The 142,425-nt window shown below is 48.8% G+C and overlaps 4 protein-coding genes and 1 long non-coding RNA gene across 19 annotated transcripts in view; 3 read left to right on the plus strand and 2 right to left on the minus strand.

Annotated features, from left to right (window-relative positions):
- Positions 1-10,875: 10,875 nt before the first annotated feature.
- Positions 10,876-72,385, minus strand: tbc1d22a (TBC1 domain family, member 22a). 3 transcript variants are annotated; one of them, XM_029825357.1, is made up of 15 exons: positions 72,160-72,384; positions 71,642-71,698; positions 70,991-71,174; positions 70,657-70,897; positions 69,112-69,294; positions 56,526-56,596; positions 52,928-53,056; positions 50,867-50,932; positions 48,076-48,190; positions 36,472-36,578; positions 31,043-31,118; positions 26,668-26,795; positions 21,308-21,403; positions 12,846-13,022; positions 10,876-11,007 (listed from the first exon to the last, which is right to left on the minus strand). In XM_029825357.1, exons 1-14 carry the CDS (start codon positions 72,219-72,221, stop codon positions 12,894-12,896), a joined length of 1,644 nt encoding a protein of 547 aa, XP_029681217.1. In that variant the 5' UTR covers positions 72,222-72,384; the 3' UTR covers positions 10,876-11,007; positions 12,846-12,893. The 3 variants fall into 3 exon arrangements, with proteins under 3 accessions (XP_029681217.1, XP_029681218.1, XP_029681216.1); XM_029825358.1 differs by lacking the exon at positions 50,867-50,932 and adding an exon at positions 51,327-51,389 and having other exon boundaries at positions 10,876-13,022; positions 72,160-72,385; XM_029825356.1 differs by having other exon boundaries at positions 10,876-13,022.
- A 1,088-nt stretch (positions 72,386-73,473) lies between these two features.
- On the plus strand, positions 73,474-95,827 carry cerk (ceramide kinase). Of its 9 annotated transcripts, none has more exons than XM_029825494.1 (16): positions 73,628-73,755; positions 75,067-75,138; positions 79,726-79,842; positions 81,338-81,463; positions 82,569-82,694; positions 83,238-83,304; positions 84,033-84,178; positions 86,420-86,427; positions 86,576-86,603; positions 86,888-86,962; positions 87,112-87,264; positions 88,021-88,123; positions 88,561-88,640; positions 90,067-90,272; positions 93,086-93,300; positions 94,824-95,827. In XM_029825494.1, exons 3-16 carry the CDS (start codon positions 79,821-79,823, stop codon positions 94,936-94,938), a joined length of 1,470 nt encoding a protein of 489 aa, XP_029681354.1. In that variant the 5' UTR covers positions 73,628-73,755; positions 75,067-75,138; positions 79,726-79,820; the 3' UTR covers positions 94,939-95,827. The 9 variants fall into 9 exon arrangements, with proteins under 9 accessions (XP_029681349.1, XP_003976575.2, XP_029681354.1 ...); XM_029825490.1 differs by lacking the exons at positions 73,628-73,755; positions 75,067-75,138; positions 79,726-79,842 and adding exons at positions 81,823-81,914; positions 82,017-82,146; positions 82,375-82,495 and having other exon boundaries at positions 81,333-81,463; XM_029825496.1 differs by lacking the exons at positions 73,628-73,755; positions 75,067-75,138; positions 79,726-79,842 and adding exons at positions 81,823-81,914; positions 82,017-82,146; positions 82,416-82,495 and having other exon boundaries at positions 81,333-81,463.
- An 18,461-nt stretch (positions 95,828-114,288) lies between these two features.
- On the minus strand, positions 114,289-117,879 carry LOC101064590 (uncharacterized). Of its 3 annotated transcripts, XR_003885802.1 has the most exons (9): positions 117,789-117,879; positions 117,310-117,487; positions 117,046-117,227; positions 116,843-116,973; positions 116,482-116,631; positions 116,308-116,397; positions 116,200-116,216; positions 116,048-116,117; positions 114,289-115,863 (listed from the first exon to the last, which is right to left on the minus strand). It is a non-coding gene; the product is annotated as an uncharacterized lncRNA (long non-coding RNA). The 3 variants fall into 3 exon arrangements; XR_003885800.1 differs by lacking the exons at positions 116,048-116,117; positions 116,200-116,216; XR_003885801.1 differs by lacking the exons at positions 116,048-116,117; positions 116,200-116,216 and having other exon boundaries at positions 117,310-117,506; positions 117,789-117,866.
- trmu (tRNA 5-methylaminomethyl-2-thiouridylate methyltransferase) lies at positions 117,873-120,919 on the plus strand. The gene is made up of 11 exons (XM_003976424.3): positions 117,873-118,083; positions 118,264-118,429; positions 118,500-118,606; positions 118,681-118,803; positions 118,907-119,079; positions 119,169-119,222; positions 119,298-119,364; positions 119,491-119,591; positions 119,698-119,842; positions 119,929-120,011; positions 120,322-120,919. The coding sequence occupies exons 1-11, from the start codon at positions 118,002-118,004 to the stop codon at positions 120,460-120,462; spliced, it is 1,242 nt and encodes a 413-aa protein (XP_003976473.2). The 5' UTR covers positions 117,873-118,001; the 3' UTR covers positions 120,463-120,919.
- Positions 120,920-121,037: 118 nt separating this feature from the next.
- Positions 121,038-142,425, plus strand: part of celsr1a (cadherin EGF LAG seven-pass G-type receptor 1a) — a 50,760-nt gene continuing 29,372 nt past the window's right edge. For all 3 annotated transcript variants that reach the window (XM_029825881.1, XM_029825880.1, XM_029825882.1), the window contains exon 1: positions 121,038-125,416. In XM_029825881.1, the coding sequence (XP_029681741.1) occupies positions 121,924-125,416 (3,493 nt within the window). In that variant the 5' untranslated portion in view covers positions 121,038-121,923. The remainder of the gene's footprint in view (positions 125,417-142,425) is intronic.

Below are 142,425 nucleotides of genomic sequence, written 5' to 3' on the forward strand. Positions count from 1 at the left end.
ATGGATGGATGGAGGGATGATGGAGGGATGGATGGATGGAGGGATGGATGGAGGGATGATGGAGGGATGGATGGATGGAGGGATGGATGGAGGGATGATGGAGGGATGGATGATGGAGGGATGGAGGGATGGAGGGATGGATGGATGATGGAGGGATGGATGGATGGATGGATGGATGGATGGATGGATGGAGGGATGATGGAGGGATGGAGGGATGGATGGATGGATGGATGGATGGATGATGGAGGGATGGATGGATGGATGGATGGATGGATGGATGGATGGAGGGATGGTGTTGGGGGCGGGGCCACAGCAGTATTAATACACACACAGAGAGTAAATAAAAGCAGCATTGTCTGGCATAAACAAACAACCTGCAGTTCCCCCAACACACACACACACACACACACACACACACACACACACACACACACACACACACACACCAGAGCCATATTAAGCTGCTGGCTCGGATGTTTGGAGCTGGGATCTGGATAAACCTGGAGCAGAGTTCTGTGTGCACGGAACCCTCTGAGCTGCTGCTAATAAAGACGTCCAACCACTGTGGCTGAGGTTTATGGCTCAACACAGAGGCAAAGGGAGCGTGTGTGTGTGTGTGTGTGTGTGTGTGTGTGTGTGTGTGTGTGTGTGTGTGTGTGTGCGAGAGAGAGAGAGAGAGAGAGAGAGACGGAGCGATCTGTTGTCCCACAGTTCTGCCGACACACTTGTGCTGTGTGAACTTCAAACCGTTTCATTTGAGCGGCTCACTCATCAACTCCCATTTGTGTCCCGCGTTCCAGCATTAATGAGCCGGAGGTGGAACCTGCTGCACCGTGTGTGTGAGTGTGTGTGTGTGTGAGTGTGTGTGTGTGTGTGTGAGACACACACACAACTACACGAGCGTGTTTTTTAGCATTGGTTTATGATACAGCATGAAGAACCAGGACAGAAGTCCCACTTTGGACCGTCTGTCCAGCAGGAGCCAAACTGGTTCCCTCACATGACTTCCTGTGGGCGTGGCTTCACATGGGATGGCGGACACATGTGTTTTCCACACGAGACTGAAAGGAAATGGACAGTTTGGACAGATGGACATCGATAAGGTGTGGATCAAAATGAGACAAGTCAAATGTCCGATTAGCTCCTAATAAGTGGGATGATTGACGATGTCCCTAAATTATTCCTCTTACTTGCAACAAAAAACCAACAAAATAAGAGGCGATACGCTCTGGAAGGGTCTGGCGCCACCTCTTTTCCAGCAGGATCCATCCTTCCGTCCATCCGTCCTCTCCAGGGCGCCGGCGCTGGTCTCAGCAGGCGTCGGAGGCGTCTCTGACCCCGTCCCCCAGGTGCCCTCTGCCCCTCGCATCCACAACCTGCCTCTAATGTGCTCTTAATGACCAGCGCGTGGACGTACTGTAGCACGGCGGCGGCGCTGCGCCGCATTAATATTAACGAGTAACGAGCGGCTCGCCCAGATCTCCGCGCTTGTTTTCAGCTCTGATCAGAGTGGGAACGTTCATTATGCATGAAAGGGTACGAGTGGAAGCTGCTATTAATGGAGCTATAAGAATCACCACAACGATGTCCTTAAAACGGTCTAAATGGATCGTTTTCTCGCAGACGAGTGGCAGCCATCGGATCCAGCCGATCCATCGGATCGAGCCGATCCAGCGGATCGAGCCGATCCAGCTAAACCAGCTGATCCACCTGATCCAGCCAATCCAGCCGATCCATCGGATCCAGCCGATCCAGCCAATCCAGCCGAACCAGCTGATCCAGCCGATCCAGCTGATCCAGCCGATCCAGCGGATCCGGGCCTGATCAAAAGAACGAAATCAAGCTGAACAATCGCAACAAAACTGTCGGACGGGTTGAAAAAGCGTCCTCGCTTTGTGGACAAGGACAGGAAATAGCTTTGGTAATTGTCTCTTGCAGCGCTGGCGGCGAACCCGGCATTACAATATTATCCTCATTATTGGGATTTTAAAAAGTACACGCTAAAGGGGCGTCGCCACGGCAACGCCACTCCACCAGTTCAAACTATCAATGGAGCCCCGGAAATGACCGCTTTAATCAGTTCAGATGAATACAGGGAGGGAGAAAGAGAGTTGCGGCTGATGGAACAAGTGCTTTGTTAGCACGGTGTGTGTGTGTGTGTGTGTGTGTGTGTGTGTGTGTGTTTTAATGGCTGAGGATTAATTATCGTACAGCCACTGAATCTTTACGGTTATTGGACTTTTATGCGAAGCCGTTGGGCGTGTGTTCCCTCTGAGCATCGAACAAAGCTGCATTAGCCTCTGCTGTGGCGCTAACGTCTTTTATTTAGCCTCCCTGAACAGGCGCTCCACGTGAGGCGAGCGGGTCCGAGACCCAAACGGTCCCGCCTCGGACAAATGAAGGAGTACGGCGGTACTCAGAATGTAGCCACAACAAGAACGTCCGTAGATCACGATCGTTCCTGTTAGCTGCGGCTTAGGCCACGCCCACATCCTTCGGGGTCTCTGGCCGAGCAGATTTGATCGTCTTGTTTCCGGACGGGTCTCGTCCGCCTCAGGCGCCGCCCCCACACACCTGCGTTCGCTCTCTCGCTCCCGCCACTCAGACTTTATTAGCAACTTTTCTGGATATCGTATTAGCCTCTTGTTGCGCGTGTTAGCGCTGAAGATCACACAAGGTTGCGAATCAACAAAGCACCGACACATCAAAGTTTGGCCCATTTACCGTCCGACGGCGCACTCAGCCACGGGGGGAAAGAGCCGGTCTCCATGGTGACCACTGTCATCTTCAGCGCGGTGACCTTTTACACAGCGCGGATCAATAAGAGCGAGCGGCGGTCTCTCAGGTAAACAAGGGACCAGGAAGACGGCTGACAGGAGTAATTGCTCACATTTCTCAGGCAGATTTCAGGGGCCAAACGCTCAGAGGAGCCTTGTTAAAGAGTAAAAATACCCGTCTGTCCCAAAAACCAGCGGACAAAAGGTGGGAACGAAGCTAACGGAATGCTAATCTGCTGTGGCAGGAAAAGCGCAGATGCCCAGAAGCTGTGAAAAAAAAGGCCAGAAAAGAAGCTCATTATTGTCGCGACAGTGTGAGATTGCTAATTACACAGGGCTGTCGACGGGTCCGGCGCTTATTACAACCCTTCAAACAGGCGAGACAAACAGGGTTGCCGGGGCGACGCCCTGTTTGAAGTTTCAAACCCCCAATTTGTTTCTCATCCCAAACACAACCCCTTCAGGTCCGCCGTCAATGAACTCACGCAAATGCCGGGAAAAGCCGCCATTTTTTTTCCTTTCAGGACATAATTCAGACATTCTGTACAGATGGCTAACAACTCTGGCTAGCTAAAAGGTCGCCTGGTAGCCATGTTAGCCTCCGGAGCAGCGCTGAGGCGACGTCGGCTGTCCCGACCGAGCAAAAAGGGTGTGTAAGTGGCCTCTACAGGCGCTAAACCGGAGCCCCCTGCTGTGCCGAGGACGGGGAGGGGGACATTTTTGGATTTCCCCGGTGGCCTTCCTCAACAACAAGGACTTTAGCATCAGTCAGAGGCTGTGAAAAGGACAAAATAGGCTGTAGAGCAGCTCACAGAAGCTGGTTGAGGAGGTGCGACTGCTCCTTTTGGTGCGCAAGGACAGCAGCACCGAGCGGGGACGTGAATTATTCGCTGTTTCAGCTGTCCTGCTCCGTTGTGTGTTTCCTGTTTCCGAGGAAGAGCTGTGAAGTGTTGCGGACGATCTGTGTCTCTGTTTCCCACAAATATGAGCAGCAAACTTGCATTTCTTTAAAAACCGTCCCTTTCTCTGGCCCGGCGGGGAGGACAAGAACCTATTGAGGCTACGTACCGCGCTCAGCGTTAGCCCGAAGCAACCCAAGTGCTTTTGAAGCCCCGAGGCTCCAGCAAGGACCCCGGCAACATGTCTCTCACCTTTCTCCAAGTTCTGACGCATCCGGAGCGACAGGTTATTACTGCCAAGTCCTCCAAACGCCCAAAGAAAATGGTATTCTCTCGCAGGGCCATTGCCATGGCAACAGGTGCTCTATCTCCGTCCCCGTTCCTTCGGTTCCATATGTTGCAGTGCTGCGTTCAGTTCTTCAGAGGCGGGCAGCTGCAGAGCCCGCTAGCACCGAGCCCAGCGGGGCGGGGCTGCATCAGGAGGCGGGGGTTTGTACTGGCACCGGAATGTTTGCTTGAATTGTGGCCTTGAGACGCGGCCAGGAGCCAGAATTCGATGGAAAACGAGAGCGCAGGGGGTCGTGTTGTTCTGGTAGCTGGTTAGCCCCGTCTCGGGAGGGAGGGCAACCGTGCTAGCTTCCAACAAAATAACAGCACAATTAGCGGTGGAGCGTAGAGAAGAGGAGCTCTGAAGACAACAAGGATCGACTTCTTTAACGTTAACGGCTCGTTTCCTGGAAACAAAGCGCGATAAACTTTTCCGGCTCACGCTTAAGCACGTTACCAGTGTCCGATGATGATGAAAGGATGAGATACGGAGCTCAAGTCAGAGATTATCGAGCTTAGATCAGTGACAGGAGTCCTTGAACAGGATCTGAAACCACATCATCAAGGCAGGACCAAGAAAGGAAGGCGTTGAAAGAAAGGAAAATGAAGGGGGAAAGAACTGATGTGGTCCGAGGAGAGAGCCCTGGGGGATCTCGCCAGGCAGGAAGAGGTCAGTAAGAGCTTTGAAAGGCATCCGGGCGGATCTGAACACCTCAGTTAGGAGCTAGGAGCAGAGAGGGGGGGTCCAGAGGTAAGGAACCACATCACTTCAACTGCTGCTTCACTTCACCAAACTAGCCTGATCGAGGTCCCTCATTTGGGGGGGGGGGGGGGCTTTAGATTGAGTCAGGTGTGTCGGGGCTGCAGCCCTGCGGGACGCCGTCAGCCTCCACGATAAAACCCACTCATGCTAATCTGCCTGCTTGAGTCGCGCTCTCGTCGAGATGACGCTCGCCATAATCTGGATTGTTATCCCCCCCCCACAGACGCCCCCCCCAGGATGGCAGCATCTCGGCGGGAGGCCCCTGCCGGCACTGCTATCAGCTCGGGCCCCTCCAACCTTCTCCTCCCCGCTTCCACCTGCTCCTCCCTCCAGTCTTCCCGCGTTTCCGAGTGCCGCGATCCGCCGCCCCCCCCCCCCCCCCCCCCCCCCCGCGGAGAACAGAACTTTGCTGTCACTTCACAGCGTCGTCCAACGTTGTCAGATCCAACTGGCATCAGATCCGCTCTCGCTAACACGCTGAAGTCTGCCGCGGTTCCGGCTCATCGATTAAACGGTTTTAGCTTGACTCAAATCCACCATAGCTCATGATCAAAGAAGCTAATGTTAGCCCGCTAGCTTTAGCTCCCAACATGCAGGTGAAACCATATCTGCTGCACCAAACAGGGGGTGTGGAAGATGCTTGGAATGTCACCAGCATTGGCGAAACTTGGGAATTAGCTCCATTATCGTTCACATGGGAACAGAAAACTTTGGGACCTGTAGTTCCCGTGCCAGGCCACTAGTTGGTGGTTGTTCTGCGAGTACTTCCTGTTACAGATAACTAGTTTTCTTGGAAACTGGGTCACGTTAACGGAGGAGCCGATACCTGAGGGACGTTTACTGTTTTTGCCTGGAAATGTTCGTATCGTCAGCGCACGTCAGCTCCCACCGCTAGGCGGAGGGATATCCAACAGGAAGTAGACCTCTTGTGTACGTAGAAAAAGGACACATGGGAGCAAAAGCCGCCTGCATTTCCGATTTTTCTTGGGTGATATTTCTCGACACTGACAGAGGTCGAAGCGGCTGAGCAGCACCGCTACCTTCACTTAGCGTCTCGGTGTAGATAAAAAAGAAAGGATTTTTTTCCCTCACATGAGTTCGTCGGCTCTGGAGCCTGATTTCAGACAGCCGAGGCGACGCGTCGACCTCACGGCTGCGAAAAAGTTGCGATTTAAGCTGACAGGACAAACGCACTTTAGCTAAAATTCGCTTCCATTTTTCTATTTGCGTCACTCGTCCCTGATCAGGGAGGAGTCAGCCTGGACCGAATCAGGAGGTTTGTTTCTTCGTAAAAGCTGCCTGGTGTCATGTTGTCGCGGGAGACCGTGTCACCGTGGGGCCCCTGGAGGAGCAGAGGGGCCCCTGGGGGGACAGATGATAAGAAGAACCAGGAGATGGGTTAAAGTCCATGGTGACGAGCTTCGTTTCTGTCACTAGCGGCATGGAGCGGGTCTCTGGAGCAACGCCACCTCCACAACCTCCATCCGGGGGCAGCAATGGCGGCTAACGCCTGTGTATTAGAAGTTAGCACACGCTCTAATGTCATCACCCAGATCAGGTATGATTTTCGCATGTTAGCATGCTGCTATAGGCGAGGTTCTCAATCATCCAGATGCTAAAAGTTCCATATTTTCCCTTCTTAACAGATTAAATTGATCCAATGAAGAGCCACCTTAATTGTTGTTGTTGCTAATAGCAACATTATAGACAACCAACAGAAACTGCACCTGTTCAGTAATTTGGCAAAGTATTATTACAAATGATGCAAAGAGCCCTTCGACAGCTGCTAGCATGCAGTGTGATTAGCCGGCGTGAAAGAGGAGAACCAAAGAACTGAGAGAAGTGACTCCAGACGAGATTAGCCTCGGAAATATAAACAATCTGTTGATAAATCAAATGTCAAGGTGGATGCATCCCTTCCATTAGCCCGACACTCAAAAGCGATGGCGCCGGGCCCCCGCCGAGCAGCTGCGGCGCGCGGCGGCTAATTCCGGATTTTTTTTTTCACCCTTCATTGTCAGACGTGGTTTTGTTTGGAAGACACCTCGGAGTCACGGCAGGAGTTACTTGGAAATGCGCAACTCTAATCCTCATTCTGAGCTACTGCGGCTAACAGGCTGTTCACACGTATCAGAAGCTACCGGAAGCTATTTTTATTAAATCGACCTCATGTCAGTGTGGTTGCCAGGGAAACTCTCTGTGCCTTTTTTCCTCAAATATCAGGACGCTAGAAATCTTTTCTACTCTAAACTATCACCATGGCCGGAGCGTTCTAACGACATTATTTAGCTTTATTAGCCAAACTGAATATAGCTCCAGAGCTAAAACCTATATGAGACAGATGATGCTCCGCTACCGAGGATGAAGCTCAGATCATCACAACACTAAGAAGCAACTTTTCTCGTGTCGCCTTCGTCAGAAATTCAAACGAAGATTAATCATAAAAGCTAACAAAGTGTTTTTGAGTAACGAGCCTGAGGAAAGCTGGACCATCCACAGGTGGGGGGTGGGGTGGGGGGGGTCCAACACAGCTGCGCCGCCAGGTTGAGACGGTTTATGTTGTTAATTACCCACAGCAGCTGCCCCTTGACTGGGTATCTGGGTGTTAGCTGGTTCTGATCCAGACTCAATAGTGGTTGACAGATTTAGGGGCGGAGTTTAGGGGCGTGATTTCGCTCCAAATCCTGCTAAAACAAGGACCGTCCTGCTGGAGGACGCTCTCGGAAATGCTGCTAGATGCTAGCTTAGCTGCCTTCTGCTCTAGTAGCGAGTCCGTCGTTGACGTTAGAAGCTCATTTACAAGAACAGCTTTTGTAAAATACACCAGGAATCATCACACGTTCGTTTAAATCCACACGCTAACATCGGCTCGTGTGTTTGGACACGTGTTTCTCCCCCAGTGGGAGAGCGGGAGCGGTCAATGCTAACCCCCTCGCCTGCTGCTCCTCTCGGTCCAAAGAGCTTCGGCCTTGACCGCCGAAAAAAGACGGAAGAAAAACATCGTAAACTAACGAGGCCGCACATCCACGGCGAACGAGGGGAGCTAACGAGTCTCCACGTCTGAAAGCTGCTTTAGCCGTCTCCTGTTTGCACTCACACCGTCAGACAAACACACCAGGGTTCACACACACACACACACACACACGATACACCTAAAACATGGATTACAGACGAGCTAGTTATAGACAAAACAGCTGTGTTAGTGGTGGTGAATGCTTCTACTGACACACACACACACACACACACACACACACACACACACACACACAGTTAATTGCATCCCTTAAGTGCGTCTTTGCTAACCGCTCTGTCTTTATCGCTACAGTCACTGAGGCTTAGGCCAGTGGGGATCAGCTGCTATTTCAGCTAACACAGCAACTCAATGGCTTCACTGTGATGGACACACACACACACACACACACGTGCGCGCACACACGCACACACACACACACACACACAGAGTATTTTCTCGATGACACAGGCCTTAAACGCTCCATTTTCCAGCTCTGAGTTGTTCTTGAGAAACGGCCTCGGCAGCACCGGGGGGATGAGGACAGGAGGCTCCGCCTCCGCCGATGTTCCAGCTCACGTCAGGAAGAAAATGATATATTCTTATTTCTTCAGTGATAAAAACACCTTTTTGTGAGCTATCATGCTAGCTTTGCTTGGGTCGTGCCGTGATTCATCTCAGCTAGCCTGTTGCATTTTCAGGGTGGGGGGGGGGGGGGGGGGGTTAAGCCACCTCGACAGGCGCTCTTTAGATGCCGCATCTTTATTGCAATTAAGCGTAAGTGGTTAGCATGTACAGCAGGGGGTAATCACATCCTGAAATGGACCCGTCATAAGCTTAGCGGCTACAGCTATGCTAAAAATATCCATACTGGCTCCAGAGCTGCCCCCCCCCCCCCCCCCACACACACACACACACACACGAGAAAAAGACCGATCCGTCTACTTTTTATCCCTGACAGACGCAAACTTTCACCTGCTGAAGGAAAGTAAATAATGATGTCAAAGGTCACCACGACCTGCCGCGCTAGCGAAGAAACTTCGGATGAGAATGAAAGAACTTCCAGGACGGGATCTTTTGTCTTTTGTCGGAGTTCCCATCCAGTGTGCTTTTAAACGGCTCTCACATTTAATCCGGGAAGAACACGCTGTTCTACATCTTAAGAGCAGGGTTACAGCCCGCGTTGCTACCAGTCACCCGCTAATAAATCCCAGCGTTGCTAAGCTCCTTTTGCTTTCAGCGAAATAAAAACGTTCTTCGTCAAGTTTTAAATCCCGTCATTACCGTTGGGGGGGGGGGGGGTTGCTCCAGACCTCCTGTTGTACCGCGGTTAAAAGCCTAAAACTTGAAGCTCTCTGGTTGTTCCTAAGAACATTTTTTATCTTGCTAGAGACACATTCAGCATTAAACACCTCCGCGATCATCCCACTGCTAAGATTAGCCACCCATGCTACGTCGTTTGGCTGGATTATTAGCACGCTCGAAACGGCGCTGCTAATAATATCGTCAGTATTCATTTTATCGTACAGATTTACGGCGATGTCACGCGTTTGGTACCAGGAAAAGGTCGCTTCTAATTAGCATGTGCTAACTGTCAAGTGCCTGGATGGGTATTAGCTCCGCCCATTCCATCAGGAATCAACAGACAAGACTTGCGTGGGCTCGGGATAGCCAGGTATCCCACAATGCACTTCTCCTCAGCAGCAGCCACGGAGGAAAAAGCTTGAAGGTCCTGAGACACGGCTAGCCGTGGCTACTCGAGGAGCTACTACGAAGTTTTCCTCAGGAGCGTTTGTGATTGGTGGGTTTGTCCGACCAGTAAAAACCACGTAAACGACTTAAGCGCTTCCGCTCGCCTGGTATCAACACGTTGCTAACGGCGACGCTAATTTACACAATGTGAAGTCGGAACTGAGGAAAAGAACATTTGAACATGGAGATTTAATTTAGCGTCAGTAAATACGAGAATGTTCGGAACCTGATGGATCAAAGGATTAAACGAGGAATGCTGTATTTTCACAAGCGGCTGATAAGAGTCCAAATATTTAAAGCTGGATAAATCCCATGATTTCTTTCCGGCGCCTTTTCCGACAGTCACTGAAGTTTAGCTCGTCTCCCGGTTTTCTTTCCCACTCCTCCCAGTCGCAGCGGCAGGAAGTAACGTTATAAATCCTGTCGGGATCCACCCGGGATTAACGGACTTCCTTATCAACGCCCGTTCGGATTCCTTCCCGGCGAAGGTTGTTCCTGTCTGCCGGAGCCTCCGGGGGCGTCGGAAGCCTCCTCAGCTGGTCCTTATCCCAACAGAATCAGGGACGGGATCTCTGGGAAAGGCCTCCCTCTGTAAAGGAGCCACGCCTCCTTTGTTGGCGTCTTCAATCCTTAATCGCACATGAGCCGGGACGCTCCGGCCGTTAATGCACTTTTAATTTCCCATAAAGTGACTGGAGCCCTCGGTGACCAGCGCTCCATAATTGGCCTCCTATGTGAACATCAGTCTGCTTAACGAGGCTGGGACGGCTTTTACACACACACACACACACACACACACACACACACACACACACACACACACTAACCAGGTTACTTCTGTCCTTCCCTCACGTCTAATCAGACAATTGTTTCCATCCTAAAAACGCGTGTATGGGAATTTTGGATGCTAGTCGCTGCACCTGCTCGCTAGCGCACAGGCGAGCGCTACTGTTTACAACAACAAACAGGTGCTGCCCTGAAGAATAATCCTGGTCACGCTGTCTTCAGAGGACGGCCCGCATGTCCTGTAGCATCTGCATGCTAACCACATGCTAGTCTCCTGTCCATCCTTTGTCATTCTACTCCCCAAACAAGGATCATTTCTGTAGCAGCGATAGTGGATAGATGCTAATTTAGCCACTGGGACACACACAACCACTCACCCTCACCCCCCCACACACACACTCCCACACTCACCCTCACACCCCTCCCACACACACTCCCACCCTCACACCCCCCCCACCCACACCCTCACACCCCCCCGACCCACACCCTCACACCCCCCCGCACACACTCCCACACACACTCCAGAACGAGGCATAAGACATCAAGACACCTGAAGCGAAGCACATTTGTCATATATATTGGATTTATTTACATTTTCTATTTACATTGTTGTTTTTTTCTTTCCAAAATCTTCACTGTACAGATAAATTCCAGATCTCGTCCTTCCACCCACGTCGATTAGTAGTTTTTCCACTGAAGAAACAGAAACGGGGGGGTGAGATAAAGGACGACCTGAGGGGGCTTCGTAGGATGTTTGAAGTTTGCCTGAAATTAGAAAATTTCCTTCCACATTTCTGAACAGGTGGCATCATCTTGCCCCCCCCCCCCCACACACACACACACGCATACGCACGCACACACCATGACTTGAAGCCCAACATGAACAGCCCCCCCCCCCCCACAAACATGGTGAGCAGTAAGGCAGCGCTACTTCCTGATTGGAGCTTTTGGTCATAAACAATGATTGTTCGTTTGTTTCCCCTCCCCCGACGTGGCCGCTCTCTCTCACACAAGCTAACGCCACATCCTCCGCTAATGGACAGTTAAGGTGCATCCAGCTAGCTAACGATAATCCACGGTCACGAGAATCTCTTTATTCACCGACGATTCACAAAGGTGGCGTTTCCAGACTCCCCCAGTGGCCACTGGTGGAACTGCACCTTGATTCCCACACAAGAAAAAACAATCTGTAATCACTATTACGTCACATCCTGTTTACGCTAATGATTTTTTCGAACGTGTCTTGGTTCCGGGAATGCTAATGAGATGGAGGAAACCCCTCCCTCGACTCTGTCGGGCTGTTTTTGGCATCGCCGAGCGTGAGCCGGACAATCGGCCGCCACGACGGAGCGACTGTTATTAACATGTAATAACTACAGAGCCCGACACTCTCCCGCGGCTAAATCAGACGCTAAAGCTCTCCAGCGTCTCAAAGAATCAGGCACAACTCATGTAAACATGGTAAAAGCATAAAATCAGAAGAAGCAAAAGACGAAATCTTTAAAACGCTGAAGAAATCGAGCGAAAGAAAAGGCGAAAGACGCCGAAACCGAGCGCAGCTTCGCCCGGCAGACGAGCGGTTTTCCGGAACCGGAGCAGATTGAGGAGGAAAAAAAGATCCCAGCGTGTGATCAGCGTGAGAGCGCACACACACACACACACACACATACACACCAATATGGTGCTACTTCTTCCACACAGGAAGATGTAAACTGGTTAAACTGGGAGTTTAATGGTGAGCTGGGATCCAATCAGGGGACTCAAAGACCGGATTAAACAGGAACGCTCGTCTTAAGGCAAGATCGTTCTTCGGGGGGCTTTTGTTTGTCTTTAAACGTTCGCTGAAATTCTCGCGCAACTGAGCCGGTCGTGTGTTTCCACGTGGCGCCAGCAGGTGGCGCACGCTTCGGCAGCGGTTTCCCGCTCCCGATTCCGAGCGCGTGGTCTGAGGTAGAGCTGGGAAACGCCGCGTCCCAGCGCCTCTGAACTGCTGTTGAGATTTGTTTTGGGTTGCTGGAGGCTGCTGATCTGCGCTGAAGACGGCGAGAAAGTCAAGTGCGGCGCCTCCCGGTTGGGCCTCGACCGGCGGCGAGGCCTCGTACTCGCACTCCGGCCTCTCGCCGCCCGTCCAGGAGGGCGGGAAAGGTCCCGCCGTTGCCTCGGGGAACAAGAGAAGCAGTGTTTTGTTTGTGAGATCTGAAATATCACTTTTTTCCTTCCCCGAGGCGGAACGAACGCCCGCTGGGTGAAGGTTCTGCTTCTGGCCTCGGGGCAGAGACGGGGTCAACAAAAAGCTGAGGTCTTTGGACTGAAGGAGTTTTAGAAGTTATCAGAGGAAATATTGTGTTAAAAAAGGCTCAAAAATCAAGGTTAGGATGCTACGCGGCAACGTCCCTTCAGTCATTGGTTGGTTCAAATCTCTTAGTAGCTGAAAAGGCCGGAAGGGCGGAACAGGAAGAGGAAGAGGAACAGGAAGAGGAAGAGGAAGAGGAGGGGGAGGGGCTAAGAAACGAGGTGAGGTCCGTCCTCACAGTAGAAAGAGGTCTCTATGGTCAGGAGAAGACTGCGGGGTGGTCTTATCATCTCTTGTAGTGGTTGGGCGCGTCGGCGAAGGCGAACTTCAACCTGTAGGCTTCGGCCAGCAGGACGCTCACTTCCTCGTTCCCCCAGTGCATCGTGGGAAGGTTCTGCAGGAGGAGCATCAGGCCCTGTTGGGAGAAGCAACACAAGTTAAGAGCGGTCCAAAGTTAGGAGGCGACAGGAGGACGAGCCTGGCTGGGGAAGGTCACGCAGCCAGAGTCCACCACGGCCCAAAGCGCTGCCTCGGGGCTCGGAGGAAGCGGATCGGCGCCGGTCCGAGCGGGCGTCGGGTCCCCACTCCTGCGTATTAGCAGGTGACAGACATCTTATTAACTCAGTCAAAGTGGTCTAAAAACAGCAGCGAGAGCAGACGGGGGAGGAGATAAAGGAGCTGGAGGAGGCTAAAAGAAAATCAGGAGAGGGAATAAAGTGTCGGGTCCAATTCAGCGGCGCCACAGCCGCCCCTCACATCCCGGTTCTGTACATTACTCTGTAAGTAAGAAGACGGGTCGTGCTAACACACCGCCGCACACTCGGTTCCATCCCAACGGCTAATGCTCCTCTCTGGGCGGGAAATGAGGTCGGTTAGCATCTAGCCCGGACCGGTCGCCCGGTGTCTGTTTGGAATGGGGGGGGGGGGGGGCATCGGGGCTGAAATCATTGCCATGACAACGGTGTTTTACCACCGATCGCGGCGTTGAGGAGAGAGTTTCATGGCCACTTTGACTCTGGAATGTGAAATCTTCACGCGCTACATCTGCGTTGCTCTATTTGAAGGACAAGCTACCCCCCCCCCCCCCCACCACCTCACCCCCCCCACTCTCTAATGACCCTGAAGAGTTTTTATTAAAACACATTTGTATTCTGAGTGACGGCGGCAAATTTGTCTTCCAGTAATTAAGCGGCGCTGGCGCGGCTAGCAGCTTCTCCCGACGCGGCGGGGCTCCGCTCCTCTGATGAATGCTCAGATTTTTAAAGGGCCACTTGATTAAACAAACTTAACGAGCTTGTTGGCCTCCGCGGCTAACGCGGGCGAGCTAACAGCGCCACAGATTCCCTTTCTGGAGGAATTCGCCGCGAAACGGGTCAGATGGGCCCTCAAAGTTTCCTAAACACCCAGTTCAGTTTCCAAAGCTGCGGACAGAGCCTCCGTTGAGGAGGAGGAGGCCTGGACCGGACTGTGAATGCACGACCTAACGACATCCCCGCTGGGTCAGAGAGACGCTCCTCTGAAGTGCTTTCACTCCCGGCCACGAAGAGACGCCGAGCCTGATCAGGATTCCGCCCGCCTGTTCTCTCATCTGTATTCACCGCGGCGGCGCTACCAGCGCTCCCCTTTCATCGCTCACCCTTTCTGTGGCATTCACGTCCTCACACACACACACACACACACACACACGGGCGCGGGTGCGTTTAGGGGCTGGGTTCACGCGTGGTAAACGCATGGACGTTTGTGATCGTTGATCATTTCAACCGCGGCCCGCTGACATAAATCCTGGAAAGATGGAGCAGAGGAGCATCCGTTCCGTATTCATACAAGCGAGTGTTCCGTAGGTTTTATGTGCATCGCCCTGGAGGTCCCGGGTGCCCGGGGTAGACACCGAGCACCTCCCCACACCGCTCTTCAGCCTTGGGCTCCTCAGGAGGAGAAATAAGACCGTCCCCCTGGAACAGCATCGCTGTTTCCTGGAGATGACCAGGGAAAGCGGATACGGGCGAAAAAATGGGCTGTGAAATGGGTTCGTTAACGTGAGCAGCCAATCAGCCAATCAGGTGTTTGGTTTAGACGTGGTCGACGACTCTCGGGTTTTTTCAGAACCTGCTGGGGTCCCAGAGAGCGCTCAACAACATGAAAGCTTGGATCCATCCTGCCCTGGAGCAACGGGTCAGGCTGCTCTAATGGTGGGGGGGTGGGGGGGGGGGTGGTTCTCAGAACCAGGTGCTCAGATCATCTCAGACTGGTTTCTGGGACACACCCTCCTCCAACAGAGCAGCGTTGGGATGTGGCGGGACGGAAGATTGACATCATAGACGTGCAGCGGACAGATGTGCAGCGACGGCGTGATGCTATGGCGTGATGCTATGGCGTGATGCTACGGCGTGATGCTACGGCGTGATGCTACGGCGCGATGCTACGGCGCGATGCTACGGCGTGATGCTACGGCGTGATGCTACGGTGTGACCATGGACCAAAATCCCAGAGGAGTGGAATAAGAAGGTGTGTGTCTTTGTTCTTGAACACGTTGAGGACCAAAACAGCCTTTCTATGAGCAGCAAGGACTCTGTCTGGGTTTTAGGCTGAAGGTAGGGTTGAGGTAAGGGTTCGGGTTGGTCGTCATGGTGAAGGTCAGGGACTGTTTTACGTCTAATAAAGTCCTCACAATGATAGGAATACAAGCATGTGTGTGTGTGTGTATGAGAGAGCTAGATCATGAAAATGATGGAGCAAAGGAAAATAATGCAGCGTTTTGGAAGAAGGCTTTGATTAATTTCTGACCCACGAGCTCCTAAATGTCCCCCCTCATATAGAATAAAAAGATCCATCTCCCACAGAAACCTCCTGGTCTCACCTCTGAGCCCCCCCAGCCAGGCAAAAACACGACGGGAATAATTCACCGTCTGCTACGACGCCTTTATGAATTAATAAAAGCCACTAATTGCTAGGCAACGAGCGCCGGACCGACTGCGTCTGATCGGGCGAAGCGGCCGAACAACCCGAGCCGGCGCCGGCGCCGCGTCCACGCCCGCGGTGACTGAGGAGCTTCATTAAGGGCATATTTCTGTGCAGTAACCATCTGCTGGCCATCGCTTCTGCCGGGCTAATGACTTTAATACGCTTTAATTGCACACATCTCTCCGTCAGAGGGAAACGGCGCTCGCCGCCATCCGCGCAGGTGGCGACGCCCCTCACGGAGGCTGCGAGCGCGCGAGCCTGCAGCTCGGGCTCGTGTGGAGGCAGAATAACCAGGAGGCTGAAGCACACGCATGTGAGAGCGCCGTGCACAGACATCCGGGCGGGGATCGATGAACGCCACGGGAGTAACTTCAGGATTGATCTGGCGCTACTGTCCACAGGACGGTCCGAGCCTCCGTCACCACGCCTGGCCGGGCTTTAAGTGGTTAATGGCTATTGATACGCACGGCGGCAGATTGTCAATAGAGTCGGAGCGGAAGCTCCGTTTTTCCTAAACGCTTCCAGAGACAAGGCCGCTGCCAAGTGGCGTTCACTTGCTGCGTGGACGTTTGAATGCTTTGTGCCGCAATATACAGAGAGGTCAAGAGTCACGTCTATAAGCCGAGAAATACAGCTGAGATCAGCAGGCGGGAAGGACCCCACACACACACACACACACACACACCCACACGCACACACACACACACACACACACACACACACACACACACACACACACACACACACACACACACACACGGAGAACGTTGAAATACACACGCGCAATTAAAGCGCACCTCTGAACCGGCTCTGCTGGTGGCGTGAGAGGCGCTACGTGAAGCGAGGGCAGTTCGTGCCCGAAGTCGTCGTGGTGACGATGAAATGAACGGCGGGGCGGCGGCGGCGATGGCGGCGGCGTCTCAACAGACAGACGCGCAGGTTTAAACGGCCAAACAACTGTTGTCTGGAAGTCAGTCAGTCAACTTGTGACTTCCTTTAACCAACACGTGCACATGAGCTCACGTGGGAAGATCATTTCCATCCAAATGCACAAACATTCCAGATTGCTGCTGGTTGTAATGGCGTTGTGCAGCCCCCCCCGCGGTGTAATAGGCGGAGACACTGTCAGGGCCATTAGCTTTCTACAGGTCATATACTGTAATTACATAAAATGGGCACTCTGGCACACAGCGAGTGCTGATGTAGGAGGGGGGCACTGCAGCGTGCGGAGGCAACAGGATGACACAGCCAAATTGCTCTTCTGAAAGTTTGGTGGGCTGGAGGGGGGGGGGGGGGGGATTTGGCAAACGCAGGTTTAACGCTGCCGCAGCGGAGGCGACCGGTTTCATCAAGAATTTGATCCAACTTGTGAAGTTTTGGTGTCAGGCAGCAGATAAAAGGCAGCAAAGTGTCCCGTGAAGCTGGTAAAACGCCTCCGTCTCCGACCTTGATACGAGAACGCGGAAAAAGTTGGAATTTCAAATTCCCGTCGACTCCTGCGTCGCTCCAGCCTGGGGGCTTCTGCCCGCCCGTGTGTGAAATCGCTTAATCTGTGTCAACAACAAACAAACCTGTTTCCAAATGAATAAACACAACCAAACAGCCGCTGTGACGCCGGTGATGTCGCCACCTTCTGGGAGCGCCACGACCCGCATCCCGACCTGGTGGTGGCCCCTGGAGCCACAGCGAGCGGCACCTCAGGCTGCCAACGTCAACACCGATCCAAGCCTGGGGCGCTCCGCCCTCCCCGGGGACGTTCCTGCTCCACGTAATATAATACACATAATAAAGATAAATAAAGATATAAAAGATACGGATGTGGGTCCAAGCTTAGGAAGCACCGAGCACAGGAACACCCAGAGGTTTGGGGACGAGCTGAACTTTATTTGCTCTCCAGGGTTCGTGTTCGGGGTGGGGGGGCGGAGACAGGAGATTTGGACCGGTTCTGGACCCGTCGAGGCTCCAGTAATGACGAGTACAGAAGCTTTCATAAAGGAACCGGCCGGGGGAGAAAGGAAGCTGGCGCCGCTGTTTTGAAGCGTCTTAAAAAGCTTTAAAACGTCCTGCTGGTGATAATGTCGGTGATGACACTCAGGGAGGGGGGGCAGGGAGGGGGGCAGGGAGCGGAGCGCGACGTTCCGAGACTCCAGCAGTGGGGACGCCAAACTTTGGGGTTGGCTCGGTGCCACCGTGGGACTGACCACGCCGCACTTCCCAAGGTCATCAAAATCCTTCGCCTCCATCGTTCAGGGCGCAAGTTGCACGTTAGCGGGTGATGGAGAGAGTGTCAGTGTGGGGGGGGGGGGTGAAAGACGAGTCGGGAGGGGCCACATCATTACCCCCCCCCCCCATTAAGCTCATTGTTCTCCGCTCATTTTCCCACTTATTTTCCTCTTTTGTTGCGGCATAAATAGATCCCACAGCACTCAATCAGCGGGGCTGATTACTAAAGTTCTTTAGTGGGGGAGGGGGCTCCGCCCACTTTCAACGCTATTGATTAGAGCGCCGTTCATCAGAGGCGCTGGGAGCCCCTCGGACAGTCTGCTTGATACGACCCGGGTCCGAGAGGAAGGTGGACGGAGAGGATCTGTCGTGACAAATGAGGTTAATGGTGAAATGAAGGGGGGGGGGTTGGCGATGGTGGCGGCGCCTCAAAGCAGCGGTGGTAACGGTCGCCGTTCCTCAAGGTGACTGGAAGAGTGGTGACATTTTGGGAACCCAGGGGCTCCTCCGGAACGCTCTCCTCCCCTTTGTTGCCGCGGCAGCCGCAGCCGCAGCCAGAGGCTGACATTTCCGGGGGTCCACGCTTTCCTACAGCCCATTAATTAAAGCCCAAACCAACCCCGGCTCCTCCGCTACGCTCGGCTCCTTAGCACAGCTCGGCTCCCTCTCTGTGCAACTCACTGATTTATTTAGGAGATTTTCCGTGGTGTGAAACATGTCAATAGTAGCAGGAGCGATAACGCAGGAGGCTGAAGGTTAAACCTGGAATTCTTTGACCTGAAGTAGCAGGAACGCTGCACGGAACCTCCCAGTGAGTCGGAGTTGAGACTAAATTTGAAAATATCAATTTTTTATTGGACCAGTAGTAGTAGAGCTCTGCAACCAGCTGGCTGTGCATCGGATATGCAGGGACAGAGAGGCCCCCCCGCAGCTCCGCCTCCCCCAGCCAGCGGCGTCGGCCTGGGCTGCAGATCTACATAACGCCCCCCCCCCCCGTCTGCCCGGTTACTGCTCTCTGTTTGGGTCTGGAACAAACATGTCTGACAGGTGAATATGAATGTGAGGATAAAAGTGCACGCTGCGTTCCTGCCCCCGTGTGTATCGCCACGCGGCTACAGGAGAGGGTGTGTACGGGTGTGTGTTATCCCCCGTGTGTATCGCCGCGCGGCTCCAGGAGAGGGTGTGTACGGGTGTGTGTTATCCCCCGTGTGTATCGCCGTGCGGCTACAGGAGAGGGTGTGTACGGGTGTGTGTTATCCGAGCAGAACAGGCCTGCAGTTAGCAGTATTGTGCTAGCTGAGGCGGAACGGCGGAGGGCAGATTGCTTTGAGAACGCCATTTTCCTCCTGCTTTTCATTGACTTAACTAATTCAATTCCACAACCAGGAAGGGAGATCCACAGTCGCCCCTCCAAACAGGCTCGGTAACAAAGCCCTGATTATCATTTTAAACGACTTTTTGGTGTCATTCAACGAGGAGCACGCGTCACGTGTTGCTTTTCAGAGCAAGCGTGTCGGACACGCTGTCGCGCTGCTTCTGACACGAGCACGTGGTGGAAGTGACAGCTGAAGATAAAATCAGAAATCTTCCATCAAGAAGGAAAAATCACAGAACGTAGCCCCACGGGCCGGAAAACCGGATTCACGATGAAGAAAATGTGATGTTTTTTCAACTAAAGGGCTGGATTTATCCATCAAATGAATCAAAATGGCTCCACTATGAGGCCAACCTCAAGAAGGAATCTGCCTCTGGCTCAAAATGATGAAAAAGAAAATCACACGAGCAATTCTTTCATTGGGTATTCAAGATGTATCGCACCTGTATCCGCCGATCCATTTCCTACGTAATTGTTCTTCCCTCTCACTGAAAGATCCAAAAAGAAGTTCTTTTCCTCACCTTCTGTCCCTGCCATCGTCTCCACACATCATATATATCATAATATACGGGAGGTTTTCAAAAATATTTGGTATTTGTGAGTTAAAGCGGAGACCTAATAGGTTCTAACACTGTAGAGCTTCTGCATGTACAAGATTGAACATAGAAAGATGAAATCGGGATCAGCTATAAAAAACATGGTAATAATAATAATTATAATTGTGATAATAATAATTGTGAGAAGTGAAAGAAAATGTGCAGATCAATGAAACCGGCAGATTCGATCTCAAGGCGACCTCCGACCTGCCCGACCAAACACACTCCTGTATCCCTCTGGAGCCCGGAGGCTGAGGGCTGAGGGGTGAGGGCTGAGGGGTGAGGGCTGAGGGGTGAGGGCTGAGGGGTGAGGGCTGAGGGGTGAGGGCTGAGGGCTGAGGGGTGAGGGGTAAGGGCTGAGGGGTGAGGGGTAAGGGCTGAGGGCTGAGGGCTGAGGGGTGAGGGCTGAGGGGTGAGGGGTGAGGGCTGAGGGGTGAGGGGTGAGGGGTGAGGGGTGAGGCCCCCGGACCAGAGGCAGGAAGCAAACGCTGAATGATGACACGCCTTTTCTTTTTCTTCCTCTGTGACACTAATGTGACACTAATTAAGTCAGATGGAATGAGTTCGGTCCACTAATTAGTTGCTAAGTTTTCGACCCGAAAAACAAATAAACCTTAGTCAAGGGATTTTTGTCGTAAACTGAGGTGTGTGTGTGTGAGAGTGTGTGTGTGTGTGTGTGTTTGCACTCCTCAGGGAAATATTTCAATTAATACAACCATGACCTTGAAATTCTTCAGACAGCAAAGCCGTTCTGGAAGAGTTTCTGATTTAAATGTTTGGCCTCATTGCTGTTTGTTGAGTGTTTGGGGACAGGATGAGCCACACACACGCACACACACACACACACAAACAGACACACACCTCACATGCCAGAACCCTCAACCAGTGTGGAGACGTGAAACCTGAGCAGGTGGATCCAATATCCAACGAGCTTGAACCAAAGACCTGCGTCGGCTCTGGAACTGGACTCACACAGGCTAGCGGCTATGCTAGCAGCTAGCATAGCGGCTATGCTAGCAGCTAGCATAGCCGCAGAAATCCACTGAGAGAAATCACGACTAAAGTCAGGACTCAACGCTGCGCAGCTTTCTTACATGAGTAAGGAGGAGGAGGAGGAGGAAGAAAAGAGGAGGAAGAGGAGGAAGAAAAGAGGAGGAGGAAGAGGAGAGGAGGAAGCAAAGAGTGGCGGAGCGGTAAAAGTGTCACTATGAGCCTATACGTGCTACTGCTGCACACCTTCCCCACTAAGCTAGATAAAATCAGCCGTTAAGCATCATAAGCTAAAGCACCAGGATGACCTTCACACCCCATAATGATCGGGGGGGGGGGGTCATGGTAGACCGCAAACAGCTCTACAACTTAATTTACTACCGTACATAATCATTCCAAACACTTCCAGCTCCTCCAGAGGCAGTTCCCAGTGCTGACGTTAGCAATTACACCAGATTTGAGGGGTATAGACTCTCGCGGCTACACGCTCCGGTGAGCCGACCCCCGGTCTGGGGGCGCCGACCCCCGACCCCCCCTGCGTCGTGTGCGCCTTACCTGAAAGTCCTTCTCCTCCAGGATCTCTTTCCTCCACCTCACCAGGAACGCGGCGCACACGTAGAGATGGAAATGGGAGAATCCCTCTGGTTCAGCCTGAGGAGGGAGACAGATGAGAGTCAGAAGAGGAGACGCCGCCGCCGCCGCCGCCGCCGCCGCTACTGTTCTGCAGCGTGGTTGTAAACACAGCAGCAGCAGGGAGAGAAGGGCATGTTTGGAGCTCCCGCATTAGGCCGCTAATGCAACATTTAAAACACGGCTCCATTTTCTACCCTGGGATCAGTTGATGGAAACAATCACACACACGCTCCTTTATTGGATCCTGGGCCCCCGTGGCCCCCGCGGCGTTTATTAAGACCACCAACCCAGACACATGTTTTAACAACTTCTGACATGTTTATCACATTTCCACGCTTTTTAACTGGATTCCAATTAGACGGCGGCCGCAGCGTTCCCACCGTGCCTGGACGATCCGGCGCCGGCGTTGCTCTTTAACCAGGAGCGCTCAGGAAGAGAGCGGAGAGGCTTTTTCTGCTGGGTTAATTGTTTTCCTCCCCTCGAGGAGGAATCCGCGGTTGGAATTCAGACGAGGTTCGAAATGTAAAGTTTGCTTTTCCCCGCACTTCCGTCCTTCCATCTTTATCTCCTGGTTGGTTAAATTCTCAGAGTCAGTGGCGGGGGAGGGGGAGGGGGAGGGGGAGGGGGGCAGGGAAGTGTTGTTTATGGACAGTGAAGCGAAGCGGAATGAGTCGCTTGTTGGTTTCACCTTCCAGCTCCAACCCAAACAGCCGCAGCCGGAAAATACACACTCTTCTGTCCGCGCGTGACGGCGTTCCGAAAGACTCCGCATCCGTCGCCTCCGCTGGATTCGCCTCTCTCATCCGCGGCCACTCGATGGTGGGCTGGAGGACTGTCTTCCGGCTGATTTAACCTTGGAGAATCGTGGGGTCCAGGAGGAGAGCACAAGGGATTTTCCAGGTCAGGGAATGTGGCTTCATTTCAGTCCGAACTTTGTCCACATCCGTCCGTCTCCAGGTACGAAGGGGTCCTTCCTGTCCCACATCGGCAGCGTTTCCTACGGTGGGTTCAGCATTTACGCTTGTCTGCTTCAACTTCCCGACTTTAGATCCAAACGAGCCGAGAGGGGCGAGATTCATCACTCCAAACAAAGGAGGAATTCCATTAGTCGTGCAGCTGAAATGGGCCTCCAGGATATCGGACCAGGCAGCTTCAAAGAGATAACGAATTAATTTAGATCACCCCGGCCAAAACGATAAGAGCTCCGATACAGTCCGGCGGAGAAGCAACAATCGGAAACGGGAGTCGTGGACCCGTCCGATCCGCGGGGGGGGCACAGACCAGGTCCTGGTCCCGCTGCTGCATTATGGGATACCGAGCTGTCCCTGGACAGACGCATCCATGAAACTCGGAGCGTATTTGTCAGTTTGGACGTACGAATAACGACGTTTCCCGAGAACACACGAACGGACAACTACGCCTGTTGAGGAACAGCTGCCGTCCCCGTTTCCCTTCCTGATCCCCGCAGCCTTCCCTGGAATCACTTCAGCTGCCTCGGCTCCCGACTTCCCACCCTCATTATTGTGATCGGCGCAGCAAACTTTGCCGTGCGAGTGAAGGCGCCTGTCAAGCCGGTCTGGAGTTCTTTCTTCCCCGGTGTTTAGGCGGCTCCTCCACCTGCCACATTGGCTGGGACTGACAAGCGCTGCTGATCAAAGATGGGAGGAAGTGAGAGGTGGGACGGGGGGGGGGGGGGGGGGGGGGCGGCGACAGGGGGGACGGGAGGAGAAAGGAAGCGGAGAGAATGCAAAGCAAGGAGCGCCGCTGCAGAGTCACGCCACCTTCAAGAACCTTCAAAAACGCAGGTGCCACCAGCGACGTCACGTCTGATATAATCAACAGTATCGCACCGCTACAGGAAATGGTTCAATCTCCATGGCAACCATGATCGGGGATAAGGACGACAGGAGTCGGGTCGTTATCCGGGCTACGTGTTAAAGCGTCTCCTTTGTGGAAGGTGGAGAAAAGTAAAGCTCCACTTTTGTTCCCGTCAGCATCCGCGGCTCGGTTACGTCTGATAATCAGCAACAAGCAGCTAAATTAGCGAGCGTAGCCCCACTAAATGCTGCTGTCAGAGAAACTAAATGTAGGAAGGCAGATGAGCGGAATGTTGACACAAGCGTCTTGTTGTGTTGGAACATACGTCTTCATCCATTTCTCTCGATTATCCGGAGAGCGCGTCGTTAGCTGGAAACAGCTAACGGGGATTTTCAGCTCTGCAGCTGGAAGCACAACGTCCCATAAACCCGAGCAGACTGCCAGAGCCACGTCTGGGCGGCTCCTCCAGCGCGCATCCCAGACGCCTTTCATTTCCTGACACCACTTCCCAAACCAATCCAGAAGCCCGAGGCCACACCGGGGTGGGACGCGGTCAGAGGGAAGCGGCAGTTTGGCAGCTCGAGTGATGGATAGGGACACGCTGTTTTTCTACAAGTGCAAAGGTCAGAGGGAAACGGCTGAAATGTGGAGGGAAAAAGGATATTTTGTGCTAAACTGCTTGTTATTTATAACTCTGACAACTTCACTGTGGCAAGAATTAGGCTGGAATTGGACTCGCTTCCTTAAACACTCGTGTTTAAAGTTCCCAGTTCAGGAAAATCTCCACTTAAATCACGAGAGAAACTAATCTCAACCCTATTGTGGGAGGGAATAAATCACCTATAAAATCAGAAAAAGTGGGTTTTTCTGTTGACCATGATGCTAATCTCAACAAACATGAAATTAAATGATTTCACAGGGGGGCAAATCGACTGTTTTAACGCTAATAATGTCAGCTAATTACCCCACAATAGCTGCACCAAATTGCTAATTATTTCCTGCAGCATCCAACATATTCAATTGGCTCAAAGCGCTGAGAGTAGAAGCAATAAAGCTCCTGCTCGGTAAATTTAGCCCGTCATATGGAATGGGAGCATATTTCACAACCTGGAAATGTCGCGCTGCCCCTGGAACATCCGTGCTACTTGCTAATTTCATGCTCCATGCAACAGGGATAATTTGGTCCCTGTTGCACGAGCTGCCCCTCTGCTGATCAAAGGTGCGGGTGAATTTTCCTGTGTGAGTTCCAGGACGACGTCCTTCCTGGCTGTTCTATCAGACGGCGTCAGATGAAAGAAAACCTGCACCGGCAGAAAAGGAAGCAGAAAAAGAGGACGGGGACGGAGGCAGAAAATGGCCCGGTTGGTGACAGAAAGAGCGACGTGTCGTGGGCTGGACCGGGCTAGAGAGCAGATGGACACACCACGGAGACGAGACCACAACAGGGATGTGACAACACTCGGGTTAAAATCTCCCCTGGAACACAAAGGCACGTGCACACATGCTCAGTGGCACGAATCAAGGTCTCTTTCTTCATTATCGCCATTGGCGACGGCCACCGGATGTGGGTTTTCCTCCTCAAAAGACTGATTCCTCTTCTTTCATCCATCATGGACAAGGCACGAGGCCAAAAACACAGTTTAATCTCACCCAGAATCAGCTTTCAATTAGTCCGTATCAACACATTAATGCTAGCGAGAACATGTGATGTAGTCATTAGCTCGGTGACCCAACAAATCACTCATTACAGTGATTTTATCAGTTTAATTGAGGAAAAGTTGAGGCTTAGCATGGAGAAACTCAATACGGACTGTCTAAAATAACACATTTGTGGGGGATGATCACTGTTATGTCTTTAACCCGCTCTCTCTGACGGGGGGAAAGAACAAATGGAACTCGCTGATCCACTTGAAGAGTACAAGAAAAACAAGGATGGAACCATTAGCATGTTGCCGCTATTCAGAAGGGTCATCTCAATACTGAGTAAGCGCTACCAGGGCTTCACGCCGGGGGCAGATAAAGGTTCTCCCTTCGGATGATGGACGCACGTTAGGATCAGCTGTAGTGGGAGAAACTGAGGAGACAAGAGCAGAACGGGGCTAATATCCGAGCAGGAAGCGGAGCGGAGTCGTATTCAGGGGGGACTGCGAGCGAGCCGGGCAGACGAGGCGTCCCCACGTGTTTGTGCGACGTCTCCGCCAGCGAGCGAGCGAGCGAGCGAGCGAGCGAGCCGCAGCCGCCGTCCCGGCGATACCGTCGAGGATGAAATATTTAGAGGACGGCGGCGTGCACTCGGGTCGCTGTCACGTCACGGCACAGGATCGTTTAATCATTTATTCCTCCTATTTTAGGCTTGAAGTTGACGATATGTGCATGAGCCCAACACAATACAGTTATTAAAATAACAATACAAGTATCAAAAGGGATTCTTTCATTGTGCTCTTCACGCTTGGTTCACAGCGATGACACTTCGGGATCATTTTCTTTTTGTTCTTCTCAACTCTTCTGAACTATGATTAAAAAAAAATCCCCAAAACTCCTGTTACTATGGACACCAGTGAGGTGTAACGGAGCTGCTGCACCGACGTGTGAAACTAGTCGTTAGCGCCACTTTAGCTAGCTCTCAGGATGCTGAGAAAAAGTCAACAATTTAAGACAGTCAACAATTAAATCACTCTTGTTCCAACTCCGACGACACGGATAATTCTGTCGTTACTGTTCACTTTTAAAGGTCAAAGGTCAGAGGTGGCCCGACGAGGCCCGGGCCAGGCTCGCTCTGACGCTAATGCGCAGAATCTGGGCGGGTGGTTTTCATGAAAGCAAAGGTCAGAAATGTTAAATGTGCTAGTTTTTTTAAATGTCATTTAGAATAAGTCTGCAGACGGTTCACTGAGAGTTCAGAGCCGATCTGATATTTATCCCCCCGCAGCTGTGCATGATTCCCATTCTTCCTCTTCCATTCTTTCTATCCACCATCAGGTCTTAGAAGAAGCTACTTCAGTCCTTCAGCCTCCTCTCAGTTAGTGGCACAGATGTTTGCTTGAGTGTTATGACTAGTTTATTCATTAGTTATGATGAATAGTGAGTGATTATGTCAAAGAGTCACCGCCCACTACATATAAAATAAGCTTTAACAAGAAATGAACAACAGAGGAAGCTTTCAGAAGAAGGATCGAACATTTGGATTTTAGCACATTAAATAGCAGCCATGTCAGTAAAATATGAAATCCAGACAGTAAATCCTGGGCTCTGGAAGCGTGAGCCTACTTTTCTTTAGACTAAAAGATTAGAGGAAATCGAAATGATGAAACAGCTAAACGGAAGACCGTGCCCTGAAGTCCTCATCCATATTCTAATGATGCTTCTGTCCGTTGTTCATATCTCATCAAACACTGTGACCACATAGTCACTGAAGGCGGAACACAATACAGCACGTAAACAAGCACCAGTGTGTGTGTGTGTACCTGGTAGGTGTCCCACAGTCTGATTGTGCAGCGTAGTGGTAACTCCCTCATCAAGAGGTTGTTCATCCAGCGGAAGGCAAACTGGAGGTACTCCACCTCGTAGTGCTGCATGTGGCGGTGAACCGTCTCTGTCAAAACAACAATCATGGCCTTAAAGACACGTCTCTCACACACACGTCACACACACACTCATGTGGCCGTTTCCAATTCGACCGCCGAATAACAACCGTGTCAGGAAGGATGGCGTTCCCGGACTCATCCGTCCCTGGTAATAACCGCTGCCCCGACGGTCCCACCCGCCACCGCTTCCCCATTATAGACATGTAATTACAGAGCTATCACCGCCACGGCGGAGGGCGATGGGAGTGGATTCACGTCAGAGGGGGGGGGAACGCAGCAGCCATGTGACGCAGGAGGCCTTTTTAAAAAGCACGTTGATGTTTTTGCTTCTCATAATGTCGAAGTGATTCACATCTCTTACGTCAGTAACGCGTAATTATAAAGGCTGCGGGTTTAGCGGTTAGCTTTAGCTATAACACGTGGCGCTCGTTCAGGCTTCCCCACGTCAGAATATGAACGTGGCCTTTGGAATAGAAGTCAAACACTCGTCGACAAGTGGTTTTAAAAGTTGGTGGGAGACAGAAAGCTAACGGGAATCGGGCTAACGACGCATCCGAAGGTGTCCTAAAAGGCGGGATTGTTGTGTGGGAACAGATGCGTTCCCCGCCCTCACACGCGCACGGCTCGGTCCCATCACGGCGCGGGGTCAGAGGTCAACTGTCGTCAGAGACGAGCACGTGCGTCAGCCAAGAATCCACTTCCTGTCGGGCCGGGACACAAAGGGCGTCTTCCATTATCATTGCCGCTCATGATAAATATTTGTTTTATGCTTCTTTACAGAACAAAAGATTAAAAATACCACTCGGTATTCAGCGAGGCATTATTTCACAGCCATCAAACCCGGCTGGCAGTTCTTCTCCCTCGCACAATTGTGCACACATCCCATAATAGAGCTGTAATTAAAGAGCTGTCAGAGAATCTTTGAAAAAAGGCAGTTAGGAGGGAACTATAGCATCCTTTCCCCTCTCTGTCTGCTCTTAATCAGAGCCAACTGACACGACGTGCGCGCCCCCAGAATGCAGCTTTAATAAAACGAGACGTTAAACAAAGTATCCGCAGCGCATTAATAATCTCCACGCGCGGCGGACACGTGAACGCGCCGCTCTAACGTGCATATTTACCAATTATGCCGCACGAGCGGGCCGTGAAGTAAACACAAAGCGAGTATTTCACACTCCGCAGTTTAATTATCACATGCGGCTGCAGAAGCATAAAAAAAGAGCTCGTTAGGAGCTCAGGCCTGATGCTGACAGGCTAACGGAGCTAACCGGGCTAGCAGCGAGGCAGAGTTCAACAACTCCAGCCTGGTAAGTTGCACTAATGAACATCAGAGGGTGGAGGAGGGAGAGCGTGGAGAGGCTGAAGGGGCTGCTTTTGTGGGGGGGGGGGGGGCTCAGCGGGCACAAAAGGGACAAAAGGAAGCCAAGGAATTGACAGATGAGGCTTGGCGCACTTTTTCCCCACTGGTTAAAAATTAGGAGAGCCGCTCGTGACTTGTGTGGGGTTGGAGGGAGGTCAGAGGTCGCACGGCGAGCGGCTCCAAGGATCCTGCTGACAGGATGTGTTCTTCCCGGATTCCGCCTCTCCTTGGGATGAAACGTAATTACCGTTACGCCCTTTTTTCTGCTCGACTGCTGACTTCTGGTTTCCTCCGTCTTCCACTCGAACTCGAATCCAAGATCTTTGATTTTAAAGCGTCGCCGCGGCTTCATCGCGCACGCCTCGACTAAATGTGCTCATCCCGGTGGAATCTTCCCACTTTTAATTTAGGAAGCCGGACTGATCAGATGTGTTCTGTAACATGAGAACAGACTTCTTCTCTTCTTGTCCTATTGTTTTTTTTTCTTTCGAATTTATAGATTTTCCTCCAAATAAGCAAAACAAAAGGGAGAAAAAACTTTTTTATGCCAATGGAAGGATGCCGAGAACCAGCAGGTGTGTGTTTTACTGCCAGCGTTTAAAAAGCATCTCTCCTGAATGATTGCAACAACAGTGTCTCCAGAACGTGCGCAGACGACGGGACGGACATAAAAACACTGCTGTGCCGACATTTCTGCTGCGTCTTTCCATATTTTACATTTAATGGCTGCTGTGCACCAACAGATAATGCAAAACCTGCATTTTGAAGAGAAAATACTCCACATATCAGGTAAAGCGGCACGAGAGGAAACCGTTAAATAAAATAACGCACAGGCAGAATATGCGCGAGGTGCTAGGAGAATATAAATTAGCGTCGGCGTCGCGGTGTGCTGTCAGCTTGTCCTTTCATCTACATACAAAAATTCATCTTAGGCCAATTTGCATGTTGATTAACTGGCGCTAATGTACTTGTCTGCAGTACAAACACACATCCAGAGATAAGGGAGACAGAGACATCGCAGGAACATCACAACAAACTGCCGTTTCTTCAGAGAACTTAGCCAGGCGAGGCTAATGAGAAGCTGTATGCCTCATTACAAGGAGGGCTGTTCCATAAAGAGTAGAAGGGCCACTCGGTGAAGCAAAATCAAAGTGAATCCTACGGGTTTGATTTTTTTTAAAGCATCTTGGAAAAGCAAAAGGTTGTAATTCGTGAAAGTCTTGCGTTAGTTACTCTGATTCCCTCTTTGCTTTCACATGATGAACTCTTCATTGTGAAGGAGGGGCCCCCACCAACGCTTGGTGGAGAGAAGGTGACAGAAAAGGTGCTGTGTGACACCAGATCCTCTGCCGAGCCCCGACTGGGCCGGAGCTGCCGACAATAATGCAATAAAAAACTGAGCGGAGGCAGAAAACCAGGCGACTCCGCTCCATCCTGCAATCCACGATTCCCCCATCGTCTTAACGAGCTACATGTCTTTACTCATGTCCTTGGATGCTCTTTCATTCACCCGGAGATTATTCTAATGAACAATAAGACATTTGTTAACCAGCAACAGGTTTTTATCTCCTCATCTCACCTGAACGAGCAGCGAGATGAAGCAGCGAGGCTGCAGATTAATGAGAGCGTCCGCTCGTCCTAATAGCATTAAATCCAGGATTAATGAAAAAGAAAGGAGTTGCCAAACAGGCGCGACAATGCGCCTCCCCCAGGTTAACGTGTCATCTGATAAGCTGTGATAGGTAATTCTAGAAGAGATGATGAGAGGAAATAAAAGAGATGCACCGTCAAGGGCAAAATACGATCCTGCAGCATGAGATAAATGCAATCTGCTGTCACATTAGAGTGGCTAATGTCAAGCTCGAGACAGGAAAGGGCTCTGCCCCCCAACTGGGAGGGCAGCGCTACGCTCGCGTGGTGAAGGATGAAGCAGGAATGTGGCGTCTCGCTGGATGACACTGTTACCTATAGAAAATCACATCTCCCCGGCAGTTTAATCGTGGAGACAGGAACACCTGCCTGTGCTTTACTAGTTTACTTCCCACCCACCATCCACCCACTGCAAGCGTAGGTGGCGAGTTCCTGCGCCTGCCTGGTAGAGCAGATGACAGGATAGTCTGACAGCAACAAGGTCAGCCTGGAACATGACCACAGCGAAAAGGCAGACTTTGATAAGAGGTGTTGGGCACAATGCAGCCGGAGCTACGACAAATCATAGGGGTTCTCAAATGCAAGGCCAGTTTGGATGTGGGGGTGTAAATCTGGCACGCAAACATCAGCCAGGCCTCTGTGAGCTCCAGGAAGAGCTCATCTGCCTGACAGTTAATCAGAAGGAACATTAGCAAGACATAATGGAAGTGCTGTGTGATTACAAACCCAACAATAAAAGATTCAAGCTGCGGAAACAAAAGCTGCTTCGGTGATTACCTGCTCCGAACCCCGGCGAGGCACGCGAGTGAATAATTAAAGCGGGGAGAAGTCGCTGTTAACCGGACGGGAACGTGCGATCTTCCGCTGTAAGGAAAGCAAGTGGCTAGCAGCAAGGTAAGGAGAACAGAAGGATGAGCCTTTGCAGGAGATGTGATGTTTTCTTCACAGATGATGGATGGCGTCACCCGTCTCCGTCCCTCTGCCATTAATCCCGATCATTTTCCTGACCCAGCGACTGCTGCGTCTCTATTAATCACACAGGTACAGCGAGCAGCTCTCCTCCACCTGAGCTGAAGATCACTGCGTTTGCTGATGGGACGGAGGATTGGGAGGGACAGATGACGCGGAGACCCCACCAATACGAGCCCGCGAGATTTAAAAAAAGGTGAATGAAGTTAGCCTGGCCGCCCTTCCAGCCTCACGTGTGCACGTGTTCATAGCTGGGGGGTTAAATCGATGACTTACCATCAATCCTGCTGACCAGCTCCTCCAGAGCCTTCACCTTCTTCTGGATACCAGGCTGAGCAAACGTATAGTTGTCCTGAAGAGAAAAGGTCAGATGAAGTCAGCAAGCTCCCAACTTCTGATGTGAAACAAAGAAACTCATCTCAGCTACTGACTTCAAATCCAAAATGCTAGAAAAAGTATATTAGGAGGAGGCAACTCGAAGCCATTTGGCCCCAGAGTCAGTACTCGGAGGGTTTATTCTGGCCAAGGTGCATTCCACATAAATCCTTTTAAAAACGCCAGAATGGAAATTCCAAGCTCACAGCCGATGTTGAAGCTCCAGAGAAGAACGTACAAGTCGCTTTGCAGTCAAATAAATATTTGAGTTCGTCTCATCACCTCATATTCTGGAGCGATATTTGACTAAATAAGTGAAACTCAGCACTTATCGGGGCTGAGAAGAGAAAAGTGCTTGAATGGAATACAACGGGGGCGGGCAGCAGAGAGGGGCGGGCAGGCAGAAAGGCATCCGAGTGAGGGCGGCAGATAAGCGTTCTCCTCGTGCGCGCATGCTAAAGCGCGCACGCAGCGAGGATTAGGTTTCCTTCAGGGGTCATTTCAGCGTTATGAAGAGCTGAGGTGGCAAAAGTTTCCCCCAGATGGGTAGAGGACAAAGAGGAGGGAGACAAACCACGGAGGTGTGTGTCCCCTTGGGTGCCATCAGTTACCGTGGAAACGCTTCCTTTCACCCTAACTGGAGCCGTTAATATTATTATTATTATGAGTCCAGCTCTCAGGTTTAATCATCAATTCAAGAACCCATCAGACTGGACGCAAGAGCATCACGAGTACGTCGTAGCAGGAGGCCGTAGCGCGACCCCTCTGACCTCACGCGGCCGAGGTCAGCGATGTTATTCAATCACATGACATCCACGTTTGTGCGGGAGTTCGACGGCTAAAACGGCGAGACCGCCTCCCTGCTGGCTGCGTTCCTACGGGAGAGGCAGGGACGTGACCTCGGGTGCGCGCTACACGTTAGCGCCGCGATGCGGCGGCGACCTGAGCGTTCCCGCCCACATGCAGCGGGGACGGATGCTTCCGTGCGTCCTGTAGCGCTGCGCGTCATCCATAGGTGGACGGCTCCACACCCCTACGTTAATCTTTCCCCTCCATCTCTTTGACACCGACATCCTCACTTCCCGCCCTTCCATCATTTCTACTGTTTTCTCGTTGACCCCCGTTAAGCCTCCTACTTCTGTCCTCCCTATTTTGACTCCCCTCCCACCTTGCTTCCCATTTCCATGCCTATTTTTGTCGGGCGGGTGGTGTTAATGAGGCTATACTGCCATTATATCCCCTCTGCTTTGTTTTGCTCCCTGTTGTTTCACTTTGTTCCATGTCGCTGTATTTCATTCGGCGGCTGCTTGTTGTTTAAATAGATTTCTTTAGAGGAGCGTTCGGGGTAAGGAAGGGGAGGATAATTACAATTTCTCTCTTTCCCTGTATTTTCCATTTGTTTTACACTTTTTAACCGTATTTCTGCCTTGTTTTCCAGTTCCTCCCTCCTTTTGCCTCTTGCTCTTCAGCTCATTTCCTGCCTTTGTCAAATCCAATATGCTGGATCTTTGATCGGCTGAGGCAACGGGAGGAAATCAACACTCACTTCTTCATTATTCATACATTCTCCTCCTCTCTCGCCATCTGGGCATCCACTGCGTCTGACCCGGCGAGCGAGAGCAGCTTCCTCGCCCCGCCCGAGTGTACCGACGGACACGGGCCGCGCGAACGCCCCCCCCCCCCCCCCGCCCCTTCCCGACAGCTGAATCAATAGCGTCGCTTCACCTCGCGGTCCATTATATTACCGACAACAATGGCTTCACACCGGGGTAAAATTGCCTCCCTTTGTGTCACAGAATGTCCATCAGCAAGGTGGACAGGCCCGACACAACGGCGCTTTGGTGGTCCGTGTGAGAGACATGAGGACAGAGAGGTGAGAGGGAGAGATGACAGGTCGCGATAAAGGGGGGGGGGGGACTGAAGGACGGACGGGACGATCTGTCATTCTTGGGAACGTGAATGTGTGGACGGGGGGGCGATTGCGGGAGACGGATGAGGCAGAGCGATAAGACGCACACAGCGGCGCCGAGCCGGTTCAGTCCTGCGGAGACGGTTCTGCTGCTTCCTCTGCGCTGGTGTGGACACTTCAGAGATTACTGGGGGGGGGGGGGGGGGGGGGGGGGGGGGGGATTTAACAACATAAGCCAGGCAGGCTAATATTTTCACAGCTTGTTCTCTGATCTAAACGCCGCTCCGACAAAAGCTGATGAGGATTCTTTTCTAGGAAGAAGCCAAATTACAACAAAGTGTGATTAACAGAGATATTTAACGTGTTCCTCCTGATTAAGGCTGACGCGACGGACCAGTGCGGGGTGAACGAGGTGCTTGAACCCCCCTGCGTAAAGACTGCTGGAGAATTATAATATGGTCACGTCCCAAGGCAACAATTTTCATTTTTCAAACTTGGGTCCCGTTCTGGAAAAACGCATTAAGGACCCTGGCTGTAAAACGCATATCTGCAAAATTAACATAAAAGAGAGGTTTTCATCTGCTGGATGGAAAACTGAGAGCCCTCAAGGGTGTGCTGACAGAATAATGGACCTTTTAAACTTTTCAAATTCTTTTCCCTCCTCTGAATGTGGCAGGTGAGACGGCCTTCGTCTCCACGACGATAACACAGTCTGTTTACACCTGTAAGATGTGACTAAGCTTCAGACTGCGCGCGTTTGTCTTCCTCTTTCCTCTTTCCATTTGTAAAAAAAGAACGGCTCCTAAACTGGCCTTCTGCGGCGCATAATCACATATTTTAAAGCTGGAGTAATTCATCTGGGCACGTCTGCGGCAGATTTCTGAGTCGAACAGGAGGATGATTGCACGGGTTCAGCTGCACTCTGATGGATGAAATGATACTCCCAGACTCACACAAGTGTTCAAGATTAGATCCTCGGCTTTTCCAGACAGACAGCGGCTGGAAAGAGCCGAGCAGGAATCGTGGAGTCCGGGATTCTCATCAGGAGGGCTCTCTGGTTCCACCACAGCAGCGGAAAAACTGAGGTCCCTTTATTAGCCAAGTGGTTACTGCTTCGCTGGGGTTATTAACCGGGAGTTTAAATGAAAATACACATTTTCAATATGTTAAATTTATAAAAGTATAGCAATGCGGTTTGTAAATATAAAAAACTAGTGTTTGGACTGGCACAGCAGAATGCACTTGGCTCTGCAGTATATTATGCAGGTTTAAAGAGCTCAAACTCTACTTGGAGGTCATTTGGCCTGATTTTAATGGCAGATAATGCTGAGTGGGAGCTGAGTATTCATAGAAATGTCCACATCAACATCATATCAACAGGCAGACGCGATATTTCTGCTCAGCTGGGCAAAAGACTGTTTGGTTTAAATGAGTTCAATTAGCAAAGCTGGTTTCTCTTCTAGGCTACTTGGCTGCTGGCGATGGTGAAACGTGCGCCGCGTAGTTTTGTCCAAGCAGTTGCACCAGCTTTTTAACCAAGGTATGGGGCCAGAGGAGGGGCCTCGCTCTGCTACGCAACCTGGGATCATCTCTCCTCACTTTCTTTAATTCCAGTTTGCCCCATGTTGCCCATTACAGCAGCAGCAGCCACAGGGAGAAGCTGCAAGTGTCAAGTGAAAGTGAAAATATAAAGCGCAGTGGCAGTCAAATATTAAAATTATAGCCAAAGGCCTATTAACTGTATTAAATTAAACAATTAGCACAGATAATTCCAGAAAAAAACAACTGTGGCGCGTAGATGAATACAGCTATAGCTGCCTTTAAGTGCTTAGAGCCCTCTTAAAACATCATAATTATGACTCGGCTCTGTGTTGTGAGTATAATCAAACCGCTTTAAATATTTTACACAAACTGCCCCACAACAAAGTGGAGGCGGATCTGGAGGAAACGCTGACTTTATAAGGTGCTTAAAAGGCAATGTGCAAATGTAATTGCTCCAAGAGACTCTTTGTGACCTGTGGACCCCCACATTCAGGCCCGCAGTTAAGTGAAAGGGTACATAGTGGATGTGAGACGGGTTTGAGGAGGTCAGAGCCGGGATCACCAACTAATTACAGTGCAGAGGCACTCAGCCTCTGTCAGGTTGTTTAGAAAGCATTAGGGGGGGGAAACGCGGGCTTCCCTGGTGCACTGCACATAATTAGTTTGGAGCCAAGGTCACAAATACACACAAGTGTGGGGACAAGCAACCTCCACAAACAGAGGGAAGAACACACAGACACACACTCGCACCGTCTTGCTCTCTCAGGGGCAACAAGGCACAGCGTCTATTAATTTCCTAAATGAATAGCCTAACCAATTGATAGTTATTTATGGATGTTCCCATCTTATGCACAACACATGCTCCTTACCGTTAATTAAACTTTAGTGAAGTACTTGGTCATATAATGAGTTATGCATCATGAAAAGGCTATATTTTGAATGTAGAATTGCTAATTAGCACACATCTATTAAAGACCTTTTATCGTTGCAGATCTCTACAAGATCCCAAATATTTCTTTTTGCCACTAAACCTCACATTCATATGGCGAAAGTGACATTGTGCATAATTAATTCATTTATTGTAATCCACAGCTAGATGCTACTTAACTCAAGTGCTCCTTAAGCTTAGAACCATCGACCCAACGAGGCAGACCAGACGGATGCTAATGAGCTGCGCTAAAACACACTTTGCGTCGACACAAAGAAAATTCAGGGCTTTAATAAGCTTCTGTTGTTACCACTAAGCAAACTGTACTTTACATTTCCTGATACAAAAACAAAAAAAAATGCCCGAATTTATCCAATAATCCGGTTCAGAGTCCAGTAGCCAGATACTATTGGATAGCAGCACCGCTGAGAGCGAATCCAGCAGCACTGCAGGCAGGCACGTTTAGAACTGACAGATGGATGCAGAATGATTTGTGAGCGCGAGGTGGATAAAGAGGCCTGCTGGGCAAAAGGGCTCTGGAAAGGAAATATTGGAGCAAAATGAAGTTTGCTGTTGCCGTCTGTATGCAAGTAACTGCTCTCCAGACCCTCTTCCGGCTTTAGAATATGCAAGACAATCATTTTATTGTTTTCCTGAAGCCCACGCAGAGAAGCTGCTTTGTATGTCCCGCTCATGCTGCCAGGGGGGCTCCGCAGGCCGTCCAGACGCCAGAACGCCGTCCTGCTTTTTAAATGCTTTAGATTGACAGCATTAGCGCGGATGAAAAGCCGATAAAAACCCTGCTTTCACAACTTATTTTTAGCCGCCCTCTGGTGTGTCCGGCTTTCTTTGCGCCGTCAGAAGTTCATGAAAGAAGTGGCTCTATAGTTTTAGACCACTGAGGCCCGCGCCTGCAGTCTCTTCGGGATAAAACCTAAAGTGTCATCTTACCTGGATGCCATCCAGCAGTTTGCTCATGCACCAGAAGCTGTCAGCCTCAATGTTCCTCAGAGCCTCTTCCTGGAGACTGGACACGTCAAAGTTTTCCACCTCCTCCTCTGGAGGAGACAAAAGAGAGCGGAGAGAGCTGGTGAGGAATGAGCGCTGCGGAGACGGCGGGGCAGGTGAGAGAAAATTGGAGGTAAAGGGAATTGGAAGGAGACAGAGAGATTTATTGTCTACAGACGGAGCAGGGAGCTCCATCATGAAGTGAGCATTTGGGCTGGGGAATAAAGTGTGTAGATGGAGAAAGAAGACGAATCTAAGAGGGCGGGGTGAAGGTAGACGTTATTAAAGAGATGTACGAGAAGGAATTAAGAGGCCCACAAATCACAAAAGGGAAAGAACAAAGGTTAAAAGAATGGAAACTCTTCAGCCCCTGAACAGGTGAGGAGAGAACATCTGAAACCTTACACAGATCGCAGGCGGTTGGAAAAAAGCTTTTATTTCATCTGTAATTGTTTCACGTTAAAGGGAGAGAAGGTGGAGATGGCACTCAGACTATAAGAGACCTCAAGTGCTCACATGACAACTACCTGCTAAAGCAGGAGCTATAATGTCGCTCAGAGGAGAAGCGCTGCATTTACACCCTCCTTTATCATCTCTGATAATGGCTTTTTATACTCGGTCGGCTTTGTTTTACTTTCTATTTGGCTGGTTTTGATTGTAATGTTGTTCAAAGAAACCAAACACTGGATAAACAGACTGTTACAATAGCTCTGTATATTCCTCTCATGTGACACCAGAGAGCACAAAAGAAACAATTCCAAAAGCAGCAAACACATTCAGATCCCCGTTATCTCCGGCTGATGACTCCAATGATGGGTGTCATCAGATGTCGTTAGCAGCAGCCGCCTGTGATGGACCGCGGGAGCTGTGACGAGCCACCGACAGCGAGGGGAGAGGAGCTGGGACCGATGAACGATAATCCAGAGGAGAAAATGGAGAGAGGTGGATGGAGGAGAGGACAGAACGGGGCGTCGGGAAAATAACGCTACCGACGCACAGGCTTCGTATCCTTGGCAACCCCAGTGGAATTTTGTCAAGGAGAAAGGACGAGCCTCAGAAAGAGCAGGATTTGACTGGGTGCCAGGACGCCATTAACAACCAGGCCGCATGAATGCGGCGTGCGTTTGCCATTCAGGTGCTCCCATCATCGCCTTGTGTTCTTGAAGTTCTAGTTTCTCCTTCCTGCCTCCGAGACCCCCTCTCTTCCGTGTCTCCAGGCAGATCACAGCGCACCGTCGGCACGGCAATGTTTGTTCACATGGTGACCAGGTTTTGTATTTATTATAATTCAACATCAGAAGGGTTCAAAGCAAAAACGCAAACCTCAACGCGGCCCCCCGAGCGGCACGGCAGGATTATCATTACAGATATAGACATAATATCGGGGGGGGGGGGGGGGGGGGGTTGCCATCATCCTCAAATATTATGACTTAGCAAGAGCTCATGGGATGAGAGATGACAATATTTGTCCTCAGAGAGTATAGACCCGAATCAATCGCAATCATCTGAAGGCAGATGCGTCGCTGGAGCAGCTGTTATAACAGTGCCCAGACAAAAGAGGCTACTGTCGGACTAATCTGTATTCAGTTTTGGATATCTGTTGTGCATCTGAGTGTCGTATCGGAGTGGAGCAGAAGACAATGACAAGGCATGAATACGACCGCCGCCGTGGGACGTGGCACCTGTGCTGGATGTGGAGGAGAAAAGATGAATTGTAAACATCCCAAATGAAAATAGAATGTCATTATTCAGCTACACTGAGTTCTATTTGCTAGGAAACCTCTGTGGCACTTTTATAAAAAAGCTGGGAATGAGGCTAAGATAGAGGGACACCGGCTGGATCATTGGGCAAGAGCGCCCCTTGTGGCTGCCGGAAGAACTGACGCGAACATCCAGAGCTGCACGGATGAATGCGCAGAAACGGCTTCAGGTCATTAATCATTTTCATAGTTAGGTTGTGTAGAGAATTCATCCTCCTGGAACCATAAGAGAATCAAGGTAGCGGGGTTATTTAGCAATTCAGATCGGGATTTTATTTTTTTCTGAACAACTGAAATACTAATACATAAAAACAAATATAAAAGTGATCCGTGAAACCCAGATCGCTAACCAACGACGGACTGGATCGACGTGCCTGTGGGCAGTGGTCATTAAATCTTCCTACTGGATCTCCTCCCAGACAAAATGAGGGCATAAGAGGTTCAATTTCTTCATCATCCAGGAACCGGGGACACACTGAACCACCCTAGGGTCTGACAATGGACCCAAAAAGTTCATCCTGCTGCCCAGCAGCAGTCTGAGTACCTCTGGATAGGCCCTGCACCTCTAGGCAACCCCCCAAGGACACGCCTTCTCAGACTATCACTGAACTACAGCCAAGCAAGGATGTTCCAGGCAGCAGGGTGAGTGTCCAGTGGTGTCTGCAGACTCCCCCAGGTCCGTCACGTGTGCTCGGCATGAGCCTTCTCACATCTGTGAAGTAAACAAGTTCTCTCACACCAACCGTCTCACCTCGGCACGCGTGTGTCATGCTGGCAAAGGTGCACTAACTTCTATCAACTGCAGGTCCTGTCTCGCGGTGTCACTGGTAGGAGGAGCTCCAGAAGACTCTGGCCAAGAATCAGCAGAAGGTGTGAGGCAACATGGCCCCTTAATAAAGGCTGCTTGGCTAATTGCCTCTTTTCCAACATTTGCACAACATCAACATGACAAGTTGATCCCAGAAGTGTGACTGACTGAGTTCCAGTAATACCAGTGACAGAAATGTTTTCCTTTTATTTCGCATGCAAGCACGATCAAGGTTCCCTGAATGCACCACCGAGGCCTATATCAGTTACTCTGACCGCACCAGACTGAGGGAGTAGCCCATAATACGCGCCTGGGGCATGATCTGTGTCCCGGTGCAAATCTTTTACAAAGCAGAACCTTTGGAATTTGTGTCTGGAGGTTGACGGCCTTCACGTGACAGAAGGAGAGTCTCGGCGGCTTCAGTTCTGTAAGGCGGCCCAAATAAAACCCAAACCTGGTCTCCAGCTTCCCCATCCGCCTCTTCCTTCCTTCCTGTCAGAGTGCCCGGCCCCAGGGTTTACTTCCTGTTTGTCCTGGCACAGGGGGTGACACATCCACGGAGACCAACTTGGTCACTGCCAGCTGCTCACAGCTGGCATTCCGAGCTGGGTTCGACCCCAGAGGCCAAGCCAGGCTGGAGATATACACAAGCATGTGCACACACACGGATGCACACACTCGTGGCATTGCTGCCATCTGTCTTGTACGATGGGCCACGAGATAATACGATGCAGGATGATAAATGAGCTAGTTTAGCCTGATGTAAGTAAGCGCGTAGGCGTGTTCTGCTCAAACGTGTAAAAATGTTTAAAAAACAGTGTTTCCCCCACTGCAGCACATTAGTGTGATAACACAGTTGTTAATGAGAGCGGGATATTTTCATGGGAAGTGGCGTTCCAACTGCTGGATAATTAAGAACCGCAAAAGTCTGGCAAACCCGGCGCCACCGACGGATCTGAAGTGCACACGCGACTGTTGGAGGGGGCGCGTTGAGGAGGGAGTGACGGCTGCGTGCGAAACGAGACGTGATGTTGTGAAAATACACAGCTGCGAGTGAAACAAAGCGAGAGCTGGAGTGTGTCGGTGTGAGAGAGACCGAGAAACAGGTGTGAGCGGAGGTGAAAATAGCAATAATCGCTATTGTTCTCATCAGAGTTCAAAACGAAAGAAACCAGGCTCCTTCTAAGCATGTACACACACACACACGGTGATCCACAGAACATAAAATGGTGTCTTCTGAGAGGAGTTAAAGAGTTTAATGTCCAGTGAGGACACGGGGACGCGTGCGCCGCTACGGCTGCCTGAAGTGACACGTTTCCTGTCCAGCGACGCCTCACACGGCTGCCTGTGATGTCACTGAAGGATGCAGATGGAGATCTTTCCGCTGGCAGAGCGACGTGGTTATGGACCAACGTGCTGCTGCCGGCGCCAAAGGAAGAGAAATTCCCACCGATTAAACACTGTTGCCACAATATCGAATTGATTATTTTAATATTAGTCAGAAAGGGAGGTCATGAATGAGGCCTGTCAGAGCAACGTGCCCTTTAGAGAGGTTATTCTTGAGGAGATGAGAGTGCTTAGTTAGACCCTGTATTGGACCCTGTAGACGTGTTTGGCGCACGTGCGTCGCTGCGTTTCCCGATTTCGCCGATATATCTTTGAGATGACCTCGCAGCTCTGTCAACCAAAACCTGATCTGAGAGCAGCCAGGAGGTGACGTGTTATTTTTGTGGAATTAGTGAGCGCGCGCCTGCCGGTGTTGCTCTGCGCCCGATATCCATCCACTTGCCATTTCTGGGTGACCCCGTGCACCTTTCGAATGTAGCGCTTGATGTCTCAAAACCTGACGTGCGCACGCACGTGGATATGAATGGATGGTCACGATGCGCGGGAGGACAACACCAGCCGACATCCCAGCGGGCCTGGTTAAGATGGCGGCTTCAATTACCTACAAGCGTGTCAGGTCAAGCGGAACGAGTCTCACCGCTGACAGAAAGATAAAACCGACTCTCAACCAGCAGCAGATCTGGAGAGATGTGACGCTTCTCAGAGAGCAGAGCGTCAATTTAGGGCTTTTTATAGTCCAGTAATTAACTTAATCTAAAAATATTCAATAACCCCTGTGATTATTCATAGAGGATAAATCATTTTTTGACAGAACTATTTCTCTGGACCATTTCAGAGTGCTACTGCTTCTTATCAGCCGCGAGAGGGGTTCTCTGTAATATGGGGGGAAATAGGATGAGGGAAGATGCAGATGAAAGCGCAGCTATTGATTTTCAGCTTTATGTAGCGGCTTTGTCAGGCTCCAGCAGCGCTCGCCGTGAAACCAACGCTCACTTCCACACCACGGGCTATAAACATGTAAGCTTTAAAACACACAAAACAACAGAGAACTCGCTCCAAATCCATTACAAATGGGCTATTAAGAAGCTGGAAGTGACACTTTAGGTTTATTTTATCATTTGACATTAATGTTTCTTGCTTTTATGCCAATTGCCACTGAAAATTAGGGCGATTGCCTTTACGAGTACATCGGTTCCTTTCTTTTCCTCCTGCCTTTTCCCTGATGTTTACCGTCTACATCCTTTTTATGCATCTCGAAGCAACCTGTTGAGTGTGAACTAAATTACAGAGAAAAACACAAACTCTCAAGTAGAAATGGAAAATGAATATAAGGTGGCAGCCGTCAGCAAGAAAAAGCATATTGGTTAGAATAAAGAGGTTCACGCTGAGACGGAGAGCGGGGGTCAAAATGACACAGCCGATTGAATCACTGCCAGTCCGAATGCTTTCACTTAACCCAAGACACACGGTGCTCGTGCTTGAAATGAAATGGAAGGAGCGAGAGTCCAAACAGCGCAGGGGAAGATGCAGAGAGGCTGCATCAAAAGGGTGGGAAAGCACATTTCCAACCGTCTGACAGCACGTCACACTCTCACAGACTCAAACCCACATCAAATGTGCAGCAAGAACTTAATGCTCCTGCGAAATGTCAGCAGTTGTGCTCCAGCAATTACTGAACACACATTAGTGCTGAGAAGCACAGGTAGGGAGACGTGAACCCACAGGTAATGGTGGCCAGATCCAGAACAAACCAGCCCATACTAGTTGGACACCAACTGGTGGAGACCCAAGGTGAAGATTGGTCAGTGTCATAGATGGTGGATGAGCACAGGGATGGCAGGAAGTACTCTATCCTTTAAATAGACACAATTCAATAAGAATGTTTCACCTGAATTCACCTAAAAATCCCCAGAAACATCTCCAGAAGCTTCGCTAAGCGTGAGGGGAAGGCAGCTATCGCACTGTGCAGGTTTACAGGCACTCTCTTCAAATCCCAGTTTCTCAGGCCCCTCTGGTGTCCTCTGCTAACAGATTTGGGTCCTGCCGCGCAGTCAAACGCACAATACAAATGTCCGACTCCTGAACGCTCCCGTGTTCTTTCCTGTGACTGCACGCCAAGCCAACAAGGTAAAAGTGGCTCTGAGATCTGCTATTAGACAAACCAAATACACAACAGGAATTCAAACAATGACTTGATGAAAAACAGTGAGGAATCTCCTTAAAATGGACTCTAAGAATCGAAATGACACTCAATTTTTGGTTGTTTTATCCTGAATTCCTTCAGTTTTGCGCCTGTCTGTGTGATCAGTCTGTGAGGATGTGTGTGTGTTACACTCCTCTGGCCAGCGGTCAGTCCTCGTCTCCCCGGCTCTGTCCCTGGGCGCTGTGTGCGGAGATACGCTCCAAGCCACACAAACAGCCACCGAGACAAGCACAACCAAAAGAGGAAAGCAGGTGAGTCTACGCCCTCCTCCTGACGTTCCAGGAAATAAACACAGGTAAACAAATCTGTCCACATCCACCTGCTGTCAAATAGTAACTATTGCATGAATTAAATGTGATTAAAGCCAATTTCAAGATCACTTTCACCATCCACCTCCAGGACTGATCACAGCCAAACCTGTTGAGAGGTGATTACTTAAACAGATAGATCTCAAAGAGCAACACATCACGCTGGCAGGATGGAGAAGAAACAAAAACATCAACATCCATCAGTGTTAAAATGGTTGCAAGGTCATTTTTACGGCTTTATGGCACCGGCGTGATCCATCACCCCCAACTGGAGAAGAGTTGGAAGAACGGCCGACGAGAGCTTCGACGGCTCATCCAGGGGGTCACAGAAGAACCCAGAACAGCATCAGGAGAGCTGCAAGCCCCACTCACCTCAGCGGAGGTCAGTGTTTAAGACTCAGCAAGAACAAAGGGATGGTGGAAGAATTCCAAGATGAAAAGCAGTGCTGAGAGGAAAGAACAATCAGGATCCCGTGGCGTTCGCTGAAGAGCCGGAGGTAGCAGGTGCTCGGGCCATTACATCTGGTGTAAAACACACGATTTCATTAAGAATAATGGCAGCAGTCACACAGCAGTAGCCGTGTGATGAGCTGTGGCCACTTTACTGCATCAGGACCCGGACGGCTCCTCTACCAGAGGCTCCCGAGGGAGACCGATCTCAAGCACACGGAAGCAGTGAAGCAAAGTCAAAGTCTGGTCTGAAATCTGTCTGAGATGTTGAAGCGTGACCTTAAACCAAGCTTTCTTAACGTCCATGTTCATCTCTCCAGTGTGGCCGAATCAGAACAAACTCCGTGGTTAGCTAAAGTCCTTGCACAGTGATGTGAAAGACTCCGTTATCACGATCAGGGGCCGATGTTGGGGCCAATGGTGGCACCACCAGCTGTGGTTGAGAACCTTGAAGCTCCTTGGGTACGTCAGTAATGCGCTGCAGCGTAATAATGACAGTACAACACACTCCAGAAGCAGAGCAATTCCCTGAACTCAAACTGACATCGCTCACATAATTACAGTGTCACGCGATGCATAACCAAGCATAAAGCTAAGCAAGCAGCAGCCCTGTTATCGTGTACGACACGTACAGAGCGTCGCAAGCTCTCCGTGATCCGTCTGTAACTGATCTATTCGGTCCACTCAAGAGTTGAAGAAGCTGCATTATTAAATCATTGAAGCTGCGTTCAAAGCCGAGGCAAAAGCTGGAAGCTAGCAGCTCAACGAGCATCAGTCTCGGGAGCTCGCAGTTTCTGGGCCACGAGTTGCACCAGCTCGGAGGAGTATCTGGATAATTTTATAGAACGGTTAAAAGTTACAGGATTTGTGGGTTGATTTCATTTAAATCCCTATTTAATGAATAACAGAGGATCAAAATGTGATGCTAATGATTAATCGGGCTATGCTGAGCGTGGCCTAAGCCTCCAAAGACAGGGCGCATGTGCTTCCACTGATGGCTAAAAATGAACACATTATGCCTCCGATATTAAAGTCTGTGAGTTAGAATTTTCCTCTCTATAGGATTCATTATCGTCTCTCAGTGGGTATTTGGAGATGACACCTAGACTCTATAGGGTACATGGGCAGCAGTGGTTTCACACGGTGACTCGGCGCGGACCTAATTGCTGGATTCCTCATGATCCTAGCAACAGAGGAGCTGTTGCTAGCCAATTTCTGCCTGCTATGACAAGAGCAGCCTAGCAGTGGTGATCAGTTACCCGTGGCCTTTCATCTCTCCGGACGGGAGGCAGGCCTGCGCGGCTCCGCCACTTTCTGACGGCATGGGGGCACTTTCCCGGTCAGCCGTTTGAACCCTTTTGAAAATCTATACGCTTCCCAGTTTCAGCCCTCGGTTAGCCCCGACTCCTTCAGTCGCCTTTCACGATTTCCCACCCGCTTCCTCAACTCTCTCCTTCTCCTTCAGAGCAGGGCCCCACTGGCATGCAGATTACTTTATGGATCCACAGGCCAATCGATGAAGCCTCTACATTAAAGAAGAGTGGCCTGACTCCTCAGCCCATCATGGACCCACTGTGGCCTTAATTAGATGACTTCTTTTGTCGAGTAAATGGGAGAGGAGCAGCAGCGTGGAAATTAGAGGGGGGGGGAGTACACAAGAGGAGGTAATCCCTCACACATGAAACAAAACAATGGTCGGTGGGAGAAATCAATGGCTCCTCCGTGGCACCGAGGAAAGGCTGGCAAGAGTGTTTACCTGTCCCAAGCAACTTAAAAGGTATTTCCGCTCCTGTGTTTAAGAGTTTTATCGATAATCTGCCTAATTGAACTTTTCAGTTTGGATTAACCAGCCAGTGTGTGAATGGAAGTTGGCTTTGGGGAGGAAGGCGACGGGCCGAGAATGCATTTGTGATCGAGCTATGGGGACGACCACGGAGCGAGGAAATGGAATTTTGCTGCAGAAGAATAGCGAAGCAAACAAACCCACGCCGGAATATGTGGTGAGCAGCCAAGTGTGGGTGCACGGAGGTACCCGGGTGCACGGAGGTACACGGAGGTACAGCTGCTTGTGATGGCAGCATAGGCATCTGTACATTAAAGGCCCAGCAGCTTTCTATAGAGAGAATCTGCAGCCAGACAGACAGGGAGGCAGACAGGGAGGCAGACAGACAGGATGTCAAGGCTTTTCTTATCAATGCACCTGCTCATGAATGCATCAATCCCACAAAGGCTGAAAATGAAACAGGAAGCCCACTGGAGATGGACTGCCTGCGTCGGTATGTACCAACCAAGGAAATAAGCCCATATTGAACCTTTCTTTGGTGCAGGGCTCCTCTGAAACACTTTCACTCCCACTGTGCAATTCATCCTGTATTACAGCTTTTAAGGCTGCTGATAAGGGGCATCAAACCTGAGACTGCGTTACCAAAGCTTTCTGAGACGAACAAGAGGAAACAAGTTTTAGACTTGACATTTCAGTTTTGATTATTAAGCCCCCTTTTACAGCTATTCTTTGCAAGACTGCTGGAAGCCTATAGGGGCCATGCATCAACAGCACATTGGAGTGCAGCCACAGACTCTGAGGTCTGGGTTTGACCCTCCGCCACTCCAGAACATTCACATTGTTGTTTTTGGAGCAGCTTTAGAAAAGCGTCTCTTTGTCCAGATCACCGAGGCTTCTCCACGTCTGCAACCTTCTTCCACCCGTATCTGCGATGAAGCTGCAGCTTCTCCAGAGGCTCATCTCAGCTTTAAAGTCCTCAGGAGCAGCCACACGTGGTCTGCTCCACACAGCCATGCACTCTGTGAGCCTGGTGTCCTCCGTGCAGACTTCCATACGTATATTTCCCTCTTTATTAAACAATAGATGAAGAAGAACTCTGCTACATTCAGTGAGTTTGTTTCTTCATCTCACCACTCGCCATTAACCATCTGCTGCCATGTCAAGTCACATGTGACTCCTCAGATGATCAACAATGATAAAGACTTGGACTGTTGGATCTGTTGGATCTGCTTCAGCCGGAGTAAATAGAATTTTTCTTTCTTCAGTCAAGACCGGGGACGTGTTCTTCCTCTCGTCGCTCCAAACGAAGCCACAGAATATTGAAATAAATGTGGGTGTTATCTAACTGGAGACCTCATTTACACCTGAGTCTGAGTGTGGGTGAGCGAAACACCTTAGCAACCCTTTTGCACAGTTGTTATACATCTTTAATTTACATTTTATTGCATCCGTGGGAGATATAAATATGCATGGTGGAGTTTGTCATCAACTTTTCCTCCACCTATTCCTGTCTATTTAATGTTTCGATGTCGTATCTATTAAAAAATTACCCACAGCAGCAAAGGAGTGGGGGGGGGGGGGTAAGAAAGACCGAGAGAGGGTGATTAAATTAGGGAATGTGTCTCAAACTCTGTCTGCAGCAGCTGTACATCGACCCAAACCACCGAACTTCAACCTTTAATAGCGACAGAGTACACAACGCCATCATGTAAGGTGCCAGCTGGGCACTTTTGAAGTTGGTTGCTGCCTCATCAGCACACAGGAGATGCAGGAGAAAAAAGCCTGGGTTTGATGCCTTGATCTGACAGCAGCTTCCCCCACCAAGAAGAGAAAAAAGGACAAACAAATAAGGGTGAAGCAAGAAAAACAAAGAGGGGGGGAAAAAGGAAAAGATGACGACGAGGTGACAGAAGAAGCAAAGCAAAGGTATTAAAAAGTCTGATCATTTGTTTCACTGGGGAATGAGTCACAGTTATAGAGGAAGAAAAAAGCTTTGAAAATAAGCAGCAGCAGTGAGAAACACACTGTTGTTGATCACAATAGACGGGATCTTCAAGCTGGTCGGAGGCCCGGTGTAATTAGCTTTGGATAGAAGCAAACAGCAGGCAGCAAAATAAGATGCATGGAAAAATCTGGATGTAAAGGGCAGATGGCATGTGGAGATATAACGCTTAATGCCACTTGTGGAAATGTGCAAACAGCATGACCTTAAGAATAACAAATAATATGGATAAAGCGTGTGTACGGTATCCAAAGTTGGTGGAATCAGGACGCAGCAAATAGTAAAAAGCAGAATAAATATGCCAGAAATGTTCATAAATGTGCATTCTGAATGGATTCCACAGCCTGTTCTAACATATATGTGACAATATGGCTGCAGTCTCCGTAAGGTAGAGATACAACTACATTTCCCATGAGCCCCCAGTGAGGGAAAACTTAAACGAAGCATCTAACTTAAGTTTGGCCACTTTTAATTCAGGGAATAAATAAGAAAGTGTGGCTGAACATCAGCAGGGAGACCAGGGAGGGGGTCGGTGCATGTGCAGGCCCCGCTGTCACAGTCTAATCACAGCCTTTGATAAATTGTGTTCCAAAGCACAATTAAACACAAAACGAGTCTGAAGGATCCAGATCTGACTGAAATGAGGGCCGACAGATGGAAGAAACAGGGGTGGGAACAAAAGGGCAACGAGAATCAAGACGAAAGACAACACAATCTCGCGGGGTCCCGGGGTCCATTCTCTGAGACTTGTTGACGTGAACCCCCCCGCCCTGGAGTCGTGCCGGGTGTAAAAATGCTCCATTAGAAGCAACTCTCGCATTAAAACAAAAGGCAAACTGTCACATCGGCAGCCCGTCACAGACAAAACAGAGCAAGAGGTGCTTACCAATGTACTCGAAGACGTAGACGACAAAGAAGGGCGTGACCAGGTCGTTGATGCCTTGCACGTAGCCGCTGGCGGGATGGCGGATGGCCCAGATGAAGAGGATCCGTTCAAATATCTTGAAAGGGAACACAAGGATTCAGTCTGACGCCGGCTCATGCAAAGCTGGTAACTTAAAATCAAACGTGTTTTTCAGGAGAACAAATTGCTGCTCTTGAATGTGAGGCTGATTGAAACACAGCTGAGGACTTTATGAGGAGGGAAAAGGAGAAACAAGGATTTTCAGTCTTGCCAAGGCAATAAGGTGGGCGGCGGGAAAATCGAGTCTAGCACGGCAGTCTGGCACATATGTAGAGATTGAGTTTAAGGCCGTCTAAGCTGCTTAAACCGGTTCTTTTTAGTGTCGCAGATATGGAAGATTTGGTCAGCGTTTGCTTCAACATCCATACATTTTAGACCACATTACATACATTTTTGTTCTCTGCAGCAACAAATTGATGATTCCAGCTGCAGGAATCAGGCAGAAATTCACATTTCTAAAGCCAAATACTTCTTTTAACGATGATGTAGGTCACAGAACATAAAAGTGACATTTGGAGTTGTTAAACCAGATGAAAAGCTTGATTTTTCATTAGAGGGAAACTAATATTGTCTATAAATCTGCCCGGACGGGCAAATGTGCAAGGCAGATATCTCGTCAGTTCGCATTAAGAAGAAATGTAGGTGGGTTTTAAATGAACTCCAAATGAAATAAATGGAGATAGAAGTTGGTCGGGACCAGCGCTGGCTGATGGTTTCCCCTCTCCCCATCTCTCAGCATCATTTCCTCTGCTGCTTTTTCTTTTTTTCTTTGCACAATAGCGGTTCACTTTGAAGCATTTCTGCTTTGCTTTTGCCCTTTGTCAAATCATTATTCACTTTCTCGCTCTCCTCCCTGGTGAATCCACCCCGCTTTTAATCTCAGTATTGTTTTTAGTTTGCCTTTTTTTCCTCCTTTACTTTCCGTCTGTGGTATGGATTAATTCATAAAGCTGCCGACCGCAATGACTCTCACAGGCCTGGACTCCCAACAAACCCTCACCCCCCCCACCCCAAGCGTACGCTTTCTGGAAACATGGTTATGGGGGCAGTGATGTCATGTATCTTTTTCAAAAGTGAATAAATCGACATTAAAACGGCCAGAGATGCTACGTGAAACATCTCTGGTCGTCTCCCCACATCCCCCTCCTCGTCCTATATCAAGGGGACGCTGATGCCGGTGGGGCAGTGGGGAACGGCCTCAGAGGCTAACACAGGTAGCCTCTCACACCGTCCGTGACACAGGGAACCAGTTCACGCACCAGCCCCCAGCGACTCTGCCAGGCTCACGTATCTGTTCCGCCTCAGATGTCACCCAAGCATCATTTCTGACTGTCAACCAAGCTAATGAGCTCCTGAAAAGGCAGGTGACGACATCAAGCTAACAGATGTTGTTTTCTTTCTGTGCTTTGTTAGAGCAGAGTTCAGCCCAATTAGAGGAAATTAAAATTTTCTAAAACTTCTGAGAAATGACGCTCTATTGCATCCACACACAACACACTGCGAAGCATTGTGCACCAAACTATATTAAGATAAAAGACGAGTGATCGGTCTTTTTTCTTTCATTCTTTTCTTGTTGAAAAGGTGTTTTTGCTTATTATCAGCACTGCTCCAAATGTGCAACGTTCTGCAAAACAAGACAGAGTCAAACTAATAAGACTTACAAAATTAACGCTAAATTGCTTCTGGATCCCTGAAGTGGAACAAAATGTTGACGCCATCTTTCTAGTCTTTTCCCCAGCGGTGGGGGAGGGGTGGGGGGGTGGGGTAAAGGAAATGAAACAGAGGTGATTTTGAGGTGGTACCTGGGCAACCATGACCACAGACGCTGCATTTGACCGGGCGATGAGGAGGAACGTGTGGGAGACGGAGCTGAAACTCCAGGGAAAAGTCCGGAATATCGCTCCTGTGTAATTTGGCTGGACGACACATTTCTATATTTCCTCCTGTCACATTTACGCGTATTTAAATAACATCGCTGCAAATAACAGCAAAGCACGTGTGCAACTACATAAATACCAGACAGCCTTGGATCTCAGAGAGGTTTGGAGACAATGAGCTCTTAGTTCCCCGAAGACAAAGCACCCAAATGAAAAAAGGTCCTGGCAGAACAAAAGTGTGCTGACCATGCAGGGTGGGTATTTCTAACTGATTGTGTTTGTGACTGCAGATATCACTTTCTGTATCCTTTGTTTTTAATTCAGTGAGTGGCCCCTCATGCAGGACATGCAGTGTGCCGCAGTAGAATCAGCCCCCGCCTTAAACTGACGGGCAACAAAATGGAAATCTGCTGTTGTCTTTATGACAGTGTACACGATGCCTTTCACTCTGCAGCAACCACAGTTTAAGTGATCGACCGCTGCAGATGTAGCCGAGTGCTTCAATCTGGGCCAACTGGACTGAAAATTCAATTCCAATTGGTCTCCTGGGATAATAGAAGTCCTGCTGACCCAGACTGAAGCACCGGATGCTCTGGCCAGGATGATGGGAGGCTGAAGCAACACTGTAGATTAAAAGAAAGGTTGTTTGTGGCTCTTTTCCTCTGTGAAAATTAGGAACTTTTGATTTGAATCGTGGCGCTAGATAATGCAACTACGATGAGGGTTGTGGCAGGAGCATGAGCACCAACAGGACAAAGAATCTTTTTCTCTGATCATGAGAAGGGGGGAGACTCTACTGAGGGAGGTGATGTGTGCACCCGGGGAGGAAGTCTCACCTCTTGGACAGAAGCTTGTTGAAAGAGAGGAATAAGGGGATTAGTTCTCGGTATGTCAATGTGAATCTGCAGAGAGAAAGAGAGAGAAAACAGACACAGGCAACGGGCAGGTTAGCACGGATCACGGCAATATGGAGAGGCACGGAGGCAGGGCAACAGTTAGTGATCGTCTCCTTGATTGAAGGTAAACAGGAAGGGGGCGCTGCTCTGAAATGGGTGGCAGACGTGATCCTGAATATGTTTACGTGCGCCAACGTGTCTGCGACTTCCACAGAGCGTTTGTTGGACCACATTGACCCAGTTTCAGAGTGTCTGAGCAAACGCGACAGGCAGGCAGATTCATCGGAGAATCGGAGAGGCCGGACGGACGGACGGACGCAGGACGGCGGCTGGAGCCGAGCCGGCCGGAAACGCCCTGGGCGCCCATGTGATCACCGTCCCGTCTGCCTGGTCCACATACCTCTGTTACCTTTGGCTGCAGCACCAAAGACTCAGGAGTCATCCTGGGAATGTCTATGTGGATCTGACAGCAACACGGGAGAAGAATGTGTTAAATACACATGTGCACACTCACACACACACTCACACACACACTCACACACACAGATTGTTTCTGATTTGTAGTCAAATCAGAATTTGTAGTCAAATCAGAAACCCCAGCAGCGTTAATTTAAAAAATTCTATTTCTCTTTGATCACACTATGTGGCAATATGTGAAAAGTAATGTGATGATAATGTCATATGTCGGCAGACAGAAAATTGTAATTCATTAACGTGTGTGTTAGGGCATTAAATCTGCCGCGCTTTTCCTGTCAATCACACCGGGACTGCAGCTTCAACAACCTCATAACAATAAATGTCCCATTTGAGTTGGTTTTTAATGCTAAATGTTCCTGTAAAAGTTGCAAATAGAGCCAATAACCCCAGAATATAACAGGCTTCCACTGCAGCAAATGTGAGCGCCCCCTAGTGGCGGTAAAGCGTTCGTGAACTCAAAGGACAGTCTCGCTCCCAGGATCTAACGCCTGCATGATTACAGTCATATTCATGTTCCTTAAAAATAGAATGAAGCTAATTCCCGCCTCTTTTTCTCCTGGGATGGAACTTTACAGCAGCAGCGCCTCAAATAGCTCGCAGTGCAAACTGGGACTTCGACAATGGCTGCAGCCATATGCATATGCATGCACCCACAAGCTGTTTTAGGCAAGGTACCAACAACATAAACAAATATATGAAAGAGACAGATGGAGGAACACAAAGAGACAGATGGATAGATTTGGAGCGGCTTCCCATGTGAGTGCAGATAAACAGGACATATACCTGTTGTAACACACACAGCACAGTAGCGCTATATTTGCATCTGCAACTTGAGTTTCACCAACATTTGTATAATATATAATCACACCGAGGAGGAGACGGGACTCAGAAGTCACTCCGTCGACAGAAATGGTGTTAGAACAAGCAGATCTTGGCAGGGAAAAAACAAGAAATGATCCAATCATCAAAACAAAGTGTGCCAGCTTTCTGGCACGGAACAGTGGAGATCAATGGGAAATTGGACAGGATATCAGGGCGGCCTGGATTCTGCCTCTGAAAGCCCACTTTGACGGGTCTCATCGACAGACAGGACGGGAAGCTGGTGGAGAGGAGCACGATTAACGTAATTATTTGCATAGAAAAATATTTATCGGAGAAGCAAACAGATCGCAACCCTCTTCTCTTCGTCCCAGCCAGCCAGCCAGCCAGCCAGCCAGCCAGCCAGCCAGACAGACAGACAGACGCAGGGGCAACAGGTGACGGGAGAGAGGGGACAAAAGGATGGAATTGCTTTGGGTAATCCTGTTTTGGGTGTGGAATCCTGTTGAGACACAGATACAGATAGAGATAGGCAGACATAAAAAGGCTGGTGTCCTGGATTTGTGCTGGGGGAATGCATTAGTAACACCTGCTGAGGTTCATCTTTTATTCCGCCCCTCACCTCCTGGGAATGAGTCTGTTGTTTGGGGGAAAAAAAGGCTGCAAAAACAAAGCAAATGTGAGGCCCGGCGAGCGCGTCTGTACCTGTCTGTACGTGTCCTGGTGGTGCTCGTCGTTGCGGGAGTCGTAATATTGCTGGATGAAGCCGAAGTATTCGTGCCTCTTCCTCTTCAGGACGCTCTCTCTCCTCTCCGCATTAGCTGGGAGGTAACCCTGCGAGGAGGAAACACTCGATGTGATTGGAAAAACACTCGAACCCGAGGCTCATTATCTTGGTCCATCTAGATTTCCGTGCACTTTCCTGCCGTATATTTTATTAAATCAGGCTTCGTGTCCTCAAAAACTCTGACTTGCATGAATTTCTTGGCCGAGTTTAAGCACGAGCCAAATTCCACCACCTGGGAATACGCTACATTACACACTTCTCCTTCCAAAGAAAACTTCCTGCTGCTTAACCAAATGTTTCCTGCCTCTTCTGGGATGTACCTTTTCCTGTGTGCAGCTGTCAGACATTTCATGTCAAAGTGCCGCCTCCTCGTGCGGGCCAGTCTTACGCAACGCGGCGAAAGAGAAGCCGTCTGAACAGAACTTCGGTCTATTAAAGGCACCAGCTGGGTCCTGGGCCTCTCAAATATTCATCAAGTTCAAATCCTCACATCGGGTCTCCAACTTGACGGCGAGCTGTGAAGGCCGCAGCCCATTATTACGTTTAGTGGTTGTTAAGCCTTCAGACTTCTTCAGCCCGATGTGTCGGGCCAAGACGGAGAGCTGGGTTGATTTAATCAGTCTGAAAAGTAAACTCCAACATCTGGGCCAGGGGAGCTGGAGTGTGAAGCTCACTCACGCTAAGTGCGTTAGCCTTGCTCATATAAGTTAGAGGTAAACACTTTACAGCAAAAGTGCCAAAAGTTACAGACAGAATAATTTATGACTGGATCTACCACAACCTGCAGGCAGGGAGGGTATTTAATGAAGTCGCCAGTCTGTCCAAACTACAGGAAGTTCATTACAGCCAAAGACAAGTGGACTTATCTGCTAACTTATCTTAGCTAGCTTAGCTTCTCTGGCAGCTTTAATTTGGAGGTCACATTTGACAACTGACTTATCTGCTAAATAATTACAGATGCTCTTAAAATGCGACGGCAGGACGGCTGCGGTGGTAGCGTGGTTTCCACCCGCCGGTTTGTCTTAGAAATGTCCATTTCTGTTCAAACGAAGCGGATTTAAGGACCTTCTCATCAAAACACTTAAAGTGAAGCCTGGAGCAGCAAAAACCCAGCTGCCATTATTAAGGTTCGACTTTGGAGGAGAAAAACTTGTTAAAGGGGGGAAGTGAGCAAAAGCTGCCTTTTAAAAATAGAAGAAAATAAATAAGCAATCGGGTTTTAACGGACTTAAAGTGCCCGAGATCTAAACGCACTTCTGCATTAAACTGAGCGCTCATTTTCCATTTATTATTTGTGGCCCGTGCTTGAAAAGTGCATGAGAAAATCTGGGGTGGGAGATTTAATGTGAAGCTCGACCTGGTGCACAATGAAGCAGCGGAAAGGTTTCTGTTAATCAGTCTCCGTGTAGCTCATCTCCACGTTCTGCCACGCATCACTCTCTCCATCTCTTTAATGGACCCTCCACTTCAGCCAGCGCTCCTTAAAAACGTTAACGTCGCTTTGGGAGGCCATTTGGGGACTTTAAAGGAATTTTTTTTCGCAGGTCTTCCAATTTAAAATGATTCCCACTTAGGAGGCATGCATATGTGGGGAGAAATCTGTGAGGCTATGGGCAAAAGTTGAGCAAACACAACTTCGGCACGTTAAAAAAATGAAAGGAAATTCCTTCAAGTCACCTTGGGTGCCCATTTTTAATGCAGCGAGTTGAGTTTTTAATTCACAACTTCCATTTTTCCATCTAAAACTCGATTCGAGGCCCATAAATGTTGCACACAGAGAAAACCTTGGTAGTGTTTCAAAACCCTAAAGTGGCCACCTTTAAATAGAGTGTACACAGTAGTTCCTTTTTAATTAAAATGACGCTATTACAATTCTATCCTTTGATGTTATGTTTAAAGGTGAACTGCAGGACAGATTAGAGACAGGAGGAGGCTTTGGTGATGTTGTAAGATGCCACTAGGATTGGAGATCATCTCATGAATAAAGGAAGTAGAATGCCATTGTTCTTGACTCCGGGGCGATCTAATTATATCGGCTGTTGTAAAGTGTGTTTTTGTCGCCGTCCCCTCTCCATCTTCCCCGGCATCCTGATCCACGTCGCACATCCCTTTAGCCTCATCAGTATTGCCACGGGTTTCTCTCCTCCCCAGCTTCATGTGTAACACTCTGCCTCCATTAGCAAGAGTACACGATGCCACAGGCAGGAACATAAGAGTAAAACCATTTAATTTCTTTGTTTTCCTGCAGGCTGCAAAATAAATAAATGGAATTATTTCTAAAATGATAAGAGGTGGATGAAGCTCTATTCCCGAGGCCTGGAGCGACCAGGAACGTTCCTTCTTCTGCTGCTGCCTCGTGTTGCCAAGCTAGCCAATAAAAATGCAGCTATTTCTGCCTGATTACTGTGATATGTTGAGAAATCTGATTTGTTGGGCGAGAAGTACCGAGCCGCAGCTTATTTATTGTCACTGTCAAGTCGGGAAGAGCGCGGCTCGAGCGCGCTTGCTGGAGGGGAGAGGGAATTAAATAAGTCTGTGCGAGCTGGTGAGCAGAAGAAGGGCACAAGGGACACCAGTGGGGAAGTTTGATTTGGTGTCGCGGCAAAGTTTATGGAATACAGCGGGGCGCGTAAGCTGGGAAAGCAAAATGTGTGCTGACCAAAAGGAAACTTCCCTTATTTTTCAATCTGATCCTTCCTATTTCCCCCCCCCCCCCAGCAGATGGGGGCACAGACAGGAGAGGGGAGGCAGTCAAGTGTTGTCACTTCAGAGGATGTGAGTGCATTTGACACTGTGCTCACATTTTAATCCCAAATCTGGATTTAACCCTGGGATAATTCACGCCGCAGGAGCCCTGGAATTCGACAAATCTATTGAAAACCCCTCGGTGGTGCGACCGAGATAAGGACGGGGGGGGGGGGGGGGGGAGGGGGACGCTTCTGGAATGTTAAAGCCATGTGGACGCGCGGCAACAGTGAAGAGGACGGTGAAGAAGAGGAGAGGCCTCATTGAATTCCGCTTAACCCCGTCAACAAGAGCGTTACACTCAAGTAAAAACTGCGTCAAGTGCTGCATTCCATCGCTTGATAAACACACACACACACACACACACACACGCACACACACACGCACACACACACACACCCCCTAATGACATCTTTTCTGTGAGACATTAACTATTGTGCAGTAATTAATGGGAGAGTTGCCGTGTTGAAAGAAGCCAGTCTTCTCTCTGCAGACAAGAAAGGGAACGCCACAACAATGGCTTAATGAGTAAACACACCACATGTCTCATGAATAAATTATCGGAGCCTCGCGATTCATTTTCCCACTGAAGTTTGAAGGGAAAAGGAAACAACACAACTCGGAGCAGGCGTCATAAATCAAGACAGGGAAGAAAGGGAACGCGGCAGGAAATTTTGAGTGAGAGCGTGTGTGTGTGTGTGTGTGTGTGTGCGTGTGTGTGTGGCTCCTGTCTAACGGGTCCACTCTGCCAGCTCTTTTATTGTCACTTACAGAGAGGAGCTTCCATGTTATCGGTCGGACCTGTCTCGGGATTCCAGACCAGCTGAGTTTCCGGAGCTCATCTGTAAAACAACAACAACAAAAAAAAAGGTTGGATGTTATAAAAAATGCACAAGATCTTTCTGAAATGACACATTGAGAGATCACGAGGCAGCTGAGGTGAACCAGTCGCCTCGGCCACCTTCTCACTGCAATAAAAGACGAGTGGATGGGAAACAAATGATCTGGGAGGTTCAGCGGGTCACTTTTGGTTTGGTTTATTGAGTAAATTTAGAGATTTTACACACATTGAAATGAAAGGGCTTCGAGTCAAGTCCCTGAAATTCCCCACATGTATAAAAGATATTAAAAATGAATCAATCTGCCCAGCACAGGGTTTAATGTTTCAGTAATCGTAGAAGGACCTGGCAAATCCACATATATGGGCAGTAGCCGTTCAAAGGTTATTGTACTTCAAGCAATTACTTTAATGATTCATTCGAGAATATTAAAATGTGCCCTTTGCTTTAAAGGGGCTATATTTCCTCAACAAGTTCCAACTTTTTTTTGCTTCAAGGTTCAATTTTGAATAACAAAAGCTAGTTTTGACAAAGATCCGTCCCAAAGCGTCGCGCGCGCGCCGCTAATAGCAATCTATCTGCATTTACCATCAAATTGGCCCAAATAAATGCAATTCTGAAAACCATTATTGGATCAGCAAGTCATTTTGGACATCTCTCAATCAATCAATCTCCTCCCTCCCAAGCCGTGTCCCCCGTCACCCTGGACTCCCTTTCCATCGCTCCATTCCTTGACTCAAATTATCTGCTGGAATAGAGGTGGATTATTAAATACACTCTTCTCAGGCTGGGAGGCTATAATGTAAAATAAATGTGACGGAAACGTACAAATTGAACTTTAAATTGGCGGGGAGTGCTTCCCTTTGGGTCCATGAAGAGAGCCAGAAAATAGAGCTTAATGTAACTTGATACACATTAGACCCAGGCAATATCCCTTCCTCCATCTGTACCAGGAACACGTGGAGGACAGAGGATAACTGGCTGAGGAGGCCATCAGTAACCCCAGGAAAGAGAAAATTGTTCTTTTCTGAACCACCAATGTCTTATATTTCCTTCCTTTTTATTCAGGAAGTCTTAACAAGAGCGCAGCATCACTTCTCCTCCACACTGGACGTCTGTTAAGGATACGACATGACAGTCGAGTCGTAGAAACTGGAGATTCGCGACGGCCAGAGTTCAACTTGTTTCCAATAATCCACGAGCGTCCGCTGGAATGACAAGTGGGCACTCGGTCCAGCGTGTCCGCGGGGCAGCTGAGGGTCCGGGAGCGATGCAGCCGTGCACTTTTCAGCAGTATTACTTCCCAATCATCCTCATTAAATCATCCGTTACCCACTGGCGGAGCTCCCTGTGTTTAGGAGCCTGTAGGTCTCCGTTCACCATTAAACAAGACAAGCAGGCGAAGCCTCCCTGCTTCTAACTGCATTTCAGGGTTTAAATACATAAATTAACGAGTCGGGTTCTTACTCGACTCGTTCCAGGCCCGGAGCAGCTAGTATTGATTAGCGCTATAAAATGGCTCTGGCTTTTCTGCCAGTCAAATGCAGAGTAAAAGCATGAAACCTTGTTCACGCAGCAGCGATCTACTCCTGCGCCAGATCCTTGACTGTAAATTTCACTCTTAAGCTGTCCCAACTGATTTTGATTCTATAGATCTTCAATAGTGATATACTGGCCTCCTCATGGGGCTGCAGCTCTGCAGGCAGTCGGGGGGGGGGGGGGGGGGGGGGGGGGGGGGGGCAAGGAAAGGGCAAACTGTCTCAGACCTAAAAACAGATCCCTTTTTTGGACTTCTGTTCAAATGAATGGGTGCACTCCACTGCCATTTCTCTGATTCACCAGGGAACAAGATAATAGGAATCATTTCTAATTAAAAAAGAATGCTAGCTCAGGCAGGAGGGACCGGCCTTTGTTCTGACATCACTGCCAGCCTCTCTCCCGCAGGGCTTCGTTAGGGTGGAGCCCGTTTGCATCTTCGCTTCCAGAGCAGAACTGTGGACTGATCTGTCCAGCAAAGCCAGCATTCACCCTGCTGCTAATGCTGCTGCTGCTAATGCTGCTGCTGCTGCTGCTGCTAATGCTGCTGCTGCTGCTAATGCTGCTGCTGCTGCTAATGCTGCTGCTGCTAATGCTGCTGCTGCTACTAATGCTGCTGCTGCTAATGCTGCTGCTGCTAATGCTGCTGCTACTAATGCTACTAATGCTGCTGCTGCTGCTAATGCTGCTGCTGCTAATGCTGCTGCTGCTGCTAATGCTGCTGCTGCTGCTAATGCTGCTGCTGCTAATGCTGCTGCTGCTACTAATGCTGCTGCTGCTAATGCTGCTGCTGCTAATGCTGCTGCTACTAATGCTACTAATGCTGCTGCTGCTGCTAATGCTGCTGCTGCTAATGCTGCTGCTGCTAATGCTGCTGCTACTAATGCTACTAATGCTGCTGCTGCTAATGCTGCTGCTGCTAATGCTGCTGCTACTAATGCTACTAATGCTGCTGCTGCTAATGCTGCTGCTGCTAATGCTGCTGCTACTACTAATGCTGCTGCTACTACTACTACTGCTGCTGCTGCTGCTGCTACTACTGCTGCTGCTGCTAATGCTGCTGCTGCTGCTAATGCTGCTGCTGCTGCTACTGCTGCTGCTACTAATGCTACTGCTGCTGCTGCTGCTACTAATGCTGCTGCTACTGCTGCTAATGCTGCTGCTACTGCTGCTAATGCTGCTGCTACTAATGCTGCTGCTGCTAATGCTGCTGCTGCTAATGCTGCTAATGCTGCTGCTACTACTAATGCTGCTGCTACTACTACTACTGCTGCTGCTGCTACTACTACTGCTGCTGCTGCTACTAATGCTGCTGCTGCTACTACTGCTGCTGCTGCTAATGCTGCTGCTGCTAATGCTGCTGCTGCTGCTGCTACTGCTACTGCTACTAATGCTACTGCTGCTGCTGCTAATGCTGCTGCTGCTGCTGCTACTACTACTAATGCTGCTGCTGCTGCTGCTGCTAATGCTGCTGCTGCTGCTGCTAATGCTGCTAATGCTGCTGCTACTACTAATGCTGCTGCTACTACTACTAATGCTGCTGCTGCTACTAATGCTGCTGCTGCTACTACTGCTGCTGCTGCTAATGCTGCTGCTGCTGCTGCTAATGCTGCTGCTGCTGCTACTACTACTGCTACTAATGCTACTGCTGCTGCTGCTGCTAATGCTGCTGCTGCTGCTGCTACTACTACTAATGCTGCTGCTGCTACTGCTGCTAATGCTGCTGCTGCTGCTGCTAATGCTGCTGCTGCTAATGCTGCTGCTGCTACTACTACTACTAATGCTGCTGCTGCTACTACTAATGCTACTGCTACTAATGCTGCTACTGCTACTAATAATGCTGCTGCTGCTACTAATGCTGCTACTGCTAATACTAATGCTGCTGCTGCTACTACTAATGCTGCTGCTGCTACTACTAATGCTACTGCTACTACAACTAATGCTGCTACTGCTAATGCTGCTGCTGCTACTACTAATGCTGCTAATACTAATGCTACTGCTACTACTACTAATGCTGCTACTGCTACTACTAATGCTGCTAATACTAATGCTACTGCTACCACTACTAATGCTGCTGCTGCTACTAATGATGCTAATACTAATGCTACTGCTACTACTACTAATGCTGCTACTGCTACTACTAATGCTGCTAATACTAATGCTGCTACTGCTACTACTAATGCTGCTAATACTAATGCTGCTACTGCTACTACTAATGCTGCTAATACTAATGCTGCTGCTGCTACTACTAATGCTGCTAATACTAATGCTACTGCTACTACTACTACTAATGCTGCTGCTGCTACTACTAATGCTGCTGCTGCTACTAATGCTGCTACTGCTACTACTAATGCTGCTGCTACTGCTACTAATGCTGCTGCCGCTGCTACTACTGATGCTGCTGCTGCTACTCGTAAAGCTGCTGCTACTGCTACTACTACTAATGCTGCTGCTGCTACTAATGCTGCTACTGCTACTACTACTAATGCTGCTGCTGCTACTACTAATGCTGCTATTACTAATGCTGCTGCTGCTGCTACTACTAATGCTGCTACTGCTACTACTACTAATGCTGCTGCTGCTACTACTAATGCTGCTAATACTAATGCTGCTGCTGCTACTAATGCTGCTACTGCTACTACTAATGCTGCTGCTGCTCCTGCTACTACTAATGCTGCTACTACTAATGCTGCTGCTGCTACTAATGCTGCTACTGCTACTACTAATGCTGCTGCTGCTACTACTAATGCTGCTGCTACTGCTACTAATGATGCTGCCGCTGCTACTACTAATGCTGCTGCTGCTACTCCTAAAGCTGCTGCTACTGCTACTAATGCTGCTACTGCTACTACTACTAATGCTGCTGCTGCTACTACTAATGCTGCTATTACTAATGCTGCTGCTGCTACTACTAATGCTGCTAATACTAATGCTACTGCTACTACTACTAATGCTGCTACTGCTACTACTAATGCTGCTAATACTAATGCTACTGCTACCACTACTAATGCTGCTGCTGCTACTACTAATGCTGCTAATACTAATGCTACTGCTACTACTACTAATGCTGCTACTGCTACTACTAATGCTGCTAATACTAATGCTGCTACTGCTACTACTAATGCTGCTAATACTAATGCTGCTACTGCTACTACTAATGCTGCTAATACTAATGCTGCTGCTGCTACTACTAATGCTGCTAATACTAATGCTACTGCTACTACTACTACTGCTACTACTACTACTAATGCTGCCGCTGCTACTACTAATGCTGCTGCTGCTACTAATGCTGCTACTGCTACTACTAATGCTGCTGCTACTGCTACTAATGCTGCTGCTACTGCTACTAATGCTGCTGCCGCTGCTACTACTGATGCTGCTGCTGCTACTCGTAAAGCTGCTGCTACTACTAATGCTGCTGCTGCTACTACTAATGCTGCTGCTGCTACTACTAATGCTGCTATTACTAATGCTGCTGCTGCTACTACTAATGCTGCTAATACTAATGCTGCTGCTGCTACTAATGCTGCTACTGCTACTACTAATGCTGCTGCTGCTCCTGCTACTACTAATGCTGCTACTACTAATGCTGCTGCTGCTACTACTAATGCTGCTGCTGCTACTACTAATGCTGCTGCTACTGCTACTAATGATGCTGCCGCTGCTACTACTAATGCTGCTGCTACTGCTACTAATGCTGCTGCTACTACTAATGCTGCTGCTGCTACTACTAATGCTGCTGCTACTGCTACTACTAATGCTGCTGCTGCTACTACTAATGCTGCTGCTACTGCTACTACTAATGCTGCTGCTGCTCCTGCTACTACTAATGCTGCTACTGCTACTACTAATGCTGCTGCTGCTACTACTAATGCTGCTGCTACTGCTACTAATGATGCTGCCGCTGCTACTACTAATGCTGCTGCTGCTACTCCTAAAGCTGCTGCTACTGCTACTAATGCTGCTACTGCTACTACTACTAATGCTGCTGCTGCTACTACTAATGCTGCTATTACTAATGCTGCTGCTGCTGCTACTACTAATGCTGCTAATACTAATGCTGCTGCTGCTACTAATGCTGCTACTGCTACTACTGCTCCTGCTACTACTAATGCTGCTGCAGTAGCAGCAGCAGCACAGCCGAGGTTACACAGGAGACAGGAAGCCATTTAAAATGAAGTCAGAGAGTGAACTCCTGAATGAATAGGCACCACTACATTTATTACAACGCTAACAGCTAGTCAATGGTGTCTTCCTCTTCCTCGCCCCCTTTGAACCTTCATTTGCACTGTCAGACAAAGAAATGAGACCATGAATCTTGTGGGCTCTGGCTTAATTAAGCTATGTTATATTTCCTCTACCCGGCATTAATCTCACTACAGGGGGTTACAGGGAGCAGGGGTAAGAGGGGTGTGGGCACGAGTTGGCTAATGGTCTTTACTCCCCATGCTGCAGTGAACTCCATAAAGCCCCCGTCCCCTCCAGTCAAACACTTTGCATCGCAAGGGGAGCATTTGAGTGTATGGTGGGTGTGAATATTTACTTGGCACCATGTGGTTAGTGGAACAAACAGATGTGCTGTGCAGAATACCGCACACACAGGCTCCACTTCCTGGTTTGCAAACACTTTATGCACCGATCTGTGATGGAAAAACCCCGAGATGTCCGTGTCAACAGAGCATTATATGGAGTAAATCTATCTATTGCACTTGATTATGCGGCGCCGGTTCTTGAAAAATGTAATGTCAGAGCGGCAGATGCATAGTTAACACACAGGCTAAATTGCCAATGTCATTTCATTAGCGTGTGGAGAGATCATCTTTCACAGAAAACATATCTGACTCCGGGGCGTCTCCGTGCATAGGGAATGAGACAGCCGAGCCCAGGCTCCACTGGAATAAGCTAAAGGCGCTTCGTGACATTTAGAAAATTAATCTGTTGTTTCTGCTCAGCGGACACTTGTCACAATCTGTGAAGAGGGGGGGAAAAAAAGTTCCTGGTGCTTTTCCGGTGGCAAGTGTCTGGACTGGCTGTCTCCTTCAGCACCGGTGAATAAGGTTAACGGTGCAAACAAGCCTTTTGTGACAGTGAAGCGCATTTGCTGCCCCCCCCACCCCCAATCCATGGCAATATATGCAACTATAAAAACTCTAAACGACGTCGTCAAAGACATTTCTTTAATAACTCTCGGCAGAAAACGCACAGAGAAAACTCATTAAAGAGAAAACTCAATTTAGAAACAATTCACCCCACAGGCCATCATCCCAAAGTGTACGTTCAGAAGCGCAAGAGGGGCAAAACAAAACGCTCCTACTGGGACCAAAGAAGTATCACAACATTGCATATCCGCTTTGGAATGGGTGTGATCGGATTGTGGGTGTTTGTCCGCAGGGGACGGAACAGACGGTCTCCAACCCGAAGGAAGTCAAAACCCCTCCCTAGCATGAAAAAGCACCTGTAACATCAGCAACACGGAACTCAAGGGCAACGGCTGCCCGGTTGTTGTGTTGCATTATGCATGAACTTCCAGGGCCGCGCTTGGGCTTGGCTGGAGCGAAGCTGGCGACCATAAGGGGCGATTAGGACACCATGTACCTTCTGTTGAACACCCGCAGCAGCTGCTCTGATGTGGGACCCTCTGAGGTAATGAATGTTCAATGACTCTTGAAACATCCAGAGGGCAAAATATATTCAAGCGCCGTGTTTGCGTTGCATTAACCAGCCAACGCAACCAGCAGGGGTTGCGGAAAGTGGTGTTAAAGGTGGAACAGTCCAGTTCGTACTTGTGTACCTTTGCTCACAGCGGCTTTTAAAAAGGTCAGAAAGGTCGTCTCAACCGTGTTTCAAGACACAATCATCACAATCCATCTTCTTCCTCTAATGTAAAAGGGTCTCCAGGATTGATCAGAACTTCCAAATAATTCCAGGCTTCGCTGAATCAAGCTAGTGAGCGTTTGATTTATACCGAGCCAATTCACTTCCGTTGATGTGGGTGGCCGTTTCCCCCAGTGAGCCAAGCTGGGAAAAACCTCAACAATTCATTTCAAATTCCACAACAAAGAATTTTCAGAAGACCAAATGCTTCTGTCCGGCCCACAGGCGCTGATAATGATTTAAAAATAATTTAAAAAAAGAAATGTGGAGTTGAGGATTCATTCATTTTTCGGTTAAATTTTCAACCTGCCTGGAACAGAAAACGCAGCTGGACCGTTGCCCTCAAGTTTTGACCTCAGTAAAACTGCTTTAAATTATTTTTGAGGAGGGGATTTACCCTCATTAAAGCTAATGCACAGCGTCTGTTTCAAATCTATGACTAATTAAAACCCGAGCACAACTATTTGTATGTGTGCCGTGCGTGACATTAACGCATTTAAAGGTTGTTGTGCAGGATAAAAAGGGATTTCTCCGGGTGTGTCTGTCAAAGTTCCTCACAGGCGCTCTACCTGTCGGTGCGCACGCTTCTGTGAGAGGGGGAGTAGAAAGAACAGAAGACGGTGAGAGGAGAAGCGCTGTCAATCAGTGCTGGATGAGCAAGGAGCTGATGGAAGCGGGAGGGGAGACGTTTGGCGGGATGGAACCATGCACTATTCAGGCATCATTCAGATGGAGCGCAACCGCTGGGGCAAAACACCCAGAAAGTTCTGCAACACCGCTGAAAAGCTCGCACGGGGACGGCATTTGCATCCGCGGGCGCCTGAACCAAATTGGAGCCTGTGGCCGTCGGGGGGGAAGTGATGTCATCGCAGAATGGCAGCTTTAAAGTGGAGAAAATCAACAGGGCTTTTGTAGGTGCAAAGCTTCTTCCCAAAGGAGGTCTCTGGAAAGGAGCTGCAGCCACATACGCCGATGACCCCATGTGCTTTTAAAACAGTATAATCGGGGCGGCCATCGTTACCAAAAAAGGTTCAAATCCCTTCCTTTTAAACTGAAATGCTGCAGGAGGGTCTTGAATGGCCGAGGACACGGTGATAGCACCAGGCAGCAGATGGTTTAAAAACTAATGGGACTCTTGCAGAGAGCTCCTCCCCCTGGAATAAACCTGCTGATGGATGGCCCCCCCAGGAGTGAGTAAGGACACCGAGCACAGGTGAGTGCGTACATGTGTTGTTTCTGGGCACTAAGGCAAGAATGTATACCTCCATTAAAACATGCTGCACTCACAGCCACACCGGCCTTCTTATGCTTCCACCTGATCCGACGACAGTGCAGGAACGCCATCGTTTGGAATTCCAGCTGTTATTTTCAAGGGTTGTAATAAAAGAAGCCCTTTCTTGTTAAATTAAAGCCTGTGCAAAATAATGAGCAGTGACCGCTCGGTGAATGGGAACATTTCATTCCACGAGTCAAGTTATTATTAAAATATTACCTATTAGCATGGAAGATTTGACTTAATTGATTGAGTGGCTACAATGTAGAATGCAAAGGTTTGCAATGATTAAACGGTTCGAAGGAAACCGAAGAGTTGGGTGAAAATGCGCGGATTCATTTAACATTACTCTTGATTTCATGGACGTTAGCATTTGTAGCTTTGGAGGAATGTTGGGAAATCTTCATGGCCTCGTATGTTACACCTTTAAGGAACAATTAGACTTTCATAAACTGATCATCAATTAAAACCAAACCTCCAGCTAGGACCAACCAAGTGTCGTTCATTCCCTTAACCTGAGAACAGATAATGAGCTGCAGGATTAAAATGGAACTTAAGGCATTGGAAAGAAAGGGAAAAAGTCTTCCACTGCACATGAAACGGAGGAAAGGTGTGAACTCCAGGGGCCCAAGTGTGTTCACTCAAGCGTCACTTGGAAAAGCGAGGATGAAAAATTCACATGGTTGAACCACCGAGGAACTTATGAATAAACTAAACCAGACAGTTTGGGAGGCTTTTGACATGGGAGACAGCTGGTGGTTGGAGCAACCTTATTAAATCAGGTGTTTTGCCTGGAGATGTAGTCGGAAGGAGCACACATGAACAACCATGCCAAACACACTGTGTACCACAGGCTGCTGCCATGGTAACAATGCATGAAACATTGGCGGGTGGGGAACGCGAAACCGCTGCGACTTCAGAAATCCAGCATTTCCCAACGCATCCACTTTCTAAGAATAGAATTCTCGCAGAGAAAACGTCTGACAGCGCATTTCCTAATTCCTCCACAGCGTTCAGGCGCCACTGACGTCTCGTACAAAAAGAAACCCTCCTCTGACAATCCACACCGGAGCCCTCTTTGAGTCAAGTTGCCACATTTCCCAGATATTTACCCAGGTAGACAGACTAACGCCGTATTATCTCCTTTTCCTGCACTTGCGACACACACGGGCGGGATTGTCACGCGCGGGCCGTGCCTTCAAACGAGGCATTAGGACCGGGTTAAATTGAATTACACCGCCACTTCCCTCTTTGATGACGGCTATTAACTTTTGCAAATGGTGCAGATGGTAAGCCTGTCATATGGTGGCTGCTGTGTAAGAGGATTGTGTATTATAGAAGCACAGAGGGCAAAGAGGGAAGGAGCTGCTGCGGTCGGGAGATGATTACCAAAGAGGAACAACAAAGCCCCGCACACCCCCGACAGGGACACACACACACAGGCAAGACGCCACCAAAGCTACTGCGCTGTGCATCCATACGCCACGTGTTTGTGAACATGTGGAGGCGACCTGATGTAAAGATTGCAGCAAAAGCCACAGTAGGTATAAACTGTGTGAGAGAGAAAAGAGACCATTGCCATAGCAACAGCAGTAAAGCTGCCACGGAGTAATAACATCGTTATGGCTGACGCCAGCCAGTGGTTTTATAATCTGTTAAAATGTTATGTTAAAAGTCTGCCAGGAAATGTCCTTGTGAACACATTCTGGGAGATTTTGCTAATAGATGATCAATCAACTTATTCTCTGGGTTAGCGCCTGAGCCCTCGAGGGCAGGTTCTCCTCAGGACGTTCCAGAATAAATCAGGAAGATCGAGGCATTAATCACACTCCAACATATGCACAGGTCATCACATCCCGCGTGACCTTATGCTTAACAGGCCGCTGTCACGCCGCGTCACGAGGCTCAGTGGACGCAGATGGATGGGAGAGGAACGGAGATGTCAATACAGAGGCCGTGAAGGAAAAGTTGGGCTGACTTGGCATGTTCTGAGCCAAATCAGCCTCGTCTACGCACCCACCAGCAGGGCCGAGCCTCACGCACCTGTGGACTCTGGAGGGCGGCAGACCCGACAGGCCGGGGGGGGGGGGGGGGCTCGGCCCAAAAACACTCCTGCTTTGGCAATTAATTACCCGACTCAGGCCAGGGAAGCCACCGATGGATCACCTGCCACCCGCGTCCTCGCGGCCCAAGGACAGTGGGGCACGCTCCTCTCACACAGGAGGGTGTCGACGGGTCTGACAGCATCTGCTGATGTGTGGGGATCACAAATGTGAAGGCTGACCTCGCCGTGTTGCCGATGTGCATTTTTGTCAAATTAGATTTATCTTTTCCCAATTCGCCGCCGCCACAATGACCCAATTTCCCCATGAGGATCATTAAACTTTCATCTTCCAATCTGCCAATACGCCCTCTCCCGACGAGCACCCCCTCCCCCCCCCGATCCGTCGCTTAATCATGTCCCGCGAATGAAGTTCATCTTTCCCGCTGCCAGCGGCCGGCAGCGTCGCTCGCCCCCGTCCGAGCCGTCTAATGACGGCGTGGAGTTTAACCTAAATTTAGCCGGGCAGCTCGCGGTGCCCCAGGGGCCCTAACGGGAGCTGACGTCTCGAGGGGGGAGGCTGATGTACAGGAGACGCGGCACCTGCGACGGCCGGCCGCCGTTGACTAATGCTGACCACTCGCAAATGTTTGTTCAGCTGCAAAAGTTCGTCAAAGGAATCGCCGAGAGAGGCGAGCGGGACGCTGCTGAATAAGGTCGTTCAAAGTTAATTAAATCAGCTGTGTAAATTTCCGGCCCTCGGCCAACGACGCTGAAAATCCGTTTGGCTAAACACACAAATCTGATTCAATTTGGAATCATTATGAGCTACCTTCCATTGAAAGGGAAGATCTATGCTTGACAATACAGATCATGAACGACAACGGCTGATGGAGTGACGAACGGCAGCGGGCGCGATTAGGTCCTCGGCGTCGTTCTTTTTAATTAACCATGACAGGAAGCATTTCGACAGAAGAGCAGCTCATGTTTCCAACTGTGGCTCCAGGAAGACGTGCATGTAAACATCAGATCTGACACCATCTGTGGTTAAAAAGGAGCCATGAGGCCAGAAGCGCTGCCCCCGGAGCGCAGACACGGGATCGAGGCGCAGATCTGGAAATCTGCCGCCTTCAAAGTTTCCAATTCAGCATTCCAAAAACACAAGTTTGGAACCCCTGAGCTGAGCTAATGGGGAAAGGGGCTCAGTAAGAGAAGGGACTCCACAGCCAGGAATATGGGAATTTTATGCCACCGCTCATTTTGGTAACACAACGTCTCCGTGCGAATGATTGGAAGCGGATGTAAAGCGCCCGGTGAGTCAGCCCAGCCGGTTCTCTATGAGAGGAAGCACCAGCAACAGACACTTTAGTTATCATTGTATAACAGCCGTCACTGTCTGGAACACGCAGCACTTTTGAGCACTTTGATGTCTTTCCTATACTTGTCAAACAGTTTTGGAAGTGTGTTGTTAAACGAGAGCTTCAAAGGAGAAAAATAGAGCCCTATAGATGGAGGTCAACAAGGATGTGGGTGGCAGACAGACTCTCGGGTTGGTTAAATGATGTTGGTGGGTTCAGACAAAGGCCTCTCATTTCCATTTGTCAGTGCTATTTCTCCCCCCATGTAATCTGCACGTACAGATGGCGGCACACTTGCGCACTTGCTGCGTGGTTAAAAGTGCTGCACAGCTGACAGATGGAGGAAGCAAAGCAAGAGCGTGAAGCAAAACAAAGCTTCGCAAAATAAAGCAGACAAAATGGAGACGCGGAGGGCGTCTGGATGAGCGCGCCTTACCCAGATCTGTGTTCGGGCCGGCCAACAACTGCCGGAACTTATCCAGACGGGACGCTTCCCTCTCCGTCATGGCCGGCGTGCCAGATGTGTTCTGGTCAGCCATGCGAGCCACGAGCGGGATGACAGGCGGCCTGTGGGGAAGAGAGCGCTGTCGGTGCAGGGCGGCGTGCTCCCCTGCTGACTCTGGAGAGAGGATAAAGAGTTGAGACACAACGGAGGGTTACATCAACATAAACACGCCGAAACAAGCCTTCCCAAACGTGCTGCTCGCCATCTCGGTAAATACATCTTTAACCACCGATGAGCAAGGATGCGACGGCACTTCCATCGAAATGTGACTAAAAGGGAAACCGAAAAGCTTCATAATGACCTTGTTTAACAATTCTTGAAGTGTTTTTACAGGAGCAAGTCGTTGCAAACCTCCTCGCTGAGGTTTTATTTGGAATAATTAAATCAAGAGTAGATTGCTGTGAAACCTTTTCAACAAGTCATTTTTAATGCAGTTTTCTTTCTATTCAAATATAGCTTCAATCATTATAAGACAATACGACATTAATGAACACAAATATAATAATTAAGGTCCACATACCCGGAGGGCAGTCACTAACAAGTACGTTTTCTCATGTATCTGCTCATAAATAAGCTAATCGGCGCTTCTTTATGGAATTCCACAGTACTGTATGAGGTATGTTTATGTCCTGATATGTGAAATTCTATCCCATAATCTTGATAAACCACCCCAAACCCCTCTGATCTACAAAGGACTACGGTCAAGATGCTTTGCTCACAAAGCCCCGAGTAAACTAACCTCTACTCCTATCCCTTTGTTTCTGTTAACACAACGCTAACACTGTTAGTTAGTGTTCTTAGTGTTCCAAGAATTTTAATTTCAATGCAATCCTAATTAACACCCTCCACTTTTACACAACATTTTCTTTTGATAGCAACCTTAATTAGAGATTATCCCCTTGAGTTGTGAGAGTTAATAAATATAAAACCCATTTGATCCAGATCCTGGCCGATAGCGCAGCCAGAACTTTCCTCGCTAGCACCGTTTCTCTGTCCCAATCATCGTCCATAATCTGCCACTTCATCCAGCAGTCCTTAGTCGAGTCTGACTCTCCTCTGCTGTACCTGACGGGCATTATTATTCTCCTGAGGAGTTAAAGGTGCGCCAGGAGCCACGTGGACTCCGACATTACTGCGGCAACAGTGTGAGCTGCGGGTGAGCGGGGACATGACCGTTCCAACAGGAAAAACATCAGCCAGGGCTTTTCAGAACAGGTTTTTCAAAAACGTATTGATTGTCAGGGGAGAATCGGACTCTGTGTAGCTGCGAGCTCTAAAAGGGCATTTGGACGAAGCCTGGAACTGTGACAAAGAAAGGACAGAACCCATGGTACTGCAAACATTTTGCATAATACGTACACCTCAAACAAATCTCTCAGCTAAAGCATAAAACTGTGTCCTAAAAGCTTTGGGTTCACAGCTGAGACAAAAAAAACAACAACCTTTTTTGGACGGTGAGCAATGGTGTCCACTAACCTTTAGGTGACCCAATTGGAGCTTCACTGTGGGACTTTACCAGGCGGCCATCAGTGTAAGGGCTGCTCTGGGAGGCAAATGACACCTCTGGGTTGTTCGAGTCCTCCAACCTGTCCTCCTCTTCACCATCCTCCTCCTCGTCCTCTGCTGCCTCCTCCTGCGTATCCTCTTCCCTGTGTTCTAGCTCTGCTGTGTCATCGAGCCTCTGTTTCTCCTGCTGCTTGCTGTGATTTTCAATCACCTGCGCGGTAGACGGAAAAACAGGATGTGTCAAAAGTGCTGCTGACAGACACACCGGAGACGTTAGTTTGAGGTTGAAGTGTCGCTGCATTACCTTGTTTGCCGTCTCCATGACCACCTCAATATTAAGGTTCTGAGCGGCCATGGCCAGCAGCTCGTCATCATCGTCTCCTACATCCCATGCATCACTTGTGATGCTCTCAAATTCCTGGAAGGTGGTGGCCTTTTTGGGCTTGCCTGGGGTGGTGGGAGGAGGCTTGTTGCCTGCTTTAATCAGGCTAGAAGAAAACAATGGCAATTAACAGGACTGAAATAGTATATTTTACTCAGTTGCTTGCTTTGTATTGCTATCACACAATTCAAGTCATTAGAACATAAAGCAGATTCACACTATGGTCCAACTTTTAAAAAAGTAAAGCAGCATGGAGCAAGAGAAACAAGCCTCAGCAGTAACTAAAGCAATAATAAGCAAAGTACATAGAGAATCTAGTCCTCAAACAGATGACACGCAGCTGATAACATAGGCATTGCTATTAAAGCACAGGATACCTCGGTGGCGTCTCTATATCGGATCTGATGCTGTTTAGATGTTTGCCTAAATAGGGAAATTCCAGCAAACTTGCTAAACGGGTTCTGCATTAACTCCAATGGGGCTGAATTAGCTTAGCCACCGAAGCGTCAGCTTTAAAACACCAAGACTCATCCAGCACAATAATACAGGATTTAGCAACCATTAAAAACTTACTTGGCGTGAAGAAGTGGGTCGAAAGGAGGATGCTGTGCGCCATAAACATGTTGAATACTGAGGAAGTAATCGGGAAAGGAAATGAATGAACCAATTCATAGGTAGCCGTCAAGCTATCCCTGCTAGCCCCTGTTTTCCACCAACTATCCGGATAATGCTTGAATCCGGCGATTAAGTATGATGTCACAAGCTTTAGATTTATGTATGAGCGTGACCACTTCATTTACGTGTGTTGCAACACGTTAAATTGATCACTAGTTGCAACTTTGTCACAACTGTGAGGGAAAACTGTTAGCAACTGTTAGCAGCTATAGCTCTTCGTCAGGCTCTAGTAACAAGGCGCGACTGCGAATCTCGTTCAATCGAGACATTGTTGTGGAACGAGATGTGAAACCCGCAGATTTCTGGAGCTGTTGCGTGGCCTTCGGGGAAAACGAAAGCGACTTATGTGGCTCGGCAGCGTCACTTTAGACGCTAGCTACGCTAGGCTACCCGACAGAAGGGAACACGTCACTCACCTGCCAGGAACCTTGGCTGCGTTTCTTTTCCAGAACTGTTTTTTATTTCCGTCCGTAGACATTTTCCCTCTACAACTCAACCTGTCCCGGACTCCAGCACACAAACGCTGTCGCTCTGTATGAAACGTCTAATTTGTGTTTATTTACACCAGATCCCACCTCCAAAAGTCAGAAAGCCGCCATGTTGGTACTGCTTCATCGGCAAGCAAACGAGGCGCTGATTGGCTGGACTGGCACTTCCTGGTTCTTAGCCAATCAGGAGTGAGATGCTCACTGAATGGCGTGAACAGTTCAAGACGTCACAGGCAGGCCGACAGACCGACAGACAGACCGACAGACAGACAGACAGACAGGCAGGCAGGCAGGCAGGCAGGCAGGCAGACAGGCAGGAGACAGGCAGGCAGGCAGACTCAACTATTTGTGAATGAGCAGGCTTTTGCTTCATTTTCGTTGACAGATGGAAAATCTTTATGTCATGATCTCATTATTCTGGTCACTGCTCAGTCAAACTCAATGCGACAGTATGTATATTGTGAAGGACCAAACCAAAAAGAAGGAGAAGAAGAAGAAGAAGCTTATTTAGTCTACAATAATAACTGATTGATGAGATCACGTGGGTTTGTTTACCGGAAGCGCTGATGCAGCGTTTGTTTCTCTGGTGCGATGACAGGATGATGGACGAGAGCTCTCACTCCATCAGCATCCCCGCTAACCTTAATTTCACCATTATAAGACGTTTTTATCACTGTGGACAGGTTTCTTTTGTTTAACAACGGTTCAGTTATTTCCTGTAAAAAATATGAATAAAATAACAGTGCTTCTCTTTGCAGTTTGGTGCGTATTATGGTAATTACTTAAATATGCCGGAGCTTTGCAGTTTTTTGTTAAACCAAAAGTAAAAGATGAACGAAAGAATACACACATAAAAGCTTCACCTATAAAAATCCCACTGATATAAATGCATGAATGTTAAGCCTCAGCAAATTCAATCAGCCTTATTCTTGTTAAAACACAATAGGGCATGTTTTATTTAATTTTTTCAGGGATTAATCATCATTTCATTGTTACCACATAATCCTGCGAGCTGCAGAGCAATTTAAGGAAATCCGCAGTCTTTTAGGGACCGCTCTTCCACACAGACTTGAAGTAACAATGTATGGGCGGGGGGCGATGCAGTCGTGGATTTTCAAATCAGCAAATTATATTTTTTATTTATTTTACGATAAACTGTCATCTTTTCCAAATGAACAACTTTGGGACAATTGCGGTGATTTTTGGCGCTTCAGAGTGGATCATCTTGATTCTACACGATCTTTGTTTGTAGTCCGTTCTAAATACCAGTGCGCTTCCTGATGGGTCTCTGGCTCCAATCGGGCTGAGGTTCGAGTGTCCTCTCTGGGCAACACGACCATCGACCCGCAGTGTGATTAATGACGGGTCTGAGTGAGGACATGGAGAAACAGGCCAGGTTACTGTCATCGCAGCTTGTTCTGGGCGACAGACTGGTGGAAGTTGCTGCAACACGCACGGTTTTAGCGTGGAAGGGAATAAAAAAGGACAAGAAAAGTTCTGAGATTATCAGCTTTTCCAAAACAGGTAAGAACTCTAAAACATGGAGAAGTAACTGTAGTAATAACAGCATGTTTAATGTATGAGGAAACTATCACTTTTACAAACAAAAAATCCAATTTCTGCTGCATTAAACTCTCATGACTTTTCCCTTTAATGAGTTATTTCCCTTGCAAAGAGCATGAAGCAGGTGTCTGCTCCTTATCAGTGGCGTGCACATGTTGAGGGTCAACACAGTCAGGTCATGTAGTTCCTCCATGCTGACAAGAGAGGGTCACACAGGTCTGCTCCCCACAAAGCCAACATTTGTTACGTACAGTACAGCGTGTTCCAGCAGGGATTCACTCACACCTTCTGAGCTGATTTATTAACAAGGTTCTCCCCCTTACTGAGCTGAAGGGGAATCATTTAAATTAGCTGCTATTGTAGAGTCTAAATGAAACAGAATGGAAGGTACCTTAGTAATAACATTAGGGGGGAAAACAGTTCATTTTAAATACACTCTGACTAATCTTGAAGTAATTGAAATGTGACCTTTTTTACATGTGTTAGGCTCTTATCTACCCAAAACTTGCATTTGAACCATTTTTTGTCAGTTGGACTTGAAAATTGACGGCATTATTAAGTGCTAATTACTCCTGTTATGCCTCATGTCAGTGAACCGCACTTATGTTTTGAAATTAACGCTCGACAAAGTCCACCTATTCCCACCGTGCTTCGAACCTCTCGAGGCTCATGTTTGCTCCCCTAAACGAGTCCTCCTGACCATAATTACGCTGTAGCACCCTGGATGGAGTCGCTGCAGTCATTACAGCTGCGCACTTCCTGTGTAAACTCAGCCATTGACCTTCCGCAAAGTGGTATCAAGTGTCCTACAATAACCTGCCGTAAAGACTTTCATTTATTTAGTCAATGTTCAACAAGGACGTGTCAAAATTTGTCCCCCGTGAATACTGAGACACAACCAGGCTGGGTTAGCTTGATTAGACTAAGAGGCCAGAACGTTTGGTGAACGTAAATATGATATTCAAAAAATCTAAAGTTGTTTTGTTCGTGCTTCACCTAAATAAATCTTTCTCTGGAATCCTTATTTCTTTGTGGTTTACTTGATCATCAACCGTTGAATGTGACTTGAATCAACATTTACACTATAGCTTGAAGATTAAACGTCCTTGAAATGTGTGTTTTGCCCCTGGCTGTGACAGTGTGGCGACCTAAAATAGGAAAAATGCCCCCCTCCTGCCAGTCAGACCACAGGTTGAATGCCCACGACGGCTGTAATCATGCAAATGAATGTCAGACGGGAGCCTGACAGCTTGTTTTTGGACCTCCACTTAGGCAGATGTGTAACAGACAGACGGTGGCACGTTAGTGTGGACTGACAGGGGCAGACTCAGCGAATCCTGAGAGGTAAGAAAGTGTTAATCCGATCTGATAGCAGAAAATCACGCAGCGTGACTTAAAGTCTTCCTCCGCTCGTACTCCCCCCCCCCCACTGATATCTCCTTCCAGCTGGCACGCGAGTGCGATAAACGCTAGGAGGAATTGTTACGAGCTTTAAACGTCTCGGTCTCGGTGATTAGCTCTGCATCGGGGGACGCAGCGGCCCCCATATTGAAGTGGATTCAGTTGAGTCAGATCATCTGTCAGTCAAGTGTGCTGAGTCCAGCTCGTGGTCGGGTTTGCAAGCCCCAGACGCTGAAACGCCAGAGGGCTTTAATAACCTGGCAGCAGTAAAAACACCCGCCTGTTTCCACGGAAGAGCCCACCTTGTAGGGAAAGCAACAAAGTCAGGAGACTGCATTGGAAGTCACCTTAAAAGACATTCACAAGGAATAAAATCTCAAAAACACAACCAAGCTGCATCAGAGACCAAAAGAGCTTCTATATATTACGTCTGCTATGTACTCTTGTTTTTGCTAAATGCCTCTTTGGCCCATTTACAGCCTGTTTACAGCCTGTTTACAGCCTGTTTACAGCACCATACCAGCCCGAGCAGCTGGGATGGGGACCAGAATCCTGGAACCTCCCAATGATGCTGCAGCTGAATCGTTATTCTGTCCGAGACAGTGACGCTCCAGTTCACCTTCCCTCCACGGTCCTTCTCTCCTGGATGTGTTTGCCTGAGCCTGGGCCCAACGAACACATCGCCGTGTCCTGTCTGATGCCGTCGTGCATTCCCGAGCTGACCTCGGATCTGCGGGGAGACGGCTGCGGAGGCCTCGTTATGTTAACGGGAGCTTGCAAACGGCGAGACTGGGGCGTCACATGACTTACTCCCCATTTGGGAGCCCCAGTTCCGGAGCAAGTCACAGATCCCCTCTCGCGTCTGTGATGCCTGACAGCTGGGATGAAACGTGCAAAACCAAAACGGGAAATTTGTTATGAGCGGTGTGAAAACGCCGGAGAAGACGGTCGTTTTGCCCGGCGTGCACAGACTTGTTCACGGGGACGTCACACCTGCCGTGCTGACTCAGACCCGTTTTTCCATTTCAGCTGGGTTTTTTTGTTCCGTTCCCAGTTTCCCGCAGGCACCTCCGACCTGGAATTCACACACGTTACCTTGATGTGACTCCCCAGCATATGGCGCCCGGTGGAATCCCGTCTGATGGGATGCCGCCCATTTGTAGGGAAGCGTGACTGTGAATCCAATCAAAACTCTTTGTACAGGTGAAGAGAACTTGTTGATCCGCTCTGTGATGACTTCTGTCCTCATGGGTGACAAAGGAAAACAGCGCAGGAGTTCAGCTAAAGTGCTGTAAATGTAGCCAAAGGGCCCCTTAAATGGGTTTAATCATGAATTTTAGAATATTTAAGTTTATCACAACACGTTTATTCTGCTGGAATGTCAATGATCAACCCCAGGAAACGGTCCTGGCCCTTTTGGAGCCCCCCCCCAACCTGTGCGGTTGGAATGGAAACCAGTAGGGAGCTGGGAAATTGGGTCAGCGGAGGAACAATGCAAGAATTCTTTTCCTTGCAGGTTGGAGAGTTTCTTTTTGCAGTGTTCGACAGAGATGCCAGAAAATGGATCAAAGGATGATCATTGTCCTTTTTTCCCAAATCTATGGGGCATACCGGGGAAAAGTATTTAAAAATGTGTTTTTCCCAAGCTGGGCCCCTTTCTGACATGTGATTAGTTTGCTAGTTTTTGAGCCAACCGCTTCCAGGTGATCATCCCGGCCAACTCTGCTCACATTACTTCCTGGCTCCGTATCAGCCGTCTTTGGTTCCACCTCAGCTTTAAAGGAGGAATGTGATACTTTCATTAAAGCTCAGAGCACACTGAAGCCGATAAACACGGGCTAACAATAACGGAGCCGGCGCTATGAATAGGCGGCGCCGACGTCTTTGTGCTTCAAAAGAACATTAAGACTGTGAAAGGACGCCGGAGCCGTGTGTACGGCCCAGGATTTATCACCGAGCCGCAAACCCGAGAGCCTGCCTGGAGGATTATTCCGCACTTGTGTGTGAAAGAGACGCAGTCCGTTTTGTGAGCTTTGTAGCTAATTTCTCCAAATTGATCAGATTTGGGAGATTGTTCCGAGTGAGTCGTCTCCAAAAGAAACATATTTTTTTGGATCCCATCCTAGACAAGTGCAATATTCCCGCTTGTTTCAAAAGAAATGCGCTATCGGTGATTGGTGGCATAATTAATCAATCGGGTTTATTAGGAAAATCTCATCCAGGTGTGTGATAGTTTACATTAATATCTCAATATGATAACAGACACCAGGAGGAACTTTAGTCTCCACTATTTTGCCTTAAATGTTCTGTTTTCATGGCTGGATGGATGAGAACGTGGAGCCGGAGACTTCGGCCGTGCAAACCTGAGTAAGCTGCATCCAGACTGTGGAATGTGCTTTTACTCACAGGCTACTTTTTTATGGTATTGATTTTAAGAAATATCAATATCTGTTGTGTTATAAATGAACAGTGATTCAGGACTGTTATTGAATTTTCTGAGTTTGTGCTCACACACATCTGGAAAATTCCAAAACATTATTATTATGTTGCTTTCAGGCCTCGCGCTGCAGATTGGATGGTTTTTTCTCTTTTTAAACCAAAAGATTCATCTTTAGCTTGAGATTATACTGGATAGTTTGATCAAGTCCAGGTTCTGTATTTACAGGTTCTTAAATTTATTTCATGTGACACTTTTGAGAAATGCAAACAATTGTCACTGCCCTACTTCCTGTTCACACCTGGGCCAACAGGAAATGCACCTGTATCACAAAATGTATTTAAATTAGGCTTCTTTCAGTATTGTTTAAGATCCTTCCACATGTTTCCTTGATTTAGCTCCGCCGGCTTGTCGGCTCCTCTTCCACAGACTCATTTCACTGAGAAGAGCCTGGACTCCGTTGTCTGTCCGGACTCTCATCTTCTGCTCCATTTTCCAAATGTTCGGAACACAAAAGGAAGCGATGCTTCGTCAAAGTGTCTTCCACCAATCAGCACACAGCCCCTCAGCTCTGAAAGTTTGGGGGAAAGTTTTTTCGCTGGGTAATTTCTCAGAGGCAGAGGTAATTGGTCTCAGAGAAACATCCTTTGAACCAAACTCTGTTCCGATGGCTTCCAATTAGGTCTGACCTGAGTTTGGAATGCATTCCTAGACGATAGCATCCCGTCATTTCAGCGTCTGTGTCACTGAGTCGGAGACACCGGCCGCATTTCCCACAGCTCCGATTTAGGCTGCAGATTGTGTGATTGACAAGCAGCTCTGACAGATCCGCTCAGGGAAAACCATCATGGAGCCGAATGTCGAGTTCCCGAGGCCCCGAGGCCACTCCGGCCGCCATTTCTAAAGTCCCTCTCCAAGCAGCATTCTTTAAAAGTGGCGGCAACACTTTTGGAGACAGGTGACCAAAAGCTTTAGCTGTGGATTGTGGGAAAACTCCCAGCAGTGTGACCCCAACCGGCGCCTTCTTATTCTCCATGAATCTGCTCCTTTTCTTTGCCCCCTCCCAAACGGCCGGATGAGAAATCCTCACGCTTGCTGGGAATAAAACTGTGTGAATATCGATAGCCGTGACATTATTAATACCCCCCCACCCCCCCCCCCCATCCCTGTTGCATCATTTTTATGTGGGGATGAAATGAAATCCTATACCCTTGGACTCCGGGGACAGAAGTGATGTGTCGCATGATCCTCTTTGGAGTTCCATCTGCTGATTGCAGGTTTGGAGGAAGCGTCGGAATACGACGGGAGCTCGACTCCTTGATGCTGCTCACTGTTTATTTCATGGACCGTGTTGCACTTTTTAAACAGCCTTTTCTAAACTGATTATCAGCCCAGAAATTCATCAAAAAGTTCCAAAAGGAGAAAATCTGCTCCGAGAGTTTGCTTCCCGATCGCTATGGATGGCACGTCCACCCGGAGCTCTCGCCATCTTTCCTCTTTTCCTGTTTCCTAGAGCCAGAGAATTAAAATGACTGTCTCCTCCTAAACACTCCGCAGCCCTCTCAGGTGTACACCTATTATTCCTCCCATCGATTTTACTGTTTTGCGGAATCAATTCCAGGTTGCTACTTAAAGCTCCCTTAACAAAAGATTCCTCTTTTACCGAAAGTATAAAGCCAGTTTAAGTCAAGTTAACCTTGACTTAAACCTTTCAGAATACCTCTTTATCCGCCGGTACTTTTGGTTTTATCTCTACGAACACTGAGACGGAACGTTTGGACTTTAGCTGGGAACTTTTTGACTTTAGCTTGTTGCTAATTTGCGTGCCATTTGGTGCCTGGCACTTTACGCTGATATTGAGGTTATTGGCAATTTTTTCCCGCGGTGAAACTGCTGCCTTGTACATCTGGAAATTAGACCGGGGAGAACATTGGGGGCACAATGAAGGGTAAAAGTTGAGGGCAATAAAAGAGGAGCGATGGTGCGGAATTCGGAGGCACTGATCTGTTATAGTTGCCATAGTTGCAAATGTCTGCCCAAGGTTCAAGACAAGAGTTTGGAGCTTGGATATTAATGATTCTGTTGCTCTCCAGAACACGTCCCACTGTGTGACATCATCGCTGCCCACAAGAACCACATCAACGCCGAGAGTGGGCGGAGTCAGAAGAACCCAAAGCGTCTGCATCAAATGCATCCGCACGCGTTCACAGGTACACAGGGTGCCGGGGTCCTGGGGAGGGTACACAGAGGATTCTAGTGAGGATTCTATTCTGAAAAAAAGAGTTCTATCTCCTCATCCAAGCATGTGGGACACGTGGTGGGGGGGGGGCTGCTGCAATGGTCAGTAGTTGTCTAAAGTTTGTGCAATATGCCTTTAATGCTTTGTATAAGAACACCTTAAGTTATTTATAGCTAAAGTTGTGTTGTGAAGAACAGGTGAAGCTCCAGCTGAGGGCGTGAGGCAGAGCAGGTGCCAGAGACCAAGACACCTCTGACTGCATTGATGTTTGCCCCATTAAAGCCTGTCATTCAGGTGTCCTGGCATCCTAATACTGGTCTGAAAGCCCCTTGAACAGGTCGAGGCAATGTTTCGACCTCCCTATAGCATCTCACCGCCGCGGCGAGCGTTTGGGCCCAGCCCCGCTCAACTCAGACGACACCAGAAATAAACCCACAGACAGCCGCACCGTCTGAGCGTAATGTATTAACAACAGAGTCCCTCACAGCTTTAGCTGGCTGGCTGGAAGATGGCAGCGCGCCACTGACTTATGGGCTCATGCTTCATTTTGATTCATTAGATTGAATCCAGGCGAGATTGGATTTACATTATTTATCCCAGGAAATGTTGAAAAAGTCCGGACTCTTCCCAGCAGCGAGCGTTGACTCGACCGCATCCCCGCGATCGGTGGAAAAGTTGCCTTCAAAGTCTCGTTCCATCACTTCCATCCCAGTTATGTAACTAATTAAAAGACGGATTTCCGTGGCGGCGTCCCGCCGTACGAGGTCCTGCGAGCTCCTGCTGAAAAGTTAACTTTTCTATCAGATAAAAAGAATGCTTAGTGGGATCATCTGAAATGCTTAGCGAGGGAATCTGCCGTCGAAGTGCTGAGTGAGGGAAGTTTTGCTCCCCAATGTAAATATTTCAGTAATGTTCCCTGGCAGGATATTACAAGAGTCCATATCTTCCTTTTTTGTCTGACAATCTGTTTCATTTAACTTCCTCAGTCATTGATGGATCTGAGCTGGACCGTGTGAGGTGGGAACCTCGGTTCCCTCCCAGGCCTTTCACGTGAATCTAGAACAACAGCGAGGTCACTCCCCATGACGGACGTGATCGGGGATGATAAGGCTTTATTTAGCACACTTCCTGTTATCGCAGATTAGATTCTATCTCTATTGCTATTTTTTGCCCATGAACAATGAGTTATTGTCCAGGAACTAACCAAACTGATTCAGTCCTGGTAACAGATGCTAAGCTAAAGCTTTTATTTGCTTCCCTTTATTTAAGAGGATACATATTTGGCAAATTTAAAGAAACCAACTGCTGCCAGATGGTGTAGCAGCGCCTGCGTTTAGAAGAAATCCTACAACACCTGAACACAACACAGAGCTCGTGTGATACACAGTTCCAAATCCTGGAAACATGTCTGGAGGCTAATCTTGCTGACATATATATGTGATGTGTTGCATATTTTGTCTCCACAGTTTCGTACGTCAGGCGGACGAGGCGGCGGCGGCGGTGGCGTTGTGGTGATGTCACCTTTCATTGCACCAATCAGGGACTCTGTGAGCAGTGGATCCAAGTGATCAATGAGCAGCTGTCTTTGTTCAGTAGGTTCTCACATCTTCTAACATCAGCATAATGATGAGTTTTGCTGGGCGAGCTCGATTAGCTTGAACACAGCACCCTTCCTAACGTAATGTTTTAACCAGCTTGAGCAGTTTTTGACAATTTAATAAGCCTTGAAATGTAACAAATGTAATTATGTTCATCAACATGATTTTAGCCGTTTCTCAGTTTGCAAGTACAGACTAGTGAAGTGTGAGCTTAAAGCAGGGGTCACTGACGCTTGCGCAATAAAATGGGTGGTGCTAGTACACCTTTTATGCCTACTTGAATCGGAACAGTACTTGTGCACAAGAGATGACCTTTCACAAGAATGTGAGCACTGAGCTTTACTCTATTGTAGGACCTCAACAGGCACAGCTCAAGGTAGAGCGACAAAAGAGGGTTTTGTGTGAACTGACTCGTCCTGAACCAGCAGGCAGAAAAGTGCAGGACGTAATTACCATCTGGCAAAATCCAGCTAGAGTCTAGTATTGTTTGGAAATGGCCCCATCCATCTGACTTTTGGCCCCATTTCCTTTTCTTTGTATTATACAGTGTGAATAAAAATCAACAAGCAGCTGCAGCTAAATTAAATAAAAAAAACATTTGTGCAAAGCTACAAAAAGCTGCGCTGATGAATCCATTTAAGAAAAGGACCTGCCTTCATTGTAAAGATGCAGCGCTGGTGAGTTGAATAGTTTTCTCCTCCACAGAGCACTTCTACATCACCCTCTGACAAGTCTTTTATGTCATTTAATGGAACTTTTGTGTTATTGCCAAACAATATGGCACCGATATGCCTCACTGGGACCCTTCACCTGATCCCCATCCGTTTGTTGTGGGTGTGAGCCTGCTGCTGTCTGGGTCTGTGTGAGTTTTCCTGAACGCGCTCTTCCATAAACCATCCATTCAGGATCCTCCGCCGCAGCATGTTGGTTTTCTGTGCCGCAGCAGCAGGTTTCAGCCACCTGTCGGTGTGACGGAGCATTTCAAGGCCGCTGGAAAACTTCATCAAACTGCCATCGGCTTAACTTGTGTGTGTGTTTTTAAAATGGTCTGTCGTTGAGCTTCTGCACACTACCTCACTCCCCATCCCTCACTCTGCAGCCAACAGACCGAGGAGCCTCCTGGTGTACATCAATCCCTACGGAGGGAAGCGGCGAGGCGAGCGCGTTTACGAGCAGAAGGTGGCTCCGCTCCTCCGACGCGCCTGCATCTCCGCCGATGTGATCGGTGGGTCCCGATCAGTCACTTTCTTTTGTTAACGCTTGAATTAAAAATGAGCTCCTTCGGCTGCCATAGAGGCCCCCGCCGCCAGCGGAGCCTCTGAAGAGGCACGCGAGGATATGATTTGGCTTATAGCGCCATTCATCACGCTAGCACCTTAATGAAAGCTGCAATAGTTGATATGTGTTGCTAGCCAAACACATCTATTATTCAATAAGTGTTTGCTACGGCTACATATAGTGGGGAGTATTGATGGGCTATCGGAGTGAGACGCATTCACTCTGGGCTTCCTACACCTGTGACAGATTGTGATGGTGTTGATATTATATGCCAAGTAAACAGATTTATGTGGATTTTTGTTTTTCCCTCTGTTTTCGGGGGCCCGGGGCTCATTTTGTGTGCTAATGTTGTGTTGTAGCTGCTGTGCTTTTTTTTTTTTTTTTTACTGGAAACTCATCTGTGTGAATGTTCCCAAGTTATTTCCCTTCCTGCCAGAACTTTGTACCAGTTGAGGTTGCTTCTTTTTAACTTGTTGGCTTGTTTCCGTAGTTACCGAGAGGGCCAATCATGCCAGGGACCACTTGATATCCCAGGCCAACTTAAACGAATATGACGGGTGAGTTCTTGACACTTCTTGGCCCGTCCGCACGCTAACAAAGCACCGCATCTGTTGTTCAGTGTTCTACAGATCTACATACGCATGCACAGATATGAAATAGCTTAAAGCAACACTTTAGAAATACAGCAAAGGACAAAGCCGTCGTCCAAGGTCAAGCAAAGAAAGCTGCCTGCACGTGTCCCCAATCACTCTTTATCGTGCCTTTGAAATAAACTGCAGAGCCATTTGTAATAAAACCAAGATAATCATCCGTAAATCATTCACCATGTAGATGCTTTTGTTTCCCTCCGACACGGCACATGGCGCCACAGCTCATTAAGCCGAGGTCATGAGGACGCGGCAGCAGGTAGTAAAACAGGCTTCCCAGGCTTCCCAAGGCCTCAGGAAGACAGAAGGGTTTTCCTGGTGAGTGCCCACCGGACCCACCTCCTCTTTATTAGCTATTCAGTGCAGCAGAGCCTGCTTAGAGCTTCTTATCAAGCACTTCACGTTATTTTTCGCGCCATTTCTTTAAGGCTACAGCCTTCAAAACACATCACGGGGCAGTTATGCATGGAGGGGTTTCAAGGGTGTGTTTGCTGCTTTGTTGTCAAGGTTTTCCTGGTTGTTCATCCTCCATAAATCATTTTTCTGTGATTAACATTCAGGTAACGCTGTTTCGGACTTTAAACCACTACAGTGTTTAAGTGTCTCACAACTTGCTTTACAGCTATTTTTCTGGCCAGGGTGGTGTGTGTGGGCGGAGATGGGATGTTCAGTGAAATCCTGCACGGTTTGATCATAAGGACCCAAACAGACCACCGAGTGGACCGGGATCGGCCGGATTCTGAACTGGTGCCCTGCTCCCTACGTGTGGGGATCATTCCTGCAGGTGGGTCTGCAACACCCAGGTCCTAAACTCACAAGCTTAGACACCAAAGACGAGGCGCGTTGATCTTCTGCTAGATATATGCTATATTTCCAAAAGTATTTGGCCGCCTGCCTTGACTCACATATGAACCTAAGTGCCATCCCATTCCTAACCCGTAGGGTTCAATATGATGTCGGCCCACCTTTAGCTATTACAGCTTCAACTCTTCTGGGAAGGCTGTCCACAGGGTTGCGGAGTGTGTTTATAGGAATTTTCGACCATTCTTCCAAAAGCGCATTGGTGAGGTCACACACTGATGTTGGTGGAGAAGGCCTGGCTCTCAGTCTCCGCTCTAATTCATCCTAAAGGTGTTCTATCGGGTTCAGGTCAGGACTCATCCCTTTCTTTATGGACCTTGCTTTGTGCACTGGTGCACAGTCATGTTGGAAGAGGAAGGGGCCCGCTCCAAACTGTTCCCAAAGGTTGGGAGCATGGAGTTGTCCAAAATGTTTTGGTATCCTGGAGCATTCAAAGTTCCTTTCACTGGAACTAAGGGCCAAGCCCAACTCCTGAAGAACAACTCCACACCATAATTCCTCCTCCACCTCACACTCGGCACAATGCAGTCCGGAATGGACCGTTCTCCTGGCAACCTCCAAACCCAGACTCGTCCATCAGATCACCAGATGGAAAAGCGTGATTCATCGCTCCAGAGAGGTCGTCTCCACTGCTCTAGAGTCCAGTGGCGACGTGCTTTACACCACTGCATCCCACGCTTTGCATTGGTGATGTATGGCTGAGATGCAGCTGCTCGGCCATGGACACCCATTCCATGAAGCTCTCTGCGTACTGTACGTGGGCTAATCTGAAGGTCACATGAAGTTTAGAGCTCTGTAGCAACTGACTGTGCGGAAAGTCAGCGACCTCTTTGCCCTATGCGCTTCAGCATCCGCTGACCCCTCTGTCAGTTTACGTGGCCGACCACTTCCTGGCTGAGTTGCTGTTGCTCCCAAACTCTTCCATATTCTTATAACAAAGCCGACAGTTGACTTTGGAATATTTAGGAGCAAGGAAATTTCACGGCTGGATTTGTTGCACAGGTCCTATGACAGTTCCACGCCGGAAATCACTGAGCTCCTGAGAGCGGCCCATTCTTTCCCAAATGGTTGTAGAAACAGTCTCCAGGCCTAAGTGCTTGATGTTATACACCTGTGGCCGGGCCAAGTGATTAGGACACCTGATTCTGATCATTTGGATGGGTGCTCAAATACTTTTGGCAATATGGTGTAGCTCTGAAATGCACCGAGTTATCAGCCCGACTCTGATCAAGGTTTCCTCCTGTTAAAAGGCAGTTTTCCTTCCTTATTTAGGAATCAGGCTCAGGTTTCTGTAGAGCACCTATAGACGATCCTGACTGTAACAGACGCTGTATAAATAAAGTTGAATTGAATCGAAGCTAGGAGCATCTGCAAAAGAACTCGGCATCGCCACGGTAACGCGGAGGGTCAGTAATGGGGACTGACATGCAGCAAAACATGGCTGACAGGCTGAGATCAATGTCATCTTTATCAGCATGAAAATTCATTATTTTTTCACTTACTCATGTATTTCACTGGCAGAACATGTCAAAAATACAATTTATATGTAAATATATTCACACCCGGTCACCCCATTGTATTACACCGCCTCTAACGTCATCCTGGATAATCTAATCATCCCTTGTTTTATCTGTAATCTGTTCTCTTACCAATACCGAGAAGATCAGAATGGCTCAGGCCGATGCTGTCGGCGGCTCTCCTGACTGAAACTCAACGTTAGAAGGACGTAGTTTCGATAAATACTGCTCCGAAATGCAAGTCAATGAGCCATATCCTCCAATAATGACATCCATACAAGTCAGTTTATTCAAATATCACCAAAATAGATTCAATTGGATCAGATCTTGCTTGGTGACCTTTTATTTTTGTTGACTCGAACAAACGGCGTTGTTGACGATGAGGTTTTGATGATTAACTGAGGCGGATAAAACTGTTCCCACTATTCGTGCACAGACGGATCCGGCTGGTTCTCCGGGGTAGTTCTGTTTCATAAGAGTAGCAGGAAGTGCAGAGCTGATGGGAGTTAATTGGAAAGCGGTGGGATGTAATTATGGAGCACAGAGGAGATGAAGGAAGACCTGTGGTAGAACCTGACTTGCTCTCCAGCCTCCATTCCCTCCTCTCTCTCTCTCTCTCTCTCTCTCTCTGTCTGTCTGTTTCCCAGTTTCTCAGGTCTGTTTCACAGTGCTCACCATTATCAAAGCAAGGCAGCATGCTCTGAAATCATGCCATGCTCTTGAGTCTGAGAGATTTCATTTAAAGCCTAATATTTCCTCCCTGACTCGGCGGACGTCTCTCACCCTTCATTTGCGGGATGAAGAGTCCTGATGCCCGGAGCCGTTCGATTGGTTAAGTTTATGACTCAAATGTCTTATTTCTGCCCAGTAAAACCGCTCAGCTGCGTTTTATATGGCTTCATCTTGGGAACAGCTGTAGCAAAACGCTGGAGACGATTCCAGTCGCCCCCTGGTGGCTGAATCAAGCAGAGCGCACAAGCCTTTTCAACTCCTGGGGCATTTTTGTGTTGTGGTTACCTAAATTTGTGTTTTTATTACAAGCGGATGGCTGATTACCAGCTCTATGCTGGGGTCACGCTGGGTGACCATCGACCTGTGTGTCCACCCTCCAACAGGGTCCACCGACTGTATCTGCTTCAGCACAGTGGGCGCCAGCGACGCCGTCACTTCGGCGTTACACATCATTGTGGGTGAGTAGGAGTCAATCCCGTCGCTCTGTTTAGGAACTAGACGCCGTTTCTTTCCAATACGGCGAGAAATGATCGGAAAAGCGTTTGATTGTTAAATCAATGCTGGATTGATCGGCGCGCTTTGACACCGGCGGGGTGTGTCTTCGCAGGGGACTCTCAGCCAATGGACGTGTGTTCAGTCCACCACCGCGACCGCTTCCTCAGGTACTCCGTGTCACTGCTGGGATACGGTTTCTATGGCGACGTGCTGACGGACAGCGAGAGGAACCGGCGGCTGGGTCCAGCTCGGTACGACCTGGCAGGTAGGAGAGCGCCGGTACTCCTCAGGAGGAACCCGTGCAGACGCTTTAATCCCCGGAATCACTGACCTCAAACAGAGCAGGTTTAATGGGAAGAAACACGGGATTCTTCCCAGGATTAACTTTGATCGATTTAAATACAGAAATCGGAGAAAAACCCAAACTCTAGACTACAGTGGGACAATTTTTCTAACTAGTTGTGCCTGAAGCCTCTAACACAAGGACAACAGACATTTCATCATCCCATCCAAATACTTCTCATGTCCACAGACTTTTAGGAAGCAACAGTTTCTGGAAGCACAACGGCTCCCAGGATGCAGATCCAGACGCTTCAGCTGGATGTTGGTCCAGAGATTCTGATCACTGATTTATACCTCACTTAAAATGCACAAATGTGACTAAACATCAGCAGTTTAGCTTTGCTGCCCGCCTCCGGACGAACGTGTTCAGTAGGAAAATGCAAAAGCGGATACGGGAGCGCGTCTCCTCCGCCACCCGTCGCCCTCCCATCTGCTTTGGGATTCTAGGTCGTTTAGCTACGCTATAGCAAAAAAAGGATGAGCTTGCTTCTGATATCAGAGAGCGGAATGTTAGCTTCATGTTTCAGCATCAAAAACATTTGATTTAACCCCTATGAAGGTTGCCGCCGCCTCCTGGGCTCTGGTTTTCATATTCAGCAGGATTTTGTCAGATATAAGGAGGGCTAAACCGAACACTGGCATGAGCGGATGAATGAATCCCTTTTGTGTTGTCTTCAAGGGGTGAAAACCTTCCTAAGTCACAAGCACTATGAAGGCACAATCTCTTTCCTCCCTGCCGAGAACAAGGGGACCCCCAGAGACAAGCTGCGGTGTCGATCCGGGTAAATAATTCATCCGACTGTCTGACTTTTCCGTCTCACTTTTACAAAACGCTACAGCATCTGATGCTGCTCTTCGTGCTGCTCTTCCCACACCTTAAATCGGGTAGATCGCGCTCGTCTGATTTACCGCACTGCGCGAGGCCATTCAGCGTTCTCCAAAAGTGCTGCTTCTCAGGAGCTGCAGACATTGTTAGCATTTGATCCGGGAGATGAAAGCATTAATCTGTAAAACACCGTTTGTCCTGACACCGTATTTTATGATGTGATTGCCACAAAAAGCCTTTTTGGCTGCAGAATTTAGGACAGTCGCAAAGAAAAAAAGAGAAAAGGAAACCCAGCGCTGAAGATGGATCTGCTCTTTTTGAATAAATCACCTGTTAAAATCGTGACAGCGGTGCTTTGATGCCTTTTAAAACAAGGTTACTCTTATATTTCAGGTGCGGCGCGTGTCAGCACAAATCCTCATTAAAGGACAGGAAGCAGCGGGAGATGTCAGAGAAGACAAATCTGGATAAAGGTAGGAGTTCAAGGTCCAAAGTAGCTGCCCCCAGAGGTGCTTTCCTTTCTCTACCCTGTCAGACGAGCGCGTCCCAGACCGGCCCCCGGATCAGATAAGACCTGAGCATCTTCTTCTCCCGCTCACATCTGAATTTATCTACATTTTTCACTGGGGGGATTTTTGGTGGCCAAATCCTTGATGAGATTTTTGATGAGTTATTGACCTCCAGAATACCAACTGATCTTAACGACACAGCGTCGCGCTCTCCTCCACAGCCCCCGCCCTTTTGGAAAAGCCTATTGATTTCCAGAGCTCCGCACGGCGCCGCTGCACTCTGGTGGAATTCCTGGTGCATCCGCACAGATGGTGTCGTCTACCTTTCTCTTCCCAAAGTGGAGGGAGCACGGGAATGTCGTAATCCACTAAATGCAGTGTTATTTTACACGTCTTGCTGTGCTGTTTTATGTGTTAATGCGTTTCACGCCGGGGTGCGTTTGCTATGTGTCACTCGGCGTCCCTGCTGGGTGGTGCGTTCAGTCAGCAACAGAACAGCAAAGTTCTGATTATGCAGAGGTCTCCACAACCCCCCCAACCCAACAGATCCAGCAGCATAAACCTTTGGAGAGGAGCTTTTTCTTTCTAATTAGTGCTGAAATATGAAATTCGTGATATTCTTCACTGCTGAGGCATCCTATGGAGAATGTACTTTTGCTTCAGCATAATTATAGAAGTAGGCAGAGAAGCAGAACCCTATGTGTGTGTGTGTGTGTGTGTGATTCTTACTAATCAGGAAGAAGTTTGGGCCCGACAGTGGGTTTTCCTCACACCAGTGCCGCCATATGTTTCGCCCCCCCCCTCCTCTGGTGAGAGAAATCTCAGACAACGGCTGAATCATTGAGGCACAACACACTCTGCAAATGAGTGGGCCCGTCCCCCAGTGGACGCAAACGCTCCGTCGGAACCTTCCTGTGATGAAGAATTTACAGTTGATTTGCTGTCTTTTTTTTTTTTTTTTTTTAAAGGGGCATTTAAAGTAGCTTTAATTGGTGTTTATATATTGTCGTTAGCTGCCTCTTATCGCGTCGTCGCCTCTGTGGGTTTAATTGTGAAAGCAAAATTCTTGTTTGTTTGTGAGGTCACAACAGTTTTCCTCAATGGTTCGAACGTTCACTGTTGTTTCCTCCATGGGGGGGGGCAGGTTGGTGGTGGGGGGGGGGGGGGGGGGGGGGGGGGGGGGGTGCCCAGGCCAGCTTACTACTAATCAGTCATTATATAGGCAGACTGGATCTACTTAAATACATAAATGTACGCGGTGCCACCATGTTGCTGCCATTTATTATTGAAAATATGGTTCAATGAGCCCGACTTTGCCAACGATGCTAGCAGCCACCGCAGCTCATGCTGGCCTAAATCCGCCCTCAGCGTTTGGGTCCGTCCTTTCCAGATGGCGGCCATGGTTGGCGGGTGATCCACGGAAAGTTTATCGCCATCAACGCCGCCAGTATGAGCTGCGCGTGCCCCCGCAGTCCAAAAGGCCTGGCGCCCTCCGCTCACCTCGCCGACGGCACGGCCGACCTCATCCTCGTCCGGAGGTGCTCCCATCTCGACTTCTTCAGGCACCTTCTTCGTCACACCACCAAAGACGACCAGGTAAACCCCTCCCTCTTTGGACAAAACTTTTTTTCCAGCTTCCCCACGAACCTCTCGTCAATCACCCCGCACGCTCCGTGCACGAAGGCGTGCAAAGTCTGTAAATGAGCGAGCAGAAGGTAGTCTCTCCCCCCTGCTGCGCTAGCACCTCCATTCGCTGACTCGGCTCAATTTCCCAACTACGGCTCACTTCCGTTCAAATTTCTCAGCCCTGGTGCCTTCCCACGTATCATAAATAAGCTCCACGCCGGTCCAGAGGGGCGGCGATAATCGCTGCATCAGGGATACGTTGGATGGGAGAACGGTCTGATAGCAGACTAATGCCCGCTCAGGACAGCTGGAGGACGACCGGGGGGAGTCTGGCGATTAGTAATTATTACCTCAGGAAGGACCCCTGGATGTTTCCTCCAGTCAGAGAACTGCAGAAGTTGTCTCTAAAATATCAGAGTCTGCATCCAGCTGACACTGACACGGCGAGGTGAGTTTTAAGGGCTCCGATGGATCGTTGAAATAACAGCTTTAAGACGCGGAGCCGCTTTTTCCGTGGAAAAGCTGCTGCTAACGCTGCAGGGGTTAACAGCACAAGGGCGGCTGAGACAGAAAAATCCTCTCCTGTGTGGGTAGAAAACGACCAGCAGTGGGTTTTATTGAGGCCTAGAATGATTTTTACAGCCCAGAATATCACCAGGATTCTGAAAGGTTCGCGTGATGACTGCAGATACAGCGAGGGAACAAAAGACCTGCCTGGAGATTTCAAAAGAAAACCATCAAGGCAGAAATGTAAGCATGAGTTTAATGTTTAAAACGCCCTCATTGGGTTGTTTTTTTTAACCCTGCATCAATCAAGCCTTTTGCTGGTCTCAAGATGAGTGTGAAGCAGGAGAAAAGGTCCACACATCTGGCCGTTATACCCAGACTCACGTGTTCTCACATGGTCACAGCGGTTCGTGTGTCCCAGATCCTGGATCGCTTTTGTTAGCCGCCAAGAACAAACTGGCTCTAGTTTTACAAGGCTAAATAGACCAGACAGGACCAGGTCTGATCAGTTTTATTATTTTATGAGGGTTCTTGGAGGTTCTCGTTCATCCAGGTCCTGGTGTGGGAGGTATTGTTGAGGGTCAACTGTTGAAAACAATGGAAGACATTTCCCATCCAAGATGCTTCTTCAGCTCTGGATATAAATGTCACCAGCATTAAACCAAACATGTGTGCATTGATGCCTATATGAGCAATGAAGCTCATAAGGGAAGATCAAAGGAGGAACTAGAGGAAGACCAAAGGAGGAACTAGAGGAAGACCAAAGGAGGCCTAGAACAAGACCAAAGGAGGAACTAGAGGAAGACCAAAGGAGGCCTAGAACAAGACTAAAGGAGGCCTAGAGGAAGACCAAAGGAGGCCTAGAACAAGACTAAAGGAGGCCTAGAGGAAGACCAAAGGAGGCCTAGAACAAGATCAAAGGAGGCCTAGAGGGATCATAGACTACTTCAAGGGAGACTTCAAAGAGAACAGTCGATTCCGCGTGCGAGAGGAACAAATCTTCCAGAGTAGACGAAGAAGATCTGGATTATTTAAATGTCACTAGAGGTGATGCGAGCAGGGTGAGATGGACTTTTTTCGGTTCACATCATGTCGGCATCACTGCTCAGCCAAGCAGAGAGAGACAACGAGGGGAGGCAGGCTGGCGGATCCTCGGCCCTGTCAGAAAGTCTTTTAGGGAGACGCCGAGGCTGCCGCCACAAAGTGGGTCTGATGGGGGAAAATGGCCGTCACTCCAGGTTTATGATGGCAGAGAAAGGCTGGAGCCAGAGAGGGCAGAATGGAGAGAAAGTGGCACCCCGGGACGTCCAAAAGTGGCAAACAAGGTTGAACCCCGAATCATTTCTTTTTATCTTCCCGCTCCTTCGCTTCCCTGCTCCGCCGTGTTTACGCTTCCGTTTTCTCAGACCTCCATTTTGTTGTGATCTCTTGGCCGTTTTCTCCTTATCATAAATGGAAAGTAAGATTAAAAAAAAGAGGCTTCGCTTTTCATTACCAAACCAGCAGGAGGCCATCAAATGACAAAGGAGGAATTAACTTTTTACCTCCCCCACCAGGAGCGCGGCAACGGGGGAAAAAACAAAGATGGGAATGCCAAGAGCTCATCTACAGCCCAGACAATCATCATATATCAGGGAAACGCGCCGCCGCCTATTTTCAGCGCTATTTTGTTTTGAAAATTAGGTTCTTTATGATCCATTTGTGGCGGAAAATAAGTTTGTCTGTGTTCAGATGGAAGTCTGGGTTTTGAACGAAGCCCTTTTCCATTTATCCACATATTCCCACGACAGCATGTTGCCGCCTCAGACGCTCCGCCAGGCTGGAAACGCTCCGGAATCTCCATATTTATGAAAGGGCGCTAACGGAAACCATTCTCAGAACGTTAGCAGACACTTTCTCTCTGATGATGGGTTCCAATTTGTCGGATGACACGGCAGCCATCTCCGCTCCCGCTCGCCGGACTGGTCTGTGGAACCGGGAAATGGCACCATTTCCACCACAACCTCAAAATAGCGGAGTGTATGATAGAGTCGTATTTGGGGGAAGGAGGGTTTAGGAAGTAGCCACGACTTGGCCCCTTTCCCAGGAAGGTTTCCAGTAAATTCAGTGGGAATGCGGCAAACTGTTTAAAGTTCTTGGATTGGATGTTGTTGCCATAGAAACAGTCTAAAACCACAAGGCAGATGTTTAACAGTTCGTCTCATGTTGTTGGGTCCTTTGGTTGCTCCTGACCTCTTCTCCATCTGTTCCCATACCTCCCGTCTGCTCCCCCCCAGTTCGACCACTCATTCGTGGAGGTCCACCGTGTCAGGAAGTTCTGTTTCCAGCCGCGGGTCTGCGGACCGGCCTCGGCGGACCACCGGAGCGGGGATCCAGTGACGTCGTGCTTCGGCGCCACGCGCCCGTGCCCGGCGACCGGTAACCAAGGAAACGGTCACGGCAGATGGACCTGCGACGGGGAGATCCTGCCTCACGCCGCCATCCGTGTGAGGTAAAAAAGGAGTCCATTTTAGGGTTTCAGCACGTCGCTAACGCTCCCTTCGGACATCAAAGAACCATGCTAACGTGCATAAAAGCAGCGTGATGTGTTGCCTCTCAGTGGGAATAGAACACGCTTGGAAACCTGAGAGCTCTGAACTCGCTTAAAGCCCCCACTGAAGGACGCTTTTCTCCAGAAAGAACATTTGAGCTCCCGCCAGGGGAGTAAACACAGTGACGATTATTTCAGTCACTGCCAGATAAATGACTGCCTTTCGCGGCTAAGTGGTGACTTTTCTGCGTCAGAGGCCCGAGTTGGAGGAGCGAGGCAGAAGTTTGGCAACGCAACTTTGCTGGTTTTCACATGCACAAAAATGACCAATTCGCTGGTTGCAGTTGAAATGCTAAGTTGCTAACCATTAGCATACCATTATTGGATAGACATGCTTGTAAGACACAGCTAATGGCATCCTAGCATTAGCATTTAGCCTGCAGATGGGGCTGCGGGAAGCATGTTTCTGCACATTTCGACCGTTTTCTCCAGACGTTCTTTAATCTGAGCTGCATTTCTAGACACCCGTCGCCATGGTTGCAGATATCTTGCTCGATGCGGTGATGTGTAAAGGTTAAATATGTACACAAGTAGCTGATAAGGGCTAATCTGGTGACCGGACAGGTGTTATCGTCCAAGTCTAAGTATTTTTCTTGATCTCATGATATTTGTATTGTTCCGCTAACGCGCGGGTCGTCACCGTCGCTGCTCCAGCTGTAGCGCAGGAGTTTATGCAAGGGAGCTAAAAGGATTAAATATGGAAGAGATCTGCACACACACGCACACACACACACACACACACACACACACAGTAACAGTTGTGTGTGCTAACAGTTGTCTGATTTCCTGCAGCCTCCGGTGTGCAGATTATTTTGCTGTTTGCTGCCTGAATCTCGGTGACTTTGGCCCCTACACACACACACACACACACACACACACACCCTCTGACCCTGACCACGCTTCAACCTCTCCCACGATCAGATCCCTGCAGAGATGCGGCGCCGATGCATCATTTATTTCACGCTTCATTGTACTTTGCCAGTGATGCATGGCACCGTAATGTTGCTAATTTAACGGCCCTCCCCACGCTAAAAGGCTACTCCCCTTTAATTAAAGCTGAAGTCCGTCCTTTTATTGCCACTTCCCCTTCGCTAATCGTTCTTCAAGTGAGCCGCTGGGATAATTAACGGCAGTAACCCAGGCGAAACGGGAAAAAGGGGAAGCAAAAGTTTCACTCCGAGGTGTGGAATCTAACTTCGGGACGGGTACAGCTTAGCTCTTAGTGAGTGGAAGACAACAGGTTAGCATGCTCTCTGTAGCGTCCTAGCGTCCTGTATCATCTGTGAAATCAGCACACGCAGGTGTTCCACTGGTTTTATACCAGCTGGACGATTAATTCCAGTTAAGAGCAGCAGAGTCATTAAGATGATGGTTTGTTATTCAAGCTAAATGATGCATTCTGTGCATTTCCATCCTGTCTGTAGCGTCCACGGCCAGCTGATCCGACTCTTCGCTCGCGGCATCGAGGAGGAGCAGCGGCAGCAGGGGGGGCGCGCCCCAGAAGGCCCCTGCTCGCCTCGGGACCTGGAGCCAAGTTAAACCAGATCCAAGAAGACTTCCATGATGTTCCAGCCTTCAAAAGTTGGGATTCGGTCGTCGAAATTTGACATTTTTAGCAGTTTTTAGCATTTTTTGTCAGGAAACCTCAGTTTAGGCTATCTTACGCAACATAAGCTAAGATTTGAAAGCCGCCCGGACATTTCTTAGCAGCGACGCAGCTGAGCTGGACTCAGCCGCAGCATTTTTATGGATGCAAAAGAGCTCTCACGTTGTACAATATGAGCAGGTTTTTGTTTTTAAGGAGGCCAAAGTGTTTTATCCGTCACCCAGGTGAGCGCAGAGACGAGCCAGGGGCACTAATGAAAAGAGTTAGACATCCTGCTAATACACTAACAGGACCCCGGGGGCTTCTGGGTAATAAGGCAAAGTGGTTGCTAAGTGATTTGGTGTGCCTCGACGCTGCTGTGCCTGCACCTGCGGCTCCGAGCGCCGCTCCCCTCCGATGAAAAACAACCCCGACTCAGTCATCGCCGGGGATTCGCCAGGAATCTGCAGCGCTGGCTTAATTACAGATAATAGTTGTATTTCTTAGAGAAACTCGAGAAGAACAGAACATTCTTCTCAGTTTCGATGAAGATTTGGGTGCACGTAGAAGTCCAGGGTGTGGAACAAGCTAATTTCTGGTGTTGGGGGGGTGTAAATCTGAACGTTGGACAATGTAACGGTCCCAAAAAGCTAATTGTGCAGATCCGCATCTACGTGTGAGTAAAGGTGCCAATGTGATGAGTTAGCTGTCTTGCAATTAGCCTCCTGGCTGCCATTTGGCAGATGGGCTCTCGCTGCTGCCAGCACAAACCCCCGACGCTCACTCGTAACTCCGGAAGAGCTCCGATTTTTTTTTTTAATATAAAGACCATCTCACACTCTGGAATGTTTCACCTTCAGGGTTCATTTTTGTCAGATGCTTTTAAAGCCGTCTGATCAAGACGGCCAAGCGCATAAGAAGTCATTCGAGGAATTTTTACAACCAAGGTTGCTCACAGATTTGAATGCCAGTTACCTCCGGTTAATGTCATACCCAGAGATCCTGAAACCATGAGGCTAATTAGCTTAGCTAGCAAGAGGGGGGCTGAAGTGATCACCCTGAACCTTGATAGCATCTGTTAGCCAACACCACTGCTAATCTGTAGGCGTTAAAGCAGGAAACCCTCCCCCAGGTCACTTTGTTGTCTGCTTCCATGAGGAATTCAAGATAAAAAGGTCGGAGTCGTCACTTGTTCCCGTAATCCGCCGCCAACACCTGTAGCCAGCTAGCATCACAGCGGCGACCAGGCTGTGTAATCAGCCACAGGGGTCCGGAAAGTGTCTCTTTTCAGGTCCGGGACGACTGCAAACACAGCTGGGATTTCCTGTCCTCAACCAAAATGTGGCCACCTTCCCCGTCTTCTTCATTTTCCTGCCTCTGCCACTTCCTCGTTGATTTATTCCCCGTCTGCGGCGCCCTCCAGGGCCCCTTTCTCATTCTCACATCCCACCTGAGACGCGAGGGGAGATGAAACCGCCACAAACACTCTCCGCCGCCGACACGCACGCACGTATACGGAGGCTTTCGCCCGGAGGACGGTCCCTAACCGGAGCTGACAGGGTTGTTGTGTCCGATCCTCCTCTCACCTTCACACACACTTTCAAAATTGCATCAAAAAAAACCCCATTATTGTCTTAGATGCCCAAAAATGCAGCCAGTCCTGAGTCACAGCACGCCGTCGCTATTGGCCAGGTTTGGCCTTTTCAAACCGCTTCCTTCAGCCAGGAGCTCGGCGCGACAGATTTATTGCACCTCGCCAATTTCCCTGTCTTGTTTCCTGTCGCCGCGGTGACACACGGGGCGCGCACACAAACCACAGCGAGCGTGAAAGGTGGATCCGGGGAAGGGTGCGGTGGTGGCAGGTAGCGCCGCGTCCACCGTGGCGGTATGACACCAGCAATCTATAGCTGTCAAACTGCTGCTTTTTCACCCGCCGTAGCGGTTTGGCTAAGAAGAGCTAAAAAAAACTTCAACAGCAAACTGTGGTTTCGCTTGTGAGACATTAAATTCCGAGTCCGACTCCGATTCTGTTTTGTGCTAGCCACGCCTGCCCGTCCCCTTTAGCATAATAACGTAGCGCAACCGCTCACTGTCAAACCAGGCGTGTGTTTCAGTGATTACGCCCACGTTTGGCGGGAAGGTGATGAAGTATGGGGGCTGTAATTGGAGCCAATATAATTTTGAGGATTGATGAAGAATTTATGCTGCCCCGGGCTGAAGAGTAATTAAAATATTGGCTAGCTAATACAAGCTTGACGTTGAAACGCAACACTAGTGGGGGGTTTCTGTTACATAAGGCTTGGGGTGACACCTGACCGGCTATAATTAAGCCAAGGTGGGAATAATATTGTGTTGCTGATCTCAGTTTAAGCACAAATGCAGAGTTAAAGCTTCCGTATGGCTGCGGATATGTGGAGATGCTAGCACCAGCATCTCATGCACGCTGTCCACCCAGGTCTGGACGTTTCTGCTGCTGCTCATGTCCAGATGATGCTTTTGTCAGCGGGAAGCTAAGGATGACTGGAAGGCAACGCAGGAGCGCTCGCACCATGGTCATGCTAACAGTCTTAGCCTGTTGCTGCCGGTTTCTCCACGTTCCACGTGTGTTGTCTTTGGTCCCAGCCGTTGGTGAGAAGTGGCAGTTCGATTTGTGCCGACTTAGAAAGTAACCTTTGAAATGAAGGAACAGTTTTCCAAAGTCAGAGCATCAGCAGAACGCTGCGGCTATTCAAATGTGTGTAGTTTGTTTATTCTTCGCTTATTCACCTTATTGTTGGTGGTGGGAGAGCAAGGATGCTAGATAGTTAGCACCTTAGCTAACCTCTGACTCAGCTCTGGTAATATTAGCTTGTGATCGCAGATGGATGCGGAGAAGGAGAGAACTGGAAGGAGGAAATCTGCACCTGCTCCGTCCGCGGCGCCGCTCTCGGCCTCCGCCTGCGAGCGAAGGCACAGTCCTCCGTCGTGCCAAGTCATTACCTCGACTGCCACTTTGTTAGCAAACAAGGAATCTGTTGCAGGAGCAATCCACTCATTACTTGTTAATCACTCGAAGAGGAGGAGCCGTTTGTGTAGACGCGCGTAAACTGCAGTCGCACATCGAGAGCCGGACTTCGTTTTCTGCTAAGCACAGATGTTATTGTGTTCCTAATGGTGCTTGAAGTAATTACAGCCAGTAATGTGGAGTTCTCTCCGGCGGGCCTCAGCATGGCGGAGCAGAAGTACCGTGCACACCCACCCGCTGTTCCAGCCATGAATGATCCCATTAGCCAGAATGCATCAGCGCTAGCGTCCTGTACGGGGATATGAGGCACGCCTCACCGCCGGCCTAACTGGCTGGATAGGAGTGGTGGCGGAGCAGGGGGGGCAAATGATCGGTCATACGGAGGCAGAGTTGTTGTCTATGGAGCAGGTGTTGCACGTGGATGGGAGGGAAAGGAAGTGAACAGGTGCCATTTTTCCTGCTCTAAAGCAGCTCAGGTCACGGGGAGGGACAGTAGTTCTGTTATTTTTGATCCTTTTCCTGTTTTTTTCATGTCGTTTAATGTGCGTGTGGCGTGATGAGTGGTCAAAGTACAGACTGTCAGTCGCCCCCTGGTGGTAGATACAGGGAAGCGCAGCGATAAGCAAATTGCTTGTGAAGCTAAGACGCTAAGCTAACGTATTTGTGGCTGGGTGTGTCACCATTAATGGCTTCCCTCCAGTGTTTCCTGCATCATGTTGCACCTGAGCTGCACCTTGGCACAATGTCATCCATGGTTCTGTCTCCCTGAGCCGGGGGACGGCGCTCCGCCCCGCCGCAGGGCCTCGCGAGAGGGGACGGAAACGCAGCCCAATCCGATATCAATCAGCGGCGCTCCGGGGAAGCACGCGGCGGGATATGGACAAACAAAAAGTGTCACCTCTTGAGAAGGATTGGACACGCTGGGAGATGATTGTGAAAGTCCTTGTGCATCCGTCTCCCCGAGGAGAGACACCGTACAGCCGGGATGACGGGAAGGGGGGGGGGGGGGGGGGACCCACCTTCGGTGCCCACGGCGACGGGACCGCAGGTGAAGCGAAGGAGTTACGATCCGTTTCGGATCGTGTAGCGGTTCATTGGGAACTGCTAAAAGTGATTGGAGTGTCCGGCCGGAGCCGTAAAGCTGCGGCTGCTTTATGGAGCATTTTCCTCCATATCTTTAATGAAATTTGCATGAGTTTTATGGGCGCAGACATTAAAGCGGAGCAATTAATCGGCAAATGTATTATTTTACCCGGCTCCGAGTGACGGCGTCGGCCTGCTTGGCGTATTTCTAAACCCACAAAATTTAGTTTAGCGGCGCTGGGACATTAGCATTAACCCCCCCCCCCCCCCCCCCCACGTGTCAGCAGGTGATGCGGCGCCCAGAGTCTCTCCTTCCATCCTTAAAATAAGGCTTCATTTATTGATAATTAATCCATTCTCGCACTAAATCAGGGACCAACCAGGATTAAAAGCAGATGTGTAAAATGATGGAGCGGGAAAGAGCTAAAATTAGAAAATGACCTGGAAGGAGCTCCGGGGCTAACGGAGGCGCCACGATCTTTAGCGGACGTTAGCATGTTGCTACCGCTGATCGCGCGAGGTCACGGCTGGATTCGATGGGCTGCGCTTCAGAGCAGAAGCAACATCGAGGACTGAAGAGCTGATCTGAAGTGGGGAGCTGAAGGGCTGCAGAGCCAGATCCTGGAGGGGGGGAGGACGAAGGGGGGAGGACGGGGGCAGAGATCACTGACGAAAGGGTCCCGCTGTCAATCAGACCACGGTGATTTAGCAGAATGCTAAATGTTAATGGGCGCCTGCACGTCGACAGAGTCCGACCTGCAGAGCTTTGCCGCTACCGAAGCACGAGGCGAGAAACATTCCAGCCGGTAAAGGCCGGCAGCGCCCCCCTCAGGACATCTGTGGTACTGACGCCTCCTTTGTCTGTGACTTTGCCTTCAGCGTCTCTCATTCCTCTCAATTTGGGAGGAATATTACATTTGCGGTATTGGGGGGGACATTAAGCGGGAGCAAACAAACACGGCGAGCTGTCAGACGTCACCGAACGCGGCAGCAGACGCCACTCGCTCCGCCGTCGGTGCCTTATTGGGGCTGAGCCGGCGCGGCGCCCTCGCCGCTCCAGTCGAGCACACAAATATAGATGTGAAGAGGGGGAAAAAAGCCGAAAACGTGAAAAATCAAAGCCATTATTAGCTCTGCGTCTCCGCTGCGTGTTCGGAGAACAGCCTGAGGGAAGAGCGAACAGTGACAAAAAGCAAATCTACATTTGTTATCGTTCCCGAGGCCGCGGAGCCGGCGCGCTCGGCGGCGCAGCTAATGGAGCGGCGTTCCCCGCCATATTTCACCGGACACATTTACATTTACTCCGACCTAGTCATAGCACATCTCTCCCCCATTTGTCCCCTACGTCCGCCACCGTGTGTGTGTGTGTGTGTGTGTGTGTGTGTGTGTGTGTGTGTGTGTGTGTGTGTGTGTGTGTGTGGCAGGAATAACGACTGCATTGATCACAGACGTCCCCAATGGGTGGTCTCGTTCCGTCAAGGCTGAGAAAACGGGACGTGGAAGCACAGAGGCCATCCAGGCTGCCCCCCCCACCACCACCACCACCACCGTGCACATGATCAAAAACTGATCTGACCCCCCCCAACACACACACACACACACATACACACCCTACAGTGTACGATGGGCCGTGAATTACAGGAAGTCCCTGCATACTGGCGTGTGGGACGTGAGGGCTCAGCCAATGACGCGAATCATTCGCCGCCACCACGTTCGGCTCCTATGGGGGGACGTTAGAAGGATGCGTGGGGCAGCGCGCCGCGACAGCGTGATCGAGAAAAGGAGGCGGCGTTCATCACAGATGAGCGGTGACACCAAACGCGGAGCTAGAACACAGAAATCGGCCGCTTTCGCTCCTTTTCTTTACGTTTTTCCACTTGTGGTGGCGGCAGGTCGGCCGCTTGACCTCCATTCTGAGAAACCGAGATGGCTTTGGAGAGCTGAGACTTGCCGTAACCCAGATTGTTAAGTAGGTTAATTGAGAAGGTGAAGAGAACAACTGGTCTGGGATCCAATCAGAGATGAATCCCTTCTAAACACCGAGGCGAACAATGTTGTTAAGGAAGAATTTAGGTGTCAAGATGGCAACATCTTCCTCCCGGACCCTTTAGGACCTTCAGCGTTTGTTTCTAAAGGTCTAGACAGGAACTTAAAGAGCATCTGACTCACATGTCAGCATAAACCGCACAGCTAGCACAACACCTAGCTAATAGAATATAAGTGTACTGAATCCAGGGGATCCATCACAGCGATTTTTCAACGAGGTGCTAAAATAGATGCGTCGATTCTCCATCGGGAATATAAATGTTGGGCCTTGGACCCTCCCTGGAAGGGTGTTTCACCATGTTAAAGAGGCAGCACCCAGAGCCAGCTGGTAGCCTACAAGCTAGGAGAAGCAGGCTAGTCAGAGCCCATTTTCACAACTTAAAATTCAGGGTCCAGATTATTCAACAGTTCATGATCTGATTTAATGAGGAGAAATCCGATTACGGCTCTATTAGCTCCCACATTAGCACGGCTCATGCTAAGACGGCGGGGGTCGCCATGTTTGACGAGAGGTTAGCATCAGTACAGGATTCTCCAATGTCCCCACTCAGGTGCTTCACGCACCCAAACTGCGTAAAAAAACTGAGTGTCTGGAGAATTCCAGGCGAGGAGCGAGCGGTGTGGCGTCGCGCTACCGGAGAAGACACTGAAAATAAAGTTGCAGAGGAGGATTTAAGTGTGTCTCTGGCAAAAAGGGGGAATAAATAAAAGTGCAGGAATCTGACAGCTGCAGAGTTCCATTAAAAACTCCTCCAAATTTACAGTGAGAGTAAAACGGAAACAAGGCAATCACTCACACACACACACACACACACACAGGTACAGGACTCAGACACACGGCTGGATTCTGTGTGTGAAAGTCTCCACAAAGGCACAAATGTCAGTATAAATGTGGACGTGTGTGTTGACAGCGACGCGCCGCCGTTGCTGCCGCCTGCGTCCGGAGGTGCTGACGACCCCCAGAACTGCTGGCTAATCTTTGGTTCCTCCTCTCCTGCTCGCGCGGGTCATTGAAAGTCGGGCCGTATTGTCCAAAGCCTGCAGAGGATGAGCAAGGACAGCCCCCCCCCCCCCGGCCCAGCCTTGTCAGCGGCGCTCCGTTTCAGCGGTTAAATCTCAGGAGGAGCCCGGATGTGTGAGCATGACCTGGTTTCCAAACGCAGCACTTGATGAAACAAGTTTCTGCGGATCTGATTCCAGAACCACCCCCCCGTCAAAAAGGAAAAAAAGCAGGAAAAAGTCAATAAAACAGTTCCAGGAGAACTTGGCAGATGCCCTCGAGACTCTCATGAATATTAAAGCTCCTCTTGTAAATCAAACACTGGTCTGTTAGAGAAACTGAATTAGCGGGAAAGGGCAGATAATAAATTGACTCCATTTTCACGGCCAAAAGCTGAAAATCTTCCCCAACGTCGGGATGGTAAAGCATCGCCGAGGCCTAATGGCTTCATTTTTTTCCCCTTCTGTCCTTTCCAGCCCCCCCCCCCCATCCCCCACACACTTAGATGAACACACACGTTGTCAATAAAAGGGTAATAATGACAACAGGAAGAGCCGGAGTGGCTGGTTGGCTTCCCAATCCCAAACATGTACGCGTCCCTTTAACTGTATCCCAGAAAGAAGTTAGTATGAGGCTTAACACCCGCAGCCAAAACGGAGGGATGGGGGGGGCCTTGAGAGGGCCATAAAGTCTATTTTGTGTGTGTGTGTGTGCACTTTTGTAGCTCATTTCCCTTCCCCGACTCTAAAGCAACAGGGAGATAGAAGAGAGGAGCAGCAGACGTGAAGCGAGGAGGATACAGGTGAGAGAAAATCAACTGGCTCTCACGCTGAGACAATCAATAAGCTCTTCTCACTCTATTTCCTGTGGGCCGGCCCGGATAATAGCATCGTGCCGGAGCCGCCGGCGCGGGCTGGGAATAGGCTCGGGGTGATGCCATCGCAGAGTATGAAGTCGACTCCGCTCGGAGATTCACACTAATTGTTGCTTTTGTCATAAAGAGGTCAGAGGAGCCACCGGGAGAGGGGCCGAGCCGGGGGGGATGGGGGGGTTCAGGTGCAGGAAGCTGTGAATATACACAGGCGACGTGTGGATTGGGTGGAATATTGGGATGTGTATCGGGATTGTTCTCGCGCCACCTCGCCTCTACCATTCCCCAACCAGCACACGTGTGAGAGAGAACCTCAACAAAGCTGCTTTTTAACCCGCAGCGTTAGCATGGTAACAAGAGGACCGATAACGATGCGAATGCTAGCCAACGTACGGGATATTTCCTGACGTATGTAATCATTACAAGGGTCACATGTTCTATCAGCCGAAAGGCTACGGAGGGACTACAACCATCCAAAGAATGACGTCGCAGTCTCGTCTGTTTTGCTTCATTCTGTCGATTTGAGCCACATTTAGCAGCTAACAGTTTAGCATTGAGGCGACCAGCCGTCCAGATGGAGCTCCTGGGTGCAACTGTGCCGCCAAAGGTCCATGAAAGCTGCCGCGACATTAAGGCTAATTCACCATCCGGGAGTTTGTGACACAGCTGCAAAGAAAGAAAGCTTGAATTCGTCCTTATTTCTTCTTTTCTTTTCAGGAGGAGGGATGAAAGGCGCTCTGTATAAAAGATGCACTTTGATAGAGTGGCTAATATAGGTTATGCTAGGACTCTCCACACGCGCAATATGATAGATTTATTTGTTTTTGCGCCCCACTTCTTTATGCAACAGCCTCCTTCACCAAGAGAATAATTAAAAACCCATCTCGCGCGGCGGTTTCTATGCCGCTCACGTCCGCCTGAACCTCTGAAGCTCTACCAGAGGGGGGAAATAAAACAATGTGACACATGAGGGATGACGAGGGCGGAATCTTCGCTCCGGCACAGGTGAAAGCAAGGATTCATTAAAAAGGAGGAGCGAGCCGGCAGGAGGGTTAAGAGAGAGGATGATGAGTTCAGAGCGGAGCGTCGGCGTCCATATGGTCGGCCAGTTGGTCGGCGAGGAGCCGGCGGTCTGGCCTCAGCCATCCCGAGCTCGTCCACGCCTGACTGCCAAATCATCACACGCCGTATCTGAACGCGCACGCTGCACGGGCAGATGTGGCTGGTTGGGGCACAGGTGCGCCACGTGCCCACTTCCCGGGTCTGCCACCATTGTCTCTGACATGCTCGGGAGGGCCAGGTGGCAGACACAGGAAGCAGCGTGGCGGGGACAGGCGGCGTCCGCCTGGCGGGTGACCCAGGTAAACAACCCGGACCACGACCCGGCCAGGACAACACGGCTCTGGAGGGGGGACCAGACGAGCGGCTACGCAGGTGCAACCCGCTCCAGCTGCGTGTGGTTGTTCTTTAGATGACCTTAAAATTGAGAACAAAGTGTCTGAGTCCTTTACTGCGACTTTTACAGTCTTTTACAGTCTTTTACAGTGTTTTTGCATTATTAACCAAAAAGTGTTTGATTTTAATAGCAAATGAAAGGAAAACCTTGGACTGAGTTGTTAGAAGTCTTAGTTGTCGTCCTTTGCCTCTAAAAGATGAACTCTCAGGCAGTCTTAATTAAAGTAAAACTAAAAAGGAAATAACGTCGCTATGAACAAACAAACGGCGGATATTAAGTTGCCGTTAGCTAATTTTCCCTTTGGCGAGATCTGTGATTTCCTAATCACCCGACAACTCGTGGGAAAAAAAACCCAGAATTTCTCGTTATTACAAGAAGAGATAAACAGACAAGAGGCTCATTTTCTGCTTTTTGTTGCCGAAGCTAACGGGAGTTAGCGCCCCGCTGGCGCTTCGACAGTGCGAGGCAACACATCTGCCATCCTCCCCTGCTTCACCATGACCTCTCCGAGAGAAGCGCACACACACACACACACACACACACACACACACACACTTTTCACAGGAGGCCGTGGTCCCAAGCAGGCTAGCTGAGCAAGCTAACAGCCCGTGACCGCGCATGATTACCGGCCGATTCCTAATTAGGACTCGCTTTGGTGAAATTCAGACAATTCACGTGTTTGGAGTTTTGTTTTGTTTTTTAAAAGTGCTGATAAAAAGTTGGGGTGGAGAAGCAACAACAAAATCAGGAAAAAAAAAAAAAACCTGGCGGGAAAAGTCGGAAACGAGAAAAACAGTCATCCCTCAAGCGCAATCTTCTCGGCAGGGATCTCGGCGGAGCAGAGTGGCAGCGAGCTGCCTGTAAAACAGAATCATTACGCCGTTAACTTCCAATCCATCTTCATTTGACCGCGCAGTAAGAAGCCATATTGGTGAAGACGGCGGGCAACGAGAGGAGCATCAGAGGCTTGGACCACTAACCCCCCCCCTCACCCCCCACCACCACAGGAAAATCCCTCGCCCTCCTCTTCCTCCGTGGAAGTGCAGCAATGAGAGGTGACTCGTGGCCGATTGTGATTTATGTGGCGGCGGGTTTGGCCGTGCGGGACGTGTGTCGGGGGAAGGGGGGGTTCAGGGGGGGAGATGGATCCGAGAGGCGACCGGAGGAGACAATCTGATTACAGCCTTCCAGCTTCTTTCATCTTCATCTTTAACACTCGCTGGCTTCACTTGTTGTGCTTTTTTTTCCCCTCTCCTGACGCCGTGGCGAACAACCTGCCGACGAGCCGCTAGTAGGAAGCAGCAGCTCACGTTCTCCCAGATTTAACTGTCACGGCAACAAAAGCGTAAATTGGTTACATTCGTAACCAACCTCTGCTGTAATTGAGCCGTGGCAGGAGGCCGTGGCAGGAGGGAGTGGCAGGAGGGAGTGGCAGGAGGGGCGTGACAGGAGGGAGTGGCAGGAGGCCGTGGTAGGAGGCCGTGGCAGGAGGGCGTGGCAGGAGGCGTGGCAGGACGGAGAGACAGGAGGGAGTGGCAGGAGGCCGTGGTAGGAGGCCGTGGCAGGAGGGTCGTGGGAGGAAGGAGTGGCAGGAGGGGCGTGACAGGAGGGAGTGGCAGGAGGCGTGGCAGGACGGAGAGACAGGAGGGAGTGGCAGGAGGGAGTGGCAGGAGGCCGTGGTAGGAGGCCGTGGCAGGAGGGTCGTGGGAGGAAGGAGTGGCAGGAGGGCGTGGTAGGAGGCGTGGCAGGAGCGAGTGGCAGGCCAGATCTTGAAAATGTCTTATTAAGACACTGAAATTTTCATCCATCCCCTTCTAATTGATGCCCAATGAGGGGTTCAGGTAAAGGTTGGGGTTGGACCCTGGACAAGTGGCAGCTCACTCAAGGCTAACTAACCAGTTCACCTCCAGTCACCAGTTCACCTCCAGTCACGTCTTTGAAGAGCAGCAGAGAGCTGGAATCCCCGGGAAAAACCCTCTGGAGGATATTTAAACGCACAAAAGCCCCACGTGGGATTCAAACCCAGCCAACACTCAAATGCTGGTTCAGGGTTTCAACAATAGATAGAAACAGGGACAAGTGGTCTGGTTCTTTTGGGGCCCAGTTTGGTGCTCACTTTGTTTTAAAGTTTATAATCAACAGGGGAAGGATTTTATTCCTTGAGTAGGAGCACTTTTTGTACTCGCGTTGTTATTTCAGCTCCAAAAAAAGAATCCTCTACTTTGCAGGAGGCCAAAGTCTGAGGTAGTTATTTACATTCAAAGCAGTACAGGAAATACATCTTAAGATTGATCACTTATATTAACGGATTGGGAATGTTGCCGTGTGCAGGAAAACCAGGACTGTGGCGTGCGGGAAGTGGTGAAGATGCCTCATCATTTACTGATTCTTACGCCCCCCCTTCCTCCCCCCTTTGGGTAAAATAAAGACGAAATCGTGGCGCAGACACAGAACAGGACGGATCCGTCCCCAGCAGGAGGTCTGACGCCAACTCTGGTGTTCCTACACTGCCACCAAGCGGCCAATGTGGTCATAGCAACGATTTGACCATTTCTTCACAATACTGTATTAGGTTCGATTTAAAAATAAAGTGTTATTTCTGTCTCAGAATTGGCTCAAGCAGATGTGAAAGATAGCTGTGGTTGCAGAAAAAGCTGTTTGAGATTCCAGCCATGGCTTTACTCCCTAATATCCATATTTACAGTGGCAGGCAAATGCTGACTCCATAACAGCCGTAATGATAAAGGTAAGCAGCTAAAAGTGAGCAGCCAGCTCTTCACTAAATCACAATGCAGACATAAATATGAAGAGCTGATTGTCTCATCTGCTGCCCAGAGGGAGAAGTGAGACGTTGGTCTTGGCTGGATTAGATCATTTATCACCTACAGCGCGTTAAAGTGCTGCTGAGAGATGCAAAAAAAAAAAAAAAAAGAAAGAAGAGAGCTCCACAGCTTGCTCCTGACGACCACACAGGAAAACAAAGTCCTGAGAGGAAGGCGCCGCGTTTGGCAGTTTTAGCACCTATAAATCATCATGACTTTAATTTGAGGCATTACACAGCGAGGCTGAGAATGAGCAGAAACAGCAAGAATGTGCAGGGACCTAAAATAAATCTACATGTGGGGAATTTCCATACATTAAATATATGCACAAAGGGGCAAAACCAGACAAACTGCACATGTAAATGCGAATGTATTCCAATTTGTTCTGAAAAAGGAGACATTCAGAGACGCCCAACATGTCCATTGCTGCTGCTGGCCAAGGAGAAATGCATTGTGGGATACCAGGCTGCATCTGATGCATGCTTGATGAAACACAAGTGCAGGCACGGGTCGCACCGGCGCGTCCTCGGGAGCCTGCGGACCCTGACGGACGAGTTCAGGAACGTGGGCAAGAACACGGACCAGGTCTGGTGTGATCCATGACCCCTGGAGGCTGGACACCTGCTGGGCGCCTGGTACCACAGCACAGCTTGGGGGTGGGGACGCCTGGGGGGGGGGGGGGGGGGGGTCAGGGACCTGCTCAGTGTGTCAGCCTGTAACTGCAGTTGGACCTGTGATATGATTGAACACCTCATCTGCAGGCCTGTGGACGAACGCCCGTGTTCACACACAATTCTGACGGCTCGGATCTTCCCCGAGCTGCCGTCAACCTCGATTTGACGAGGATCCGACAGGGTGCAGCATCCTCTCGCGCTGACTGACAGTTAAACGGGCGAACGTAGAGGCCGACGTGGCGGTAAACCTCCAGCCCAACGCGCCGCATCACCACCTCTGCAGGGTGTAATTCGATGCCAGATGGGACACGAACCGCCACGGCGCCCTTGCGCTCGGTGTCAGACAGAAAAGGAGGAAGGGAAAGTGAAGAGGAGAGAGGCGGGATGTGAGGAGGCCTCCGTCGTCCAGCTGGTTACTGCAGGAGACGCAGCAAAAGAGGACGGACAGGATGGAAAAGCAGCAGCGCTGCGCCTTTCATCCAAAATGATGGAGAGCAACAACAAATAATTCTAATTTGGCACTTTAGCGCTGAAGTGCGGCCTAATGTGGAGATAGCGCACCAGTTTAAACACTTCCTTCAGGGCCCGTCCTGCTAATTTGTGGACGTCATTGACCGTGTGTGGACGTCCAGGCCGTCAGAGAGTTTTAATCTCCTGCACACAGATTCACCTCCCAGGATGAAAACAGGCCAAACAAACCCAACAGGATGTATGAAAGCAGATGCAATCAGGGTGCGGAAGCGAGGATAAAAACACAGGCTGCTGGTCTGAAGTCGTGTCTGATGATCAGAGCCAGACAGAACACCTGTCGCAGGTGTTCTTATGGACCAGACGGGCCAATAGGAGCACAGATAGTGATCAGATCGAGAGGAAACAGGTGTGAGGCTTTTTCTGACTGCGACCGAGCCAAAAAGTAGATCTTTGTCTTCATCTTGTGACACAAACAACAGCGATAAGACATTTAATACAAGATATGGACAAAGTGCAAAGATTATCTATATTTACATGCTCAGATTGACGTCTCCCTTAGACAAAAGTTGATCTGGAGGTGAGAAAATAACCCTTAACGGACATTTTCTTCAACAAATAAGGTTATTTGACAGGAGGTTAAGGATGTTTATGAATCTTAACCTCTTTTTTTTAAAAACTTGGGGTTTCTTTAAGACATCTGAGGCATCATCAGAGTCTCCATCAGTACAGAAGAACTATTCATATTCATTCATGTGATGTCTCTCTCTCACTCTCTCTTCCTCTCTCTCCCTCTCTCTCTGTCTCTCTCACATGCACAACTTTAATCAGATCCGTCCATGTTTGGTCGGTCACAAGCACCAGTGAGATTTATTACATGCACAAACACAAACGTGCACGCGTGTGACCTTCGCCAAAATGGTGCCTTCCTCCTCGCTCGCCCTCTCTAAACACACCTGAGGGATCCGATGATGAGATCGACGCTAAACTTGCTAATTCCTTCAATCAAAGGAAGTTCTCCCCCTTCACAACCTGCCGTCCTCTTTGATTCTACTTTGTCATCTGTTGAGATCTAATCATGCCTCAAAGAAAACATTGTAATTAATTTTTAAAAAAAAGGTTCTATGCTGCGCTGCTAATTACGGCCACGTTTGTTTACTCTTCCCTGCCTCCCGGTGCTCGGAAACGTTGACGCAAGTCGAAGCCCAACTAATCTGTCTGTGTTTGAGGAGGCAAACATGCTTCGGCAGACAGGGAGACAAGAGAACCACAATTAGGAGGTGTCGTTCTGGGCTCCAACAGCAGCGGTACCGAGAGTCAGCCATGTTCCTGCTCTGTGGCAACACCACTCAGTCATCTGGGGAGATCCACACCCCTCCCTGCCTTATCTTAGGCATCTGCCAGTCACACACACACACCCTTCCTCGCCTTCCTTAAACCTGTGCCGAATAAACATCATTAAAACCAGGCGGCGGTTACCCCCCCCCCCCCCCGCGACAGCCACCGTGCGTGTCGGGTAAACACCACAACAGCTTATTAGTATCCAAAGTCATCAAATTACAGCCTGTGTGTGTGAGGAAGTGTGTGAGGAAGTGTGTAGGTCCGTGTGTGTAGGTCGGTGTGTGTAGGTCGGTGTGTGTCGGCATGTGCACCTGCGCGAGCAGCTCAAAAAAGTAGGCCTCCCCGTGTCCGTGTGTGAGCACGAGCATGTGTGAGCGCACTAAATTGACTTCACGCATGAGCGGCGGCGTGTTTAAAGTCAGGGGAAGTGGGTGTGTGTGTGTGGGGGGGGGGGGGGGGTGATAAGAAAACTCGTGTTAAATATTCATGAGTGGCCTCCGCAGTCGGGGGGGCAGCAGGTTGAGTCAGGTCGATCTCATTTAAAAGAGCGAAGCGGAGCCGAAGCGGAGCCGGAGGGGGCGCCGCGGCTCAGGGGGGGTGGAGTCACATGAGGTCAGCGGGTACAAAAGAGCCCCCACAGCACACGAGAGGCGCATAAAACGTTCAAACAGGGTCCAAAAAGATGCCTCAGATTTGTCTCTCGGAGCGTCTTTAGTATCGGTGAAAGGGTAGCGACTTTGTTTTGGTGGCAGAACTCATTCCCATCCGGGTTTTCCAACCTACCCAGGTAGACTCTTCCACCTGGGGTCCTACTGGGAGGACAGAAAACCAGGGCCCTTGAGGACTGGGTTTAAGGCCCTTGAGGACTGGGTATGAGGACCTTGAGGACTGGGTTTAAGGCCTTTGAGGACTGGGTTTAAGGCCCTTGAGGACTGGGTTTAAGGCCCTTGAGGACTGGGTATGAGGACCTTGAGGACTGGGTATGAGGACCTTGAGGACTGGGTATGAGGACCTTGAGGACTGGGTTGCTGCCAGGGGCCACTAATTGTTTCTATGAAAGGATGAACACGGTCTCACGGTGTCGAACAGCTTGGCTCAAACCCTCAAACCTGCGTCCAGCGTCAGATCTGATGCATTCACACTAAACTACTTTGAAGTACACACTTCATTGCTGTTGCCAGACGGGGAGAAATGCATTGTGGGATACCCAGCCTGTGAACTGGAACAGTACTTGGAGGAGGAAGGGCGTGAGGAGGAAGGGCGTGAGGAGGAAGGGCGTTCGGTCCCGCCTGTGGCCTGATGAGGACACGCCGTCTCTGCCTCATTGTATACACTAATTACCTTAAAACTCGTCCTATCAGCATAAACGTCCTTATTTATTGCTTCAGCGTCACGTCTCATCATCTTGTGTTTCATTCAGGCGCCCCCAGGTCAGACGCTTCAAACAGCGGCGCGAGACTTCAGCCTAGACCTCGCTAAGGTCGCGCTCGGCGGGCAAAACTGTCCAAACGGACATTTGTTCCATCGGACCTTCGGCCTGGACGCTGGACAGAGACAGCAGAGCACACACACTGTCTTCATTACACAGCAAACAGCTGGACGCCTTAGGGAAGGTCAGGAGTGTGTGTGTGTGTGTGTGTGTGTGTGTGTGTGTGTGTGTGTGTGTGTGTGTGTGTGTGCAGGAGTCCAGAGGGAAGCGTTTGGTCCTAATTGGCACCAGGGCGTCGGGCGTCCGTCCCTGTAAACCCGACCAAGCGAGAATGTGACCCGGTCCAGTGACCCCCGAGTGACCTTTCCAGTATTTTTCAGACAGAACTCCTGCGTGAGTGGAGGATGTTGGACTCTGACATTCCCACGTGCACGTGGGAATAATCCTGTATTACTGAGTTACTGTTTTTTTCCCTTGCTTTGATCCAGACATCAAAGAAGTGCTGGAGCATCACCTGCTGCTGACCGTACGGAGGCTGCATGAACATATAAGTTCATTTCATTGTGAAATTGATTTTATCCGTCCTTTTCTCCCACTTCCGGGGCTCCTACATATGGAAATATGTGTGCTTCTCGCCCATAAAGCTCATCTTTACATTAAACCTGGAATCAAGCTCCGACGTTGGCGTTCTTCTGGAGTTCTGCTGAGCCCGTCAGCATCCAGAGCTCCCATTAATACCAACCATTATGTTTGTGCTGACACGGCATTATTGGCTAATGAATGCAATTTGGCTTAATTAATGACCTAATTAACATAACTACTAACGCGTCATACATCACAATGCCAGCGTTTATGAATGTGAGCCGGTCGGACGGACTCATTTGTTCGGATCCAGTCTAATCTGCAGAACGTGGCGGGTTTTTAATACATGGTCGCATATTTCGCCCGTATTTTTAGCATGTTTTAGAACGTGCGCCGCTCAATCTCACCCGGCTAAATTTAACCTCCCCATTATTGGGAATTTCTTGCGTAATTCTTGTCAAGGCTGCCTAAATTAAACTGTTTTAGCAGTTTAAGCGGCTAATTTTAGCATTTTGCTTCCAGGTGCTATGAGTAGGTTTTCCCCCAGATCACTTTTATCGCCTCATTTAACCCGAATTAACCTCGGCAATAAAAATCTGCCTGCGTTTGGACGGAACCGAGCTCTGAGCTGCAGCATCAGCCCGAACGCTCCGACAAACACTCAGTTTGGCTCCAGAAAGACGACGGAGAGACGGAGCGTTTCTGCCTTAAAGGCAGCAGCAGTGAAGACAAAGAGCTGTTGCTGCCTGTGAGGTCACCTCCAGCCACCACACACACACACACACACACACACACACACAGATAAACTTTGTTTTCAGCAGACAATCAGCACAGCGTGATTCCAGTCCCAGGATCAGCTGGGACACAACAACGACCCAATGATTGGGAATTGATTCCACCTGCTGGGACAGGCAACAGGTGGGAAAGAGGCCGTTAGCAGGGCCAATGCTAATGGTCATTAGCATGAGTCAGACCAGCGCACCAGCAGAGGAGGTGGGGGGTGGGGGTCTGGGAATGTCGCCTCACGTTATCAACCTTGACTATTACCGGTAGTTCAGCTGGGATTCAAGTGTTCCCGAATTATTTGAAGTCTGGAAGTCTTCATTAAAGTCTGGACTTCCCGTTTGATAACCTTTTTCCGCATTAGAACTGGTGCATTGTGGGAAGTCTCCCTCTGCTGTGAACATAAACGGCACCAGAGAACGACGGTGACAACTGTCAAAGGTCACAGATGCTAAATGGCGTCCTGTTTTGTGATTTCTCCTCGGGGTGACTGACTAAAAATACCGGGAATCCATCAACGCAGCAGCTCAGACGGACACGAGTCCCGGCGGACGGCGAGGCGCGTTTACAGCGAGGCCACATCAACTACACCGTGTCAAACTTTGACACTCCGAAAGTAGAACACTGAAGTCAGGACGGGTCGGTGAATTCGCTTATTGATCGTCCTTCTGCGGCACCAGTGTCCGACGTTAGCCAAGATGCTAGCGCGGATGGTGCCTCCCGAGCCGATACGGGCAGAAGTGTGATTTATTATCTCGTTACCAGCTGCTGCTCCGCTGCTTTTCCAATGACTTATTTGTGGGGGCCACACCCATCATCCATCATGGATCTTCAGAAGGTCAAGAAAGGTCACGGATGTGGTTCTGGATGCAAAGGTCCAGTTCATTAAATGTCCGATAGCACTTTAGTCTACTTCAGTCATCCTGATGTTCTGGGTTTTACAGTTATTTGCTGGAATTTCAATCAGTTTCTTATTAATATTATTAACTCCAATTATCTCCTTATTGTGACGTTTCACAAGGTCAAAAGGAAATAGGCTAAAATACTAAATGGTTCTTGAGCGACGCTGTGCTGGACCCAACCAGGAGGAAAGTTAAATCCTCTGGTTTCAGGTAGCATCTTTATCAAAGAAGTGCAGAGTTCTCCCACGTCACGACCTCCACAGGTATAATAACAGCCCTGTACAGCAACAAATGTCCAACAGTTGGACACTTTTGTTTGCTGTAGTGGACTTTAAAGTGGCCTCGAGGGAGCCGTCTGTCTGGATCTTATATTACAGCCGATGTGCAGCAAATTACAGCAGAACACGAGTGGGCCGAGTTCCGTCCACATCGAGGCCTGTGGTGATTTTCGTTTATGACGGCCGTCAACTCTGCAACCATGATAAAGTTGGTTCAGCCATGACTGGCCAGGCTGGCGTCTATGTTCACAGAAATTAATGTGCTAAGTCTAAACCTTCTCCTGGAATTAGAATTCCTTGTTTCAACATCTCAATTCAACAAACAAGACAAAAGCAACAATTATCAAGTTATTATGAAAAGGTTCCCTGAATTCTTTAACACCCCCTTCATTGTTGATTGATAAATCAAATAGATAAATGCGATTTTTTTGTTGTTTGCGCTGAAATAAACGTATAACATTTTACATTTTAACGTGTAACATTTAAAGTAGTGTCCTTACGCGACCCAACACTGCCACCCAGTGGCCGCGCTTCGGTACTGCGGGTGAACAAAACCAGGCACGACTCAATACGTTAAATTCATTTACTTAAATTAAAAAAATGTACATCACATTATCCTTCACAATAGACGTCCTTAAAACTGCAGTCAAGTTTTTTTTCCTTCCTCACTGTACATTTCAATAAACTGTGTACAAATTCTGACATAAAAAGGAGGGAAAAGGAAATTAGTTTCACAGATGATGAAATTACTCTGCAATTTCCTGGCTTCCATTTGCGTCTGAGCAGGACCGTCTCAGTCCGGAAAATATAACTGCAGTTCCATTTATTTCATCAGTTTAAATGAGTTCCAGTCACGACGGCTGACGGCAGCCTGAAGATGGATCATTACAGGGGGTGTAAAAGCCCGACAGGAGCCCCGGGAGAGTCCAACAAAAGCGTTCACTCAACAGTTACAGCGGTAATACAGCAGCAACAACACCAACAGGACAACAGCAGCATCGCCAATGCCTCTTTTCATCATCATCATGGCAGGTGTGTGAGCAGCTGAAGGATTTTTAAAATTGGGAAATCTGCATCCACGTTGAAGCGGTGTTTTGGGGCCACATCCCCCCTCCCCTTATCAAAAGTAAAGTGATTAATTTGACCCCTGTGTAATTTGTTCTGCGAAATTAGAGGCTGGAAATGATTCTGGCCCTTTCTCGTAACCAGCGTGGGCTGTCGGGATTATTATTAGATGCTTTAATAAGTGCTCACTGCGTCAAAGCACCGATGGTTCCTGTCCCACCATCTCCCCTCTGCACGTCACTACATTTGAGATGCTGGATGGAGTCGGAATCACCGCTCCTGTTGCTGCCCCCGCGGGTCCCCGTGGGACGAAAGGGGGCAGAAAGGGTGCGGGGACCATGAGCTGCGGGGCAACGAGGCAGGAGCAGCGGTCCAGTCTTCATAACTCCAGCCAGAGGAACTCAAACTCCACGAGAGGAGAAGTGTGGAACACTGCTGGACTCAGTTGTGTGCAGGATGGCCATCAAAGATGTCCTGTAGCTATCAAAAGAATCAACCTGTAATATAATATTATGTACAGTCCTATTTTTCTACTTTTATTATGGATTAAAGGATGTGTCGAACGGGCATGAAAGAAGGGTTGAGATTATTAGTTTATGTGGCATTTTTGCTGTTTTCTTTGAGTCTTATGTCGTGCCATTTATTTTGGTCCCTGAAAGTCAGCCTCATGCCAACCACCAGTGATGGATAATACATCAAAATGAGCTGTAATATCCTTCCTTTAATATCCTGTTCGCTCAATTTGTTATTCATGGCATTAAAACTCGACATGGACAACAAGAATACATCCTATTGTGGCCCTGCATAGGTCCCATTATTGATGTGTGCATCTATTCATCGGGGAAGTTAGCAAGCTCATCTTTTCCAATGTTCCCCCCGCTCAGGATGCACACCACCTTCTTCCCCTCCAGATCAGGTATCTTTTTGCCGACAATTGCAGCAAACGCCGCGCAGCCTGACGGCTCCACCACTAATCCAGCCTTGTAGAGGATTGACACAGCGGACTTGATCTCTTCATCGCTGAGTAGGATGATCGACTCCACATAACGCTGGCACAACTTGAAGGGCAGCGCACCTGGAATGCAACAGGAAAGAGCAACACGCAGTTTTCAGATGGCACCAAAATAATTACTGGACAGATTTTCTTTTTTTGACTGCTTTATCCCTCTCGGGGCCACGGGGGGCTGCCAGCTACGTCTGGGCAATGCCAAGGACGCCCCTGGCCAGCTCATCACAGGGCCCTGTGGAGGGTTAGATACCTTGCTCACAGCACTTGGTGTTCCCAGGCAGCCTCCCATCCAAGTACTAGCCAGGTCCAACCCTGCTTAGCTTTAACAATCAAACAAGATCGGGAATTCTAAGAATGGTTTGGCCGTAAATCCGATGTGAATATTGCTAAATAATTCTTTACCTCTACTGATGTAACATCTGGTGACAGTCGAAAAGTCAATGTTTGATGTGAAGTTCTCAGTTTATGTGAGTTTACCTAAAAAAGAAAATGAAATTGCCTAAATGATACCTGCAGAAGGTGGCGCGAGCCCCGAGGCGACGCTCTTGCTGTCCATGCCCACTGGCTTCTCCTCAATGAAACTTTTGTACATCGTGCAGGCTGGTTTTCAAACAAACGCTTCAGATTCATCACATCTTCACAATAAGATACACTTTTTATTTTGATCTCTTATTCTAGTTTTACCTCCTTCTGGTTCCACTCCATAGATTCTGGTCTTATCACAGCCTGACAGCTTGATGGCAGCAGCTACACCGGCCAGCAGACCCCCCCCCACCGCAGCAAACCACCACCACATCAGGCTCAGGCATCACTTCCAGCACCTCGAGACCTAAACTGAACACAATCACAAGTTCATCTTTATTGATATTTCAACGTCAATTACTTAAAACTGGCAAAATATGTGTAGATGTATGTGAAAACAGAATTCATCAAGAGAAGAAAACATCTTTAACTCTCTCCTGACCATGTTCAATACATCCCAGTGAGGAAAAGAGTAGATATTAAATACAAGGGAGAATCACAGGTACGCTGTCATCACTGGTACCTGGCATGTCCAGCAATCAGATCCAGATCATCATAGGAGTGCAGGAAGGTCATGTTGTCCTCTTGAACACAGCGGTTCACCACATCCATCAGACTGGAGGTTGGAACTCGCTCAACTTCCACCCCCAAACTCTACAGAAGAACCCAACTCTTACTGAGGATACCTGTGGTCGTTGCAAGATGATTATTTTTCAGTGCTCTGACCTGAATGAGAAGCGATCGAGACACTGGGGCAGTTTCCGGCATCACTACTTTACCCTTTTCTCCATAGAGTTTTACAGCGTATGCAAAAGATTTCCCATAGTTCCCAGCTGACATAGTTACGAAATGACCACCCCTCGGCCTCCTGGCAAACTGATTGGCCACCCCTCTGATCTTAAAAGATCCTGTGATTAAATGCAACACTGCTTTAACCCTCATTAGACAACAGAAAATGTGGTCATGAGGAACAACGTAGCTCAGTCGAACCAGTTCTCTGCATGTTCTCCAGCTTGATGTGGACATTGCCCTGGATGTCCAGAGGCAGGGTTGTCTGGCACCAGGGGATCATGGGGGTGCTGATGACACCCATGGGGCTGCTTCTCACAGTCTCCCTGGCCTCCCTCAAAAGATTCAGCGTGACAGCATCTGCAGACACCTCGCCCATCTGGGGGGGGGGGATTTTTCTAAATAGTGTTTGTATTATTACTTTGGATATCTAAAAGTTCAACGTTGTAGAAAATATATTTTATTGCTGTTTTTATTTTATTATTATTTTAAGGGTTCACACCTAAAGAACAAGATACAGAACACACTCTAAACAGAAAATCACAGTTCGACTAGGCTGCTGCAAGTACATGTGATCGAGCACGAGTTGCTCTACAAAGAATATTATTTGCTTTAATTTGTTATGAGTAAACATGCAATTGAAATTAAACTTTTTTTAAATGATAAACTTTAGTTTTTACCTTTCCCAGTTGTTTTGTTAAACGAGCTTATGCGAGAGGTGTTACAGTTTTGAGATTCCCCCAACAAAGGTTCCGCGTCGCGACATGTATCGTTCCGGACATTATTTTGAAACGCACCCTGTCATGGCTCCTCATGTAATGGGAACGGGGTAACCATTTAATTATCTACAGTTGGGAAAATAATACTAATGCCCCGACGTCTATATTTCAAACATGGGGGTTGTTCGACACGTCGTGTGCGCCATGTCCGGTGGCGTTGACAGCTCCGTTGCAGCCTTACTACTAAAGAGAAGAGGTCAGATCAACCCTGACACACACACACACACACACACACACACACACACACACACACTTGATGTCACCTGCTAATGATGGATGCAAAAATTAAGCTGAACAAATAAAAATGCAATAAACGCACATATTCCTTCCTCTTAATGGTAGTTTAGATTGCAAATGTTGTCTATTTTGTATCAAGGCTACAATGTCACAGGAGTATTTATGAAGAATTGGGACCCGTTGGATGAACGCGGGGTGTGCACCACAGAAAAAGACTGTGAGGATGCCTACAAAGTCTGTCAGATCCTGGACCTCCCCTTCCATCAAGTGTCTTATGTCAAAGAGTACTGGCACAAGGTTTTTAGGTAGTTGTGACGATTATAAATATGCTATTGTTTGACTTCTATCGTTTAATAGAATCTATGTTGCCTTCAGTGACCTATTAAATGAATATGAGAAGGGACGAACACCAAACCCAGACATACTCTGCAACAAACACATTAAGTTCAACCATTTTTACAAGCATGCTATCAACACTCTGGGTGAGTTCATATAAATTGGTGACCTCTTAATGTTTATTAAATAGTTGTAAACTCTTCCTGTGCTCATGACGAAGGTGCTGATGCTGTGGCAACGGGACACTACGCCAGGACGTCACAGGAAGACGAAGAGGTGTTTGAACAGAAGCACAAACCCAGTCCCACCACGCTTTTCAGGGATCGATTTGAGACCAGAAATCGTATGTGTGGCTCGTCTTGATCGTCTCCTTTAAGCACGTTTATGCTTTTCTTGTAGCTCGCGGTGGAGTTGTGTGATCCTAACGACCTTTGGCTTCTGCTCAGCTGTCAGGTTGCACAAAGGAGCAGATCACCTCAAAGACCAGACGTTTTTCCTCAGTCAGATCTCCCAGGATGCCTTGCGGCAAACTCTTTTCCCACTGGCTGGACTCACCAAAGATTTTGTGAAGAAAATAGCTGCTGAGGCAGGTTTTCAACATGTGCTGAAGAGAAAAGAGGTAGTTCCACTGTTTGTGTGTGTTTACAAGACTGTGAGTTTGTGTTTTGTTGTATTGTAGCAACTCAGTTTGGTGTTTTGTGTTGTCAGAGTATGGGCATCTGCTTCATTGGCGAAAGAAACTTCGAAAACTTCATTTTAGAGGTAATAATTGGGCTGTAATCCATCAGTTGCACATAAAATTGAATCAGGAAAACCAATACATTCATGTGTCTCAAGTATTTAGAACCTAAACCGGGAAACCTTGTCTCCATTGAGGATGGGACGGTCAGAGGAACTCATAGAGGTGTGTGTTTCTGCCTCAATATACGCGCTTGATGTGTTATTGTCGGTTTATTGTCGAGACTGTATTTTTTCCACAGTATTTTTGTATATATTGTGTACTTTTCCTCACACGTTTCTGTTTGTTCAGGCTGGTTCACTTTGACACTGGGCCAGAGGGCGAGGATAGGAGGACAGAGGGATGCCTGGTTTGTGGTGGACAAGGACATCACCACTGGAGACGTGTTTGTGGTACTTTAATATCGTAACTATAAAAAATAATCCCCAAATCTCTCCATTCATTAGAGCTCATGGACGGCGTGGCTTTATTGAATGGTTGCTGTTTCTAACCATTCAGGCTCCCAACACCAATCACCCGGCTCTTTACCGCGACACCTTGCGGACGGACCGTTTCCACTGGGTTGCCGTTGACCCGCCTCCTGAGCTGGCCAGGACCCAGATGATGGAGTGTCACTTCCGCTTCATCCACCAGATGCCGCTCAGTTAGTTCAATGTCTTTAGCACCTGGCTGCACGTCGACGCCTCGAAAAGCTGCAACTATCAGAAAAATGTCACTTTTTGATTGCAGCTCCGTGCACTGTGACGCTAAACCTGGATGGCTCTGTGTGGATCTCATTATCCCACTCTGTGAGGGCTCTGACACCTGGACAGGTAAGAGCTGAGGCATTACCTCATCTATATACACATGTCTGTGTGTGCTATAATGCACATAGTGGGAATATAGTTTTGTTAAAACACTGTCAATGAGTGATTCCTAGAAAATAAGGCTTTTTAGAGTCTATGCAAAAAGTGGCCGTGCGCAGATTTACATGTAATATGTTTCGATTTTCCAGGTGACAAACTAAATTGGACAGTGCTGCTCTGTGTATTTCAATGGTTGTCACACTCCTGCTGTGGAGGCTTCACACTGCATCTTAGTGTATTTTCTAACTGCACCCTCTTTATTCTTTTCATCCTTCAGTATGCTGTGCTCTACAAAGGAGACGAGTGCCTGGGAAGCGGGAAGATCATTCAGCTGGGGCCCAGTGAATACACACTCAAGAGGGGAAGGGAGCGTCTGGCAGCAGCCGCGCTGCTGAAGGAGCAGGAGAGGCCAGAATGAGCCAGTGCAGGAGGGCTCAAGGCCTCGTCAGGGCAGAAAAAGTGCGTTGGTTTTTCTTTATAGATTTTTGGTCAGCCTGGGTGTACAACCGTGACAGTTTTATAAAGAGACATTATTACTTTTGAGGATTAAACAAGATACAGAAAGAGAATCTTGTTTTGCTCTCTTTCTCCTTTTATTGTCACTCTTGTGTATAAATAATGTAAAAATTGATCAAATATAATGTGATATAGAAGATTAAACAAATGGGTTACTCTTAATTTGTCCTATGTCTTTTAAAATGTTATATTTTTCTGCATAATGTTTATTTTAAACACAGTAGAATAAAGTATTTAATGTTTAACTTTTTTTTTTTCCATGTTTTGGATTTCTTTTTCGTTTCGTGGCTAAGTGTATCTTATTGATTTGATGTTTCCCAATACCATTTTGTAATACAGTATATCAGCATACTGTTCTGCAGAAACACATGCATTGTTGCATTTTTTTTAAAACAATATCTCCACTTTGAACTGTTTTTATACTCCGGTCATTTGTGGAACAGGTTGTTATATAACCATTCAGCCACTCGGGAGCGATGTTGTGCAGCATTCCCAGAACGGTGAACCTGCTTCGAACCGAGCGTTATTTTCTTCAAACGACCAATTTTAAACTCTGAAATTCATAAGAAAAAAAAGTGCCACAACCTTGGGAAGTGAAATGTATAGAAGTAAAGACTTGAAATTTACAGCGGCTGCAGAAAAACTGTTTTTTGGGTTTTTTTATTTAGTCAGAAATCTGTCCCGAGCTGATTCCGTTATTGAGCGGACAACACAATGGGACTCTCATAATGAAGAAATGTATTATATTCAATACCAAAAATTCATATTTTGCTTACCAATGTAGGTGATCATTTAACCACAGCTGACTATATAAACCGCACAAAAACTCCAGCTTTCTCCACTGAAACTGATTAGAACAGGAGTTGAAAAATCCTTATCCCAGACGGATTCCCTAAACTTTCTGTGTGTATTCTGTAGTTCTGGGACTACTTCCATCGGATGCTGAAGACGCAGCTCTGACACGCTTTAGGAATTCCAGCTTCGTTGTAATAACAATGCACTTGTGCGCATTGGTCACCCGGTCAGGGCTACTTCCTAAATCTCCATGAGAAAAAGAAAGCCCCCCCTCATGAAAGCGTCCCCGAGGTGGAACGCAGCAGGTTTATGGTAATAAGCCTCCGAGGAGGAGGAGAAGGAGGAGGAGGAGAGGCACGTAGCCATTTTGTACTCATTTCAAACTCAGTGAGTTACGCAGCCGCTGCGCGTCGTTGGTACAGCGACACAATGGACACCGAGCGTCTTCTTCCACGTTAAAACTTCACAATGAGGCATAAAAGTCAACCGCGGTGCTGGGAGAGGAAGAGTCAATGCCTTTGTTGAGGACTTTCAGTCAAGTTGAGTGGGATTTGGCAGGTTTCAAAGTATGGAGCTCTCGATGTGTTGGACTTGGGTTTGTGTCCTCCTCAGCGTGCCGCTTGCGGGATGTTTGGAGATGCACCTCTCGGACGCTTCACAGCCCGGGACACTTCTGGCAAACCTGTCGCTCGGCCCTGGGTGGACGCATCAACTCGACAGGACTTTATCCAGCAACTTTCTTCAGAACTTCATCCAGGTGGGGAGGCGCGATGGAGTTGTTCGTCTGTCCCGCAGGGTCCCGTGTGCGCACACGCTGAGGAACCCAGCCCCTGTTTGCTTCAGGACAGGTTCCTCGACAACTGGGGACGTTATCCTGACGCACTTTAACGTGTTCGTGCACGGCCAGGACTGTTTTATTAAATACAGGAGAAAGGAAGTGTCAGGTGAGCCAGATATTCATATTAAAAAGATTTCTGAACTGGAGGAAACTTCCTGCCTTCCAGCAGGTACATTGCTGCTGAATGTTCAGGAGCTTCTGCCGGCCTCTATGCGGAATATCACCTTTCTGGACAGAGTGTGTGATGGGGAGAATGTGAGGGCTGTATTTAGGAAAGGGCAGTTGTTTCTGGGTCGCGACTTGTGTGTGGAGCCGGAGGTGTCTCTGCCGTGCGCGTTGCGCGGCTCCGCCGGCGCCAGGCTCTCCATCCAGCTGAGGCTGACGCTCGTTAAAGCGCCCGGAAGCGGCTCAGAAAACACCAGCAAAAGGAGCAAGCGTCAGGCAAACACGCCTCCTCAGTTTCAGCTCCCCAACTATCAGGTGTCCGTGCCCGAGAACGAACCTGCGGGCACACGGGTCATAACCCTCAAAGCCACTGACCCGGATGATGGCGAGGCGGGGAGGCTGGAGTACAGCATGGAAGCCCTGTTTGACAGCAGGTCCAACGACTTCTTCAACATAGACTCTCAGACTGGGAGCATCACAACCATCCAGCCTCTGGACAGAGAAATCAAAGACACGCACGTTTTCAAAGTCACTGTCACCGACCACGGCTCCCCCAAACGAGCCGCCACTTCGTACCTGACCGTCACCGTGAGCGACACCAACGACCACAGCCCGGTTTTCGAGCAAATCGAATATCGCGTCAGCATTCGGGAGAACGTGGAAGTGGGATTCGAAGTGATGACTATCCGGGCCACCGACGGGGACGCTCCCTCCAACGCCAACATGATTTATAAAATCGTGAACGACGACGGGGTCAACTCCATCTTTGAGATCGACTCCCGGAACGGCCTGGTCAGGATACGAGAGCGGCCCGACAGGGAGACCCGGGACCAGTACCAGCTGATCGTGGAGGCCAATGACCAGGGCAAAGACCCGGGTCCCCGCAGCGCCACAGCCACCGTCAACATTTCCGTGGAGGATGAGAACGACAACTACCCACAGTTCAGTGAAAAGCGGTACGTGGTGCAGGTTCCGGAGAACGTGGCGGTCAACACCAAAATCGTCCAGGTGGAGGCCACGGACAAAGACGAGGGGAACAACGCCAAGGTCCATTACAGCATCATCAGTGGCAACATCAAGGGTCAGTTCTACATCCACTCTCCCACCGGCGTGATCGACGTCATCAATCCTCTGGATTACGAGATGATCAGAGAGTATAATTTGCGAATTAAGGCTCAGGATGGCGGGAGGCCTCCTCTGATAAACGGCACGGGGATGGTGGTGGTGCAGGTGGTGGATGTGAACGACAACACCCCCATGTTTGTCAGCACGCCGTTCCAGGCCACTGTGTTGGAGAACGTGCCCATTGGTTACTCTGTGATCCACATCCAGGCGATTGATGGCGACTCGGGTGAAAATGCCCGTCTGGAGTACCGTCTGATCGACATCACGCCTGGATTTCCTTTTGTCGTGAACAACAGCACTGGCTGGATCACCGTGAGTGATGAGCTTGACCGCGAGACCACGGACTTCTACACCTTCGGCGTCGAGGCCAGAGATCACGGGGTCCCGGTGATGTCTTCCTCAGCCAGCGTGAGCATCACGGTGCTCGACGTGAACGACAACGTCCCCGCCTTTACGGAGAAGGTCTACTCGCTGAAGATAAACGAGGACGCGATCGTGGGCACCAGCGTGCTGACGGTGACAGCCGTCGACAGGGACGTCAACAGCGTGGTCACCTACCAGATCTCCAGCGGCAACACCCGCAACCGCTTCGCCATCACCAGCCAGAGCGGCGGCGGCCTCATCACCTTAGCACTCCCCCTGGATTACAAGCAGGAACGCCAGTACGTCCTGAGCATCGCCGCTAGCGACGGGACGCGCTACGACACCGCCCAGGTGTTCATTAACGTCACCGACGCCAACACGCACCGTCCCGTTTTCCAGAGCGCCAACTACCAGGTGACGCTGGGCGAGGAGAAGCCAGTGGGCCACACCGTGGCTTTGATCAGCGCCACTGACGAGGACACGGGAGAGAACGCTCGCATCACGTACGTGATGGAGGACAATGTCCCTCAGTTCAAAATCGACCCCGATACGGGCGCAATCACCACGCAAATGGAGATCGACTATGAAGACCAGGCCTCTTACACCTTGGCCATCATTGCCAGAGACAACGGAATCCCGCAGAAGTCCGACACCACCTACGTGGAGATCATCGTCCAGGACGCTAACGACAACACCCCGCAGTTTCTTCGAGACATGTACCAGGGGACTGTCTTCGAAGACGCTCCCGTCTACACCAGTGTTCTCCAGATTTCTGCTTCCGATAGAGACTCCGGCACAAACGGCAGAGTGAGCTACACCTTCCAGGGCGGCGACGACGGCGAAGGGGATTTCCTCATAGAGACGTACTCCGGCATCATCAGAACCGCTCGCAAACTGGACCGAGAGAACGTTCCTGTTTACACTCTGAAGGCGTTCGCCGTCGACAGGGGCGTCCCCCCTCTGAAAGCGCCCGTTTCCATTCACGTGGTGGTCCAGGACATAAACGACAACGCTCCGGTGTTCGAGAAGGATGTGCTGTTCATCGACGTGGAGGAGAACAGCCCAGTCGGATCAGTCGTGGCCCGAATCACGGCCACCGACCCAGACGAAGGCAGCAACGCTCAGATCATGTACCAGATCGTAGAGGGGAACATCCCCGAGGTTTTCCAGCTGGACATCTTCAACGGCGACCTCACCGCGCTCACAGACCTGGATTATGAGACCAGGAAAGAGTACGTCATTGTGGTCCAGGCCACGTCGGCGCCGCTGGTCAGCCGGGCCACCGTGCACATCCGCCTCGTGGACCTCAACGACAATCAGCCGGTCCTGCAGAACTTTGAGATTATCTTCAACAACTACGTCACCAACAAATCCAACAGTTTCCCGTCGGGGATCATAGGAAAGGTGCCGGCTCACGACCCGGATGTGTCGGATAAGCTTCGGTACAAGTTTGAATCCGGGAACGAGCTCAGTCTGCTGCTGCTGAACGAGGACACCGGAGATCTGAAGCTGAGCAAGGACCTGGACAACAACAGGCCCCTGGAGGCCCCCATGACCATCTCCGTGTCAGGTAGGACATTCTTAACCCTCCAAAACCAACGTCTGCGCGGTTTTCCAGTCAGTGAGCACGACGCGAGCGGCAGAACCAGACCTGGTTCATGCACTCTGTGTCAATATGGAATTTTCTGTTGAAAAGCGACCGGGGGCAGATTTGGCCTGTCATGCTAACGATGCTAACGGAGCGCTTGCTGCAGGCTCCGTGCAGGAGCCGGTTGTGCTGCTTTTGTGCCATCTGGGTCATAGATGTGTCCCTGTGACTGTGGTAATAAAAAAAAGTTGCACCCTTATAAAAGAATAGGTTGCTTGTTGCAGATATGTTTGTCGGTTGCCGTGACAACAACATGCTTGTTCTTATTAATTAGAAACCGTTGAGGTGGCACTCCTGTTGGACAGTTTCTGGAGATGTTTACACGTCTTCGTGGTGTCATGTGCTAACATATTTAACTACAGAGTGTTGTTTTGTTTTTTAAAGTTTATACTTGGAGCTAGCTGGAAAATATTTTTTGGGAATGTGGAAACAAATCAAACGCTTTCGGATGTCTTGGCTCGTGTCGTAATCTGAGGTCCAGCAGAAAGAATTGGAACGAAGTTGCTTTTTTTTTGCACAACAGAAGCAGACTTTGTTCTTTCAAGTTAAAGATTAGACTAATACAAACACTTGAGCATTCACACCTAAACCCTCCGCAGGAAAGCACCGTCGCATTAATCAGCCCGTTGGAGACCGGGGACAACGCTAATAGCCCGACAACATCAATTCCACCTTTTAATGGTGGACTTAGAAGCTAAACACGAGACGCTCCGGCTTTGAAAACGATAGCATATCTGCCCGTCGTTCGGTTTTTTTCATCAGTGTTCTCCCCCTCTGTGAGGGATGGAAACCTTCATTTTATTTGCCTCAAGTGCTCGTTCCCATCCTTTGTCCATTTGAAGTGTTTTATTGCCGTCATGGATGACATTTACATTTGTCAATGACAGCTGATGGTTCTTGTGTCGTCCCTGGCAACAGTGACCTTGTGGTGGCCCCAAAGGGGACAGTTTTTATTCCTTGTTGTGACGCACACATCAGTATATGTTTTCATTAAAAATGAACACCAGATGCTCCGAACCACTTAGTTCGGGGGGCTCACGCTGATGTCGAATGTGAGGAAACTACCACTTGCTTGACCTTTTAACCCCTCTGAAGAGACTGGTTGGCTAACTAAAGGACGCTGTTTTTTACAACTCTGTCTCGCCAACACTGATTTTCCACGCTCTCTTCCGTTGCCTTGGGTAAAATCCAGTCTGACTCCACATATTCTGCTCAGTTTAGGTCACGGTCTGGTTGTAATTCCATTATTGTTTGAGACGAATCATGTCCAATTTTGAGGGTGAGTTAGGACTGAGTGCAGTTATTCTCAGATCTTTTGGCTCTTCAAACCCCCTTAAAACGCACGCTAGACATGTCCATCCTTACATTTTTATGTCCTTCACAGCTACATGTGTAAACTCAGCTTGATTCGGAGGTGAAGCAGCTCTGTGTTGGCTGTTCAAAGGCGCCATCATGCCTGACAGACCTAACAAAAGGTTGTAGATGTATTGCACCGCTCATTGATTTGACCGTAGAGGTCCCAGGGCGAAGGTGAAGATGAGGCTGCCATCTGTCAGAGTGACATGTTTCTCTCCTCACATCCTTCCATTCAAAGCAGCTTTCTGACCCTGTGAAAGTGCACAGGTGCTTTTACATGACAGAAGGCCCGTGAATGGTCCGTTAGTTCACCGCTGAAACACAAGAATGTCCTGATAACACTCCAGAGATACACACTCACCCCGCTAGCCACAACACTGCTCCGCCCATCTTCTAAGAGCTACCGAGGTCTTCTCATTGGTGCTTCTTATCCTGGCTTGTCGGATTTCACTTGGAGCCTCTGGGGGTTTCCACTAAAACGATGAGTATCTGTCAAACTCTAACTGACATAAAGGCGAAGCTGCACAGTGTTCGAGCGCAGGGCAATTTTATCCTTCGCTTCTTTGCTGAAAGAAGGCTTGATTTGAATCTCAACTTGCCGCTCAGTGAGCATCCATCACCGGGGGATCGTCTCCAAACCTGCGCCATTTACAAACTGACGCCCAAGAATTTCCTCCCTCGGGAAACATCCGAGCTGATCAGAGGGGTTTACAGACAGCAGAATTAAAGGTTTGCAGAGACGGAGCAGCACAGGAGGAGCGGAGTGATGATCCCATGCTGTGGAGAAGTGTTGAAAGCACTCAGGACTCACTGTAATCAGCAGTCAGACATCAGAAGTGTCGCGCAGGCTGCACCATCGGAGCAGTTTCGGACCGAAACCTTTGATGCTATCAGTTTTTTGAGTGTGGATTGGGACTTTTGTAACAGCAAAGCGTGCTCCTACACGCCCCCATTCTGACGCCCCCCCATCCCCATCCTCATCCTCATCCTCATCCTCATCCTCATCCTCATCCTCATCCTCATCCCCATCCCCATCCTCATCCTCTGTCTTGTCCCCATGAGCCCTTTGCAGCTCTTCAGTGTCTTTGTTGGCCTCCTGCCCCCGTGTCCCTGACTTTTCTTTCCTCAGGCAACTGTCATCCATTTGGTGTCCTGACAGGAGAAATGCGGCGCCACGCTTGAATACGTGCACGGCGAGGACACCTCTAACCTCTGAGTTCGTGAACATGCATGTAGAAATGGCCCAGCACTCTTACAGTACACGTGACATTTGACCTGTGGAGTAAATGGGTGGGCTAGCCAGGAATAAAGACAGCACGTGCACAGGGATGTTCCCATTCTCTGACACTTGACAACATCTGTAATTTTCTTATCTCTTTATTTCCTACGGTCAAATGGTCAGAGTATCGTCCTCAGCTGTCAGGGCAGCTTCAGTGCTATCAGAAGTAGAGTCTATGCATGGGAGATATGCTGCCATTCCCAGGCTGGGCGCTCCTTGTAAGGGATATTTTGGAATCCCATTCATTCCTGAGATATCCCACCCCTGGTTCAGGCCTCACCCCTCCCTGCATTGCTCCCTCCTCACTTTGGCATTTAAATTCATCCCCAATTGTATTCGTTCACAATTACCCTTAAAATGACCTTCATGAGGGCTAAAAATGTAAGATGCTCTAAAAAAAAAATATGCAAAAATCGCACGCGCAACAGTTGCTTAGCGTCAGCATCGTTGTTATGAGGCCAGCAGCATGATGTTAGCTCAGTATAATGGGTTGGAAAATTAAATGAACGTGTCTGTCAGAAAAAATGTGTGATGCGTGTATTTGTGCGCTCTGTGAGTGAGAAAGGAATTAGGCTCACGTTTAGTGGTGTGTGTGTGTGTGTGTGTGTGTGTGTGTGTGTGTGTGTGTGTGTGTGTGTTTGGTCCCTGTGTGTTCGGCTGCCTGCAGGCTGTTGGCTAAAGACTGAAGTGTAAATACCTGGAGATCACCACTGGTCACTGTTCAGCCCCATTGTGTTTGAACTCTCAATTACAGGTTAGAGAGTGGGGGATGTTCTGTCTGCTGATCTGCCACTACTTGAACGGAAGGCCGAACCACTCCCTTTGATTTGTGGGAAGAAAATGAGGTTGTGACTTGGAACTGGTGTCTTTCTGCTCCCGCGGACGTCTGAAACGCCTGTTCTCGCTTTGTTTGGAATTGTGATCTGTAAAAACGCAGCCATCCTTCTTTACATAAGCCATCTTTCCGTTCACAAGCTGCTTTCCCGAGGAATATCAAGCATGACGTCTCAGTTTAGAAGGTGGGAAAGGAATCATCGGGATGATGCTTCCTGGTTTCCTAAGGCAAATGTGTCAGTGCCTGTAGTTTTGGAGGGATTTCTGCAGCTTTCCCCATTTTTTTTAGCGCATGTCTGTGTCATGTTTGTGGAATTCCACAACACGGCGGCTCCAAGGTGACGCTCCCACGCTGCAGCACGGTGATTTCACCACTCAAACTCCGACAGGCTTCGGGTGATGGTGGCTCAGGGGTCGTGTTTGATTGTAACCCGACACACCTCCCTTCTTCACTCCCTCTCACCCAGACGACACAGTGCTCCTTTGTGTCTCAGGAGAAAGAGTGACGCGACTCGCCTACAGCTCACGAGTGTGACATTACATGCGCTGTGATGTGCAGGGACCAGCTTTCAGAATGTTAAGTGGTCGATGGAGGAGATGGAGTTGGAGTGTAACATATTGATCAGCGATAAAGATGAAGGGAATTAAAATGAGTATTAAAATAACGAGAGCCTCTTTCTTAGAGATGAGCAGACCAGCGGTGCATCGAGTTCAACGGAAACATAACTAATCCGAGAGGCAGCTGCTGTTTCGGGCTAAAAGAAACGATTGAGGATCTTAGATAACCTGAGCCCATCCTGTCCAGGTGAAAGACATCCACTTTGTGGCCCCGCCCCCTCCACCTGGAGACAGCCTGGACAGGAAATACTAAAACAACAGTGTGGGTTCCCGGCAGTGCCCCAGTTAACCACTGTGGTCCCTTTATCTGCCTCTTGGAAAGAAGTCTGATAAGAATCTATCTTGGGACCTCAAAGCTAATGTTAGCTTAGCTCCTTTTGGGTAAACAGCGTTTCACCTTCAGTGCTCTGCCTTTATTTCACCCCATCAGTGCCAGTATAAGTTTATATTATTCCACAACGTCATGTAACCTCATACCCCCCCACCACAAAGGTCCCAGCCTTTCCCCATCTTTTGTATGCGGCTCCTCCCATTGCTGTTTGCACGTTACAATGGTGGTGAAATTTCATATATTTGCTGAAATAGATCGAGCAGGTGTTAAAATGTTCTAAAATTGTCTCTGCTTTGAAGTCAAAAGAGCAAATTGAAGGAGAGGTTTTGAAAAAAATCAAACCTTGACAACATAATTGGCCCTCCGGAGCACTCCTTGATTGGGCACCGAGCCTGTGCTAGCGCACAGCTCCGTGAGCCACGGAAAGCCGTTAGACAACATTGTGTTTACGGAGTTGTCATTTTGTCAGTTTTACTTATTGCCCTGTCAGGAGAAAGTGTCGGGCGAAACCTGCGTGGGAATGTGCGACTGCACGTTGTTGCTGCGTTGTGCAGCTGCCAAACAACACTTGACTTTCCAGAAATGCTGTCGTGACTCGGTGAACTCGGCACTTTGCACAAATTACTGGCGGGTGAAGATACACCTGTAGCGTCTTTAGTTGCTTTGTTTGGCTGGAAGCTTAAAAAGCCATCTGAGACAGCCATGCTAGCAGGCTAATTTCTAAGCCCGTAATGACAGAGAGGGCATGTTAAGATTACGTAAATCAATGTCTCTGCACCAGCCGGTTAATGATGGTGATTTATGTTAGTTTGGTAATGCTTGCAGGTTCCACAGTAAATTATTCTAGACTCGTCATCAGATGGCCTTTAATGCAACTTTGTCTTCAGAAAGTTCCGACAAAGAGGATTTCTGATGGTCTTTTTGAGGCTAATCTTGGTTCTCACGTGGATTTTACCAGAAACGTACCTCTTTTTACTGAGCTTCAAGAAGAGAAATATTTAAATGTGTCTCCTCCTTCTTGTCACACAGGAATGAAACAAAAACAGTTCATCTGCACAGACTGAAGCAGCATGCTGCATTTGCATTAGCACACACAGACTGTATGAGCACTCACAATGCTAACAAGCGATGCATACGCCACACCCCACCCCGGGTCACACTTGGCTCTTACAGGCGGGGCAGATTAGGCTCTGTAAGCATTTCAAAGGACAAGACTAAGATGTGCAGATTGAAGCTTTGTGTGCTTTCTTCAACCCTCTGGGGCTCCTTGCAGAGAGCTGAAACATTGATGCAGAAAGAGGGAGATATTTCTTTGAACTGAACCATCCTCCTTTTACATTTTGGACGCGGTGACTCGCGCACACAAAACAGAACTCCCCCGTAGTCTCGTATGACTTGAACTCACACACAGGTACAGTTTCCCTCTTATCAAACACCTTCCAGCTCACACACACCACCGTAGACTTTGCTGTCAGCCTTCTTCCCCCGAAGTGTCGGGGCCAAGTTTCACACACAGATCCCTTCCACCTCTTGTACACTACATAAAAAACTTGCCTCACCTTCTTCTGAAATGTCTTTGATTACAAGCGTATCGGCGCTGAGACTTGTTTTTGTCCCGGAGGAGCATCTCTGCAACCTAAAGAGTCAGAAAGATAACAGTATTTTTCAGCCACAAAGATTCCATCGATCCCAAGAGTTTATTTTCCTTCTTGGAGGTACCAAGCAGCAGAATTGGGACTGTTGGACACCTCTGTTATGACCCGTAATGCCTCTCTGTCTCTGCATGTGTCCCATGTGATGTGTGGAAATGACAAACATGCTGTTGTCTGCTGCGGATCAACCTTATTCAATTACTTTTTAGGTTACAGTGAGAAGCTCTTTGTGCAAAGTGTGTGCATGGCCTGATGTGATTGTTGCTCATTAGACGGTCAGAACTGAACATTTGCCTCCTAGGGTTCCCTCCAGGAGATAATCTAAAATCTGTCAAAATGTTGGCTAATGTTATCCCAGTTCTGAATCCCCCCCCCACACACACACACACACACAACACACACACACACTCGCATTCTGACCACAAACACAAACAGCAGCCGAGACATTTTAAAGTCATGAGGTGTGAAGTTGTTGCACTGACCCCGATTTTGCTCAGGTTTTTATGAGCGATCATAAAGGTGAGCATCTGTTTCAGGTCTGCACTCTGACAGGCCCGACGAGGCAGCGTCAGGTCAGGGGTCAGGACCTCTGATGCTTCACTTTTGGCTCCTGGGAGGTCAGTCAGGCAAAATCCACTCTCAGAAGCTTTAAACGCAGGTCTTATCTGACTAAACATCCACTTGCTGCCGGGTCATCTGGCCTGTCTGAGCTTCTGTACGTCATAAATAAAGTGAGAAATGCGATAGAGATGAGAAGGTAGATGCATTCTGACGCTAAAACTCTTCAAGACGTTTAAGTTCCTTCAACATCGGGACCAGGGTCCTGGAAGGGGCCTACACTGCTATTGTTAGAACATGTGAGAGCGTCTTCTCTGCCTCTGTTGCAGACTGAAGTGGTTGTTTCCACGTGTTAGAATTCACACAGGTGATAATGGCCTCGCAGGACAAAGCGAGTGGAACGTCTGTTTGTTTTGCAATTCACAGCAAAGCTCTTTAAAAAGAATGCAAAGTCTTTGATTTAGCCTCGGATTTTGGGGGATTTTCCTCCTGTAGCTTGATTTCTGGATTCGATAACGTGCAGAGAAGCTCACAGCCACGCGTGTGACGTGAGGAATGAGTCGATTCAGCTGCTAACGGTTTCCACCGTGTCGACAGCTGGCTCTCTGTGCTCGGCATGCATTCCTCACATACACGTGCACCGAAACACGGATGCAATGCGGGCAATAGCTGCTCGATTGTTATGCCACTTGCTCGTTCTGGAACTCGGGAGGAGGCGCCAAGCGCCCGGGTCAGTTTGAGGTGTTTACATGTGATGCAGTCAAGCGTGTCATACTGTAATTACAATGTAACGCACACCGCCACAAACCGAGTCATTCAGTGTCATCAACAGGTGACGCCACAGGTATCCCTGTAATCAGAATTAGCTCTTCTTTCTAGCTGGGCACGGCTATGAGACGATAACACACACACACACACACACACACACACACCCACACCCACACACACACACACACACACACACACACACACACACACGAGGGCTGCAGGGCAGATGAAGTGGAAGTGCCCTGTCATTACACAGCCGATGACAGCAGCGGTGAGCCGACATCACTCTGGCATACCTCTGGTATTGTGTCAGCGGATCTGTTTATTGCACAAATGTGTTGTTTACATTTTAATTCCTGTTTTTTTCCCTTTAGCGCATTGACACGAGTGACTGATACAGTTAATATTGCATTTTGAGGTTACAGGTAATTATCACCGTGGTTAAAACGTAACAAGTCTTCCTACACAGGTTAAGGTGGCGACACAGGGTATGGTCCTTATTTCTCTCAGTGACGATATCGCCCACCCATCTGGATTAACCCCCCCCCCCCGGGATCAACGGTGGACACTTGTTTCTCTGACACACGCGATCACTCGTATCCCAATAGAAGTTTCCATTCATTTAATTGTCTCGACATTCCAGCTTTCACCACAGGAATGAGTTCACCTCCGAGCAAAACCAAGACACATCCTCATTGTTGTGGAAGTTTTGGAACTGCCTCAACTGTAAGGGTGTGTGTGTGTGTGCGTTTTGGTCTCCAAATGTATTGAACAAATTAGCCTGTTGAAATGACAGAAGCAGTGGATTCACATAACATCAAAACAAGTTCGAACACACACAAGTTGGTCAAGAACTTTTGTTTTGCAGTTGTGACGGACTCTAAATCAGAGAACAAGTAAAATGAGTCTCTACAGGGGCAACTGGATGGCTGAGTAATGTTGCGTGTTCTTGCAGGTTGAGCTGAAGCCATAATTAACCCCCCTCGAATAAATGCCGCGTGTTTATGAGAGAAAGGATTAGAGGGAGAGACTGAGAGCAAATTAAATTTTTTGGCGGGAAACAACATGGAGGAGGAGGATGGAGAGGATCTAAGATGACAGAACGGGGTCCACCTCCCCTCCTCTTTCTCTCCTGTGGCCGAGTCATTACCGCACAGCATTCCTGTCCGCCGCGTCACGGAGCACAATAAGCTGACATTCAAGTGACCCTCAGGAGGATGTGAGGAGGGAAGCAGGGAGGCGAAGAGGGTGACGACGACGGAGAGGATGAGGAAGCTCCTGCGAGGATCTGAGCGAGGGAGAGCGGGGAGAGGAAGAGTGGAATGAGATAGTAGGTGGACAGGGAAGTGAAGGGGCGGATGGAGGAAAGAAGTGGGGGCTATCCCAAACCTTCCCCCCTTTTCCTGACTTCAAAGATTCTCCCAGTGAGAAGGAATCTTTCTCGTCCGCTCAAGCGTGCCGCTTTGTTACGCCACTGTTTTATTCCCAGAAGTGCTCTACCTCCGTGGAAACGGTTTCTAATCCCTTCTGAGGCAAACACTCTTGTAAATGAGGCGTTCAGGGGCTCCCCTAGCATATATTTTGTACTTCACATTCCTTGTTGCTGCAATCCCTGTGGTTTCTACTTCAAGTCTCACCTTTGCGATGGCTCCCTCCTTCAGTTTTCCTCGCTCGGAATGGGTACATTTTTAGATCACAGTGTAGGCTGACCACCAAAAGCCCTGCACACATATGCAGCACTTTATGCACCTGAACACTCTCTACCAACTATTATTGTAGCTAAACCAAAGACAGAGCAAAGCTATTTCCTTTGTGGCTTCTCCAGAGCATGATAACTACGTCTTGAGGTTCTGGCAGCCAGTCTGAGCAGCCCTGGGGCATCTGTGAGCGGAGCAACGGCTTCAATCTGCTGTGTGGATAAAATTATGAACGGATCACTGATCCAACAAGTGTTGAACTCTTCGAACAACTGGGCAACACGGTCTGATGCGGAGCATGTGTGAATCAGGACATTCTTACCAAAGTTGTTGGGTTCACGACCAAAATCTAAACGTGTAAAAATCCAACAGTTTTGGGTGAACTGCGCCTTTAATGAATACCCACTTATGATAGGGGATCGCTGCTCATTTCAGCACAATTTCAGTCAAACAACTTCATTAAGAAGAAAAACCGTTAGGACATTTTAAACCACATTGTGTGATTGTGGCTGCCCAGATGTCATTTTCTGATAATTGTTAGCTTTCAAGATGCTTCCAACAGCCTCAAAAAGGTTCCTGCAACTCTGTCGACAATTTGTAGTTTCTTCGAGATGTGCTGGTGTTGACAGTACGTTCTGAAAGTGAGCCTTCGGGCCTGGCACAACACTTTAGAGAGGTTTCTGCGTGAGCATTTCCTATACGTTACATTTGCTTCTTCCTGCCTCAGCAGGTTGATGATAGATGTAAGAGGAGGAAGAAAAAAGGAGCATTCTTTTGAAAAAAAATGGTCTAATTTGCTACGTGTTGAAGGCTAATTTAATCAAACCTTCACACTTTAGACAGCAGTGATGATTGTAATGTCTGGGCATTCATTTATAATTCTAAAGTCTCAGTTAATTCATAAATAACATCTCTCTTGTAGAGTTATACAAGCTCATGGTGGTCAGAGAGGTGCATTTTGGGAGAGTACCGATTTAACGCCAGCAGGGGTGCAGGCAGCAGGTGTCGGAGGGGTATTCAGGGGTGTCGTAAAGGGTCATGTCCTCAGAGATTTTCCCCCCCAGCAGCCATGAAAACGACGCCATACATCTAGTGTCTTGAAGATATGCCCAGATCTCTGTTCAAATCCTCGCAAGTCTTTTGGTTTCCCAGGGCGACACCACTTCACCTCCCTGACTCCTCCTCTCCTTCTTTATTTCCACCCTGCTTTGTTGAAAAGGGCCAATCGTGCATTGGCTGGTAACTAGGCACCCTATTTATCAGTAACCAGCACCAACAATAACTGTAACCCGACACCTCCTCAGAGAGGCCGAGAGGAAAGTTGGGTCGGAATGAAATAGAAAAAGCAAAAGGAAGAAAACCCCGGGAACCAGTTGAGGAAAACAGTTCTTGCCGCTACATACACTAATTTATATCCTTGATTTTTATCTTGAATAGCCTGCGAGTAGGTTTTTACACGTGCGGCTGCTGAAATGTAACATTTTACGTCGAAAGTTTTAGCAATGGAGTCAATTGAGGGGAAAGTTGGTGTGTGAAGGTACGCAAGGATGTATGAGGAGAGAGAAGCCCCAAACAGCAGGCGTGGTGTGTGTGTGTGTGTGTGTTGGGGGGTGTATTGGATGTCGGTGTAATAGATACTCATGTCCTATTAGGGCTCTCATGGCTGCGCTGCTTTTTGAGAGCAATTCAGGCTGACCTGTGAGTGGGGGGACACTTCATATCAGTGCGCCCCCTCCTCAAAAAAAGCTATTTGTTCCCTGTGAGCTTATCAGATGGAGGAGTGTGTGATAGGCAGTCCTTTACTGTGTGTGTGTGTGTGTGTGTGTGTGTGTGTGTGTGTGTTTCAATGGGCATCTTGGAATGTAAAAACGGTGTATTGGAGGATGTTGAGCGTGCACAGTGACCACTGGCAGGGCCATGTCGTTAATGTAAGCGTGTGTGTGAGCGTGTGTGTGCGTGTGTGTGTGTGAGTGAGCGCATTCCTTGTTATAGTCGACTGGTTCTCCCCTTTGAAACAGAGAAAGGCCCAGTTGACTCTTCACCTCAGCGCGATCTCTTGTATAAGCACTTAGAAAGGATCCAAAGGTGCAAAGAGCAAGCAGCCAACCACACGTCTGACATCTGCCCGAGTCACAACGCTGCCTCCATTCATGACGGAAGAGGAGAAAAAGGCCCCGTTTAGCGCCGTCACGGCCAAACCTCCGTTTCTCTTCATCCTTCAGCGCCGCCGTGACAGGCAGCAACACCCCATCTGTGTTCCTTCCCTCCTGTTACACCATAACTTTTGTAATGTCATCGTACACGCATAAAACACTTTTCTCTTTTACTTTATGGGAGGGCCTCGACTGGTTGGTGGGAGGATTCTACGTTTACAGCCCTAAAACCAGTTGCAGACAATCCCAGTTGTGTCCAGCAACTGAGTGTTCTGTTGGCAACGGATCAGAACTTTGATCTCGTTCTGCCTGCTCTCCAGCTGGTCCAGCTAGCTTCATCTGGTGCTCGCTGCACTGACCTTTCTTTACTTTGGACACATGAAACTGGAAGCATCAAACAGAAACAGCAGTTGGAGATACAAACTTTCAACTGGTGATCCTCCAGAGAGTCCATTTACAACATAATTCTCTAGTTTGACTCCTTTGTTGAACAGAAAGATCCTTTCAGTTGTTTCTCATGATTCCCCAATATGGGATTTCCCTTATTTGCGTGACTGCTGTAACTTTCTTGCCTCCCGTCATCCGTGTTGGGACTGTAATGGAATAAGGTGTCCCGGGAGTGAGTAATAGACTGGGGGGAGGTGCAGGAACGCGGTGGAACAACTAAGTGGATGGAATGATAATTTAAAATCAATTATCAAAGTGACTCTGCAGCAGTTCCTGTTATAGCCTGAAATGTTATAATTGAGTTTGTGGGAATGCAGCAGAACCATCACATGACCAACCGATCTGAAGAACTTCTGTCTTATTTAGTCCATTTGTAAACACCCCCCTCGTTTTTCACTTCCCAGAGACTGATGTTTCGCTTCCACGTCTGTATTCGCTCCCTTGCCACAACTGCCTGTCACACATGTTGGTTTCTGTCATGTCTCCTTGATTAATTACCTCCTGTGGCAACAGTTTAGCAGATGATAAGCCAACATGCTAATACCACTAAACCCCTGAGCCTTGGAACATTCATTTCAGGGCTCCTTTGGCATTGTCTAACCTCCTAATCTGAGCTCGCTTGGTATCGTCTGGCCACTAACAGTGCTTCTATTCTTTTTACCCATCTCTCCCAGGGATCCTAAATGGGACATAGATATTCTAGCCAGGTGGGTTCTTGGCTTGGCACTCGGTGGACCCGAGCGCTCGCCTTAAGTGCTGCCTGCAGTTGTGGAGGGATTTTTGCTTCAAAGTGAAGGAAGATGGGAAGTTTCTGCCCAGCAAATGTTTTTGGTTTTACCTCCAGCCCTCTGCTGATGTTCCAGCCATGTTTCATGTGAAGGGAGCTGCATGGTATTACTTTAGTCATTGCTGCTACCCTGACTCTGACTTAGCTGTCAAAATCTCTTTAATATCAATAAGCCTGAGCTTCTTTTGTTGCTCTCAGCAAGACAGGAAATCACAACACTAATGACAGTGAAATATGATCAAGGCAGGCTTGTTTTAGCAATAAATGCGTGGGTTTTGAAGCTTGTCAAAACACTGTATGGTTGACGATTTGAACCAAACGTTTACCAAGCAAACATGTGCATTTGAGCGTGACGCTAATCTTCCGAGCATGCTGGCTCTTCATCATTTGATGTATTTGCATTTTTGTTGTAATTATGTCGACTGTGAGAGCGTGGCTTAAGGCAAAATCCAAGGCGAAGCGCACTTTTGCAAAGGGGGCTTGTAACAACATGAAGCTTAACCTCAAACCTGGTGCACACTGACGTGGCTGGAGGTGTAAGACGAAGCAGACTTTCCACACTTTATCTGACAACTCGGCCGAGAAGCATCCTTATCTGATGCCTCACCATAGAGCGGAAAAAAAAGTCTAAACTTGTTCCAAAAGTTGCTCGATTCATCTAAACGTACACGTTTCCCAGTATATGTGTATATGGGGAGCTGGTGGACTCTTTCAGGACCTTTGTGGCCCACTTTAACCACCTGTTCTCAAGGCTGGCGAGTTCCTCAGCATGTAATCCCACCTGTTCTCTGGGACGTTACCCCTCTGACAACTTCAGCTCACACCCCTTCACCCTCAACAACACTCCCGACCATCTCCAGCCCCTCCTGAGGGTGAAAGGAATATTTATGGCTTTCTGCTAGCATGTTTTTCCTCACAATTCCCTCATAATGAAGACTGGAGTCTGATCTGTAGAGCGGAGAGAAGGTGGAAGAGCTTCTTTGCATGCCCTTCAATATCTGCAGGTGTTAGATTGACCTGCAACAGCTGCTTGTTTATGCCCCCAGACTCGGTGATATATGGTCACATATGTACAAGATGGCAGTGAGACACCCACACATGCACTGCTAACCCTCTATCTGTCTCTCTTCACTACTTTATTGCTTCTTACATTCCACTATTTTAACTCACGCTGCATATTAAATGACACACCGTCTATCTTTCTGCCCTCTGTTCTTCTCTCCCACATTTCAGCCCAATCCGACCCAGCAGGGTTCTCTGTGTCCGTCAGCTTTATCTCCGTGTCTGTCAGAGTCTTCAAAGCTTAAACCTAGCGAGACTCTGCGCTTTAAGCCGATGTTCAGGCAGGCATACCTGAGAGAAAATACAGCCAAAAAGCTCAGGGATAGAGACGCTGAATGCTTCCAGATACAGCCTGATGTGTGCTCACACGTGCAAGCTGAACAAGGAATGTTTACCCACAATAGGGCTGCAGCTTTTGCTGCCAAGATGATTTAAGCAGTGAAAAGGTATATTATGAGAACTTGTCCCCCCCCCATCTTATTGCTCTACATGTCACACATTCAGCACTGCTAGAAGGTATCCTTTTGCTGTGAATTGTTTAAAAGTTGTGAAATAACATCCAGAAGGAGTCTGGTGCTGCAGATTTATGTCCTTGTACCCATAAATTTCTTCTCCTAAGTTCCTGCCTCCAGCATTCCTGTGATCAATCATTCACCCTCTGTTGGTTGTAGTTTGTAGTTGGAGTCACGCGTTGCATCGCGGCTAACGCAGCTGAACAATTTTTAAAAAATGGTAGTTTGTGATTGGGAAATGTGAATCACAGCAATATGGCAGCGGATGGCGATAATCCACACCCTATAGTTTTAACATTCTTCAAGGGCTGTTTCAGACTCATTGGAAATTCGTTTCAAGCAGCTCCAGCTCCATTAGCCTCAGGCAGAGCTTTGATTCAGCGCTGCATTTGTTTCAATCTAAGAGTTTTACTGACCTTTTTGTCGAGACTTAAACAGGAGGACTGACATCGCTGTGAAAATCAGGCCAAAAGTGGCAGATGTAGCCCCTTAGCTTAGCCTAGCTTAGGAGCAGGACTCAGAACAGGAGAGGTCTGAGAGCAAAGGTTAAAAATACCTTAATTTAAATAAGATCTGATGAATAAAATATTTAAATGACCGCTTTACCAAGTTATATTACAGCTTTTTGGACAGCATTCAGCGCTTCCTGACACTACAAAGCCAAACCCTGAAGGTTTTCAAATTAATTAATCTACATAAAACCAGACTCTTTTTTTCCCGTACAGCATTTGATGTCCTATGATTGAATGAATTTGAGGTTTTGCAAGGGGGCATGGTTTTTCTTGGCACACACATTTCCCTCTGTGTCTGCCAGCTACTGACATATGATCTGATGTTGGCACCGGCCGCCATGAGAGAGAAAAGGAGATAAAGAGAGGCGCAGCCTGACATCTTATTGGACTCTGTCCAGAACTGTTGGAATTTCCATCCAGGGGAAAATACAGAAAATGGTTAAATTACATGTTGACTCACAAAGGGACTATAGAGAAGTAAAAAATAGTAGGGCCAGAGCAATTGAGACGTTCAGTTTTGCGTAAATTAGGATGCTGAGAGCGGTGATGCATTATTGTGTTGCTCCTGTGTGTTTAACTTTATCGTAAATCAGTGTTGTTTCCTGTCTCGCCCCGATGGGCTGCAGGTGTTCAGGTGTGTCCCGTGAGGTGGAGCCGAGCGAATCTGCTCAGCGATTGGTTGGAATTTGTGCTGTATGGATTCAAATATGGAGGCAGGAGGATGCAGACAAAGACAGAGTCATTTTCATTGGCTGCTCTAAAGCAGCAGTGCTTATTTACATTTATGGTGGAGGTTTGTAATATATCAAATTTCCTTTTGTTACAATAATTGTCAGCAGGAAGGAAATAAGACCTTCAGTTAGATAACGAAGGTTTGCATTTGTCTTTTGATAAATAAATACAAAAATCTTAATTTGCTGCCAGGACTTTAGGAGGATGTTTGCATCTGAAGGGGGGGAAGCGTGGCTCACTGGTGGCCTCGACGCCTCCCTGAAATGGTCGCAGCTACAAACGCCTTGTTTATTTGCTGTTGTTTTGCCAGCCAGTCCTCTTGCTAACTGAACAAACGGTGACGTGTTTGTGTGTGTGTGTGTGTGTGTGTGTGTGTGTGTGTGTGTGTGTGTGTGTGTGTGTGTGTGTGTGTGTGTGTGTGTGTGTGTGTGTGTGTGTGTGTGTGTGTGTGTGTCAGGAGCTGCTAAGGCTGTATTTACGAGTGGCAGCTGCACAGAGAGTGTGTAAATGATTTAAGGTGGCTACACTGAACCGACACCGCAGACTTCTAGTTCTTGTGTGGTACACAGGCGGCCTGTTGGGAGTTGAAATATTTACGAGCCCTTTTTTTTTTTTTTTTTGCACAGATTTTCAGTCATTTGTCGGCACACAAACACGAGTGTTGCTCCGGACTTCACAGCTCATTAGCGGCCCGTTGCCTTTGTCTTTCTTGCCAAAATTAGGGATTCCGGTCGGTGTGTCATTATCATATTTATTACATAACTTTGAGCCTTCTGAGGATTTTACAGCCCAATAACAACATCATAATGTGCTGTAAAACAATACTGAACTGTATTTATATGGACATTGATGCTTATTAAACATGCTAAAGCTAGCAGAGATAAGGGAATATAGATGGATAATTGATTTAGCCAGATGCTAAGATTCATCCTGCTTTGTTGTCTGCGGGGGGGGGGGGGGGGGGGGGGGGGGGTGTTTTAGAGATGGCATACATTTTTCCATGCCGTCTGCCTGTGACACACCCCATTTCCATAGTTCAGATCCTCCTTTTCATGTGTGTGACCCCATTCTATAGATAGTTTTGTTTGGAGTGCAGCTGGAAAAATAAGAAATTCCATAAATGGGCTTTGTTATTTGAAAATGAGACTGAATGTTAATGAATGCAGGGACTAGTTAGGTCCAATGTAAATGTTAAAGCTGCAGTAGTCCCTGGTGTATCTCTGTTAAGAAGTGGAGCAACAGCCATTTCTCTGACCACTGCTAACAGGTGCCAAGTGCAGAGAAATGCACCAACATACATCTGCTCACGCTGTGCTGAACAGCCTCAACTCCAGGTTATTACAGCCGCGTTACCCCCTCAGCTGCTGCCTAATGTCACCCTCCCGCAGCATTTTCTTTGCCACCCCTCTACCAGCCACGCACAATCGTCCCCGTCCCTCACTCCACTACTGTGAAGCAACTGACATTTGCGTTGCGTCCCTTTGTGAGACATTTGTCCTGGTAGAGGCGCTCGCTGACCTCCAGGCTGGTTAGCCATCGTACCCATAAACCGGCTTGTCCACGCCTAGCTCTGATCAAGGGTCATTGAAAAATGACTTCATCTGCGTCTGAGAGTGACGGGGCAACTGTCTCC

This window comes from Takifugu rubripes, chromosome 18, assembly GCF_901000725.2.
Source record: "Takifugu rubripes chromosome 18, fTakRub1.2, whole genome shotgun sequence".
Lineage (NCBI taxonomy): Eukaryota > Metazoa > Chordata > Actinopteri > Tetraodontiformes > Tetraodontidae > Takifugu > Takifugu rubripes.

What these genes read in the sequence shown, in the direction of transcription:
- cerk (XM_029825489.1), top strand. Translation starts at nt 73,590, where the DNA reads ATGACGGGTCTGAGTGAGGACATGGAGAAACAGGCCAGGTTACTGTCA. An exon ending in CATCTCCGCCGATGTGATCG is followed by an intron (nt 82,695 to 83,237) that starts GTGGGTCCCGAT and finishes TTGTTTCCGTAG; the next exon opens with TTACCGAGAGGGCCAATCAT. An exon ending in AACTTAAACGAATATGACGG is followed by an intron (nt 83,305 to 84,032) that starts GTGAGTTCTTGA and finishes TTTTCTGGCCAG; the next exon opens with GGTGGTGTGTGTGGGCGGAG.
- tbc1d22a (XM_029825357.1), bottom strand. Translation starts at nt 72,221, where the DNA reads ATGTCTACGGACGGAAATAAAAAACAGTTCTGGAAAAGAAACGCAGCC. An exon ending in TCATGGAGACGGCAAACAAG is followed by an intron (nt 70,898 to 70,990) that starts GTAATGCAGCGA and finishes TCTACCGCGCAG; the next exon opens with GTGATTGAAAATCACAGCAA. An exon ending in AACAAGCTTCTGTCCAAGAG is followed by an intron (nt 48,191 to 50,866) that starts GTGAGACTTCCT and finishes TTCCCTTTCAAG; the next exon opens with ATATTTGAACGGATCCTCTT.
- trmu (XM_003976424.3), top strand. Translation starts at nt 118,002, where the DNA reads ATGGGGGTTGTTCGACACGTCGTGTGCGCCATGTCCGGTGGCGTTGAC. An exon ending in CTTACTACTAAAGAGAAGAG is followed by an intron (nt 118,084 to 118,263) that starts GTCAGATCAACC and finishes TTTTGTATCAAG; the next exon opens with GCTACAATGTCACAGGAGTA. An exon ending in GGGCTCTGACACCTGGACAG is followed by an intron (nt 120,012 to 120,321) that starts GTAAGAGCTGAG and finishes TTCATCCTTCAG; the next exon opens with TATGCTGTGCTCTACAAAGG.